Source organism: Entelurus aequoreus, linkage group LG07 (assembly GCF_033978785.1).
Source record: "Entelurus aequoreus isolate RoL-2023_Sb linkage group LG07, RoL_Eaeq_v1.1, whole genome shotgun sequence".
Taxonomy (NCBI): Eukaryota; Metazoa; Chordata; class Actinopteri; order Syngnathiformes; family Syngnathidae; genus Entelurus; species Entelurus aequoreus.
The window spans coordinates 56,808,148-56,936,273 of NC_084737.1; the positions used below are offsets into that span (position 1 = coordinate 56,808,148).

At 40.4% G+C, this 128,126-nt stretch overlaps 3 protein-coding genes, 1 long non-coding RNA gene and 1 pseudogene across 7 annotated transcripts; 3 read left to right on the forward strand and 2 right to left on the reverse strand.

The window, feature by feature from the left end:
• Nucleotides 1-18,041: 18,041 nt before the first annotated feature.
• Nucleotides 18,042-46,411, reverse strand: dhrsx (dehydrogenase/reductase (SDR family) X-linked). 3 transcript variants are annotated; one of them, XM_062054050.1, is made up of 7 exons: nucleotides 46,327-46,411; nucleotides 32,789-32,896; nucleotides 30,776-30,844; nucleotides 29,799-29,900; nucleotides 23,039-23,246; nucleotides 20,436-20,643; nucleotides 18,042-18,393 (listed from the first exon to the last, which is right to left on the reverse strand). In XM_062054050.1, the coding sequence occupies exons 1-7, from the start codon at nucleotides 46,334-46,336 to the stop codon at nucleotides 18,211-18,213; spliced, it is 888 nt and encodes a 295-aa protein (XP_061910034.1). In that variant the 5' UTR covers nucleotides 46,337-46,411; the 3' UTR covers nucleotides 18,042-18,210. The 3 variants fall into 3 exon arrangements, with proteins under 3 accessions (XP_061910034.1, XP_061910035.1, XP_061910033.1); XM_062054051.1 differs by lacking the exon at nucleotides 46,327-46,411 and adding an exon at nucleotides 45,342-45,686; XM_062054049.1 differs by lacking the exon at nucleotides 46,327-46,411 and adding an exon at nucleotides 38,702-38,857.
• On the forward strand, nucleotides 46,354-64,816 carry LOC133654394 (carboxypeptidase O-like; the record flags this gene model as incomplete). Its single annotated transcript, XM_062054712.1, has 9 exons — nucleotides 46,354-46,436; nucleotides 47,627-47,666; nucleotides 47,802-47,903; nucleotides 47,979-48,083; nucleotides 48,155-48,271; nucleotides 53,871-53,964; nucleotides 59,666-59,868; nucleotides 64,096-64,180; nucleotides 64,402-64,816. Coding segments are annotated over 9 exons (1,089 nt in total), but the record flags the coding sequence as incomplete, so codon positions are not given.
• A 4,944-nt stretch (nucleotides 64,817-69,760) lies between these two features.
• Nucleotides 69,761-90,553, forward strand: LOC133654395 (carboxypeptidase O-like; annotated as a pseudogene).
• A 7,124-nt stretch (nucleotides 90,554-97,677) lies between these two features.
• On the forward strand, nucleotides 97,678-113,969 carry trim25l (tripartite motif containing 25, like). 2 transcript variants are annotated; one of them, XM_062052161.1, is made up of 16 exons: nucleotides 97,678-98,345; nucleotides 100,659-100,754; nucleotides 100,922-101,155; nucleotides 101,224-101,383; nucleotides 103,600-103,632; nucleotides 103,734-103,766; nucleotides 103,854-103,886; nucleotides 103,963-104,016; nucleotides 104,082-104,123; nucleotides 104,206-104,265; nucleotides 107,038-107,235; nucleotides 107,289-107,375; nucleotides 107,453-107,488; nucleotides 107,578-107,640; nucleotides 109,464-109,529; nucleotides 113,240-113,969. In XM_062052161.1, the coding sequence occupies exons 1-16, from the start codon at nucleotides 97,737-97,739 to the stop codon at nucleotides 113,812-113,814; spliced, it is 2,379 nt and encodes a 792-aa protein (XP_061908145.1). In that variant the 5' UTR covers nucleotides 97,678-97,736; the 3' UTR covers nucleotides 113,815-113,969. The 2 variants fall into 2 exon arrangements, with proteins under 2 accessions (XP_061908145.1, XP_061908146.1); XM_062052162.1 differs by having other exon boundaries at nucleotides 100,967-101,155.
• Nucleotides 113,970-126,157: 12,188 nt separating this feature from the next.
• On the reverse strand, nucleotides 126,158-126,717 carry LOC133653136 (uncharacterized). The gene is made up of 3 exons (XR_009826666.1): nucleotides 126,697-126,717; nucleotides 126,464-126,522; nucleotides 126,158-126,226 (listed from the first exon to the last, which is right to left on the reverse strand). It is a non-coding gene; the product is annotated as an uncharacterized LOC133653136 (long non-coding RNA).
• Nucleotides 126,718-128,126: the final 1,409 nt, after the last annotated feature.

Below are 128,126 nucleotides of genomic sequence, written 5' to 3' on the forward strand. Positions count from 1 at the left end.
GTACATAAGTGACACGCTTAGTAGAGCCACCACCCCGCCACGGAAAACAGACACACTGTACCGACGAGAAATGGTCTGCAGCATGCAACAGGAGCAGTGTGACGCAGCGGCCATTCAGCAGGCAGACTACCTCAATGTCAGTAGCCAACGCTTGGCACAGATCCGAGCACACACAGAGGAGGATGTGTGTCTCCAAACGCTCAAGGCAGTCGTACTGCAGGGATGGCCAGAACACAAAGAGGAGGCTCCCGTACTCATCAGGGACTACTGGGCCATCAGAGATGAAATAAGCGCACAGGATGGCGTGCTTTTCAGGAGCCAGCGCGTCATCATTCCAAAAGCCATATGTAACCCATATTTAAAATATCCATTGAAAACATGCATACAGTGCTAAGACTTTTATTGTGGAGGGTTACTTCCTGCCGCTCACTTCCTTTTAAGGAAGTGCTGCTCACTTCACCATCCCCTCCCGTATCTGCTGTGGCTGCGGTGCTGTGAGAAGCGCTTGAGAAGAAACTTGCAATATCTTCTCATTCTCACACTTTGCAAACTTCATAATTAGAGCTGCCATGTTCGATTAATTATTGGGCCGTTCATGGTATGTTGTTTTTGCCCTCGATTACTCAGGTCAAGTGTTTTTTCCGGGAAGGAATACCCGTTGACCCAAACAACCTGAGCTCCCTATCCACCTTCAAACTCAACTCAACAAATGGCGAGCTAAAACAACTATGCGGTAGGACAAGCATTTTTTCCTCCTCCGTGACGAACCTTTTGGATTACTTTTGTTTTTGAACTGAACTTTGGACTGTCGCGAAAGCGTTTGCGTACTTTTTTTAACTGAACTGTGAACTGGTTCCGAGAAAGCAGCAGGACTGCATCTTGTATTTTTGTTTTGGGCATTTTTTATTTTTTTTCCTATTGTGTCATCTGTGGCATTTATATTCTTGTTAAATACATTTAATGCAGTCAAAACCAAAATAACTAGTTGTCGTCATCTTTCAGACCACAGGCTCCTAGACGAACCATCTTCTGTCACACAGTTTACATTCTTAACCCGCCTAGCCCATGCTAGGCGGGAAATGCTGAGGAGGATCCACTACAATCATGTGGGTGGTGAAGCATGCTACAGACATGCCCGCGATACATTGTACTGGCCCGGCATGCAAGGGGAAGTCAAAGACTATGTACAGCAGTGCTGTGTGTGTAACGAGTATGCGCACGAACAACAAAAAGAGACCATGATGTCACACCCGCTCCCTACACGTCCATGGCAGCTGGTAAGCATGGACTTGTACAGCTACGCAGCACAGAACTTTTTGCTCGTGGTGGACCACTACTCTGACTTCTGGGAGATCGACCTGCTCCCTGACTTGTCGGCCGACACCACAATCCGACGAATCAAGGCACAGTTTGCACGTTATGGCGTCCCGGACAGAGCCATTTCAGATGGGGGAAGCCAGTTTGCGTGTAGTGAATTCCGGGCATTTGCAAGGGAGTGGGGCTTCGAACATGTCATGTCCTCACCGCGGCACCCAAAAGCTAATGGCAAAGCAGAGTCAGCAGTAAAGATTGTGAAAGGCTTGTGCAAAAAGGCGGACCGTGCCAAAGAGGACCCCTGGAAGGCATTTCTGCATTGGCGAAACACGCCCACTGAGGGCATAAATTGCAGCCCAGCACAGCGACTCATGTCACGAAGGCTGAGAACACTTCTTCCGGTGGCCAACCAGCTCCTTGCACCTCAGGTCATCACAGGGGTTTCCGACAAGCTGAGGGGGAAGCATCAGGCGGCGAAGTTAGTGTATGACAAATCGGCGAGGGATCTGCCGGAGCTGAACGTCGGCCAGCCCGTCAGAATGAAGCCGCTCCCGGGAGACAGGACGGGCAGATGGAGGAGAGGGGTGTGCCTGCAGCAGTTGGGACTCCGGTCCTATCTGGTCGACGTAGAGGGGACCACATATCGACGCAACAGAATTGATCTTCGACCGGCCGTGGCAACCCCTGCCCAACCGCTGGCTCGACCAGAATTGACCCCAGAACAGCCTGCGAGTGGAGGTGGCAACAGAGACAGTGTTGGCGGTGCTGGGGGGTCTCCAAGGTCTTCACCGGCCCCAAGGTCACCGCCGTCTTCTCCACAGGCCAGAGACACACCACGCCCTGTGCTACAGGGCCAGACTTTCTCCCGGAGTGGGAGACTGATTAAGCCTCCTGACAGACTTGACCTCTAGGTCACACATGGACTGTGCCACGCACACACACACATACACACAGACACATGCACACACACACACACACACACATACACACACACACACACACACTGACATACACTCGAATAAAACATGCATGGACTGTTTGCACTTTCAAACACACATGGGCTGTGAATTTTGTTGGAAAAAAAAAAAAAGTAAGTGAGTGTTGTAACAATCCAAAAAAAAAGTGATGTTCTGATTGATGGTGATTTGATGACAGGTGTGTTCTTATCCTGCTACTATTGCTATATATTTGATATCTGATATTGGTTGTTGAACCAGGTATTGCTATCTGAGGTTGAATCTGGTGTTACTAGTATGTTGATGGTCTACAGTTGATTTACAGGCAGCATTGTTCCAGTGTGGATATTTTACTAAAGGGAGATGTTACAGGGTGATTGTATTGACATACTGCGCCACCCTGTGGCAGCCACGGTGACCTCACCTATAACATATCCCTGCGTCACGTGGGTTTACCTCCGTTGTACTTCCTCCATGCAGCCTGAATACACGGTACTGAGACACAGCAGGACTCTTGTCATCTTTATAATGCACCGCACCTTATAACACCCCCCTCGCGTCGCTGCTGCTCAGCCTGCACTGACTTTCTTTCTGTCTCCTCTACTAGTCTACTCTCATAACTTTATGTGTTGAGATAATGGGGACGTGTGTTTGTTTTCATGTGGCCTGTTTTCATGGGATCGGCAGTTCTTTTGACTGTACTGAATCACTAGAATCAGTGACTGACACAGCGCCACACTGTGGCCGCAGTTCAGTACGTGGACCGAATCACTTCTGCAGTTCTTTTGACTGTACTGAATCACTAGAATCAGTGACTGACACAGCGCCACAGTCAGCACAGTTCAGTATGTGAACCGAATCACTTCTGCAACAGCAGTACAGTTTAATTGCAAATCAGCATTATTATAATGATGATGATAGCTACTAAACAACAACAACAACAACAGTTGCAGTAGAATGGATAATAATAATAATAATATGAATCAGAATTGATCCCCAAGGAGAACTTTATTTTTGTTACAATAACTGTGTAAATAATAGCCTATGTATGTGTACATACATTAGTTATTATTTTTATTTTAAATCTTCTCAAAACAGCCTGCCCTACACTTTACCCCCCGCCCCTCCCCCTCGCGTCGCTGCTGCTCAGCCTGCACTGACTTTCTTTCTGTCTCCTCTACTAGTCTACCCTCATAGCTTTATGTGTTGAGATAATGGGGACGTGTGTTTGTTTTCATGTGGCTTGAGTCAACATTAGCCGTTAGCTTGGAGAATGAATGGAGAACGGATGCCAATGGCATGAAACATATCCCCGCGACGGGAGGAGAATCACTCGCGGCATTGGGGCAAGCAGAGCAGAGAGCGAGAGCATTGTCGTTCACTGAGTGATTCATGTCGTTAATCCGCGGTGAACGATCGTTCGCTCAGTCCCTCCCCCCGCCCTCTCATTGGCTGCGTCGTTCGCCGACGTCGAGGGTTCAGTGAGTCACAGAATGCGCCAGTTCCACTTATACCGGCATGGTCGCGGCGGAGCTCAACTGAACTGAGAAAGGAACGGATCAGTTCATGAAGTGATTCGGTTCAGTACGTTCACTCAAAAGATTCGTTCTTTCGAACGATTCGTTCGCGAATGACACAACACTAGAGGGTTGGCAAGTATGAGAATTAGCGGTGAATGAGGCGTTACCGCGGCACCGCCGCTGTATATAATCGGCGGGCCAGCTCCAGTGTTAATTTGATATCGCCTCAAGGGCCAAGTGAAATTACACGGCGGGCCAAATTTGGCCCGCGGGCCAGAGTTTGACACCCATGAGTTAGGCGGATCGATCCAAATGTTGGTTGTATTTATACCAAGCCTGGTGTTAGGACAATACCGGGGTGATGGGATTGATATTTTTCAGTTCTTTGCTATTTCTATATTGGCAAATATTTGTGTTTTATGTTTGTGTTCATGTTGTTATACTATTTACGAACCATTGTGTGGTGGCTGACAGGGGCAAACGTCCAAACTTTCCAAACAAAGAAATCATCATACAAAACACAGCAAACTACGTTTTGCGCATGTTTGTATGATGATTTCTGCTCAGCAACCTTAAATGACAAATTGTATTCTTGAGTTAGAAACTCCCACATAAATTGCAAGATACATTTGCACGATCAGGAACAAAATAGAAGTCTGCCAGGCTTCCAAGACGTTATGTTTGATATGGCTGTCACTCGGTCACTACCATAGACATCATATATAAAGAAGCTGCATCGACTCCTACTGCCTAATGCAGTGGTTCTTAACCTTGTTGGAGGTTTCGAACCCCACCAGTTTCATATGCACATTCACCGAACCCTTCCTTAGTGAAAAATAAAATGTTTTATTTTTTTTTGTTCAAATTCAAGAAAAAGTTATATGTTTTTTTTTACTAGTGCACAAAATGAACCGTGCATGAACATCACCTTGTTCAAAGAACAAAACCAACAATGCATGAACTCACAACAAATTACACACTTGCAAATCGGATGGAAAATTGTTTGGGGGTATCCATAATACTTAGACTTAGACTTCCTTTTTATTGTCATTCAAATGTTGCTTTTACAGTACAGATACGCCGATAGGGAGAAGTTTTTATTTACACGATTGATTGATTGAATGAAACTTGTATTAGTAGATTGCACAGTACAGTACATATTCCGTACGATTGACCACTAAATGTTAAAACCCGAATAAGTTTTTCAACTTGTTTAATCAATTCATGAGTCTGGTGTGTCTTGACCGCTGCGGCGGAGGCTCTGCCGAACCCCTGAGGCTGACTCACCGAACCCCTAGGGTTCGATCGAACCCAGGTTAAGAACCACTGGCCTAATGTTATGGACGAGCCGTGGGGCCGCAATCTTAAACCGGTCAACATCTCCATCTAGTGACAGGATCAATAAAGTGTCAGCACACGTTAAGCACATTTACACTTTCTCAATACTAAACTGATTTTCACACTGTTCTTTTAAATGCAAACTTCCTACATGAAGCTATGATACAGTGCAAATGTCGTACTTTAATATTCACAGTGGGATTAACAATAACAAAATGTTCAGACTAGACTGTAGACAAGTATTTTGCAAACACTTTAAACACATATAGTCTTTTATTTATAATATATACCTTTATACCATATGAGCTATGCTTTTTATAACCTACCCTACACCTTTCTTCATAAATTATGTTGTAGTGGTACTTATTGGGCTAAATCTGGTAAATTGTGTCCTAATTTCGTGCCATCACGTGTGGCACGAAATTATAAATGAATAATGATAAATGGGTTATACTTGTATAGCGCTTTTCTACCTTCAAGGTACTCAAAGCGCTTTGACAGTATTTCCACATTCACCCATTCCCACACACATTCACACACTGATGGCGGGAGCTGCCATGCAAGGCGCTAACCAGCAGCCATCAGGAGCAAGGGTGAAGTGTCTTGCCCAAGGACACAACGGACGTGACTAGGATGGTAGAAGGTGGGGATTGAACCCCAGTAACCAGCAACCGTCCGATTGCTGGCACGGCCACTCTACCAACTTCGCCACGCCGTCCCTTCACACTTTAAGTTGAAAATCATTTAAAAGGGAACTGCTTTTTTGGGGGGGATTTTTCAGATCGTTCACAGTCATTATGAGAGACAAGAAGACAAAAGGTTTCTTATTTTTCACTTTTTAACATATAAAAATCGGCTCGTTCTAGGTAGGTAGCAATGCAGGTAATGGCCGGGAGCAATCTATTCTGCTTCCAAATCACTTTAAAAATGCATTCAAAAACCGCCGATAATACTTCATTAACGTTCTGTAACCCGTATAATAACCAAGCTGTAGCGACATTGTTATTGTAAGAGCGAACACGGAGGAACTTGTTTTCTAAGGCATTGGTATTCTACAATATTGGCCGTAAAAGCTAACTACGGCGAGAGATAAGCTAGGTTCTACATCAGCACCCGAATCGCCTTTGAATTTGTAATAAACCAACACAATGCACAATGTACAATAAACTGTAGTGACTGAAAAACATGAACAATCATATCACTGTCTGTAAAGTAATAGCCCACATTTCATGTTTTGTTTGTACACAGCTAGTTCGACAGCATATGCACTGTAGTGTACGGTGATGTGCTGCATGTATTATGAACAATAGTATAGTGACTTACTCGATGGATAGTTGTCTGTTTGGTTAAGCTGGCCGGGACGTTTCTATGTTGATTTGGGCACTCCATTAATTTGGCATAGCTTGGCTCAAAAGTTCCATATTTGGGACGGCGTGGCACAGTTGGGAGAGTGGCCGTGCCAGCAACCTGAGGGTTCCTGGTTCAATCCCCACCTTCTACCAACCTCGTCACGATCCGTGTGTCCTTGAGCAAGACACTTCCCCCTTGCTCCTGATGGGTTGTGGTTAGGGCCTTGCATGGCAGCTCCCGCCATCAGTGTGTGAATGTGTGTGTGAATGGGTGAATGTGGAAATAGTGTCAAAGCGATTTGAGTACCTTGAAGGTAGAAAAGCGCTATACAAGTATAACCCATTTACCATTACCATTTATTTGGAGCGTGACCAAGTCGCACTGACCTCACTCTCTCGGCTTCCGTCTGCTCCGACGTCTCGCCTCTTCTTAGTGCTTGCTTCTACAAACCCCGTTTCCATATGAGTTGGGAAATTGTGTTGGATGTAAACATAAACGGAATACAATGATTTGCAAATCCTTTTCAACCCATATTCAATTGAATGCACTACAAATACATTTGATGTTCAAACTCATAAACTTTATTTTTTTTTGCAAATAATAATTAACTTAGAATTTCATGGCTGCAACATGTGCCAAAGTAGTTGGGAAAGGGCATGTTCACCACTGTGTTACATGGCCTTTCCTTTTAACAACACTCAGTAAACGTTTGGGAACTGAGGAGACACATTTTTTAAGCTTCTCAGGTGGAATTCTTTCCCATTCTTGCTTGATGTACAGCTTAAGTTGTTCAACAGTCCGGGGGTCTCCGTTGTGGTATTTTAGGCTTCATAATGCGCCACACATTTTCAATGGGAGACAGGTCTGGACTACAGGCAGGCCAGTCTAGTACCCACACTCTTTTACTATGAAGCCACGTTGATGTAACACGTGGCTTGGCATTGTCTTGCTGAAATAAGCAGGGGCGTCCATGGTAACGTTGCTTGGATGCCAACATATGTTGCTCCAAAACCTGTATGTACCTTTCAGCATTCAATCAATGTTTATTTATATAGCCCTAAATCACAAGTGTCTCAAAGGACTGCACAAGCCACAACGACATCCTCGGTACAGAGCCCACATACGGGCAAGGAAAAACTCACCCCAGTGGGACGTCGGTATGAATAACTATGAGAAACCTTGGAGAGGACCGCATATGTGGGTAACCTCCGCCCTCTAGGGGAGACCGAAAGCAATGGATGTCGAGTGGGTCTGACATAATATTGTGAAAGTCCAGTCCACAGTGGATCCAACACATCAGCGAGAGTCCAGTCCATAGTGGGGCCAGCAGAAAACCGTCCCGAGCGGAGACGGGTCAGCAGCGCAGAGATGTCCCCAACCAATGCACAGGCTAGCGGTCCATCCGGGGTTCCGACTCTGGACAGTCAGCACTTCATCCATGGGATGAAAATTGACCTGTGCAACTCCCCTTCCCGAGGGAGAGGGGAGCATTAATGGTGCCTTCACAGATGTGTAAGTTACCCATGTCTTGGGCACTAATACACCCCCATACCATCACAGATGCTGGCTTTTCAACTTTGCGCCTATAACAATCCGGATGGTTCTTTTCCTCGTTGGTCCGGAGGACACGACGTCCACAAACAATTTGAAATGTGGACTCGTCAGACCACAGAACACTTTTCCACTTTGTATCAGTCCATCTTAGATGAGCTCAGGCCCAGCGAAGCCGACAGCGTTTCTGGGTGTTGTTGATAAACGGTTTTCGCCTTGCATAGGAGAGTTTTAACTTGCACTCACATATGTAGCGACCAACTGTAGTTACTGACTGTGGGTTTCTGAAGTGTTCCTGAGCCCATGTGGTGATATCCTTTACACACTGATGTTGCTTGTTGATGCAGTACAGCCTGAGGGATCGAAGGTCACGGGCTTAGCTGCTTACGTAGATGGTGAAATCCCTAAATTCCTTGCAATAGCTGGTTGAGAAAGGTTTTTCTTAAACTGTTCAACAATTTGCTCACGCATTTGCTGACAAAGTGGTGACCCTCGCCCCATCCTTGTTTGTGAATGACTGAGCATTTCATGGAATCTTCTTTTATACCCAATCATGGCACCCACCTGTTCCCCAATTTGCCTGTTCACCTTTGGGATGTTCCAAATAAGTGTTTGATGAGCATTCCTCAACGTTATCAGTATTTATTGCCACCTTTCCCAACTTCTTTGTCACGTGTTGCTGGCATCAAATTCTAAAGTTAATGATTATTTGCAAAAAATATTTTTTTATCAGTTTGAACATCAAATATGTTGTCTTTGTAGCATACTCAACTGAATATGGGTTGAAAATTACTTGCAAATCATTGTATTCCGTTTATATTTACATCTAACACAATTTCCCAACTCATATGGAAACAGGGTTTGTATAAGCAGAAGTTCATCCTCTGATCGTATATTCAGCTTAAAAAAAATAAGGTTGTGAATCCTCATTTGTCCAAAAATAGTCGCCTTTGTAGTCTGTTCCCAACTCTGCCATGATTGATCGCGTTTGTTTCCATAATTAGGACACACAGTTGTTGCCGGAAGTTGGATGTTCGCTGCTATGGAAACGGAAATAAATGCACCAGGGATGGAAGCCCCGCTATGGATTGAAATTAACAAAATATCGTAAATATTGAACATATTACTTATTGTTATAACCGTGTCTGTTAGTACATTTTATATAGACTTGCAGTGTGTATATAAAACGTTGATGGAGGGTTTTGAAGTTGTTTTAGAGGGCTACAACAATGACTCCCATAAGCCTCATCTTGCAAGCGTTCTTTATCATCTTTAAAATTAAAAAAAATACATATGTGATTTGTCTCTTATGATTGTAAATGATAAGCAAAATTCCCCAAAAAGTGCAGTTCCTATTTAAATGAGATCCTTACTCAAGCATACTTACCACCCATAACATTGATGTTGTTTAACACATACCTTTTAGAAGCATCTCGGACCTGCAATACACTGCAAACAAGACAAACAAAACCGAACAGTGAAAAACATTGAAATGAGCATCTTTTCAGCAAACATGTTGTTATGACACAAGTGTCATGTGGGACTTGATAGAAGTCTTTAACTCTTTGTTGATAATGAATCTAAGCTGCTAAAATTGAGAATACATCAACAGCCAAATTGGCTCGATGACAAACTATTGTACAGTCAGATGTTCACTTGTTTATATTTTCAAGTAAATGTATATTAAGACATGACAGCGAGCTCGCTGTTGGTAAGTTACATGTACATTCTGTGCAAAAAAAATCGCTGGTCAATGTTACACTAATAATATTTGTCTTATAGCATTGTTGTGTCTGTTGTAATCTAAGTCATTGTTAAGGAAAATGATTAATAAAGTCTCAGTTCATATCCGGAACACTGGCACTAAACATACATTAGCTAACTAAGCTAGCTGCAGGAGCTGCCAACAATTTCGCTGGTAGGCATAAATACAGTACAATAATCTTTGATTCACAATATGTCACCAGTAGTAATGTTCACTCTTACTTGTGAAAAGTAATCACCCGTGACATGTTTTCCACGGTCTGCCGAGTTGTGCAAGAATATGCAGCACAATACTATGCCATTGTCTTTTTCCTTGTTCTTTCTGCTGCGCAAAGAGGAGTAGAAGACCGGTTCAAGATGGCGGCCAAATTTCCTGCGCCCCAGCACCAAATGCATCCATTTTCTACCACTTGTCCCTCTCAGGGGTCACGAATCACGTATAATATCTAGGGTGACAGCACCTGTCACTAAACGATCGGTACCGGAAAACACGATAAATCGACGCGTACGTCACTGCCATGATTTATCACTCCTCAAAAGGGAGGTTTGAGCCAGATCTGTTCCGTATAGGACACGGTTCCTCTTCTTATCAGCAGGTGCATCCCTCTCTGTAAGGGGGGGGGGGGGGGGCTGCCTTCTCACTATAAGAGTTAACTTCTTTTGTCTTACTTTTAGACCTCGCTTGGTGATGCTATTGTTGCGTTGAAAGGGCTGGTCTCTAAAGCTTTAATAAAAAACCTTAATATTGTATCATTCTGTCTCTGGTGTCCTTTTTGCTCAACATATATGTCATCCAAAGAACTTGGGACGGATCAGTGTGTTTTATTCCCTGAGGAAGAGGAGGAAGACAGATTCACACACAACAGATGCCAGATCATTGTCCAAATCAGCACACCATGGAAAACAGGTCACGGGGGATTACCTCCCACAAGTAATACTGAACATATTTATTGGTTATATTTTGTGATTCAAAGATTATTGTAATGTACCAGTGAAATAGTTGCCAGCTAGATACTAAGCGACTGTATGTTTAGTGCCAGTGTTCTGGACTTCATTAGTCATATTCCATAACACTGACTTAGATTACAACTGACACAATAATGCTCATATTGTTAATAAAATAAGTATTTTTAGCATAACATTGATCAGCAATTTTTTTTTGCACAGCATTTACATGTAATTTAGCAACTGCAAGCTAGCTGTCTAGTCTAAATATATATATTGCATTGAATTTGAATTGAATTATATTTAATATAGCCCTTTTCTCTAGTGACTCAAAGCGCTTTTACATAGTGAAACCCAATATCTAAGTTACATTTAAACCAGTGTGGGTGGCACTGGGAGCAGGTGGGTAAAGTGTCTTGCCCAAGGACACAACGGCAGTGACTAGGATGGCGGAAGCGGGGATCAAACCTGGAACCCTCAAGTTGCTGGCACGGCCACTCTACCAACCGAGCTATACCGCCCCGCCAGTATATATATATATATATATATATATATATATATATATATATATATATATATATATATATATATATATATATATATATATATATATATATATATATATGTATATATATGTATATATATGTATATATATATATATATATATATATATATATATATATATATATATATATATATATATATATATATATATATATATATATATATGTATATATATATATATATATATATATATATATATATATATATATGTATATATGTATATATATATATATATATGTATATATATATATATATATATATATATATATATATATATATATATATATATATATATATATATGTATATATGTATATATATATATATATATATATATATATATATATATATATATATATATATATATGTATATATGTATATATATATATATATATGTATATATATATATATATATATATATGTATATATATATATATATATATATGTATATATATATATATATATATATATATATATATATATATATATATATATATATATATATATATATATATATATATATATATATGTGTATATATATATATATATATACATATATATACATATATATATATATATATATACACACACTTGAAAATAAAAACAACTGAACACTGACTGTACAATATGTTATCATCAAGCTAATTTGGCTGTTGATGTATTCACTATTTTAGCAGCGTGCTTCATTATCAGCAGATATGTGTCAAAATACGAGTTTTGTTAAATAAATGTTACTCAGTCAAATCATATTGTTGATGTAGATGCCCATATCGACTGTACACATTTACTTGACAAAAGAGAAGTGTGTACTTCTCTTTTTGCCTTATTTGTATCTGACTTTTGTCGCACTGCGGTGAGGGAAGTCCTGTTTTGGGGTTGTCTGGTGAACTTCCTGTTTTATGTTGAAAGTCTAATAACCCTCTCGTTTCAGGCCTCTTGCCTTTCCTCCTGTCTGATGTCTTTCCTGATTGCCTGATTGTGCCTACCTGTGTCACCCTCCCTCATGTGTATATAGCCCTTGTCTTTCCCTGTTTTATTGCCAGAGTATATCGTCTCGTTGTGTACCGCCAACCGTTTCCCACAGACTTGTCAAAGCCGCTAAGTATTGTCTTGTGTTATTCTTTGATTTCTCGGTACCCTCTGAAGAAGACTGATTTTGATTTGCTAAAGTTTTTGGTCAGTTTTTGTTTGAGCTAATTTCATTGCGCTCTGCCTTCTTTTATCCCTCCTCTTAGAGCGCTTCAATTTGTAGTTTTCTTAGCTCTTTATAGTGTAGTTTCTGTTTATAGCTTTTTCTCTCTTCCTCTTCGTGAGCGATTTGCTTTTTGAGTAGATAATCGTACATTGTTGTATTTTGTTATTAGATCAGTGTAAATTTTGCTATCGCAACTCTTCCTCCCTCGGGAGTGATTTTCTGTTTATTGTTTTGCGCCCTGTGGTACGTTTCTTTTGATGGTTACTCTCGTGTATCAAGTCTAGAGTTCATAGCCATTTGTTTGTTCACTCTGTCTGAAGAGAGTTCTTAGAAAACTGCAGAATAAAAGCTTGCGTCAATCGTTCCGCGTCTGCAACTTAGTCCTCATTCTTGCCAAGACCTAACAACTTTATTAAAGGCCTACTGAAATGCGATTTTCTTATTTAAACGGGGATAGCAGGTCCATTCTATGTGTCATACTTGATCATTTCGCGATATTGCCATATTTTTGCTGAAAGGATTTAGTAGAGAACATCGACGATAAAGTCCGCAACTTTTGGTCGCTGATAAAAAAGCCTTGCCTGTACCGGAAGTAGCAGACGATATGCGCGTGACGTCACCGGTTGTGGAGCTCCTCACATCTGCACATTGTTTACAATCATGGCCACCAGCAACGAGAGCGATTTGGACCGAGAAAGCGACGATTACCCCATTAATTTGAGCGAGGATGAAAGATTTGTGGATGAGGAAAGTGAGAGTGAAGGACTAGAAGGCAGTGGGAGCGATTCAGATAGGGAAGATGCTGTGAGAGGCGGGTGGGAACTGATATTCAGCTGGGAATGACTAAAACAGTAAATAAACACAAGACATATATATACTCTATTAGCCACAACACAACCAGGCTTATATTTAATATGCCACAAATTAATCCCGCATAACAAACACCTCCCCCCTCCCGTCCATATAACCCGCCAATACAACTCAAACACCTGCACAAAACACTCAATCCCACAGCCCAAAGTACCGTTCACCTCCCCAAAGTTCATACAGCACATATATTTCCCCAAAGTCCCCAAAGTTACGTACGTGACATGCATATAGCGGCACGCACGTACGGGCAAGCGACCAAATGTTTGGAAGCCGCAGCTGTGTACTCACGGTACAGCGTCTGCGTATCCAACTCAAAGTCCTCCTGGTAAGAGTCTCTGTTGTCCCAGTTCTCCACAGGCCAATGGTAAAGCTTGACTGTCATCTTTCGGGAATGTAAACAATGAAACACCGGCTGTGTTTGTGTTGCTGCAGCCGGCCGCAATACACCGCTTCCCACCTACAGCTTTCTTCTTTGCTGTCTCCATTGTTCATTGAACAAATTGCAAAAGATTCACCAACACAGATGTCCAGAATACTGTGGAATTTTGCGATGAAAACAGACGACTTAATAGCTGGCCACCATGCTGTCCCAAAATGTCCTCTACAATCCGTGACGTCACGCGCAGGCGTCATCATACCGAAACGTTTTCAGCAGGATATTTCGGCGCGAAACTTAAAATTGCACTTTAGTAAGCTAACCCGGCCGTATTGGCATGTGTTGCAATGTTAAGATTTCATCATTGATATATAAACTATCAAATTGCGTGGTCTGTAGTAGTGGGTTTCAGTAGGCCTTTAAATGGATTGATATTATTATTTGTCGCAGCCGGGCCGTAGCAAGAGGGGATAGAAAGAGGAAAAAAAGGAAGAGGTGCATTGCTAAATCTACTGAAAAACAAATTCAACTCGTTGGCTCTATCTACACCCCCAACCAGCAATTTGGCTTTGTTATTAATAATACCTGGGATTTATATAGCGCTTTTCTAAGTACCCAAAGTCGCTTTACATGTTAAAAACCCATCATTCATTCACACCTGGTGGTGGTAAGCTACTTTCGTAGCCACAGCTGCCCTGGGGTAGACTGACGGAAGCCTGTGATGGTTTTCATGCCCTTCCACACATCCCGAATGTTATTCTGCTGGAGTTTGGCCTCCAGCTTCCTTCTGTAGGCATATTTTCCTTCTCGCAGCTGAACTTTAGGCTACCACTGAATCCTCCTCAACTCATCCCGATCACCAGATCTGAAGGCTACCTTCTTTTTATTCAGCAGCACCTTTAGCTGGCTGGTTATCCAGGGCTTGTTATTTGGGTTGGGTAACAGTGGAGTTTTTGTAGGGATGATGGAGTCACAGAAATTGATGTAGTCTGTGATGCAGTCTGTGATGCTGTCAATGTCTGTCTGGTGAAGCTTACACAGTAGTGGCACTGTATGCATCTTTTCAATTAGCATACAGTAGGTCCAGAGTTTTATTGTCCTGTGTTGCACAGTGCACATATTGGTGGAAAGTGGGTAAAATTGAGTCCAAAGAAGCATGATTAAAGTCACCCGAAATGAGAACGAGGGCATTGGGGTGTTTAGTCTGTTGCCTAGCAACAGTGGCATGAATGGTGTCGCAAGCAGCAGTCTAATCTGCAGAAGGAGGGATGTACACTACGATGAAGATTACAGAAGTAAACTCCCTTGGCAAATAATATGGTCGAATTCCAACAGCCAGAAGTTCGATGTCCGGCATACAAACACTCCTTTACATGAATATATCCAGGATTACACCACCTCTCGTTCACCAAGATGACAATCCCACCGCCTTTCTTCTTACCGCTCAGGAGTGTATCTCTATTGGCCCGTGAGGTTGTGAAGCCGGGTAGAGACGCGCTGTGGTCCGGCAAGTCCGCGTGTAGCCAAGTCTCCATAAAGCACATGATGCTGCACACGGCGTACTCCTTTTGATTTCGGACGAGCCCGAACAATCGGTCCATTTATTTCGCCAAAGACCGCACGTTCCACATGAGGACAGAGGGAATTGCAGGCTTAAATTTCCTTCTCCGCTCCTTCATCTATGTGCCGGCACGGCATCCCCGGCGCTTTGTCCGGCCGCGATCCCCATAGCGCTGGCAAGGAGAGCGCAAATACAAACTTCTCCTTGCGTGTGTATGCAAAGGGCCGGCTGCTCAACTGATCAAAGCCAAACACAAAACGGCCAAGAACCATAATTAGTGGTTTATGGAAAAGATAAGTGATAAAAAAAGTTAAAGTTAAAGTACCACTGATAGTCACACACACACTAAGTGTGGTGAAATTACCCTCTGCATTTGGCCCATCCCCTTGTACCACTCCCTGGGAGTAGAGGAGAGCAGTGAGCAGCAGCGGTGGCCGCGCTCCGGAATCATTTTGGTGATTGAAAAAGCAAGAAAGGTTGAGAATAATACCAAAAATAAAGTAAACTTAAGGAAGTCAAAGGAGCTACTGTGATGTGCTGCCAGCATACTTGCCAACCCTCCCGAATTTTCCAGGAGACTCACAAATTTCAGTGCCTCTCCCGAAAATCTCCCGGGACAACCATTCTCCCGAATTTCTCCCGATTTCCAGCCGGACTTAAGGCACGCCCCCTCCAGGTCCGTGCGGACCTGAGCGAGGACAGCCTGTCGTCACGTCCGCTTGGCCAACCAAAAAGTAACCACAGAACACTATACCGTATAGTGTTCTGTGGTTACTTTTTGGTTGGCCAACGGTTTACGTTGTATTGAGCACCCTGACGGCAAGTGTGGGAGTCGGTTCTGAAGTATGAAATAAAGAGACGTAACTTTGTCACCTCGCCTTGTTATTGACTCCAACCCAGAATATTACACTGCCCATACCTATGCTCCTTCAAAGGCTGTGCTACTGGCTGCAAAGCATTGCACTTTCAAATACAACAATGAGTAGAGAGGAGTGTTATGTGTGTATATGTGTAAATAAATGAATCACTGAAAGTTAAGTATTTATTTTATTTATATATATATATATATATATATATATATATATATATATATATATATATATATATATATATATATATATATATATATATATATATATATTTATAAGAAATACTTGAATTTCAGTGAATTCTACCTATAAATATACTCATCCCCCCTTAACATCTCCCGAAATTGGAGGTCTCAAGGTTGGCAAGTATGACTGCCACTCTTTCAGGCACATCAAATTAAAAAAATTAAAAAATAAATAAATAAATATATATATATATATATATATATATATATATATATATATATATATATATATATATATATATATATATATATATATATATATATATATATATATATATATATATATATATATATATGTATGCTTCGGCACAAGACACCACCTGCTGGCCAAATGTATACTTACAAACGGCTGTATCTTAACCACATAATCACATAATGTGTGATGATGCATTGAATTGTTGCGATATGGCTCTTGTAAAATGACGATGAATCACAATGTTTGACTGAATAGATTTGCTCGTTAAATTAACAAAATATGTTGTATGTATTATATATGTACAGCATATATGTAGTGTGTGTTTGTATTTAGCCAGCACGGTAGAATCATATGATATGGCAGATTGTATTATGTTTTTCTGTCACCTTGAGGAAATGGAACAAAGAGGAAGATGACAATATAATGTAACTTGGACAATGATGGAGATTTAGTTCATTTTTAGTTTTGGTTTTAAGTTATTCATTTTTTTTTTCTTGACAAAACCGCTCCATCATCCAGCTATTGATTTCTGCTGGTTTGTTAAAAAAAGAATAAATACAGGATGTGCTACTTTATTAAACGTAATGAATACAGTGAATGATAAACACATTCGAGGAAAGACGTTGCCAAGAATCGAACCCACGTCATGTGCCATAAAAGATATTTGCGCACACCATTACACCGCCTAAGCCTAAGGTCTCCTAAAGGACATGATACAAATTATTTTCTCAGAGCCGCCTTGCCTGGCATTACTGTAAATGGTAAATGGTAAATGGGTCATACTTGTATAGCGCTTTTCTACCTTTTTAAGGAACTCAAAGCGCTTTGACACTATTTTCCACATTCACCCATTCACACACACACATTCACACACTGTACGCCTCCCGGTCCTGGGCATCCAAGGTGGCGTGTTAGGAAGCACATTAAATATATGTAGATAGATATAAATATATATGTATATATACACAAACATATGATATATACATACATATACACACACACATATATATATGTGTGTGTATATGTATATGTATGTATATATCATATATGTGTGTGTGTGTATATATACCTGTATGTATATGTGGAGGGGGGCGTGGCCTGTGGGCTTGCAGCGGAACAGGGTGTGCCAGGACCGGCCTCGAAGTCAGCGACAGGTGCGTAGATGGCCCAGGTGGGCCTGATTATCTAATCACCTGTCGCTCTGTTTAAGCAGCAGCCTGGAGGAGAGTGTTAGTAGGAGCTGGCGTGAGAGCGTGCCTTTCACCGTCACATAAATACAATTGCTGGAAAGCAACCAAGAGACTTGAATGAAAATAAAACCATGTTGAACCTGAACCGGGCTGATATGTCGGTGCTTAGTGGTCCAAAGAAGCCATGATAACCCAACTCCACAGAAAACATCCAACCAATGGTTTTGCAAAATAATTATAAAATTGAGGAAAAAACATTAAGGCATTTATTCATTATAGACTCTGACAGTTGCTTATAAAATATGGTTAAAAGGCATATATTACTTTCTCAGACAGAGTGATGGTGATATGACGTCCTAAGTCAAGCTTTGGAACATACAGTTAACTACTTAAAACAGGCTGTGTCGATCAGGCTGTGTCAAGGCCTGTGAGGTGACAGCTCTTTTTCCACAAGTCTGCCTGAAGCTCAGTATCATAGGATGTTTGTGCTGACTGCCTCTTCTGGCCATTGTAAAGGTAGCAGCCACCCACCCCTTCCATCTCGGAGGCAGCAGCAGCATAAACTGTTATTGCGGCTCCCTCTGCAGGAGTCTGTGGGGAAAACACACACAAAAACCTTTATTTGGAAAAATGATATAATCCTGGAGAGTCCTACCTACGGCCTGTGGCTCAAATGCGGCCCCCGCGAGACGACCAACCTGATTGTGCGGGGTGATTTCGTACACATTAAATTTAAATATGCAGTGGTCTGACAGGTTACAATTTGTCGCCATCTTGTGGACAATATAAGAAACTCAATGATGGGTACTTTATTGTCATCACAAGCACAGCGTTTACTTTTATGGCCCAGTCCAAACAAACATTCCTAGTAATAGTGCAGAAAAAAAAAATCAACCAGCACAAAAAGTCAACACACATGTTTACTGAACTTTGTGGATATAAAAAAACATCCCCTCAATCCATTTTCTACTGCTTGTCCCTCTCGGGGCTGGAGCCTCCCATCACCATAAAAAATTAGAAAATTACACCCATTTAAATCCATTGCAAGGCATGATGGGAAAAATGCAAAACATTCTCTGCACACTTATCCAGATTTGTCTTTTAGCTGCTTGATATTTCTGTTTAATTACAAAGATTTAAAAGGTCGTCGCGGAAGTAAACAAGGTAAATAAATAAATGATAAATGGGTTATACTTGTATAGCGCTTTTCTACCTTCAAGGTACTCAACCAGCAGCCATCAGGAGCAAGGGTGAAGTGTCTTGCCCAAGGACACAACGGACGTAACTAGGATGGTAGAAGGTGGGGATTGAACCCCAGTAACCATCAACCCTGGCACGGCCACTCTACCAACTTCGCCACGCCGTCCCGGTAGGAGTTGAATTTTCACATACTCTTAATATTCGATTATAACAATTATATATCCATTGTATTATTATATGTAAACACACATGCGCGCACATTATATATATATCCATCCATCCATCCATCTTCTTCCGCTTATTCGAGGTTGGGTCGCGGGGGCAGCAGCCTAAACAGGGAAGCCCAGACTTCCCTCTCCCCAGCCACTTCGTCCAGCTCTTCCCGGGGGGATCCCGAGGCGTTCCCAGGCCAGCCGAGAGACATAGTCTTCCCAACGTGTCCTGGGTCTTCCCCGTGGCCTCCTACCGGTCGGACGTGCCCTAAACACCTCCCTAGGGAGGCGTTCGGGTGGCATCCTGACCAGATGCCTGAACCACCTCATCTGGCTCCTCTCGATGTGGAGGAGCAGCGGCTTTACTTTGAGCTCCCCCCGGATGACAGAGCTTCTCACCCTATCTCTAAGGGAGAGCCGCCACCCGGCAGAGGTAACTCATTTCGGCCGTTTTTATAGTCATGGTTGGCAGTGAATTTCCTACAGCTCAACCAGGACAAAACAGAGGTTTTCGTTGTAGGCCTTGAAGACCAAAAGGAGAAACCTTTACCAAAATTACAAGATTTTAAACCAACACAGTCTATAAAAAAATCTGGGTGTGTTTGACTCCAAGCTGACTTTTATCCCACACATTAAAAATATTTACTTTTTAATTTTAATACATTTAAATTATTACATTTACTAATTCATATTTTTATGGAGTGCAGGTCTTGTTGTGAATTTAGTTTTTGAGATTATCTGCAATATCCTTAATAAAAGTGGTTTAAAGAGCACTTCAAAGATATGTTATCCTTATACTTTATATTTTTTTCGACTAAAATGTTGAAAAATGTTGTCAACTAAACTAGACTAAAATTAAATCCATTTAGATGATTAAAATATGGCTAAAAATAAAATACATTTTCGCCAAAAGACTACAACTAAAACTAAACTAAAAACTGCTGTCTTCATCAACAGTCTTCAATAAAAGGTAAGAGACGAAGAGTGATGTTAAATATTCATTGATATATTCCATTCATCATTTATGTTTTTCCACATTTATATAAAATGTGATTTGTGTTCATATTTTGAGTGTCTGCTTCGGTTTTCATACGATTCGTTTTCATGTGACCTTGTGGAGCAGATCGCCACTGAATATCAAGGTAGAACTGTAATAGCGATGCGATACAAGTAAAACTCAGCTTTAAGTCAGACTGAAAAATAATGTTTGAATAAAATTACCCTGAACAAAATCTTGGCAAATGGCTTTTTGAGAGCCTGAGCAAGGCTCCATAGGTTGTCGTAGAGCGCCGTGTCCACCATTCCTGGATCCACAGCATTGACTATCACTGAGAAACCACTGGCCATCAGCTGCTCTTGCAGATGGTAGGTGAAGAGTACCAATGCTAGCTTGCTTTGGGCATAGGCACCATGGGAACTGTAGGAAGCCCTAGGAAAAGAAGTGTAAAGATTAGTAGGATGGATACCCTGACCTCAAACTCATTTATATTCTCTAGCTTTTATGTAAACTCTGATCTAGACCAGTTGACCTGCCGCTTCTCTTTTTTGCCCACTTCTACTGTATGGAGAGGTTACCAGGTGGCCACGGATAATCCATGGAGAGGTACCAGTCTGGAGGGGGCGCTAGCTGTTCTAAGTCGTGACCCAGGTTGGACCACTCCTCCATGACATGGATGAAGAACTTCTACGACACTCTGCTTGCCCCCATTGGACTAGATTCTCACATTATCATGAATGCAATACTGTACCCACTTGGCATCCATTGCAGCTGGTCACCCAGGAAGGGGGTTCCCACTTCTGTGGCCCCTTCTCGAGGTTCCTTTTTATCCCATTTTGGGCTTTTGTATTTTTCCTATCCCGAATGTGTATTTAGATCAGGGGATGTCGATGTGGATTGTCATTGTCATGCAGCCCTTTGAAGCAGTTGTGATTAAGGGCTATATAAAGAAACTTTGATTGATTGATATGCTACTGAACTTAATGTCTAACAGGATGTATCTATCCATTACCTTTTACAAATAAGGTTTTTAGTACTGTGAAACTATACACAATGAAACCAGTTTTTGTTGGCAACCTATGACAACCATCAGTCCTGTTCCCATTACTAAAAAGTGCCTGTTTAAGTTGACGTTGGCATGGATGGTTGACTGCTTTTGTCGACATAAAATGTGAGAGCCAACGGGTCATTTCTTTGAAAAATGGATCAGTTCATGTCAACATGTGTTAACTTTATCTTTATGTTACGATAATATCAGGACAACACGCCAAACACATAATGACCCTGTCCCAACAATGAGCCAGACTCAAGTCCATCAAGCCCAAAAATCAATGAAGAAGAAGAAATATAGCAACCACCATAGCAACAATTGGAAAAACAGGTAGTATACAAGTGGAGAAACGGTGAGGGAATCATGTTGGTCTTGAGACAATTTTTTGACGAAAAATCCAAAACTGGAAAAAAAAAATAATGTGGAAAAAATCATGGAGCATGATACCTAACAAACTACTGAGAATGATTTGTTCGAAATAATGTTGCCCCAATTTTATTTTTTATAGCTTCTTGATTGGCTATTTTGTGTACATTGCACATCTTATGCATAGTTTTGGTAAACCCAGATCAGGTTTTGGAGCCAATTATCGGGACTAATTCACTCTAACCACACCTCATACCAGCAACCCCGATTCGGTTTTGGAGCCAATTATCGGGACAAATTCACTCTAACCACACCTCATACCATAGGATAATCTTGTAAGACAGTCGAATAAGACATAAAATATTAGGGCCTTTGCTGTCTTTGTTCAGAAGAGGGAAAAATCTCTTGTGTGTACTCTGCTTAAGAATCAAAAAAATCCAAACACAAAAACGCACATAGCATAGCAGAAAATACATGCACTGATTGATTGATTTATTAAATGGGTTGATTACTGATTTCACACATCTGTGCCACCGGTGCAAAGCAAAGCTGCTTACAACAGTCCAAAACTGGAAATGGAAAAATATAAAATAAGGAAATAATTCACAACAACTGAAAACAAGACTAGAAATCCAAAACATAATTCATTTATGGTATGTTGTATGGTTTACCTTGATTTGAATTTGAATATATTTTGTACCTGTTAGTAAAGATACAGTATGTTAAATATATAGAATTTTTCCCTGTCAACTACAGTATATTCTTTTATACAATACAGTGGTAATGGGCATATTTCAGAAATAGTTGCAAATGGTGATTATGATTAATTTATTTAAAAACTGTGGTTAAGCTGAATATTTGTTTTCAATCATTTGACAGCTGTAATGAAAACACAATAATCTAAATAGAAATATGCACAAATGGAGGAAAACTATGTCAACAAACTATTGTAAGTTGCATTTTCATTCAATTAATCAATCACAGTTTATTTATATAGACCTTAATCACAAGTGCCTCAAAGGGCTGCACAAGATCCCACGTCGGAGCAAGAAAAAACTCAACCCGTTGGGCGCAAGGAGAAACCTTGGAAGGGTCCGCAGTTGTGTGGACCCCCCTGGGTGACTGGTGCAATAGATGCCGAGTGGATACAGTTAATACATATAATAATGTTTCCCTTTGTCTCTGGCAAAAGTCACCAATAAATATGCAAAAGTGGGTTGTTTTGGTTTCGGCTATGTCGACATGAGTCTGTCCGAGGGACGTGGACATAAATGGGTTCCATTGTAATTGTTAGGCCTCAAACTTTGTGCAATACATACAGTAATTGTTTTAAAATCAGTGCAGATGAAAATCAAGTTTGAAAGTAAGTTATTTAAGCAATAAATTCAATGGTATTTTTGGTCCTCTTACCTCCTGTTGAGGTCATCCATTTGTATAACCCCAGCATAGTGAGTTGCAGATGACATGTTGACAATTCGGGAACAGCAGCCTGGTCTTCCTGATTTCTTCAGTAAGTCTAGCAGTAGGTTGGTTAGTAGGAAGTGTCCAAGGTAGTTGAGACAAAAGTGGAACTCAAAGCCATCTTCTGTCTGACTCTCAGGAACTAGCATAGTACCAGCTACACAGTGACAGACAAACAATTATCGCAATGGCAGAGACCACAAATACAGCATATTGTGCGAGGTGTCAAAACGGACCTTGAGCTTAGTAAAATTACAATATACAGTGGAACTTGTTTAACTGGGCCCTATTATGCAAAACCTATTGGCACCTGCCGTTGTGTATTTGCGATCTGCATAGGCCCTGAAAATTTGAAATCAAACCATGGAGACATCGCGAAGATATTTATAAAATAATCTTGCCTTCTTTCTCGCGTCCACTAAACAAGCTGTTTGGAATGTGCATGATTGGTGACATCACAAATTGGGAAAACAGTCAGCTGATTATTCATTTATGATATAAATGTACCCAGAGTGCCTTGCGCACTTCCGCTATTGGAGTCCGCGCTGTAGTCAAAAAGCTCCTTATTTTTTGCTATCCTCTTGTTGTCGGGCAGAGTGGCTCGCATATGGACACGCATCCTCCGCTGTTGGCTTTTCTAATAAAAAGTAGCGTATAGTTCTCACTTATATCTGTCAGTAGACTCACTATGGAAGCGCTACAAACTACAACATGGCTGACGGGGAGAAGACACAGTCGAAGCGGAAGCAGTAAATAAAACCTGCCCACAAAACACCGCATCCTGAAAAGGCAGTCAGAAAGCGGCTCAAAAACGGACTGTAAGACAATCTACGCAAAATATTGACCAAAGAACCACCGTTACATGTTATGTAGACCACAAAGAAGTGTTATAAAAGTAGAAAAATACAATATAACGGCTTTAAGTGAATATACACTACCGTTCAAAAATTTGGGGTCACATTGAAATGTCCTTATTTTTGAAGGAAAAGCACTGTACTTTTCAATGAAGATAACTTTAAACTATTCTTAACTTTAAAGAAATACACTCTATATATTGCTAATGTGGTAAATGACTATTCTAGCTGCAAATGTCTGGTTTTTGGTGCAATATCTACATAGGTGTATAGAGGCCCATTTCCAGCAACTATCACTCCAGTGTTCTAATGGTACAATGTGTTTGCTCATTGGCTCAGAAGGCTAATTAATGATTAGAAAACCCTTGTGCAATCATGTTCACACATCTGAAAACAGTTTAGCTCGTTACAGAAGCTACAAAACTGACCTTCCTTTGAGCAGATTGAGTTTCTGGAGCATCACATTTGTGGGGTCAATTAAACGCTCAAAATGGCCAGAAAAAGAGAACTTTCATCTGAAACTCGACAGTCTATTCTTGTTCTTAGAAATTAAGGCTATTCCACAAAATTGTTTGGGTGACCCCAAACTTTTGAACGGTAGTGTACGTTGAATTGGTTGACTCTCGTTGACATAAACAGTTGTTGACAGAAGCGCAAATAACCATCGCTTGCAGTATTACTTGAGTCTTCAGCCAGACACATAAGGAGAATGAATGATAGAACTAGGAAATTCATTTTGTTGTTGTCATTTTCTTTCATTTTTAACAACATTTAAAAGGGGAACTGCACAATATATTTTTTTTCCTATCGATCACAATCATTATGAGAGACAAAAACACACGTCTTTTTTTTTTTTTACGATTTTAAAAATTATAAAACGCTTGAAAGATGCGGCCAATGGGAGTCACCGTTGTAGCCTTCAAAGCCCCCTAAAACAACTTAAAAACCCTCCAGCAACGTTTTGTATACACGCTGCAAGTCTATGTACAATGTAGTAACAGACACATTCATACCAATATTTGATCTGTACAATATTTACCATATTTTTATAATTTTAATCATTTCCGGGACCGATTTATTCCACGCATTGACTCCCGTTTCCATGGCAACGCACGTCTGACTTCTGGCAAAAACTTGTGTTCCTAATTCCGGAATCAAACACGAGTGTGTTTTCTAATCATGGCAGACTTGGTAACAGACAACAAGGATGACAACACATCTGCGGTCCCCTCCAAGGTTTCTCATTGTTATCCCATTGGGTTGAGTTTTTTTCTTGCCCTGATGTGGGATCTGAGCCGAGGATGTCATTGTGGTTTGTGCAGCCCTTTGAGACACTCGTGATTTAGGGCTATATAAGAAAACATTGATTGATTGATTGATGTAATAATGATTGTGAACGACAGGCAAAATTCCAAAAAAACTGCATTTCCCCTTTAAACGATATGAAAATTTCATATCAAAGTTATCTTGACCAAAAACATCACATATGTCCTTATTATCGCGGTATTGTTAAATGTGCTCAAATAGTGCACACACTAAAATCTTTTGACCAAGGTATTGAATTAAAAAAAAATTATAATACAAAAATTAAAAAACATCCATCCATCCGTTCAATTTCTACTGCTTATCCCTTTGGGGGTTGCGGTGTGCTTGAGCCTATCCCAGCTGCACTCGGGCGGAAAGCAGGGTACATCCTGAACAAGTCGGCACGTCATCGCAGGGCCAACACAGATAGAAAACATTTACACTCACGTTCACACACAAGAGCCATTTTAGTGTTGCCAATCACCCTTTCCTCATGTGCAAACTAAAATAAATGGACACAGTGTTAATAAACCCACTATTTTGCATGCCTTGTGTTTCTTTTGCTTCACTGATAGTGTTTTAGTGTCAATTGTTTTGTTTTTTATTGACATAGCTTTTATTGTTTTAAATATTGGTTTGTAGTAGGGCTGGGCGATAAAACAATAACAATATATATCGCGATAGACATGTGATCAATATCAATAGAAAATGGGGTCGATAGAACGTTCGATAATTTCACTGAGTTCTTTAAAAAAAAATAGGAAGAAAGGCAGAGCCGGAACCGCACGGCATTCGGGGGGGTGTAGGCAGAAGAAGGGCTTTGGCCTCTCGACCTATCACGGCCGAGCCTGAACCGCAAGGCATTCTGGGAAATGCTAATAGGAAGAAAAAAGGAAAAAAAAGCAACAACGGCTAGCTGACGACGAGGAGTGAAACCAAACGGGAATATGAGCGCGGCAGCACGAGAGGAAATTGTAAATAAAAAAGGAAACGTCACGTCACCAGTTTGGCAGTATTTTGGATTTTTTAAAATCCGATACGAATCAGAGTAGTACTGTCTGCAAACTTTGCAAGGTCGTCGTCCCGACCAAGTCTGGGAACACGACAAACTTATTTTACCACCTGAGCCGCTCTCACCCGCTGGAGTACAGCAGTATCAAACAGCCACAACCATCTACATCAGCCGGTGCAAGTGGAACAGCACCGAAGCGGCAACAACAGACCACCATCGTCTCGATGGTGGTCTGTTGTTGCTGCAGACAGTATTACTCGGCAGCAGTGCCATACGACACAAATTCAAAACGTTAGAAAGAAATAACGGATGCAGTGGTGTATCAATTAGCGAAGGACATGCTACCGCTCAGCATAGTTGAGAAGTCTGGGTACAAGAATCTCATACACGTGCTCGACCCCCGTTATGTTCTACCTGGCCGAAAGCACTTTTCCAAGACAGCTATTCCTAAGCTTTACACAATGTGCAGGGAATCCGTGGAAAAGGAGATACTGAAGTTGGTTTGATTTTTCCATAAATGACTGAAGAGAGTAACAGGTTTGTTTTGTCACAGATGTTCAGACGCAAGTTTATTCCGATGTTTACAATATTCTGTAAGACATGTTTGTTTCTGCTTGCTTAATGTGACTGTTATTTATTTGCATATATTGTTACCAATATGGCTTTAAAGCCCGAGTTGTACACTACTCATTTCTTAATTACAATACTTTGCACATTTTGTTGGATTAAGCATTTATTTAATGTCAATATTTGCACATCGACCAGTATTTTCTTTTATCTGACTGTTTTTCATAATGCTGACCTCGTTCTAAAGGTTAAAGGTTTTATTTAAAATAAAAGTATTTAAATTCAGCCTTTTTTCTCCTGGTCTTTATTTAGAATAGTTGTTGTTTTTTTTAAATCAATAATTATCGATATCGACTGATATGAAACACTTATATCGTGATACATTTTTTAGTCATATCGCCCAGCCCTAGTACTGTAGCCCTTTTAGGTTAATTTAATAAAAAAATGCGTAACAAAATCTATTATTATTATTAATTATTTTTGACGGGCATTGTGGGGTCGCTTGATCGCACCGTCAAACACCTCTGTCTCTTTTCCTCTAATCACTCTGTGCAAGAGAGCACAGCTTTTAGGTTCAATGGACACAATTTAATAGCTTAGTTGCTCAGATAGAAATGTGTTTATATAAGTTTAGATTAGGTTTTTTTTTTTCTTAATAGGGAAATACATTAATGTCTCTTGTTTTCATGTTAGCATATAAGCTAGTGAGCTGTCGCCAGTATTGTCCGTGAGTTTAACAAAGTTCACTTGTCAATCACGTTTTTTTCAATCATTTGAAAAAGTAAAACTGTTCGGAGTTTTACCACAATTATCATCATGACCGTTTATCGTTACGTCCCTAATAAGTGCATTTTGTTGGTTGTGGAAAAAGGAATGAAAGAACATCTGAGAAGTCTACTGCAGGATCTTTGGTCTTATTCCAAAGCTTTGAAGGTAAGTAGCAGTTGCTTGCCTATTGCCCCTCCCACTATTCTTAAGTTATTTTTCTTTTGATTTTGACATTATCACAAATCTGCTTTTGCAATTACACGCAAACAATAATGATGTAGTTAAAACCGTATGACAAGAAGTCGACATAAATGGATCAATTTGTAATAGAAACAATCCCTTTGAGATTTAGAATTTATGTCGACAAAAGTGCTCGGCCATGTCTGTCAACATGGACTCCAGTGGGCACTTTTTTGTAGTAATAAGAACACAGTGGACCAGGAATTGAATTGGTTGACTTACACAGGTTGTCAACATGATCTGGATGACCTGAATGGGTTCCACTGTAGCAAATCTGCACTGTAAACGTAAACTATTCCCACTAAGTTTATTATTCTGATACAGGTCACACTCAAATTGAATAGCTTGTGAAAGATGCAACAAGCTTCATAATAGAACCTTGATACAGTTGCACCCCTAAAACTAAATAATATAAAAACCAAAAGAAGCAAGCTCCATGGTATGATTCACAAAATCAGAAAGTTAAACATAGATCACAAAAATGAAGGAAAATTATTTAGCCTGAAAGAGACTCTTTAAAATCTGCAGAATGTAATGCCAGAGTATGTCTTTGGCACTCAAACCAAGCTGATCAAATGTCATCGTGCTGGTGATCCATGTGCAGTATTCCTGTCTTTCCTATCACCTGACTAAATCGATACCTATTTCTGTAAATTGAAATGAATCATCTCCCAAGTGTGGTAAACTAAAAGGAAGTTATAATAACTGGTGCATATTTGGACAATTATTCATTATTATTCATCCGTTTCGTCACCTACACACACACACATATATACATATTAGGGCTGCAACAACTAATCGATTAAATCGATTATAAAAATAGTTGGCGATAAATGTAATCATCGATTCGTTGAATCTATGCTATGCGCATAGGATTTTTTTTTTTTTTTTTTATAATTTTTTTTTTTTTTTTAAATAAACCTTTATTTATAAACTGCAAAATGTACAAACAGCTGAGAAACAATAATCAAAATAAGTATGGTGCCAGTATGCTGGGTTTTTTTCAATAAAATACTGGAAAGGATAGAAATGTAATTAGTCTCTTTTATCCGATTAATCGAAGTAATAATCGACAGATTAATCGATTATCAAATTAATCGTTAGTTGCAGCCCTAATACATATCATATATATATATATATATATATATATATATATATATATATATATATATATATATATATATATATATATATATATATATATACACATACACACACAACACACATATATATATATATATATATATATATATATATATATATATATATATATATATATATATATATATATATATATATATACACACACAACACACATATATATATATATATATATATATATATATATATATATATATATATATATATATATATATATATATATATACACTACCGTTCAAAAGTTTGGGGTCACGGTGAAATGTCCTTATTTTTGAAGGAAAAGCACTGTACTTTTCAATGAAGATAACTTTAAACTAGTCTTAACTTTAAAGAAATACACTCTATGCATTGCTAATGTGGTAAATGACTATTCTAGCTGCAAATGTCTGGTTTTTGGTGCAATATCTACATAGGTGTATAGAGGCCCATTTCCAGCAACTATCACTCCAGTGTTCTAATGGTACAATGTGTTTGCTCATTGGCTCAGAAGGCTAATTGATGATTAGAAAACCCTTGTGCAATCATGTTCACACATCTGAAAACAGTTTAGCTCGTTACAGAAGCTACAAAACTGGCCTTCCTTTGAGCAGATTGAGTTTCTGGAGCATCACATTTGTGGGGTCAATTAAACGCTCAAAATGGCCAGAAAAAGGGGAACTTTCATCTGAAACTCGACAGTCTATTCTTGTTCTTAGAAATGAAGGCTATTCCACAAAACTGTTTGGGTGATCCCAAACTTTTGAACGGTAGTGTATATATATATATCTGCCATATGTGACATAAAAAGCGACAAAAAGCTTACCATTGTTGACTAAAACATGGAGAGGAAGACCTCTGCCTTTGAATGTTTCAACAAACTGTCGCACAGATTTCAGGGAAGTCAGGTCCACAAAGACAAACTCAGCTGTAAATTGAAAACAAGTTAGATTTGTTAAAATCATCTTATTAAAAATTAATAACAGCACATAATTGCACATACTGTAGTTAAGTATGCATAAAGATGGATCAACATTGATGCTCAAAAGTTTACCTACTCAACACTATGAATGTCTTTTTAGGTTTGGACTTTTTTTTTGTTCTAAATTGTCCTTGCTGACAAAGCCAAGCTGTAATAACTTCACATCAGTGATCATGATTGACCGCAGCGAAAGTTTATCTTAGCTTAAAATACCATAAAATAATTTCATTGATAGCACTGGATTGGATCAACTAATACTCAGCACAATGAAAAAGTACAAATAACCGAGTGAAGGTCTCATCTGAATTACAGATTTACACAAGTAGATAAGTCTTTCGGAGACATTTTCAAACAGCTGGAGATTCAATTTTCACATGTCTTTAAAAGAGGGAAAAAAAATACTTTTAATCAGAAATATTGTTTAAAAACAATACAGGAGAATTTAGTACAAACTACAATAGTTATATGAAGTAAATTAGTAATAATGTACGCGATAAATTTTAGAGAGCGAGTAACATGACAATAATACATGAATTAGGTTCTTCTGATATAACTGTATGTTAGAAATAGCTCTGATAATGACCAAGTTGTTTGCAGTATGATTCAGTGTAGTTCCACACCCCTGTAAACTACACCCACAATAACACACACTATGTTGTCAAATTTAGACTTCCCTTTTACCATCAATACAATGTAATGTTATGATTTCCAATTTGTTTGACTCATTACTAGCTAGATGTATTTGCATGATAGGCTTTGGCTAAATATTACATAATGTAAGTACATAACCTACAACTAGCAAATATAGAGAAATACATTACCTTTTCCCTCCTTGCATTCTGTCTGAATTGTCCTTGCAGCAGCTATTCCCTCTTCTTTCTCATTCCCAGCTGGAGATGACAGAAAATGGGTCAGTAAAACACAGTAACTCATTTTAAGGCAAAAAGTTTCAATAAATTCCTGAAAAATCTTAAAACTGGGAGAAATTACAAGTATTTAGATGTTGTGTTTGAGATTGTAAGTATATAATTAAAATCAAAAGGAAGAAGCAGGGGCTCTTGCCATGGTTGGGCGCACTAAAACAGTCATTTTCAAATACTTAAAAGATCCTGAAAGAAAGTCAAGTGGTAGACAAAATAAAAATTACCTGTAATAAGCCCATGGATTAGACAGACTTGTCAGTTGCTGGCTTTGTGAAGATGTGGAGAGCATCCCTCTACACTTAGGACCCAAAGGGTCTTCCACTAGGGGTGTCCAAAATAATTGCTTTTCGAATTAATCGTGATTCTTATTTGTAACAATTCTTAATCATTTAAAAAAAATTTAAAAAATCGATAAAAAAAATAAAAAATGTATGATTTAAGTTTGTGGTCTGTGGTTTATAATATCAAAAATGACCATGAGCTTACATACAGTAGTATAAAAATGTTTTTTTCAGATGGTTTGAAGTATTAGGTTTGTTGATTTTTTTTGGTGTATTTTCTGGCCACACAGGGTTAAGTCTAAAAGGCATTTTGCAATTAAAGTTAAAGTACCACTGATAGTCACACACACACTAGGTGTGGTGAAATTACTCTCTGCGTTTGACCCATCCCCTTGTTCCACCCCCTGGGAGGTGAGGGGAGCAGTGAGCAGCAGCGGTGGTCGCGCTCGGGAATCATTATCTTATACATGTTAGTTTGGTCATACGTATTAGGGAAATAGGGGATAGCATTAGTTATAATAATATATAGTGGTACCTCAACTTACGAGTACCTTAACTTACGAGTAACATTAAATACGAGCTGTCTCTCGGCTTTTTGTAATGTTTTAAACTGTGAGCTTAGTTTAAGTTACGAGCGGACGACCCGCTAGTTGGCGTAGCTAATGCCACAGTGAACTCCGTAAGCTCCGTCTCAAAACATCTGGACTAACTTACTTGCATTAGCTTATAGTTAAAATTTTAAATAAGTTTGTTTTCCAACTGTGGGAAACCAAACCTTTAGCAGCCGTCCAGCTTCCACAGCCTTCCAGACGAAAGTCTTCTGCTGCTGCTAAGGCTTGCTCCTCCACCCGCGGCTCGGCTTGGCTTCACTGCTCCAGCTGCTATCAAGTAACTTTACCAGCACCAGTCCATTTTATAAGGAAATCTAGAAAATATACCACTTTGGCTAGAAAAATAGCAGAATTTCGCTAAATAGCGGACATGTGGGATGCCTCGTAAATTTCCTTGAGTGGCCCAGTTAGAGCCCAGAGTTGAAACCAACTGAATAACTCTGGATGGATCTGAAAATGACTGTGCACCAAAACTTTCATTCCAACCTGTTGGAGCTTGAGAGGTGCTGCAAAGAGGAATGAGCGAAACTGCCCAAAGATAGGTGTGCAAATCTTGTGTCATTCTATTCAAAAGACTAGAGGCTGTAATTGCAGCCAAAGGTGCATCAACAAAGTATTGAACACAAAGGCAGTGAATCCTTATGTACATCTGATTTCTTAGTTTTTTGTTTTTTATAAATTTGCAAAAAGCTATAAAATACTTTTTGAGATTGTCATTATGTGGTATTGTGTGTAGAATTGTGAGGACAAAAATGAATGTATTTCTTTTTGGAATAAGGCTGTAACAAAACAAACTGTGGAAAAAGTGAAGCGCTGTAAATACTTTCCAGATGCACTGAATAGTAATATTTGTATATAGCGTGTTACAATTAGGTATAAAGAAAGGATAGACAGTTTGTTGGGTGGATGTGTTGGGCATACAGTACAGGTATTAGGGCTTAGTTGTACGTGGCTGATTGGATTGTTATGACAAACCAGAGATAAAAGGGCGAGTGCAAACTGAGTGGATGGTTGCCTACCGATGACAACATGCATGCCAAGTCTTGCCAGCTGTCTCGCAGTTTCATAGCCCATGCCTCTTGTGCCCCCAGTAACAATGGCAACCCTTCCATTCTGCTTTTGTAAAACTGCAAGAGAAAATGGAGTGCATAAGAACATGATGCAAAACATGTACAACTTTTCACATTTAGTTGTCAATTTCTGTCATCAATATGCCACCCTACCAATAACCAGCAAAACACATTAGCTGTAAAAATAGTACATGTATTCATAATCACATTTTTCGGTATGGAAATTTTAGTACAGTATTCCCATAACATAACATGTTGAATGCAGGGACGATATACTAATTTGCATCGTCACTTATAACACAAACCTAAGCTAAGCTGTGGATGTTTGTTCAAATATCTTAAAGGGGACATCCCGGTATTATGCAAAACCAACTTTTCTTACCTATTGGTACCAGTTTTCGTGGATTTGGGACCTACATAAGTCCCGGATATTTATAATCAAACCAGGTAGGGATGGCAAGATATTTATAAAACAATCTTGCTTTCCTTCATACTTACTCCAAACGAGCCGTTTAGAATTTGCCCCAATTCTGCCGTTTTTCTCAATTGGGATGTTAGCGGATATCTCCATATATAGAAGAGGCTTACTTGAAAAGTTTTGCGTGAGCCCGCCATTGTAGTTCGACGTTGTAGTCAACAAGCTCCTTCTTTTTCTCTATGCTCTTGTTGTGGGGCAGACTCGCTTGTACATGCACATGCACGTTGCCATTTCTAATATAAATTAGCGTATAGTTTTAACTTATATCTGTCAGTAGATATGATATTGAAGCGCTAAAAACTACAACATGGCTGACAGGGAGAAGACGCAGTCGACGTGGAGCCACATAAATAGGGCAGCCCACAAAACGGCTTGAAAACAGTCCGTAAAACATAATTTATGCAACATTTTTACCAAAGAACATCTATTCCATGTTTTGTAGACCATAAGAAAGTGATTTAAATGTAGGAAAAAAAATCATGATAAGGGGGCAAAATTCTAAAAAAGTGCAGTTCCCCTTTAACATTTGGCCTAATTACTTTTTTAAACACCATTGTTTGCACATTTACTTGTGACTTTGTCCAAACATCAGGAGAATGGGTGATAATAAAGGCATTTTCAACATACTGTAGTTTATTAACACAGTTCCATTGGAATCATAAAGAAACATGGGGCGGCGTAGCTCGGTTGGTAGAGTGGCCGTGCCAGCAACTTGAGGGTTCCAGGTAGGGATGATGTTTGATAAGAAATTATCGAGTTCGAGCCTATTATCGAATCCTCTTATCGAACCGATTCCTTATCGATTCTCTTATCGAGTCCAGATAGGTTGTTGTATATGGAAAAAAACACACAATAATTGGTTTAACAAAAGCTCACTTTTATTATATAAGAAAACAATTTAATCTAATAAATAAATAAATATTGACTGTTAACCCCCCTAAAAAAAAATTACAAAAAATAATTAATATTGACTGTTGTTACCCAAAGTATATTAAGTGGGATTTTTCAGAAAAACAAATATATACAGTAACACAGAAACAACCTGTCTCTGTGATCACTATAGGTGTATAAATAATAATATAGTGTTAAATAAAATCAGTCCCTTGGGCACAAAAATGAAAATAATACAGCTCTCCAAAAAGTGCACTTCTGCTGCTATTTGACATAACTGTTTGTTATGATGCTTTGACATTTTTGCACTTTATTTCTTTATTGAAAGAAAATTCTATGAAGAGAAAAGTTGTTTGCAAATGTGGTTACAATGCTAAAAAATGAAAAGTTAAAACTAAAAAAAGAAATACATTTCATTGAGTTAACATTATTTCTTTATAGGGGGAAATATGTTATGAGCTAGGGAATATAACAACTACACTACCTAGCATGCAACGGGAGTGACGAGCATGCGCGGTAGCCCCGAAAAGTGTTGTTGCATGTCGTCACGTAAGAATGAGGTTATGAGCACGCTGTGAAAGTAAACGTCAAGAACTAAGCCCGTCTGCATTATTTATAATTAGACAGACAACACATATACAGTGTGATTTTGTTTTGTTTACAAGGAAAGAAAAACAAAAGTCAAAAAAGGGAGATGTGTTGTATATATATGTATGTGCTGCGGTTGCTTTAAGAACGTTGCGACAGCTGCCGTAAAGGAGTAGCGTTGCTAGCCTGGTTGCTATGTTTCCGGTTGGTCGTAAAAGTGTTCGTCATTTGTTTGTAGTCTGCTCAAATCTCTCAGTAAAGTTATTCATTGGATTATACCTTTTGTTTTGAACTTTATTACACCTTGGAGCGCTTTTTCCCGTACCTTTTTTTCCTGCTTTCGCTATCTGCGCCTAATGACTGAGCTACGTGACGTCATTTCTTGTGATGTCACACGGAGCATTTCTGGTCGGGACGGGATTCGTTCCGAGCGATTCGAATAAAGAACCAACTCTTTTTCTTTACTATAGTGGTCTCGATAACGGGTACCGGTTCTCAAAAAGGGATTCGAGTCCGAGAACTCGGTTCTTTTCTTATCGAACAACCGGGAAAACCGGTTTCGAGTATCATCCCTAGTTCCAGGTCGGATTCCCGCTTTCGCCATCCTAGTCACTGCCGTTGTGTCCTTGGGCAAGACACTTTACCCACCTGCTCCCAGTGCCACCCACACTGGTTTAAATGTAACTTAGATATTGGGTTTCACTATGTAAAGCGCTTTGAGTCACTATTGAAAAGCGCTATATCAATATAATTCACTTCACTTCACATACTCGAAAGACTTTGAGGGCATTTAATCAATTTGGAATATTATCAATGGCTACAATTGCTTCCTTTCACTCTCTTGACTGCTTGCCTGCCTCAAAACCTCCTACTTCCTCCAATGGCAAAGCCGCTGTGAATAAACAATTTGACTGAGTCCCATCATGAGGAAGAGCTTTAATGCATGCCATTGGTTAGTGCATTTATTACCAGGATGAACACAAAAACTCCAGGAAAACCTCAGGTCAAAAATATAACTATTTGTAAGTGTAGGTCTGGGTCCATATCTTAAGATCTGGGTCTGCCTATAAAGGATTGCTGAACTAAAAATATTAGGATTCAGTCTGCAAGTGTGTTTTGCTATTTCTTATCATGTTTATTTGAGTTATTTTTGTGAAAAAAAAAATATTGTCAAACTATGAATTTCGTTTGCATTGCAGCGTTTCAACTTCAATTTTGTGGGCTGGGCATCCTCTGAACAATGTTCGAAGCCCTATTGGTCAAGTTATATAGTGTGACTAATTCTGACCAAAGTGTTGGGTTCCGGAACTGTTGAGTTTAATCAGTCAATTCTCAGTATGTTTTATGAGTTTCTGGTAAATATGAACACTTTTTTAGAAAAAAAAGTAATACAGTAAAATAGAATTAAACTGAGGTGAGATCGAGACACATTTACTCTTTGTGTCAATGTATAGGTTTGAATGCATTTACATGTCCTTATTAGCCCACAGGTAAAAAAGTAGAGGATTGTTATGGAATAAAATCTCATTTTAATTTAGGCGCAATTCCATCCGTCCATCCATTTTCTACCGCTTATTCCCCCAGTAAAAAACAAACATAATGAATATAATTTATATTATTAAATAGAAATATTCTAAAATATATTTGTTTTAAACATATTTGACATATTTAAATTCAATGAAAAATATATATTTTTTCTAACCAGGTACTTTACGTTAGACCAATTTGTTTAATTTAAGTAATATCCTACTGTCCTCAAAACTAATGCAAAATTGTCCATTGTGGAGGACGCTGCAGTTTCTTGGCAGGGTATCGCACAGATTACATTACAATTTTTAAAAACAAACTTTTAAACTTAGCATTAAATACATTTTGTTATTTTATAATTATTATCTTTTTAACTGTGTTTATCTAGTATTTACTAGCTTTTATTTATTTAGTTTTTAACTATGTATTTATGTAATATTGATGTATTTTACTAATCATATTGCATGATATCAATATATTGTATTCATTTATTTTATCCTCTTACTATATTTTAGTTATATAGTTATTTCCTGTGTTTCGTCAGTCGTAGCCCTCTGCACTTGGGGCTCTGATGTGCCGCGGCTACTGTGTCTCTGGCTCATGGGTTCCTCGGCAAGAGGATTCTCTGGTCCCTGGCTTTGCACCCTGGGTCAGAGTCGCTGCGGCTGTGGCCCCCATCATGCAGCTCTTGGTGTACTCTGTTTCTTAGGATAGTGTTCTCTCTGTTTCTTCCGTGCTCAGCCTCATGTTTTTTAACATGACTTCTATTATGTGTGCATGTGTGTGGTAGAGGGAATGTGGGGTTAGGGTGTGGGGACTGATGGTTTCAACCTGAGATTACATAATGAGGGCAGGAGGCACTGGTTTTTAAATGAAAAGCACTTTGTGCTACATTTTATACATATGGAAAATGCTATACAAATAAAGTTTAATTGATTAAATTTACAATATTAAAAAAAAACTAAATGTACATTTCTCATGGTTAAATGTATTTGTTTTAATCCAAATAATTGCAATTATTATTAAATATGTGAAATTAAGGATAATGTTTTAATACCACCCAGAAAGCATGTTAAAGAAACACTTGAATCATTTATAATATTTATTAATGTTTCTTTTCAGTATTTGTTTTGTCACATCCAGTCTATTATGAAATTTCGTTGTACTTGTGCAATGACAACAAAGAGCATACCATACCATATCCGAACCTATCTGAGATATTCGTAACATAAATATGCTTTAAAACAGTGAGCAAAACAAAAATTTGAAACAGTGAGCAAAACAAATATTTAATTTGATAAAAACAAAAGAGTACTGTGGATGTGTACCAGACAGTCTTAATCCAGTTCTCATGCATCTGGCTAAACCCCTGCGAGTTCAACAACCAGCATTGTTGGGCAGATTATGGGTAATTAAGCGGAGCAAAGCACAACCCCGTCTTTGTGATGGAGCTCTTTCACTGTACTTCTACTACTTTTTTAGTCTGTTCTAAATAAAAAATATGTGAGCCTTATAATGTTTTCAAAAGTGTTCGCTTTTATGTTTAATAAACACACATTAAATAAACCCAAAGTAGTTCAAGAGACGCTCAACAGTTAATTGCAGTTTGAGAAAAAGCCTTTGTCTCAGCTCAGTGATATTTGTACAATGTGGGGATATCTTCAGACATTTAGCATTTTGTAAATTGAATTCATCTTCTTTTGATGCATTTAAAAAAAAAATTAATAATATTTTTTAATAAACAATTTTTTAATAGGTTATTAAGCACATTTGTGTGATATCTAATAATATAAAACAAACGTGGGCTAAAAATAAGTCACATTGTCTTCATTTACATCCTGTGCAGTTGCATTTAATACGAGACAAACACTATATCATTATATTAATAGATTTTATTTATATTACACATGAATATGTTTTTTACATTTAAATCTCAGAGTGCTACACAAAAGCTAAATTCGAATTAATAGCAAAATGTAATAACGTAAAATTAAAGTAAATCTTAAAGAACAACATAAAAGTACAAACTGGCTAAAAACAACAAATAATAATTACGGTAGGCTTTAAATAAACACATACAATTTATCTATAATGTACTTTATGACTTTTATCTCAATGTGATACAAAATAGTATTTATAATAAATAGTCAAATCTACAAAAGTAAAGGCTTAAGAACAATATAAAAGTACCATCATTACCGTAAACACTTATTTTAAATTTAATTGAGTCAATTAAAATACATTAAACGGAATCAATCTGATGCGGCAAAATAGAGAACACCGATTTTGCTTGTTACCATGACTATTTTGATACAACCTGTCATTAAAACTTACTGTTAAAATGAAACATGAAATATAGAATAATAAAAAACGCAAACCTGGCAGCGTAAAAGATCTGTTGAACGTCTGATAGATGAGAACTTTGATTCCACACAAGTAAAGGTTGAGGAGCGGAAGCAACACTGTCTGCAAGAAGGTCAGCATTTCTATTCCGCTATTGCGTCCGACTGAGCAGTTCTTCCGGTCGTGAACACGGAAAAAATAGCAAATAACTGTAGTTCCGCCCTCAGCGTATGACATCACCATCACGGGTGGGTGATACTGGACATCTGTATCCATCCAACAGAAAGTCATTAAAAGTTATACTGACACTTTTGTTTAAAATTGGTTTCCAGATGATTGAACGATTTTTGCGAGTTGAATTGATAATCACAATTATGAATTAGAATAAAACACGAGGCAAAGATTTGGAACAGCGTAACACTATTTTAACATAACAATATGTAACAATATGAAAGATAGTAAAAAAAACACTTTTATTTGACACAACTGTGTGAGCAAAATAAAGTCAACAGTACAAAATAAGTAAAGAAAAACAAAAACTACTATTGGCCCCTGAGTTTGTCAACAATATAATACATAATGTCTAAATATGATAATATCAACAAAATAAAAATATTAACCACATAGCATGTGAAAATAAACATAGAAAAGAAATGAAACATTTCAATCTCATCACATTATCGATCAGATACGGGTACTACCCTGCAAATCTTCATGATTTAATTAAGGTATTGTTACACATTCTGTATTAAATTTTCACCGAACAATGTTTCTGTCCACACTTACTCATTTTGTAGTTTATTTATCCATTTATTTATATTACTGTAGTAAGTATCTACACATTCATGATGCTACTAATTCACATATGTACCCATCTCTTTTATCATATAAAAGATTGGTAACCTGGTTCATTTTAAACATAGGATGAGAAAAAAATATTAGTATTTGCTGTGATACATAGAAGATTTAGTATTAAATCAACTCTGCTTCTTGTTATTATATTCTACTGGTTTTAGTAGGTAATCCGATCCAAAAGTTTATCATTTAAGTATCTTTCAGTGGAATGGAGTGCATTCGGGGGCTGAGTCTCTGTGTTTTTTTTATTGAGTACAACTCACCATGGGGCCAAAGAACGTTGTGAACACCAGCATGTTGAAGAAAAAAGTGTAAAACCCTAATAAATTGAAGAAAGAACTCTTAACAAAGTAGGAAAGTACATCTTCTCTCCACTCATCACCGTCTTCGCCAGAAAGAATCTTCAATAAAAATACAAGTGATGTTAAATGTTCATTTATATAAATTTATATGTATTTCACATCGTTTTGTGCATTTAAAACTCTAATTATCTCTATAAAATGTGTTTGGCTTGTCTAGAACAGATTGTTTTATAACTATTTCTTGTAGGGAAAATTGCTTTGGTTTTCTTATCATTTGTTTTTCGTCTTTGCTTTTAGCAGGAAAACCAGGTTAATATTGTACTGTGGTTTGAGTTTGTTGTTTTGTTATGTTTCCCTCAAAGTTGGTTAATTGATTTTATTTACTCGTTTTACCAAAACTACTGTATTGTAACCTTTAATTTAGTCGGGTTTTGGGGGGTATAAAGCCTAATATATGTGATGCAGTAATTATTTAAAATATTGTTGAAGCAAAGTATTATCTTTTATCTATAAAACCAAGTCCAGCCTGCCCTGTGTTGTGCAGACAACAAAACTAATACTCCCAAATAACTCAACTGTAACCCGTCACTCTATGAGACTGGTGAGGAAAAAGACTAAATATTAGTGTAATATTATTCGATGATGAAAGTATTGATGTTTTATTCATGTACTATTTGCCAGAGACTGAGATATGCTTAATCTTCTTACCAGAGGCCGAGTACTACTAAAGTTCAGATCGTAAAGTTGGTATCCGGCAGTTTGGATATGCTTCAGTCTCAATAATTAGTCGTTAGAATTTTCTGACCTTTTCATTCATAGTTACAAATAACTTATTGAGTACTCACCCTTTCAAGATTATCTGGGATTTTCTTTGGGTAAACACTCTCATTTGCTCTGCTATTAATAATCTTCTTTCAGGCTAATCAATTTACTGGGAATGAATAGATGTATTGGTAAAACCATTGATTCATTCTTCCCCACAGATATTACATGCAAGCATATTGAGTGTGTGTGTGTGAGCTAAGACTAATTATTTCCCCTTCAGAGTATATTGAAAGCAACGAGGATACTGTCTGCAGCTTTAGTGGCCTGCAGCATTTAAACCACATGACTGACCACCAGGGTACATCTTACATAGCCATATTCAGTTCTATCATTAGAGTTTATGTATTTCTTCCTTACAAGACTCTGACTTTTGAAGATGATAGATTTGGTATTTTGATGCACTGCCATTGGTATACACATATAACTTAACATTTTGGATTCTAGGGCAATATTTCTGCTTTTATGTTTACCTTTATATTTCACTTTTAGAAATGGTTTATCCTGCCTGGTTTGCTTTTTTAGTACAACCTCAGACACAGGGGCGTCACTAGCTATTAAGGACAGGGGGGGGGCTTAGCCCCCAGGAGATGCACAGGATGCGAGCGAACGTAGCGCACGAGCACAAATCTTCACGGAATACTTACTTTATTGAAAAAGTTCATGTCCATTTTGCATCCTTTCACGTTCTTGTTCTGCAGTGCTGTGTACTAATGTGCTTCGTACACCTGCAGGACCGCAAGCAAGGTCGCAGAGAAAATGCGGACTGGATTTTGAGTGATGTGGGCATTTTCTATATGAACAAGTCCAAGGACCGCAAGCAAGGTCACAAAGAAAATGTGACTGGATTTTGAGTGATGTGGGTATTTTCTATATGAACAAGTGGAATGTATTGGATACCGACGCACTAAAGGGGCTCTCTACCTTACGCTATGAAGTGAGGGGAAACTGAGTGAATAATGACAGGTTATATTATTTTTTTATTTAAACTCATATTGGGGCCACTTTATAATGAATATGTCGGCATGTATTTGTAAAAAAAAAAAAAAAAAAAATCCCAAATTATTTAGGGAGGCTTAAGAGCCCCCCTAAAATAGGCCTAACAATGCCAATGCTCACACATATGACTGTACGCAGCATCTTAAAATCACCTGAAAACCTAAAATCTGCAGAGGGTAAGATTTGTTTGCTGTAAAAATCTCAAACTTATTGAGCTCATATATAAATGTATGATTCAAAACTTAGGTACAAAGATAAATGAAGTGAAATACAATACAATTTACTAAGTAACACAAAATAATAATAACTAGAAAAGCACCAAGAAAGCGCAGACCTCCGCCAGGCCCTTCCTCACAAAGTTTGAATCTAGACCATGATCCAGATCAGATTATTCGGCGTGGCGAAGTTGGTAGAGTGGCCGTGCCAGCAATCGGAGGGTTGCTGGTTACTGGGGTTCAATCCCCACCTTCTACCATCCTAGTCACGTCCGTTGTGTCCTTGGGCAAGACACTTCACCCTTGCTCCTGATGGGTGCTGGTTAGCGCCTTGCATGGCAGCTCCCTCCATCAGTGTGTGAATGTGTGTGTGAATGGGTGAATGTGGAAATACTGTCAAAGCGCTTTGAGTACCTTGAAGGTAGAAAAGCGCTATACAAGTATAACCCATTTATCATTTATTATTCAATTTCTAACATTTCCAGAAAATGTTGTCAAAATGTGTCCGTAACTTTTTGAGCTATCTATAACAGAATGAAATGAATGGAGTGAATTATTATCATATCGTCTTGAAAGAATAATTCATGATTAATAAAAATAATAACAATAACTAAATGAATTATAATTGTTAATAATAACAATTTATAAATTATTTATACATTATACATATATGTAATTCTGTAGGCTCAAATATATACATATCTTCTAAATATATACAATCTTTTAAGTGTTGTTTAAGGTTTGTTTTTTTTAACTTAGTTTGTATTTTAATTTTCAGAGGGAATATAGACTTGATAAGAATATCAAGATAGCTTAATTGAAATAAAACCAAACTTAAGAAAAAGTAATACATTCATATTTTGTTTTAAAAAAAAACAATTAAAGCAAAACAAAATATGCTTGAGAACATAATTGTATGTTATATTTTTACCCTTTTAGTACTTATTGTCAAAAATATGCTTCTATACCAAACATAAATGTCTTTTTTTTTTCTAAATAAATGATCCTCTTCAGCCATCTTTAAAACAACTTCCCTCAAATGTAATATATGAGTCATTTTCTCCATTGTCCATATTTCCTTTATAATATCCCACTACAGATTCCGAGTAGGAGGTGTCAGTCTATCAGTGTCTTGTGATGTCTTTCCTAGAAGCTGTAAAATCCCCAATACTAATCTTTTCTCCGCACCACTGACACAGCGTGTCCCATATACTAGTCACACGTCATTGGGATAATACCCCAGCACTTTGGACATAACTGAATGTACTTCTCAAAATGATTTCAACTACAAATATAGGGGAACGATATGACGCATTGTCTCAAACAGGGCAGATGTATTTATAATTTTACTTTGAATGTTAGGTATAATAAAAATAAAAAAATGTTTTCCAACGTTGTGAGCTATTACACTAGATTAATTATGTCATATCATTCTTCAGATGTAAAATGTACTTCTAATTTGTCTTCCCATTTTGATTTGGCTGGCTAATAAAAGCTGAAGATATGGTCAGGACACTTAGGGCCTATTTATTAAGTTTGTGTGCACTAAAACATGTGCAAACTTGATAGCACACGCAAAGCTAAACAACTAAACTTGGGCGCAGAGGACTGTGTCTCTTAAGTGAGAAAAATAAGGAGCGCAATCCATTTATTGTTTTCATGAATCTGCTAACAATCAGAACACCCACAATACTGGGAGGAAAAGATGCAAAAACGGTGGAATTCACAAAATTAATTTATATATGAACAGGGTTCTTAAATAAAAAAGTTTGTATAGTAAAGCAAATTCCCCCTATAGGAAACAATGTAGATATGAATAATATGTTCCAGCCTCAACAAAACTCCATATTATAGTGAATTGATTGATTAATTGATTGAAACTTGTATTAGTAGATTGCACAGTGAAGTACATATTCCGTACAATTGACCACTAAATGGTAACACCCGAATAAGTTTGTGGAAACCATCCCGGGTGTCAGTTCCCCGACACTGACACCCCTCTCTAGTTTGACGACACCTCAGCGGCAACGTTAATGGGGGAAGGGGCTGGACAGTGTCTTGCAATGTGGCCAGGGACACCGCAGCGGTAACAGTTCACTTCGGTCAGCCTTCTCCGGGAGAAGCGTGGCCGGGGCGTTGCAGTCACTTGGTCGGTTCCCTCTCGTTCGGTCTCGTCCCATCCAGCCTGGCGGACTCGCGGAACATCACGGCGGCCATCTGGACACAGGACGTGCTCCACACGTTCGGCTTCAGTCAATGCGGCAGAGAGAGAGTGTTTAGCAAACAGTCTGAGATGTTCCCGAAGTCGTTCAGGCTGTAGACCACGGACAAAGGCTTGCACGGTGAGCTCTTCCTGTAATACTTCTGGAAACGCTGGGTGGCCTGGTAGCATAAGCTCAGAGACTTTCTCCCAAAAGGCGTCGCCGCTTGTACAGCTCGTGCTTCGTCTGCATGGATTGGTCGCCCGTAACGTCGTTGAAGAGCCTCGCGCATGGCACCCCAATCAGCCAATTCCTCCTCTTGTAAATCGACCAAACACTGTAAGGCTGGACCTTCCAGGGACAGCGCCACATGCCCTGCGGTTGCCACATCAGACCAGCCATTCAAACGTGCTGCTAGCTGGACCTGGAGGAGGAAGGATTCAATAGAGCCTTCTCCACTATAGTGAGGAAGCTTTGGAGTGGCAATGCTTGGCCTGTAGTCATCTCGCAGGGAATTTGTGTCCACCATCACCGCAGGAGAGGCACTTCTTCGCCAGGCACTCTTTCCAACACGAGGCGCACTTCTTCCATCTGGTTGAGCTTCCAATCTTGTCCCATCATATTGAGCTTCCATTCTTCCTCCAAGTGGATGGGCCTCCCGTCCACTAGGGTGGCGCAGGTTCCTCTCATTTACTTGGAGGTGAGGTAGTTGAGCCTCCAATCCACCAGGGCGGCGCTTGTTCCTTTCCTCTTCCTGGTGACGAGGTAGTCGGTCTTCATCCGGAAGTGCATTCTCCCAGCACTTGATGAGATCCTCAAGCTTCTTTGAGAAAGCCATCCCACTTCTGACACCAATGTAGCATTGAATGGGTTTGACAAATGTCTTTGCTTGAATATGTCAAGAAATGCTCACTCAATGAATGATCGGTTCAACTTTTAATGATCAAGTCAATTTTAAACACACGCACACAAGTGAAATCACAGCATACTTAGTCAACAGCCACACATGTCACACTCAGGGTGACCGTATAAAACAACATTAACACAGTCACAAACATGCACCACACTGTGAACCCACACCAAACAAGTAGACAAACACATTTCGGGAAAACATCTGCACTGCAACACAACAAACACAACAGAACAGATACCCAGAATCCTTTGCAACACTAACTCTTCCGGGACGCTACAATACAGATTTAGGTATATGTAACTGTTCTGGGTCGGCACAATGAGGAGACTTTTTCCACTGTTCACAGCTTCATTTATTTTCCTTCCAACCTGCGGGCGACAATCAGACAATGTCGGTATCCCGTCTTTCTTTGGCTTACGCCCTCAGCCATGTAAAACTTTTCTGTCCACATATACATTTTTAACCATTTACAGTGAAAAAGCCAGATACAAACAATCTGTAAAATATTGAAATGTACATTCCAAGCGCCATTCCGTGACGGAACAAAACATGCAACATTTGCTATAATTAACACCTTAGAAAATAAAATAAAACCACAAACCTGCGGGCGACAATCAGACAATGTCGGTATCCCGTCTTTCTTTGGCTTACGCCTAAACACACAGAATAACACTGTTACCTACACACGCACGCACACATGCACACACACGCACGCACACACTGAACAAGTCTCATTACCTACACACGCACGCACGCACGCACACACTGAACAAGTCTCATTACCTACACACGCACGCACGCACGCACTGAACAAGTATCATTACCTACACATGTAGGCACACACACACGCACGCACGCACACACTGAACAAGTATCATTACCTACACATGTAGGCACACACACACGCACGCACGCACTGAACAAGTCTCATTACCTACACACGCACGCACACACGCACGCACTGAACAAGTATCATTACCTACACATATAGGCACACACACACGCACGCACGCACGCACTTAACAAGTATCATTACCTACACATGTAGGCACACACACACGCACGCACGCACTGAACAAGTATCATTACCTACACTTATAGGCACACACACACACACACGCACGCACACGCACGCACGCACGCACGCAAACACTGAACATGTCTCATACAACAAAGAGCGGCCATTTGGCGCCAATGTTAGCGATGTAATGTTACCTGGAATCTGAACTTAAAACTAGAGGACAACACAGGTAAACATATTCACATTCTTGGTACACACATTCATTAATTAAAGACGTAATTTCTATCGAAAAACAAACAATAGGTCGGTGGAATCGTCCGACCGAGACTCACCCTCAGCCATGTAAAACTTTTCTGTGAGGGGGAAAGGGAGGGGCCCCACAACCCAGGAGGACTACAGGAACTCAGGAGGGACAAAAATATATTAAACCGCCCTTTCACAGGTGAGCAGAAAAGAGAACTATTTGGAGATAAAATTCACAAACAAAATATAATAAATAACAAAGGTGTATTTTAGCTCTGTTACATATAGCTATAACATTTAGATTCAGATTTAACATTTAGATATAATATTAAGAGTCAACATTTAATTCAGACTTAAATCTGAGAAAAGTGAGTTAAATCTGAGAAATATATCTGCGAGAAAAGTTTGACTTTTACATTCGGCATCCTATACACGATAGCTGTTGTGCCAGGATTGTATTAGGAGTGAGTTCTGCCCACATTTCAGATGCAATCTGGATGAAGACCTGAGTGCTGTGCATGTGTTACTTGTTGCACTCAGCCTATCCACAGATAACGTATTTTTCTACTGTGTAACCATAATCCGGGACCTGTAACACAAGCAAGTAGTTGACTGCGATTAATCAACATTAAAAAGCGTGATTAATCAAATTTTTTGACAGCAGTAGCGTTAAAGTAATAGTGTTGGTGTGTGACCAGCTTATTGTAAATTCTTTACACAGTGTTTTTAAATACTTCCAGCATAGTGGATCAGTATTATGACAAAGATCTAGATATTGTAAAACGTCTGGAGTGTGTTTACATCATCACATATATAAAAAAATATCAGATATCAGTATTGATGATTTCAATAGTCCATTTGTTATCAAGTAACCTTCAGATGAGATTATAAAGTAACTGTTCATTAAATAAAGTACAGTACGCCTTATGTAGATAACATTTGTAAAAGAGGCAAAGGTGCATCTTTATCTGATGTACCTACACTATATAAGGAACTGAAAGTCTCAAAAACATTAACTCTCCTCAAAATGACAACAGTCCGTGTTTTGGAATTTACTCTTTTGGTGCTGCTCTCAGCAGCGGGAGCAGCAATGCTACAAGAGTGAGTGACTTTCCTTCACCACATTTTTCAACACTTTCAGATGGCTTACTCAATCTTTTGTCAATTCTAAATAATTATGATTCACTAAACGATCATTTCAAATTTATATTTTGAATCAAATTGTTGTTGATTGAAGATTAAAATCTTTACAAAATCTGTACATGTTGGCAGTTCATGCTGCGTGAACTTTGTGTCTTTACATGGTGTTCAGTGTTTTTTTTATAGAGAGCAGGAAAGTTTTAAGAAAGAAGTGTCAATGTACTTAATCATGTTTGATGTGTTCAACAGAAACAAGTACAATTACTACAAATATCACCCTATGTCAGAGGTAAGAATACACAACACACAATTAGATGGCATGCACACACACACACACACACACACGCATACACACAATCACACACACACACACACACATAAACACACACACAATCACACAGTCTAACATCTTTCAATCCATCAGATCTCTGAGTGGATGGTTCAGATTGAAAAGGATCACCCCGACATTGTAACGAGAATGGAGTATGGAAAGACCTACGAGTTCAGGACTATTACTTTGCTCAAGGTCAAATAACCTTTTTATTTTATATGCCAAATCAGAAATTAATAAAATACAAATGTGTTCGCTTTCACTCCTTAGATTGGTGTGAATACTGGAGAGAAGAAGAAAGCTATCTGGATGGACTGTGGTATTCACGCCAGGGAGTGGATCGCTCCAGCCTTCTGTCAGTACTTTGTCAGACAGGTAATCATTGATAGGACACGGACAGAAATGTTGCATAAACAAAAACCCTGAATGTGATTTTATCATTTCAGATCTTGCAAACATACAAGACTGACCCAAGAATAGGAGTGATGTTGAAGAACATAGACTTTTACATAACCCCAGTACTCAATATGGACGGCTACATCTTTTCATGGAGGGACAACTCGGTCAGTGTTGCATTTCTTGACACGTTTCCATTGTATTTTTCCATGGCCTTTTATTCAAAATGACGTACTGTCATCACCAGATACAAAAGACAGACACGTGAGGACAAGATCATTAATACAGTGAAGCACTTCCAAATGACAGAAACAGCCACTACAGGACTAGACTAGAGATGAGCGTACTGACTGGACAGTATGTTTGTAGTCATGCTATGAGTTCAATGCTTCTGACTGTTAATAATAATTTGATAAATATTTGTACTGTTAAAATATGAGGTAGTATTACAAGAAAATACAACAGAGTACAACCACTAAAAATATGACTACATGTTTCAGGGACTGGTCAAAATATTGACCAAGTAGTTACAGTAGCAATGTTGACTCAAAACAAGAAGATTTTGGGTCCACTCTGCTCAGGTCGTATCGTGGGGTCTGCACGTTCTCCCATAATTCAAAAATATATTTAGTTTATTGAAGATTATTGAAGGTAGGTTTTTGATAGTCGGTATTACCTATGGGGATCGCGGCCGGACATTTTTTTGGAACTACAGAAAAAGCGCCGGGAATGCCAAGATGAAGGAGCGAAGAAGGAAATTTAAGCCTGCAATTCCCTCTGTCCTCATGGGGGACATGCGGATTTGGCGAATAAAATAGACAAATTGTTTGGGCTGGTCCGAACTCACAAGGAGAACATTGTGTGCAGTATCATGTGCTTTACGGAGACTTGGCTACACGCGGACTTCCCGGACCACAGCGCATCTCTACCCGGCTGCATCACAGACTACATCAATTTCTGTAAAAATTCCATTATCCCTACAAAAACTGTACACTGTTACTCAAATAATAAGCCCTGGATCACCAGCCAGCTAAAGGTGCTGCCGAATAAAAAGAAGCAAGCCTTCAGATCTGGTGGTCGAGACGAGTTGAGGAGGATGCAGTGGCAGCTTAAAGTTCAGCTGCGAGAAGGAAAATATGCTTACAGAAGGAAGCTAGAGGCCAAACTCCAACAGAATAACATTCAGGATGTGTGGAAGGCTTCAATAACAAAGCCAAATAGCTGGATGGGGGCGTAGATAGAGCCAACAAGCTGAATTTGCTTTTCAATAGATTTAGCAATGCACCCCTTACTGACCCTCCCCCCACTACTGCTGTCCTCACACCTCCCCTGACCATCAATCCACAAACTCTTTCACTGTTGCCTGCCACTGCTGTTTCTCATCCCTCCACTGAGAAAGCCAGCCCGGTGTGTCTGACACCTGGCCATGTGAGACGACAGCTGGAGAGAGTCAACCCAGCCAAGTCAGCAGGCCTTGACCGAATCAACCCCTGGGTCCTGAAGACTTGTGCTGCTCAGCTGACTGAGATCTTGCACTTCATATTCAACATGAGTCTGAAGTTGGAAAGGATACCAGCGCTATGCATAGTGCCGGTGCCCAAGAAGCCCATCCCATCAGGCTTGAATGACTTCAGACTGGTTGCCCTGACGTCTCATGTCATGAAGGTCCTCGAGAGACTTGTGCTGGCTCAGCTGAGACCCCTGGTGGCTCCTTCCCTGGACCCTCTACAGCAGACCTGGGCATTCTGCGGCCCGCGGGCCGCATCCGGCCCTTTGTACGTCCCTGTCCAGCCCGCGTGAGGCCAATGATAAATTACAAAATAAATTTTAAAAAGTATCTATTTCGAGTGTGCAATACAACGGTGCTGCTTTTGTTTTGAAAAGCGTTATTTGTATTACTTCCGTGCGGACGTATGCTCGTGCTCGCAGTGGCAATCACAAATACAAAATAAATTAAAAAAAAAACATCTTTGTCGTGCGTGCAATACAACTGTGCTGCTTTTATTTTGAAAAGTGTTATATGTGCGTATGTCCTGTGAGGGAAGGCGCACAGCGACAAGTGATGCCCGGTTATCCCAGAGATGCTAAAAAGAGAAAAGTTGATGACAAATGGCGTGTTTTAAAAAAGACATGGACTGCCAAGTAAAGGTAAAGCCGTGTGCTTATTTGTGGTACACACGTTGCTGTGTTTAAAGAATATAGTGTAACGACCTGCTGAAGTAGATGTTGTCTTCTTGAGTTGCGTAAATGAGAAGTGAGGAGACGTGCGTGTGGAAGGAACGAGATATGTTGAGCTGTGTTAGTATAGCTTGCTCAATAAAAGTTTAAAAAGAGCGTCAGACTTCGTGTGCACTTCTTCTGGACGCTACAATTGGTGTCAGAAGTAAAACTTTGCGCATATTGCACTGTTTGTGTGCTACGTCATCGGGAGGTACGTGCCACGTGAGGAGCTCGCCGCCAAGAGAGAGAGAGAGAGATAGAGAGAGAGAGAGAGAGAGAGAGAGAGAGAGAGAGAGAGAGAGAGCGTTTACAGGTGCAGCCACGCTGCTTGCCACGGGGGGAATTCCGCCCTCAATGAAGACTCCCAGGTTTGATGGCAAGGCGAACTGGGAGGCATTTCATCCCACTTGTGACATCAATTGTAGCATCCAGAAGAAGTGCACACCAAGTCTGACGCTCTTTTTAAACTTTTATTGAGCAACCTATACTAACACAGCTTAACTTATCTCGTTCTTTCCAAAAGGAAAACCAATCCTCACTCCTCATTTCCGCAACAGCAACGCTTCTTCCTTCTTCGCCAATCACCTTACAGGCGTGCTACGTTCACAACAAAGAGGATGCAGGTTGAAGTGACAGAAATTGAAATTTTTCTATTGTAATATACATCAGGAAGTGTTGTGTAAGAAAGTGTTAAAAATAAAACCATCAAAAGCCATCTGCTTTCGTATAAAGATAAGTTAGGTTAAATGAAAATATTATTATTATCTATCTTACGGTATATCAAAAATAATTTGAGCAAAATTTAATTGAAATATTGTCGGTGTGGCCCTCCAGCAGTGCTCGAGTTGCTCATGCGGCCCCCGGTAAAAATTAATTGCCCACCCCTGCTCTACAGTTTGCGTATCAGCCCCATGTAGGAGTGGATGATGCTGTTATATACCAGCTGCATTGTTCTTTGATTTCTCCAGTGCCTTTAACACCATTCAGCCAATTCTGATGAGTGACAAGTTGCTCAGGATGGGTGTCAGTTCATCCATTGTCTCCTGGATCACTGATTACTTGTCTGAAAGGCTCCAGTTTGTGCAACTGGAGAGCTCTCTGTCGGATACTGTGGTCAGTGGTGTAGGTGCTCCACAGGGGACTGTCCTGTCTCCTTTCCTGTTCACCCTGTTCACCTCAGACTTCCAGTATAGTTCCAGGACCTGCCACCTGCAGAAATACTCCGATGACTCTGCAGTGGTCGGGTGTATCGGAGAGGGACAGGAATCGGAGTACAGGACACTGATCGCTGACTTTTGGAGTGGTGTCAGGCGAACCATCTGCTCTTTAATGTGGACAAGACCAAGGAGTTGGTCATCAACTTCAAGAAGAAAATGACCCCTGTGGAGCCCATCAACATCCAGGGCCAGGGGGCGGCAGTAGTGGAGTGGCAGTAGTGGAGCGGTACAAGTACCTGGGAGTCAGTGACGTGCAGTCAGGGGAGGCAGGTGAGGCGGGGCCTCACGTGCCATCATGGAAAGAAAAAAAATGTAAAAAGAAAAAAAAAAAAAAATTGTTATATGTATCCAGTGAGTGGTTAGAGTGTCCGCTCTGAGATTGGTAGGTTGTGAGTTCAAACCCCGGCCAAGGCATACCAAAGACTATAATAATGTACCCTGGAGGGACAACTCGGTCAGTGCCTGCTTGGCACTCAGCATCAAGGGTTAGAATTGGGGGTTAAATCACCAAAAATGATTCCTGGGCGTGGCACTGCTGCTGCCCACTGCTCCCATCACCGCCCAGGGGGTGAACAAGGGGATGGCTCAAATGCAGAGGACACATTTCACCACACCTAGTGTGTGTATGACAATCATTGGTACTTTAACTTAACTTAACTTTATTATACCATAAAGTTATTTTCTATTTAACTTCACCAGTTTTAAATAATTTTAATTCAAAATCGCTGAATTTTCACATTTGCCGTTCAAATACTGAGAAGAGACTTGCGGTGAGTCAGCAGCCAGTTGAGCCTCACCATGGATTGCGCAATGACTCGGCTAACTGCTGGCCTGCTGTGCAGTGAGACCATATTGCTATATGAATTATATTATACATTTCCATAGTTTAGTTAGCTGAGGTATATAATGTACAGTGTATTTTGTCAACAACTGTATGTGTGTAACGTATTTCTTGTGCTGAGCAATCATAAAACGGCTGCGAAGACGCACTGGGTGAGGCTCGCAGTTATCCCGCCTCCTGGTGGTAGAGGGCGCTAGTGATCCCAGGGATCATTCTTGCGACTACTCGGCTGCAGAAGAAGTGACAACAAGCAGCAACAGTTAGCAAGTGAAGTGCAGCGGCAGCGATCGTTTATTTTTTCCTCTTGCCTGGACTTTTAACATGGAGGATTACATATCTAAAATAAAACAGTTTTCTAAACTGGACTTTCAATCGAAGCAGGAGGTAATAATTAAAGGAAGATCTCCATCGAGACAGAGAGAATTTTAAAACTGAAGAAAGATAAGAAAGACTTCTATAAACAAGTTATCGATGCTTTTATTCAGAAGGAGCGGCGCATGGACTTCATTTATAAGTAACGGTAAGACCATAATAACGTTTTTTTTAATTAAATCTGCTTTTTTGTGTGCTACAGTTTGTATGTGTAAAGAATGCTGGTTTGAGCTTTTAAACATAACCCGTTAACTGCTGCCAATCAAATGGTGAATAAGATACTCTTTAGGGTTCATATGTTTGTAAATCTGACTGTGATGAAGTCTGTGCCTCACCAGCCATGAACCTCACCGCACGTCACTGCTGGGAGTCCACTTGAACAGCAGACTAGACTGGAAGGACAACAGCGTAGCTGCATACAAGAAGGGCATGAGCAGACTCTTTTTCCTGAGGAAGCTTAGGTCCTTTAATGTGTGCAGCAAGCTGTTGGAGATATTTTATCAGTCTGTTGTGGCCAGTGCCCTGTACTTTGCAGTGGTTTGTTGGGGGAGCAGCACCAGCAAAAGGGACTTAAACGGATCCAGAATGCCAGCCAAACTATTGGCAGGCAGTTGGAGGCGTTTGTGTCAATGAGAGACAGGAGGACACTGGACAAACTGCTCGCCATCATGGACAATCCTGCCCACCCACTCCACCAGACAATTAAGGGACAGCGGAGCTCATACTCCAACATGCTCCTTCAGCTTCATTCCCACAGTGTTTGATTCAAGAAGTCCTTCATTCCGGACTCCATCCAGCTGTATAATCACTCGCCATACAGCAATAGATGATATCTGTGTATTACCTGGCCGCTTCTCTGTTAGCTACCTCTTTTTGATTATAATGTATATTTTCTACTGGATCTAATCTCTATTTTATGCTGCACTGTTTTTTGCTACAGCTGTTACATATTCTGTAATATTGTGTGCATTATCCTTTCCATCCTTACCCTTTCCAATGTTTTGTAACTGAGCCATTTTCATTTGTGGATCAATAAAGTTTTTCTAAGTCTAAGTCTAAGTCTTAAAATGAAGCAACAAGTGCATCATTATTAACGTGTTACTGTGACCCATTTAGACTCGTCTATGGAGAAAGAGCAGGTCACCAGGTCCTGCAGGCTGCAACTGCTCCGGGACCGACCTCAACCGCAACTTTAACGCAAACTGGGGAAGTGAGTGTTTCAACCAAAAAAACTAAACAATTGAATTGTCAATTGAATTGTTCATCGTTGTTGGTGAACAGGACTCGATAGATCACTTACTGTGCGATGTCTGCTGTCATTAAAATGTCGACTGATAGAATCTTGTTATAGAATCTTGTTATACTCCGTTATGTTATAGTCCGTTGTTATGAAGAATGACTCATAATCCTCCCGAAGAAAAGGGGGTGGAACCAAGCGCGTTTTCGTGTCGTTCTCGCCATTTCCGCATCTAAATTGGTTGTCAAAATGTACCAACATGTCTGATTACATCCTTGTCCTTCTACTATCCAGGTGAGAGACCAACGTGGTGCCCGCGGGCACCAGGTAGCCCGTAAGGACCAGATGAGTAGCCCGCCGGCCTGTTCTAAAAATAGCTCAAATAGCAGCACTTACCAGTGAGCTGCCTCTATTTTTTTAATTTTATTTATTTACTAGCAAGCTGGTCTCGCTTTGCCCAACATTTTTAATTCTAAGAGAGACAAAACTCAAATAGAATTTGAAAATCCAAGAAAATATTTTAAAGACTTGGTCTTCACTTGTTTAAATAAATTCATTAATTTTTTTACTTTGCTTCTTATAACTTTCAGAAAGACAATTTTAGAGAAAAAATACAACCTTAAAAAGGATTTTAGGATTTTTAAACACATATACCTTTTAAATTCCTTCCTTTTCTTTCCTGACAATTTAAATCAATGTTCAAGTAATTTTTTTTTTTATTATTGTAAAGAATAATATATACATTTTAATTTAATTTAATTCTTCATTTTAGCTTCTGTTTTTTCGACGAAGAATATTTGTGAAATATTTCTTCAAACGTATTATGATTAAAATTCAAAAAAATTATTCTGGCAAATCTAGAAAATCTGTAGAATCAAATTTAAATCTTATTTCAAAGTCTTTTGAATTTATTTTAAAATGTTTGTTCTGGAAAATCTAGAAGAAATAATGATTTGTCTTTGTTAGAAATATAGCTTGGTCCAATTTTTTATATATTCTAACAAAGTGTAGATTGGATTTTAACCTATTTAAAACATGTCATCAAAATTCTAAAATTAATCTTAATTAGGAAATATTACTAATGATGTTCCATAAATTCTTTTTTTAAGTTTTTGTCTTCTTTTTTTCCGGTTGAATTTTGAATTTTAAAGAGTCGAAATTGAAGATAAACTATGTTTCAAAATTTAATTGTCATTTTTTTTCGTGTTTTCTCCTCTTTTAAACCGTTCAATTAAGTGTAAATATCATTAATTATTAATAATAACAGAGTTAAAGGTAAATTGAGCAAATTGGCTATTTCTGGCAATTTATTTAAGTGTGTATCAAACTGGTAGCCCTTCGCATTAATCAGTACCCAAGAAGTAGCTCTTGGTTTCAAAAAGGTTGGTGACCCCTGATGTAGACTAAGGTTTCACGACCAGGGAAGCGAGGAAACAGCTGACCAGTCGATATAGGCAACATAAGCACACACGCTATTGATCACGGCGCCGCTATAGTTTGTCTGCATTAGACAACAGAAACATATGCACACTGACACTTCCTGACACTTTTTTTTCACTTTCACATTTTGTGCGCAAGGCTGGGGATGGCATCACCAGTGCATTTGAGTATCTGTAATGACTAAAATGCAAGAAAGTGCATAATGAAAGACGTCTTTTCATATGGGAGGTAGAATATAGTAACACATGTTATGTACGGGGGGGAAGGAGACGACACTAAAACCAGGATCGGTTCAACAGGTTTTTTGAACCCTTTGATGAGTGTGTGGGAGGTGTATGCTACTCTATGTGTTTGGTGTGAAACGATGTGTAGGAGTAACAATGTTAATGTTACCAAGGTTTGTTGTAAGTGCGCGTTGGATGAATCTTTCGTCTGTCCAGAGGGGCAAGGGCAAGAAGACGGTCGGGGCTGGAGAGAAGCAACGAGGTCCGTGTCAGAGCAGGGGTTGAGGATTGAGGGCGGCAGTCCAAAATCCAGAGAGGAGTCGAGGCACCCAGCTCGATCACAGGGAACAGGAAAAACACTGCGGGGAACACAAAAGACATAAAACACGGGAATAAGGAAGTCACAGGGAGAGAGCAAGTATGCAGGAGGGGAAGCCAGAGACGGGATGCTTACTACAAAGAGTGAACTACGTTCCGGCAAAGGATCTTCGGGTCCGCTGGTCTTTATGCTGCCTTCCCTCATTAGTCCTAAGTGCGCTGATTAGTGATTGCCTGTAGCTTTGCCGGGGCGTGGCCGTGATGCAGCCAGAGCGAGCGGGGGCGTGTCCTGGCGTGCTGCCAGAGGAGGTGCCGGCACAGCGTGCCGCAGATGACATGCGAGATTGTGCCCGCGCCGTGACAAAATATTTCCTAAACAAAAAAACGAACAACATTTTTAAAAAATTGGCCAGCAGACACCAATATGCATCAATTGAATACATCTTATTCAGCTCCATAAGACAAGTGCTAAATAAAATGCCAAATAATGCTCGCAAAACAGTGATAAGAGTTGATGAATCACATTGCATGTGCTATATAATTCTATATGCACCTTCTCCTCCCAATACTATGGCTGTTTTGATGATCAGCATATATTTTGCATATTAATGAAGACAGACGCAAAATGGATGCCTCGCCTTATTCTGCTCACTTAAGAGACACAATCTACTTTGTACACGTTTAGTAAATCAGCTCTGCATGTGGTATCAGGTTTGCACGTGTTTTAGTGCACTTACACCTTTAGTAAATCAGGCCCTTAGAATTCATTGTGGATGGTGGACATGACCAGATAAAAGGAGGCTTGTTGTGGCTCTAAACAATATTTGGCCCCATTTTGGTCTTTAATATTACTCGTGTAACAGGCTAGGGCTGACAGCAGCCTAGTGATTTTTTCTACGACTGAAAAATAACTGGCAACAAATAGATTTGGCTGAGTGTGTGCATAAAAAACCCCAACAAAAAACAGTTCAACAGCGATTACATAAGGGATAATGTATTTTTAATATTCTAAGGTATGTCAAGATTTGTATTTACTACAAATAAACATGTTTGAACAATAAACACAAATATTCCATTGACAACTACAAATTGTTATGCGCATTTGATTGTAGAATCTTACTGACACTTTGGGGCGAGAAGAATTTGCTACCCTTGATTTTTGGCACTTCCGGGTTAACGATTTCAGGTAGTCAGTCTTGAGACATCTATTCCAAGTTGTACTCTTCATGTCACTTCCCACGACATTAATAAATTTTTTCACAAAATGAAAACATTTATACTACAAAAAGACGCCTCTTTGAAAGACTTATGCGAGACAGAACTTAAAATAGAGGAATTAGATTTGCTTAACATGGAAATGTCCTCAAATAAATCTTATTGCTAACTTTGACCAATTCTTTTGGAAGGACTTAAGGCACATTGTCTGCAAAGCATTATCAGTGTGCATACAGAAACAAGAATTAAGTACAAACATGAAGCAAGGTCTAATTGCTTTAATCCCTAAACCTGGCAAGGATAAAATAATCCTCAATAATTTAAGACCTATTACTTTACTCAATACATTATACAATTATTTCCGGTGCTATTGCTTCTAGGTTAAAAAATTATTTTTTTTTAAGTGTTATTAAAGTTAAAGTACCACTGATAGTCACACACACGAGGTGTGGTGAAATTACCCTCTGCATTAGACCCATCTTCTTGTTCCACCCCCTGGGAGGTGAGGGGAGCAGTGAGCAGCAGTGGTAGATCGTGAGTTCATACCCCGGCCGAGTCATACCAAAGACTATAAAAATGGGACCCATTACCTCCCTGCTTGACACTCAGCATCAATGGTTGGAATTGGGGGTTATATCACCAAAATGATTCCCGAGTGCGGCCATCGCTGCTGCTCACTGCTCCCTTCACCTCCCAGGGGGTGGAACAAGGGGATGGGTCAAATGCAGAGGGTAATTTCACCACACCTAGTGTGTGTGTGACTATCAGTGGTACTTTAAAGGCCTACTGAAATGAAATGTTCTTATTTAAACGGGGATAGCAGATCCATTCTATGTGTCATACTTGATAATTTCGTGATATTGCCATATTTTTGCTGAAAGGATTTAGTAGAAAACATCGACGATAAAGTTCGCAACTTTTGGTCGCTGATAAAAAGCCTTGCCTGTACCGGAAGTAGCGTGACGTCACAGGTTGTGGAGCGCCTCACATCTGCACATTGTTTACAATCATTCCCCTCAGCAGCGAGAGCGATTTGAACCGAGAAAGCGATGATTACCCCATTAATTTGAGCGAGGATGAAAGATTTGTGGATGAGGAAAGTGAGAGTGAAGGATTAGAGTGTAGTGCAGGACGCCAGGATGTATCTTTTTTCGCTCTGACCGTAACTTAGGTACAAGGGCTCATTGGATTCCACACTTTCTCCTTTTTCTATTGTGGATCACGGATTTGTATTGTAAACCACCTCGGATACTATATCCTCTTGAAAATGAGAGTCGAGAACGCGAAATGGACATTCACAGTGACTTTTATCTCCACGACAATACATCGGCGAAACACTTTAGCTTCGGAGCTAATGTGATAGCATCGTGCTTAACTGCGGATAAAAACAGAAGAAACATGCCCCTGACTGGAAGGATAGACCGAAGATCAACAATACTACTATTACTTCTACTATCATGAGACACTGAACTAAACCCTGGACCTGTAACCACACGGTTAATGCTGTCCCGCCTGGCAAAGCCTAGCAATGCTATTGCTAACGACGCCATTGAAGCTAACTTAGCTACGGGACCTCGACAGAGCTATGCTAAAAACATTAGCTCTCCACCTACGCCAGCCCTCATCTGCTCATCACCACCCGTGCTCACCTGCGTTCCAGCGATCGACGGCGCGGCGGAGGACTTCACCACGATCATCGGTGCGGTCGGCGGCCCGGAGACGGAGGAAGTCAACCCAGACACCGGTGAGGACAGCAGCGCGGCGGCGGACGGCTTTGTGTTGCTGTAGCCAGCCGCTAATACACCGATCCCACCTACAGCTTTCTTCTTTGCTGTCTTCATTGTTCATTAAACAAATTGCAAAAGATTCACCAACACAGATGTCCAGAATACTGTGAAATTTTGCGATGAAAACAGACGACTTAAGCTGGCCACCGTGCTGTTCCAAAATGTCTGCTACAATCCGTGACGTCACGCGCAAACGTCATCATACTGAGACGTTTTCAGCCGGATATTTCCCGGGAAATTTAAAATTGCACTTTATAAGTTAACCCGGCCGTATTGGCATGTGTTGCAATGTTAAGATTTCATTATTGATTTACTGTATAAACTATCATACTGTGTGGTCGGTAGTAGTGGGTTTCAGTAGGCCTTTAACTTTAACTTTAAATCTGGACACGGCTATAATACTGCTATACCGAACTAAAACTATATTACAAAGGACATGTTGACTCACCGGCGCCGCTAAATAAAAGTATAGCTGAGACAAAGTATAATTGTATCCACAAGGTCATTCAGTTCAGTGGAACTAGCAAACACCTGCAGTGCACGACAGTCACTGAAGTGCCCGGTTGCCATGATCTTGTGGCCCTAGGAAAAAACCCATTGAGTGTTTAAGCCAAGAGCCGGTCCTGCATTTGAACAATAATAATAATGCATTTGAATCCTATATTTCTAAGCTTCTGATTCTTTTCATAGCGATCGGCGTGTCATACGACTGCTGCCAACAAACCTTCTGTGGCAGAGCTCCTGAGTCTGAGCCTGAGACTCAGGCTGTCACCTACTTTGTAGGAAGCAGGAAGGAGGACTTCCTGTGTTTCCTCACCATCCACTCCTACGGCCAACTGCTCCTGGTTCCCTATGGACACCCTAACTTCACTGCCTCAAACTACAAGGAGCTGGTATGTAAAACCCCTTTTACTCTGCAGGATGTTTACCCAAGAATTGTTTGGACCGCGAGAACCATTTCTAAAATCAGGTTTCTGGTCTTCTTTTGGGGACTCCAAAATGATCTCGTCGCTTCAAAAGAAAACATGGATGCTGTGTCAGTCTGACGCGCTCCTACTTGGCCCATAAAGCCCACTAAGTCCTGAATGCACTATGGTGTGATTTTATAAAACACAGTATGGAATTAAGGCAAAACAAAAAGGGTGGAGAAAGCGGTCAACTCCACTCTCCTCTCTTGACTACAGATGAACTTTATTGTGACTACCACCTATGTCACTTGACCCAAGCTTCCGTGCGTTACCACACCCACCAAACACCACATGACCCGAAACACACAAAAACGTTCTGGCTCCGACAGGTGTCAAATGAAGTCCCTGCTCAGAATGAGTACAAAGGAATTTTTGGGGGGCATATTTAAGTGCAAGCCTACTTAGAGCATTTTATTTCACTTGTCACCTTTGAAAAGTTTATGCCTTGACCCATACTTGCCAACCGTCCCGATTTTCCCGGGAGACTCCCGAATTTCAGTGCCCCTCCCGAAAATCTCCCGGGGAAACCATTCTCCCGAATTTCTCCAGATTTCCACCCGGACAACTATATTGGGGGCGTGCCTTAAAGACACTGTCTTTAGCGTCCTCTACAACCTGTCGTCACGTTCGCTTTTCCTCCATTCAAACAGCGTGCCGACCCACTCACATAATATATGCGGTTTTTACACACACATGAGTGACTGCAAGGCGTACTTGATCAACAGCCATACAGGTCACACTGAGGGTAGCCATATAAACAACTTTAACACTGTTACTAATATGCGCCACACTGTGAACCCACACCAAACAAGAATGACAAACACATTTCGGGAGAACATCCGCACCGTAACACAACATAAACACAACAGAACAAATACACAGAATCCCTTGCAGCACTAACTCTTCCGGGACGCTACAATATACTACATCTACTATGCTACATCTCCCGAATTCGGAGGTCTCAAGGTTGGCAAGTATCCCTTGACCCACTCTTTCTACTAATTAAAGGGAAACTGCACTTTTTTGGGAATTTTGCCTATCGTTCACAATCATTATGAGAGACATGACAGATGGATTGTTTTTTTTATGCATTCTAAATATTTAATAAATGCGATCAAAAGTCAGCTTACAATGGAGCCTATGGGAGCTGCTCAATTCGGCCTATGAAGTCATTAAAAAACATCCAAACATCTCCATTAAGGTTTTATATACTTGATGTAAGTATATATGTAATGTAGTAACGGGCGAAATTAATTTCAAAAACGCATCACAACGTTTGCTTTTTTAGAGCCAACAAACATAATAAAACATCACTTACTGTGTAAGGTCCGCTGTCATTATGAAGTGGACTGCTGGGATGTTCATATATTCTCATTTAGATGAAGAATGTCTCCTAAACCTCGAGAACAAACGGGGTGGCGTGGGGGCAAGCGTCTTTTCGTGTCTCTCTAAATGGCTGTCAGAGTGTACCAACTTGTCGGATTACATCCTCAGCTATCTACTTTCCAGGTGAGAGGCATGATTTATGATCAGTGATGGACAAGCTACTTGGAAAATGTAGTAAGCTAAGCTACAAATTACTCTCGATTAAATGTGGCTAAACTACAGAGGAAGCTATCCCCGGAGAATTGTAGCAAGCTACACTACATGCCACACGGCCAAAGTAGCTTGCTACATCATAGCTACATTTAACGACATTTATATCTATGGGCCCACATGTATATTATCAATGTTAATGTAACTAAGAGTGTGTAAATGAACCCAATAATCTATCTGTCATTTGGCTGCAACTACCTCTTGGGGTCCCCGCACCCCACTGTATGTATTAATTCAGTTTGCCTTTTCTTTGGCCCACCTCTATAATGTTATTCATTTTCTCTGACTACAGTAAAAAATCAGCATCTATCTATATCTTGACAAAAAAAAAACAATGACGTGTGTGTTGTTTGGGAATCGTTGGTAATGGATGGTGCAGTAAAACTTTTCATGAACTTGACTCACCTTAATGTGTGTTCCTTGTGTTGGACGTCCTAGATGAAGAGAGCAGTTATGATTTTGGTTTACAGAGTAAACAACTAAAACTAAGGTTTTGGGCAATGTTTTCGCTAAACGCATACATTTGTCTAAATATGGCTAAGGACACACATTATTGTGTGTGTCCTGGATGTCGTCTTTATCACTAAAGGAAAAATCTAATCTTTTTTTTTTTGAGTGGTCAGTTTGAAGCGTCCCTCTGTCTCTGACTCCCTCGTCATCATGTGACATGAGTGCATGACTGTTATGATTTTGCTTACTAGTTTCGATGAACCACCTTATCTTGCCTCTGACTGGCCAGTTCGTAATGTTTCGCCCTAACTTTAGCCAATTGTGACTCGTCATACGAACACCAACCAATCATCATGGATTTTCTCCATATGTATGGATGTTTTCATTAATACAGGTCATTAGATTTTCTTTATATTTTTTTGGGCTGGATTCACAGTCCATTTTCTCTCTTTGTAGCTTGTAGCTACATGGGTCTAAAAATAGCTAAGCTATAGGAAAAGCTACTCGTTTAAAAAGTAGCTAAGCTACCGCCAAGTTACTGGAAAATTTAGTTAAGCTACGTAGTTTAGCTACATGTAGATTTTTACTGCCCATCACTGTTTATGATCTTCAATAAACTTCCAAGGAGCAGGGAAGCGAGGAAGCAGCTGACCACTCGATGATGTAAACATAGAGACACACGGTAGTGATTACGTCGCCGCTTTAAATAGTTTGTCTGCGTTAGCACTTGTAATAACAATATCACTAATACTTGGTTAATATTCAAGTCATAAAATATAAATGGAGTATTGTTGGCACTTTTTGAATGGTTATTATTGGAGTTTATGGGCAGAATAGAGGACCTCCCATCGGCTTTTATTTACGTTTATTTAATACTTACAAAGCATTAAAAACAAAATCCATCCGTCGTCCTGTATTTCATCATGATTGTGAAGGTTGGCAAAATGCCAAAAAAAAGTGCAGTTCCCCTTTAAGTTGTACAGTAAAATCACAGAAAAAAGTCCACCTCATACATGGTCAGACAGTGAGGTGCAGACTTTTTATTTATTGTGCAGAGTAAACTAGAAGAGGCAGATATGTCAACATCAAGCAATCTGTATGGGTTGTCAAGAGGCAAAAGATTGATTGACTTAAGGTAAATCCTTAAAGTCCCACTCTAACCACCAACTATGACTAATTGCTTTGTCGTTGGCAGGTGACGTTTTAGTCAGTAAGTACACTACCGTTCAAAAGTTTGGGGTCACATTGAAATGTCCTTATTTTTGAAGGAAAAGCACTGTACTTTATAATGAAGATAACTTTAAACTTGTCTTAACTTTAAAGAAATACACTTTATACATTGCTAATGTGGTAAATGACTATTCTAGCTGCAAATGTCTGGTTTTTGGTGCAATATCTACATAGGTGTATAGAGGCCCATTTCCAGTAACTATCATTACAGTGTTCTAATGGTACAATGTGTTTGCTCATTGGCTCAGAAGGCTAATTGATGATTAGAAAACCCTTGTGCAATCATGTTCACACATCTGAAAACAGTTTAGCTCGTTACAGAACCTACAAAACTGACCTTCCTTTGAGCAGATTGAGTTTCCGGAGCATCACATTTGTGGGGTCAATTAAACGCTCAAAATGGCCAGAAAAAGAGAACTTTCATCTGAAACTCGACAGTCTATTCTTGTTCTTAGAAATGAAGGCTATTCCACAAAATTGTTTGGGTGACCCCAAACTTTTGAACGGTAGTGTATAACTCAATCACGCACCTTTCTACAGCGTAATTTACAGAAATAGGTCACGAACCTAGTGCAAAACACAATGGGCCCACAGGAAGAGGTTCTTGAATATTTGGTGGAAAGGGCTTTAAATGTGAAAACAAGGACATCATTAGGTAGCGTAGCATGGCTCAGCTCGTGGAGTGGTCATTCTCCAACCTGAAGGTTGTGGGATCGAACCTCAGTTATCATTGAGCAAGATACTGAACTCTTAGTTGCTTTTGATGCTGTCATCAGTATGCGACTGAGGAGACCCAGTCAAACACCTAGAATGTAAAAAAAGTGCCGTACAAGTGAATTACAATTGACTATTCTTGTGACGTAATATAATGTGTAGATGGAAGTCGGTTTGGGTGCAGCAGAGGCCATCAAGAAGATCCACGGGAAGATCTACAGAGTAGGAACCTCCCCTGATATATTATGTAAGTAAACATATGGATCTCATCACCCTTGGATTGAAATTTTGGTAAAAGAACATATTGATATTTGGTGCTTTTAAGATGTTATGCCTTGGACAGTTGCACACTCGTTAGGACTACTGCCTCACAGCAAGAATGTTTTGGTGGAGATCTGGACTGAAATCTGGATCCTAATCTCATTTTAGACTCCTCTCCTAATGATGTCTTCCCTTTAAAATTTTCAGATCCCAACTCTGGATCTTCCAGAGACTGGGCTGCACTACAAGGAATCCCCTTCTCATATACTGTTGAGCTAAGAGATGAGGGAGTGCATGGCTTTGAGCTTCCTGAGGATCAGATCCAGCCCACCTGTGAGGAAGCCTACAGCGGAGTCCTGCACGTCATCACCTATGCCCATGATCAAGTCTTTAACAGTGCCATCGCATTCACTGGTGGGACACTCTGGACCGTGCTTGTAGTGGCAGGAGTCACCAGTATAATATGACACTGAAGAATGCATGCATCAGTCTGAATGAAATATTTGCATTTATTTAATTTTCAAAATCTGAACATTGAGCAAACACATATGTGAAGCATGCTGGAATTGCCAGTAACCGTGTGAATTATTGAAAGATTATTTGTTTTAGAAGTACGCTTATTTTTGGGGGTGGGGGGGGCGTGGGGGGGAATGTATGAATGTGAATGTAAGACTAACTCAACTTTTACAAAGAAAGTGTTTTCCAAGCTAGCGATGATACACGTCCTTAATGTGGCACACACTACAATTCACGCATTTGTCTGAATGCCAATAGAATGTTTACTTCTTAAGTTGTACACAATGTGGAGTTTTGCATGTTCTCCACTTGCTTGTGTGGGTACTCTAGCTTCTTCTCACATCTTTAAAACATGCATGTTAGGTTAGATGTTAGAGTCCATATTGAATCTATTCTCATATATATCTGATTTATGACACAGAAAGACTTACAAAGTTTGCGAGTAAATCGATATGATCAAAGCAGTATCAATCTCACAGAGATTCCCGAGCCATTGTAAGAGGTAGTGAGGTAGCCAGACATGCCATCGCGTGACGTAGAGGTAGGAACCGCAGATCCCTTCATCACCAACAACAATGCAAATCATGCAGACTTTGTGAGAGCCAACAATGATTACTTTGGGAAAAATTAGGATCCATAAGCTTATATTGTTGATCCTGAATATAAAGAGGATGAGCAACCAGTTTTAGAAATTCTAAACCCCTAAACTGATCCAACTTCAGTGAAACACTAAGCATCATGTAGCAGTATTGCTAAGTGCTAAACAAGAAATACAAACTACAAATACAATAAAACAATAGTTTACTGTACAATGACTGCTCTTACTTCGATGACGACTGATAGGATGTCCATATCTTCCCGTTTGTATGAATAATTATTAATGATGCACACGAAAGGGTTAACAAGGAAAAGTCTCCCTGCAGACACTCTCTTTTCTCTTGTGTGTGTTTTAGAGATGCGCGGTTTGCGGACACAACTGCGGAGTCCGCGGATAATCCGTGGACGTTTCTTTACAAAATAAGCACATTTCCAAAACAACAAGTTTTGAGCAAATGAACGACCGTCAATGACATTTTGAGAATACAATTGTATCTGTTTCATAACTGTTGTGTCTTTTATAATATATTTGCATTGTAAACGTGTCATGCACCCAAAAATGGAGCCACATGTTTTGCTTTATTCAAATTCAAGTGAGTTTAGTGTAATTTTCTACACTGTGTATATGTCCCTGTATTGTATTTTTGATAAATACTCTGACAAAAAAAATACTTTGTCATGAGAGCTGTTGTGCCAGGATTGTATTGAAGAAACTTCCGCCTACATTTCAGATGCAATCTGGGTGTTGAAGTGCGTGCTCTGTGTATAATTTGCTGCTCTCATCCTGTCTGTATCTACAGATAATGTACACAAGCAAGTATTTTACTGCGATTAATCAAAATGAATATGTGTGATTAATCAGATTTTGAAAATTATTTGACAGCACTCGTAATAAGTAATAGTTTTGGTGTGTGACCAGCTTATAGTACATATTTTTTTTACACATTTCTAAATAGATTGGTTTCTTTCTAGACAGCATAGTAGACCATTATTATGGCAAAGATCTATTGTGAAACTTCCGGAGTGTGTGTACATTGTCACATATGTAAAAGTATTAGATATCAATAAAAATTATTAATTTTAATGATCCATTTGGTTTGGTTTAGTTTGGTGTTGCATGCATACAATTACAATATGACACATCACATATTACAAGTTTTTCATTACAGCATGTCTGAAAAGGAGTAGGGCGAAGCAGAGCTTATTTATTATTTTTACCAAGTAACCTTCAGATGAGATTATTTAGTTACTGGTCATTAAATAAAGCACAGTACACCCATTCAGAGCCATATAGTGATAACATCTGAAAGAGGCAAAGGCAAAGGTGCATCCTTATCTGATAAACCTACACTACATAAGGAACTGAACGTCTCAAAAACATTAACTCTCCTCAAAATGCCAATAGTCCGTGTTTTGGGATTCACTCTTTTGGTGCTGCTTTCAGCGGCGGGAGCAGCAATGCTACAAAAGTGAGTGACACCTTGAGACGGCTTGCTCATCCTTTGTCAATTCTAAATAAATACGACTCACTAAATAATAATTTCAAGGTAATGTTTTTAATCAACTTGTTGTTGATGGAAGATTAAAAACCTTTGCAAAAACCATATATGTTGGCAGTTCATGTTGCGTGAACTTTGTGTCTTTACATGGTGTTCAGCAGAGGTGTGGACTCGAGTCACATGACTTGGACTCGAGTCAGACTCGAGTCATGAATTTGATGACTTTAGACTCGACTTGACAAAATGTAAAGAGACTTGCAACTCGACTTAGACTTTAACATCAATGACTTGTGACTTCACTTGGACTTGAGCCTTTTGACTTGACATGACTTGCTACTTTCCCCAAAACCTAAAGCTTAAAAAGTTATTTGGGAGCGCTCCGTAGCTTTCATTTTGTACGTGTCTGTCTATCAGCGTGTGTGCTGCGTGTCAGCGTGTGTGCTCTCAGTACAACAGCCAATCAAATTAGATCTACATTGTTTTCATCGCACAGCATTGATCCAATCAAATTGCAGGACAACCAATGAACAAGAGTTTTCAAACAACGCGCCAGTGAGAAAGATTTATACCAAAGTTGGTTTCGTTCGGGTATAAAAACTACGACTTGGTCAACGAATTGCCGTATGCAAATCACGCAGTTCGAATATTACAGACCGAGACGCAACAACTTCCAACTTCGTTCGACATTTGAAGTTGCACAAAGAAGGGTAAGTTTTGAATGTAAGATAACGTTTATTGGCTAAGTAACATGACTTTTATTTGCTGTGTAGTTAAATCAGTGAGGCTGTAAACTCACTGCTAACGTCATAACCATAGACATCTTATAAGGGTACACAGCATCGAGCGCTACTGCCTACTGGCGCAGACGAGACGCGGGGCCGCCATCTTGGAGTGGTGATCCGCTCCACTCAGTGCAATTCATTTGGCAGGAGCAATGAACTGTCAACGCATTTAATTCATTTTACCTCACTGAATACCACTCATTTTCACGCGCTTTTTTGTCATACGTGTAGCTATGATAACGGACACATGCTTTATTATTCATAGTTTGCTTAACAGTAATAGAATATTCTTGTACTCTATAAGTGACCAGACGTCCGAGATTAAAACTGGGAATATAATCCCAGAGAAGGGGGGAAAAAACGGTCAGCTATTTTTAAATTGAAGAAACAATATGATTACGTTATATATACATGCTACATAAACAATGTATGAATACATTAGATATCTATATATCTTATAGACCGTATCTCTGTTGCTGCAGCAGCAGAGAGTTTATTCTGTCGTGACACTTTGTATTGATATTTTGTATTACATTCTTCCCTTAAATGATCATGTTTACAGTGATTGTTATATATGTATTTTTTATGTATGTCGCTTTGGATAAAAGCGTCTGCCAAATACTTAAACATATATAAACACCTGAAAGTCTTTATATCAGCTAAAACCACCAATCTGTTTCACTGGATTCAGAATAAAACCAAATTCTGTTTTACCCAACAATGTTAGTATTTGAATATTGTTACTTGAAGACTTATTCCTGGTTACAATTATACTGTTAAGAAAGTATTGTCTTATATTTTGCCTAAAATGAGAATGCATTATAATCAATGGCGGCTGGTGAATTTTGTTTTAGGTGGGGCAGAAAGTTTGTAAACCAAACCCCTGTAGGGGCGTCATCCTCCCCCAGAAGATTTATTTGTGATTTTCACATACAAATATTGAAGATCTTTGCTCCTTCTCAACTCTGTGGTAATGTTATTTTCATAAAATACAACCAACAGTACATTAATGTTAAATCTTACTAGTGAAAAGTAATCCCCCGATTCCTATTTTCAACAGTCCGCTCATTTGAGCAGGAAAACGCTGAACACCAGCCCGGTGTTCTTTGTTTTCTACCTGTCAACTGTCAGTTTAGGCTGCTCGCCGGCTCCTCATCACCACTTCAAGATGCAAATTGCTCGCGTCACAGCAACCAATATTGCGTCTACTTATAAGATGTTTATGGTTATAACGTCATTTCAAACACGGCAATATGTTGCGTCCACTGCAGTTTGCTACCTTATTCATACTTTTTGTGAAGTGATTTTTTAAGCAGGGTTGCATGAGGTACCTAAACTTAACGTTACGTTAGTCAATGTATCACACACAGTAACATAACGTTAGACAGCGGTCAGCAGCACCGCGTATTTTAGCCACCTACAAAAAGACAAACATAGTCAAATAAAGGTCAGTTAAAATATATACTATATTAAAAATATGTGTACATATTGCATAGGGCCCTGACATCTAAAAAGTACAACTCTGTTCATTGTTATGTTCATGTATTTGTTATGTTTTTCATGTGTACGCACACATCAACACACATACAGTATGAGATGAGATCAATGAGATAAGGTAAGAACAGAATAGAAACTGCTGTGGAACTAGTTACAATGCAATATGCCATGGAAATACAATGTTAACACTTTTGTACAAATAAGTACAGTTGCACTTGTTTTTGCAAATGTGTTTATTCTGTAAAGGAATGAGTTAAATGTTTAAAGTTGTTTAAACTATTAAAATGACTGGTTAATAGTGCTATTATGAATTGCAATGTCAGTACTATTTTCTTTCCTGCTATTTCAAATGCACTTGTTTTAATAAATAAATACAGCGGTTTAAAAGCATACACAATCTGTGTAAAAATATTAGTCTGTGGTCAAAAGGACTTGAAAGGACTCGAAACTCAAAATGCAGGACTTGTGACTTGACTTGAGACTTTCCAGTCTTGACTTTGGACTTGACTCGGGACTTGCCTGTCTTGACTCGGGACTTGACTCGAGACTTGAGGGCAAAGACTTGAGACTTACTTGTGACTTGCAAAGCAATGACTTGGTCCCACCTCTGGTGTTCAGTGTTTTTTTTATAGAGAGCAGGAAAGTTTTAAGAAAGAAGTGTCAATGTACTTAATCATGTTTGATGTGTTCAACAGAAACAAGTACAATTACTACAAATATCACCCTATGTCAGAGGTAAATACACAACATACAATTAGATAGCATGCACACATGCACACACACACACACACACACACACACACACACACACACACACACACACGCACAATCACACAGTCTAACATCTTTCAATCCATCAGATTTCTGAGTGGATGGTTCAGATTGCAAAAGATCACCCCGACATTGTAACGAGAATGGAGTATGGAAAGACCTACGAGTTCAGGACTATTACCTTGCTCAAGGTAAAATAACCTTTTTATTTTATATGCTAAATCACAAATTAATAAAACACACATGTGTTCGCTTTCACTCCTTAGATTGGTGTAAATACTGGAGAGAAGAAGAAAGCTATCTGGATGGACTGTGGTATTCACGCCAGGGAGTGGATCGCTCCAGCCTTCTGTCAGTACTTTGTCAGATAGGTAATCATTGATAGGACACAGACAGAAATGTTGCATAAACAAAAACCCTGAACGTGATTTTATCATTTCAGATCCTGCAAACGTATAAGACTGACCCAAGAATAGGAGTGATGTTGAAGAACATAGACTTTTACATAACCCCAGTACTCAATATGGACGGCTACATCTTTTTATGGAGGGACAACTCTAGGGATGTGCGTATCGATCCTGTGGTATCGATATATCGATACTCACACGCTACTCATTTGGCATCACTTTTCTGAAAAAAGTATCGATATAAACCAAAAAAACGGCGTGTGGGGGGTGCAAGCATCACTTTCAGATGTTTTTGATGACTTACTTACTATGTGCTGGGACACCCCTGTACCTGGCAGAGTATAGAGCTGGCCCAGTCACGTGACAGGAGACAGCGAATGAGCGTCGTCAACGTGCAACACACACACAGCCAGCCGACAGCGATGCAGCCAGGCATATCCAGTGTTGTCCAATTGTTGACTTAAAACAGGCATTGTTTTGTTTTTTTTTAGTAATGTTTACTGAATATTTTTGTTTAAATGATTATCCTAAATTCAAATAATTTCCACACAGGGGAATTTACTGTTAGTTGAAAATTGCTTGAGTATTTAAAACAAGATAAGAAAGAGATACAATTTGGAGATTCTTCATCTTTGCATTACAGTTTTGTGTTTTTCCAAGAAAATCTTGAATATATGATTGAATGTGATTTTGGTTTTAATCTGTAACATGATTTCTTACATTTCGAAAACATTAGCCTATTTCATATTTCATTAATTGCTAATTATATCACAAACTTTAAAAAACAACTGCAGCTTCTTGCAACTCGGATTTGACTGTTAATTGGAAAGCCCTAATATTGAATTATTATTATATATAATATATAGTTATTATTATATATAATATTTAATTTATTTTTCATATTTATGTTATTTATTTTAATTTTACTTTTATTATATATTGACCATAATAAATGTGGTATAAATGGTCTGTATTTGTCTTGTGATTTGTCTTAAATAATAACAATAGTAATAATATTTTTGACTGACAAAAAATTGCCAATAAGAAATTATTGGTATCGGTATCGGTATCGGTATCGATGAAAATGCAAGACAAAGTATCGGTATCGTATCAAATCCTAAAAGTGTGGTATCGCCCATCCCTAGACAACTCGGTCAGTGTTGCATTTCTTGACACGTTTCCATTGTATTTTTCCATGGCCTTTTATTCAAAAAGACGTACTGTCATCACCAGATACAAAAGACAGACACGTGAGGACAAGATCATTAATACAGTGAAGCACTTCCAAATGACAGAAACAGCCACTACAGGACTAGACTAGAGATGAGCGTTTTTTGATTGATTGAGACTTTTATTAGTAGGTTGCACAGTGAAGTACATATTCCGTACAATTGACCACTAAATGGTAACACCCGAATAAGTTTTTCAACTTGTTTAAGTCGGGGTCCACTTAAATTGATTCATGATACAGATATATACTATCATGTATACTATCATCATAATACAGTCATCACACAAGATAATCACATTGAATTATTTACATTATTTACAATCAAGGGTGTGGAGGGGGTGGGAGGTAGGATATGGACAGCAAGTAGTGGACATATAGAGAGAGAGAGAGAAAGAGAGCGAGAGAGAGAGAGAGAGAGAGAGAGTTCAGAAGGCATAAGAAAAAGTATCTGCATTTGATTGTTTACATTTGATTATTAGCAATCCGGGGAGGGTGTTAGTTTAGGGTTGTAGCTGCCTGGAGGTGAACTTTTATTGCGGTTTTGAAGGAGGATAGAGATGCCCTTTCTTTTATACCTGTTGGGAGCGCATTCCACATTGATGTGGCATAGAAAGAGAATGAGTTAAGACCTTTGTTAGTTCGGAATCTGGGTTTAACGTGGTTAGTGGAGCTCCCCCTGGTGTTGTGGTTATGGCGGTCATTTACGTTAAGGAAGTAGTTTGACATGTACTTCGGTATCAGGGAGGTGTAGTGGATTTTATAGACTAGGCTCAGTGCAAGTTGTTTAACTCTGTCCTCCACCTTGAGCCTGCCCACTTTAGAGAAGTGGGTAGGAGTGAGGTGGGATCTGGGGTGGAGGTCTAGAAGTAACCTGACTAGCTTGTTATGAGATGTTTGGAGTTTGGATTTGAGGGTTTTGGAGGTGCTAGGGTACCAGGAGGTGCATGCGTCATCGAAAAAGGGTTGAACGAGAGTTCCCGTCAGAATCCTCAAGGTGCTTTTGTTGACCAGAGAGGAGATTCTGTAGAGAAATCTCGTTCGTTGGTTAACCTTTCTGATTACCTTAGTTGCCATTTTATCACAGGAAAGGTTAGCCTCTAGAATGGAACCTAGGTAGGTGACCTCATCTTTCCTGGTGATAACAATGTCACCCACTTTTATGGTGAAGTCATTGACTTTCTTAAGGTTGATGTGGGACCCAAACAGGATGGATTCTGTTTTACCCAAGTGTATGGATAGCTTGTTGTCAGCGAGCCAGGTGCAAGTTCTACACAGCTCGGCACTGAGGATTTTCTCCACCTGTGACTTGTCCTTGCCGGATACCAGCAGGGCAGTGTCATCCGCAAACAAAAACAATTCACAGTCGCATGCCGATGACATGTCGTTTATGTATATTAGGAACAGTAAAGGTCCCAATATACTGCCTTGGGGGACTCCACAGCTCACCGAGAGGGGGGGGGGGGGGACACGGTGCCGTTCACCTCTACCACCTGCTCCCTCCCCTCCAAGTAAGATTGCATCCAGCTCCATGAGGTTTTGTTAAATCCGATTGCTCTGAGCTTATCTAACAGTATAGCGTGGTTAACGGTGTCAAAGGCCTTCTGAAGGTCCAGCATGACCATGCCTCAGTATTTGCCCGCGTCCACCTCATGTTTGATGTGGTCGGTCAGATAGAGAAGACATGTGTCAGTGGAGTGGTTAGTTCTGAAGCCGGATTGGAATTTGTACATGAGTTTATTAGTGGCAAGGTAACTATCGACCTGTCCATAAACTATTTTCTCCATTACTTTCGAAATGGAGCTGAGAATAGAAACAGGTCGGTAGTTGCCAGGTTCCAATTTGCTTCCTTTTTTAAAGAGGGGAGTTACTCTTGCTATCTTAAAATCTTTTGGTACTTGGGCTTGTGTAATTGATAGGTTTATTATGTGCGTGATGATCGGGGCAATGATGGAGGTGTTACAGGTCCCGGCTTGGGTACCTGGTTACAGCTTATAATTATCCTGCAGTATGGACACAAGGATCACAAATTGAAACGTGTTGTCGCTCTCCCAAATTCCACTGGATTGTCTTTTTATTGAACCACACAAAATATATTCTGTCTCTTTCTTTTGTTTTTTTCCATTGTCTTTTCAACGTTCATATTTTTTGTATTATCACAATAACAATCAATATAACAATCATTCTGTCATTATTCAAATTCACACTACATAACACATAACACCATTCTCATTTTACATCATTTGTTCTCCTCATCAATATCTCTCATTTTCATTTCCGGCATAATACTGTTACTACAGTGTTCGCATCATTGTAGTATCACTACATAGCTTTGGCAAAGCCCACGTGTGAGTAGCTGCACCACTACAGTCCACACAGAAAGCAGACAGTGGCTAATGCTAACAACATTAGGAGAACTGGACCAATAAACAATATAGAAAGTTATAATACAAAAACGAACTCATATTGTACACATTTAGGCTCATTGCACTTGTCACTTTTACAGAAGTGATTAGAAAAATATTAATAGAAAAATAAACTGCAGCAGCCCACTTTGCATTACATTACAATGTCCCAAAACGAACACCAAACGTCATCATCCTCACATCAAACTAAAGCTCAGTGACTGCACTTTATCACACAATTATTTGTGTTTCAAATATAGCTGCTTTAAGGTCATTACTAACCTGCAGTATGGACACAAGGATCACAAATTGAAACGTGTTGTCGCTCTCCCAAATTCCACTGGATTGTGAAGTTTGGGCGGAAGTACGTCAGTGTACAAGAGACTCCCACGGTGAAACAGACCTACACTGCCCCCTGCTGTCAGTAGTTAGCTGTTGTTTAACAATCTGTTGGTATCCTAGTGTCACCATTAAATATTATTCACCTGAATATTATCAAAACAAATTATAAAAATACACAATAACAACTTTTTGTGGGTGTCACAGAGGCTGAGTCCCTGAGGAATCTGGAGGGAATATTATCAAGGCCGGTGGCCTTGTTAGGGTGGAGCGCGCTCAATTTTTTAAACACCTCATCAGCTGTGACCATTTCTAATTTGAAATCATCGTTGGATACTCCTAGCTTTCTGTAGAAGGCTTTAATGTGTTCTACACCAAAGCGACCAGAGTGGTGGGACAGCTTGTTGACAAGAGTTGCGGCTATGCTGGTGAAAAAGATGTTAAGTCTGCTAGCTACCTCCATTTTGTCTGTAATGAGGGAGTCACCCTCCTTGATGCTGATGTTGGTGAGTCTTGTTTTAAGTTTCTGGCTGCAACCAGGAAGCTGGCTGTTGAGAATTTTCCAGAGCTCACGTGGCTTATTTGTGTTTTCCTCTATTTTGTCGTTAATGTAATTTTTTTTTAAGGATTTAGTCAGGTTGGTTGACTTATTTCTTAATTTATTGCATTGCTTTTTGAGAGTTGAAAGGAGTAATTTGAGGTTGATGTTATTGGGTTGTTTATCTACTTCTGTTTTACATTTTTGGTATTCAGAGTATTTTCTGTCTCTGTCTTTAATGGCAGCTAATAGGTCCGGATTCATCCATGGTTCCGAGCGGGCTTTGACTGTTTTCACGGGAGCCATGTCATTTAGTATCTTTAGGAACGCCGTTTTGAAGCGATCCCAAGTAACATCGACCAGGTTGCTCGCGAGCACAGGGGACCAGTCCCACTCATCTAATTTTAAATTGAAATTGTCATTGGAGTATTTTTTGAGGGATCTAGATTGGGCCATTGGTTTTGGGTTTAGCTATTTTGCGGGTGCAGAAGGTTAGATAGTGGTCGCTAAGACCACAGATCATGACCCCACTATTTTTTATTTTAGGCCGGTCTGAAGTGAGAATGAGAGCTATGGTTGATTGGGTGGAATCACACACCCTTGTAGGTAGCGCTATTAGCTGGGAAAGACCGTGCAGATTACAAAACTTGCTGAAGGATCTGAAGACAGGCGCATCTTTGCGTTGAATATCTGTGTTCAGATCCCCAGTTATAATTTTCTCCACGTTGTCTGTCCCTGCCAAACATTCTTCCAAAGCCCCATAGAAATCACTCTGATTAGGGGGTCTATAAACAGTCCCTATTAGTACCGGCTTAGCGTTTTTAAATTTGATTTCCGCCCACACAGATTCCAGGTCATTGTGGTTAAGATCAGTGCGAGTTATGTATTTTATATCTTGGTGAATATACATACAAACGCCCCCACCGTGTTTATTCCTATCCTTTCTGATAACCGAAAAGTTTTCTATTTCTATCTCTGAGTCAGAAATACTTTGATCAAATTTGGTTTCAGAGAAACACAAAATTTTTACCTTCGTGTTGAGGAACATTTCTCTGATTTGGTCGAGTTTGGCTCCAGAGAGGCTGTTCACATTAAGGTGGATGATGTGTAGTCCACTGGAACCAAAAAGAGCATCAGAGTCCGCTGTGTTGTGGTACTGACCAGAAAAGTTCTTGGTTGTTATTGCTGTTGAAGTTGAAGAAGAGAAGGGAGAGAGAGGAGAGAGAGAGAGAGACATCTTCCTCCAGGTGAAGGGGGAGGGAGGGGGAGGGGCGGAGTTGGAGAGGGGGAGAGGGGGAGGCCAGGTAGGGTTGGTGGGGGTGGATTTCCTTTTGGCGGGCTTTTTTGAGGACAAAGAGAATAACGAAAATGTTTTTGTAAAGGCGCCTCTAAATCCAGTGTATGCCGCGTCCTCGACCGTCGTGGACCGGGGGAGAGGCCGCGTGGACCCCCGCCATCTCGTGCAGTTCCCCGCCATCTTCGATGACTGGTTCGCCGTCCACCGCCGCTGCTGCGTCGTTCACCGCCGCTGAGTCGATGCCTTCTCCGATGACTGGGTCGTCCTCCACTGCCGCCGCCGAGCCTCCGACCGTGTCGATGAACGGGGAAAAGTCCTCCGCCGAGCCGCCGATCGCTGGAGCACAGGTGAGCTTGAGCTGAGATGAGCCGGTAGCCGAGTTAGCTTCGATGGCGACGCTAGCAGTAGCATTGCTAGTCTTCGCCAGTCGGGACAACATTAACCGTATTGTTGCAGGTCCAGGGTTGAGTTCAGTGTCTCCTGATAGTAGAAGTAACAGTAGTATTATTGACTTTCTGTCTATCCTTCCAGTCAGGGGCATGTTCCCTTTGCCTCGATGGCCAGTCAAGCACCATGCTAACACGTTAGCTCCAAAGCCAAGGTGCTTTGCTGATGTATTGTCGTGGAGATAAAAGTCACTGTGTATGTCCATTTCGCGTTCTTGACTCTCATTTTCAAGAGGGTAAAGTATCCGAGGAGGTTTAAAATATAAATCCGTGATCCACAGTAGAAAAAGGAGGAAGTGTGGGATAATCCGAGCAGTTGTTTGAATTCCCGATCGGGAGCGAAAGAGAGTGCGACCGCTCATCTCGGCGTCCTGCAGTGATCTGCATACTGACTAGTATGTTTGTAGTCATGCTATGAGTTTGTTCATTGCTTCTGACTGTTAATAATCCTTTGAAAAATATTTGTACTGTTAAAATATGAGGTAGTATTACAAGAAAATACAGCAGAGAACAACCACTAAAAATATCACGACATGTTTCAGGGACTGGTCAAAATACTGACCGAGTAGTTACAGTCGCAGCCCTACTCAGGTCATATTGTGTCCCACACTTCACAAATATATATTTAGTTTATTGAAGACTGACAGGTGATCAGTCAAACTGAGGTATGTTTTTGATAGTCCGTATTACCTTAATGAGATGAAGCAACAGGTGCATCATTATTAACTTGTTACTCTGACCCATTTAGACTCGTCTATGGAGAAAGAGCATGTCACCAGGTCCTGCAGGCTGCAACTGCTCCGGGACCGACCTCAACCGCAACTTCATCACAAACTGGGGAAGTGAGCGTTTCAACCATAAAAACAAAACAATTGAATTGGCAATGCCACTTAGTGTTCATCGTGGTTGGTGAACAGGACTCGATAGAGAGAGACTTGTTGTGGCTCTAAACAAGATTTGTTTGTGGCCCCATTTCTGTCTTTAATATTATCGTACTAGTGTAACAGGCAGCCTAGTGAGTATTTCTAATACTGTATTACTATTGGCAACAAATAGATTTGGATATGGGAGCAAGAGTTAGTGGATAAAAGACAACCAACAAAAACAGTTCAAGAACAATTTATTTACTATAAATATTCAGGTATGAACAGTAAACAAAAAGATTCCATGGACAACTACAATTCAGTTCAATCAAATAATGGTCAAAGTTCACATGTTTATATTTCAGATAATGTCCAAAGTTTATATGAAAAGAGAAAAAATAGGTTGAAGGGGGAAATAAATCTCCTACCCCCAAGTGCTCTATACTGTAGGTAGCTCACCATTAAAAACCCAAATTATGATCCCAAAAAATATGCATTAGTATTTAGCATTTTGCTTCGGTCATCAAAATAGAAAACCCAATTCCCATGTAATTACACCCGTACGTAAAATATGCACGCACATTAGCTTTGTGTGTTAGTAGCTAATGGTAGCGACATGGATAACTATCATTCAGCAGATTTCAATGCACTAAATTAGTTGGATTTCTCAAAAAATCTGCCGGGAAATAAGATTTCTACATCACATGGAAACAGATGATCGTGTTTGGCTTTTTAAAAAATGGATTAACACACCTACATTATGCGACCTGTGTCAGGATGCTCTCAAAAGAGACACTTTATGAGACGTGACTTATAAACAGCCATATTTTGACACTAGAACTTTTTTGTATAGACATTGAATATGTATGATTTTTTTAGTCAGTAGGCAACAATAATAAATAGCGGTAGATCACATAACTTCCAGACAGCGTCGATTGCATCCATTGAAATCATCCAAAACAACATCGTCATTCATACTTTATTTTGTTATGTAAAAATTAAATGTCCGTATACAAAAAAATTAGACGTAATTGATGTAAAACAGCAATTAAAACTAGTTAGTTGATTAATAATTAGCCTATTGTAACAACATGACTGTAAATAGTCACCATGAAAACAATCAAATTAAAATCAAATAGTGTAGATAAAATACTGTGAGTTGTCATATGCACAATTTAAAAAAAAATGTTGCCTGGATTTTAACATTGATGCCTGTCTCACATTTTCTGAAAAGCTATTCTAGATTTAAGGACAATAAAACTGATTGGCAACACTAAATTGGCCCCAGTGTGTGAATGTGAGTGTGAATGTTGTCTGTCTATCTGTGTTGGCCCTGCGATGAGGTGGCGACTTGTCCAGGGTGTACCCCGCCTTCCGCCCGATTGTAGCTGAGATAGGCACCAGCACCCCCCGCGACCCCGAAGGGAATAAGCGGTAGAAAATGGATGGATGGATGGAAAACTGAAACGCAGCCTCACCATGTTTTGTCCTGACTCTGGTACCAGCAGAACACCACTAGTGTTAAACCACTGCCGGTAGTGTTCTTACATTTTTTTATTTAAAAAATGTAACTGTGAGCAAGTTGCAAACATCCTAATGACTCAATGTTGTGCAACATGTTCAATTCATTTATTTAAAGCCGATTCAATACTACTATGTCATTTGGGCATTCATTGAAAAACTAACCAAAACAAAAATGGGAAAAACTATGAAAAAATAGATGTTCTTTAGACACTATATCTTAGTGGAAAATGTTTAGCTACAATATAAACTTCAGTAGTATGGTTGTTTTAGAAATACGTTAGTAAATCTGTCACAATGACGACGTTCAAAGCAATGTTAAATTAGTCATTAGCTGCTAAACCAAACTAAGACTATTACAAAGGAAATGTTGACTCACCAGTGCCGCTGAATAAAAGTTTAGTAGAGACAAAGTATAATTTATATGTAGTATCTGCAAGTCTAAGAAATAACATGTTTTGCATATCGTGAAAGATTACATTCCCCCTGGAGAAAGCAGCCGGACAGTTCTTGCAAACTGTGGTCTATCATTTAGGGCAGGTAAAAAAGTATGACCAGTACGTGTGACATGCACAGGTGGATTACATACACTTTACAAAAGCAAGGCTTAGTAGTTAACAGGGGTGTCCAAACTGCAGGCCAAGTGTGGCCGGCCAGTAGATAAGAAATCTTGCCCGTAGTGTGTCTCGAGATTAATTCAAAATACTTTGCAGTCTAATTGCCACATCCGTGACCTACAAGAAGGCAGACATGAGCGGAAACAGAGCCCGAGCAGCTGTGGAGATCTACTCCCAGGTCCTGGGCGTCTCTGATGATAGCACGTTGGGCGTCCATGAAAAAGTCAATGCTGCGGCTGGCAAGGAGGAGAAATACGGACGCAAGACGGGGGCTTCTGCAGTAGGCGAGGAAGGCAAGCGCCTGACGGGGACTCCTGCGGAAGGCAAGCTGAAGGTCAAACTGGAAGTTGAGCTGGAGGTCCAGCTGGACGCAGGGCTGGAGGTCGAGCTGGACGCAGAGCTGGAGATCTAGCTAGACGTAGAGCTGGAGGTCTAGCTGGAGGTTGAGCTGGACGCAGAGCCGGAGGTGGCATCTGCGGCCTTGCAGAAGGAAGAGCTGGCGGCGACCTTACACACGGAAGCGCTTCTGAAAGCCTTGCAGGAGGACGAGCTGGTGGCGGCTGCCTTACAGGGGGAAGAGCTGGCGGGGTTGCAGGAGAGAGAGCTGGCAACGTCCCCGCTGGTGAAGATGTGGGCGGTGACCTCAGAGGCGGTTGCCAGCCTTGCTGGAGAGAGCTTTGCATCCTCAGTCGCAGAGCTGCCAGTACTAGCCCCTCGCCCCTCAAGAAGCCAATACCAGGCACTCTCTCTGGCTGGAGGAAGGAGGCGTTGACACATGGCCTCAGCTGGAGAAGACGCCAAGGGTGGGCGGACGGAGGTTAGGAGCAGGGTTGTTGCTCCCTCCCTTGCAAATTCATCCCAGTGTTCAAGTGGAACCGGAGCAGGCATCTGCCGTGGAGCAGGAACCAGAACATATGGTGCCAGAGCCCTGTTTGTGCGAGGAGCAGGAACAGGTCTTGGGGACGGGGCTTGAGCTTTAAGAGGCTGGGGTAGGTTCAGGCACTTGGGTTATTATGTGGTCGCTCGGCAGGAGCTGGTTTGCTGCCTTGGCCAAAAAGTAAAGACCTGGCTGCTTGGTTTGGGCTGGCTAGCTGCATTAGCCAGAGATAGAGAGTCTGTGCCGACAGTGTTCTCAATGTCCTCCGCTCGCGCTCGTCGCTCACTTCGGGCGCTGGTGGCGTGACATCATCAGTCTGCAACGGCTTCGTGAATTGACTAATAGCCCAAGATAGGAATTTTTTTGCAAAAGGATGAATTACCGTTTTCAAGCTGTGGCGGCGAGGAGAGAGCGGACGTCTGGACGTGAGTCCAATGTTGGGAAAGTTTGCAGGGGGAAGCCGCTGGGGTCGGCTTTCGTCTGTGTCGAGCATGGGTTGGCAGTGTGGTGGTGGCACTGTACCAAACTGAGTATGTGTGTGTGTATGTATATATATATATATATATATATATATATATATATATATATATATATATATATATATATATATATATATATATATATATATATATATATATATATATATATATATATATATATATATATATATATATATATATATATACACACACACACATACTCAGTTATATTATTATTATATATTATTACTGTATATATACAGTACTGAGTATGTGTGTGTGTGTGTATATATATATATATATATATATATATGTATATATATATATATATATATATATATATATATATAACTAACTCTTGTCATTATATAACATTATGACTGTTACACATGGAGACCTGTCTAGTCTCAGCCTACAATGGACATATTTACTAAGCTAGGGGTGTCCAAACTTTTTGACCGAAAGTCGACTGTATGTAAAGTAAAGTGGCGGCGAGGAGAGAGCAGACGTCTGGACGTGAGTCCAATGTTGGGAAAGTTTGCAGGGGGAAGCCGCTGGGGTCGGCTTTCGTCTGTGTCGCATCGGTTGGCAGTGTGGTGGTGGCACTGGACCAAACTGAGTATGTGTGTGTGTATATATACACTATATATATATATATATATATATATATATATATATATATATATATATATATATATATATATATATATATATATATATATATATATATATACAGTGGGGCAAAAAAGTATTTAGTCAGCCACCCATTGACAATCAATGGGTGGCTGACTAAATACTTTTTTGCCCCACTGTATATATATATATATATATATATATATATATATATATATATATATATATATATATATATATATATATATATATATATATATATATATATATATATATATATATATGTATATATATACGTCGTGGGCTTCAATCAACGAAACGTCGATGAAGCAGGGTGCCCACCCGAAGACCCCAATGACATACTTTTACTATATACTGTATATATATATAGATATATATATCTATATATATATATATATATATATATATATATATATATATATATATATACAGTATATATATACAGTATATATATATACATATATATATATACTGTATATATATACATATATATATATACTGTATATATATATACACATATATATATACTGTATATATATATACATATATATGAATATATATATATATATATATATATATATATATATATATATATACATATATTAGGGCTGCAACTAACGATTAATTTGATAATCGATTAATCTGTCGATTATTACTTCGATTAATCGATTAATAATCGGATAAAAGAAACAAACTACATTTCTATCCTTTCCAGCATTTTATTTAAAAAAAAACAGCATACTGGCACCATACTTATTTTGATTAATGTTTCTCAGCTGTTTGTAAATGTTGCAGTTTATAAACAAAGTTTTATTTTAAAAAAAAAAAATATTTTTTTTAAAAGCCTCTGCGCATGCGCATAACATAGATCCAACGAATCGATGACTAAATTAATCGGCAACTATTTTTATAATCGATTTTAATCGATTAGTTGTTGCAGCCCTAATATATATATATATATATATATATATATATATATATATATATATATATATATATATATATATATATATATATATATATATATATATATATATATATATATATATATATATATATATATATATATATATATATATATATATATATCAGTGGCGTGCCGTCACTAGAGGCAGGGGAGGCACGGCCTCACCTGCCATCATGGAAAGAAAAAAAAAGTAAAAAGAAAAAAAAATTAATTAAATTGTTATATGTATCAGGTGATAATACTAAAGTTATTTTCCATTTAACTTCACCAGTTTTAGATTATTTTTATTTTTATTTTCACATTTGCCGTTCAAATACTGATCAGCAGCCAGTTGAGGCACGTCACTGATTTGTGCCTCAACATGGATTGTGCGCAATGACTCGGCTAACTGCTGGCCTGCTGTGCAGTGAGACTGTATTGCTATATGAATTATATTATACATTTCCATAGTTTAGTTAGCTGAGGTATATATGTACAGTGTATTTTGTCAACATCTGTATGTGTGTAACGTATTTCTTGTGCTGAGCGATCATAAAACTGGAGGCTCGTCTCATAACCCCGCCTCCTGGTGCCAAGCACCTCCGCCGCAGAATACACCCCCGACGGGAGCGCCGCGGCCACACCAACCAAAGTCCACACCCAAACCCTCCAGGTGCAAGACCGAATCCACCCAAAAAAGTCACTTAACAAGAAGCCAAAAAGTGCAAAAACAACAATGCTCGCGCTGCAGGAGCCGCAAACAACCGCAGGGACACAACATTAGGTACACCTGCACTGCAGGTTCATATGTTTGTAAATCTGACTGTGATGATGCAGTCGTGCCTCACCAGACATTAACCTCACCGCACGCCACTGATATATATATATATATATATATATATATATATATATATATATACATATATATATATATATATATATATATATATATATATATATATATATATATATATATATATATATATATATGTATATATATATATATATATATATATATATATATATATATATATATATATATATACAGTATATAGTAAAAGTATGTCATTGGGGTCTTCGGGTGGGCACCCTGCTTCATCGACATTTCGTTGATTGAAGCCCACGACGTCTCCAGAGGGCTCAACAGTGTACCTAGCGTCCCAGGTACACCCCCCTCCATGCCATACCCTCCATATCCTGTCGGACTCTGCATGGCAGGGTCGTCCTTTTCCCTGAGTCAGGCCTAAGCATGACCGCATACCATTGTCTCTTATTTTACTGCCCAGTTGGGGTCCTTGCGCTTTATCCAGAGCCAGTTGCTGGCTTTTTCGGCAGCACTTGACATAGACTTGATAGCCTGTTGGAGGGAGCGTCCCTTCACCCCCATTTTTCTCAACAGACTGATGGTAGATGTGGCAATAAATCCCCTGCATCCCACCTTTACTGGGAAAATGCTGGTCTTCCAGCCGTTCTGGGATGCTTCAGCTGCCAGGTCAGAATATTTGTTTTTTTTCCTCTCGTAAGCCTCTTCAACCCCTTTTTCCCATGGTACTGTCAGCTCCACGACATAAGCCAGCTTTGCTGTTGGAGACCACAGGACTATGTCTGGCCGGAGTGTTGTAGCCATTATTTCTGGGGGAAACACAAGCTTTTTATCAAGGTCTACTTCCAATTTCCAATCTCGAGCCGACTGCAGGATGCTTGCATTATTTGGTGTCGTTTGACACTCTTGATGTTGGCCAGCTGGTACAAAATGTGTGAAGTGGACCTTTCCTGCTGGTGTTTGTGGGAGATTGTTTGTGGTGGTTTGCCTCTGTTCCAGTGTTAATACAAGCTCTCTGAGTACTTGGTTATGCCGCCAAGTATAGCGTCCTTGGGTGAGACTTATAGTACACCCTGATAGGATATGCCTTAGAGATGCAGGTACTTGGCAGAGGGAACAGGCGGGATCTTCTCCGTACCAGGTTTTCAGATTTAGGGGGGACGGTAGCAGGTCGTACGTGGCTCTGATGATAAAACTCAGCCGTGCTCCCTCCATCTGCCAGATGTCATACCAGTTGAGCTTTTTCTTCTCCAGGCTTTCCCAGTTGGTCCATCTCCCCTGCTTGGCCATTGAGACGGCTTTAGCATGTCGCTCTCCCTCCTCCTGTCTCCTGACTTCCTTTACTACTAGCCGTCTCTTCTGCTCTGATGTTGCTTTGTGCCATAGGGGAGCTTTTGGGATGAGTCCGAGCCCTGCTCTCCCATGCTGTACTTGCCCAACCACATCTCTAAATTGAAGAGCAGACTTTGCACTCTGAACCGCTTCTGATGGAATCCACTTCCTTCCCGCTGTTACTCGGGGGGCCGCTGTTCGAATGACTGCATCCTCAGTTTCAGTTAGCGTCATGACCAGCCTTGCTTTGGTGCATTTGAATTCTTCCACCAGTCCTGAGATTGGTAATTCCAATTTGCCATGCCCATATAGCCCGATGGAACTGAAGCATCTTGGAAGTCCAAGCCACTGTTTCAGCTGTGTGCTTATCACACGTTCCAATTTTTCAACCTTGGTTATAGGGATTTCGTACACAGTTAAAGGCCACAAGAGTCTTGGGAGTATGCCAAATTGAAAACATGACTTTTCCTGGCAACAAGGTTTTATTGATGCGATCCATGTAAGTGATGGTATCCTTTTTTAGTTGCTCAAACTGCTCGGTGTCTTTGAGCCTTGCGTCGTACCACCTTCCCAAGCTCTTTACTGGCATTTCTGACACAGTTGGTACTGGTGTTCATTAATAATGACATGAAATCTCTGGTCTGTGACTTAGCCTTTCACAATGGAGATACTTCTGCACTCGCTGGGCTTTAACTTCATCCGTGCCCATGTTATATTTGAATGTAGTTTCTCCAGCAGTCTCTTGGTGCAGGGGACAGTTGTTGTGAGTGTTGTTATATCGTCCATATAGGCTCGAATTGGTGGTGATCTCTGACCACATTGTAGTCGTTCTCCTCCAACCACCCATTTCGAGGCTCTAATAATGATCTCCATTGCCATCGTAAAAGCCAATGGGGAGATGGTGCACCCAGCCATGATGCCTACTTCCAGAGATTGCCACGTTGTAGTGAAGCCTGATGTTGTGAGGTAAAACTGCAAATCCTGGAAATAGTGTTTTATGAGATTTGTGATTGTAGTTGGCACTTGGAAGAATTCAAAGGCAGTCCACAGCAATGAATGAGGGACTGATCCATAGGCGTTGGCCAGATCAAGGAACAAGACATGAAGATCTTTTCCTTCTTTTTTCGCAGTCTGGATTTGATGCCATATGATGCTGTTATGTTCGAGGCATCCAGAGAAGCCTGCTATGCCAGCCTTTTGGATCGATGTATCAATGAAGTGGTTTTGCTTCAGATACTTTGTTAGTCGCTGTGCCAATACGCTGAAGAAAATCTTGCCTTCGATGTTCAGAAGGTTTATTTGGCGACACTGTTCAATGGTGGTTGAGTTCTTTTCTTTTGGGATAAGCACTCCTCCCTCTCTTCGCCAGGCTTTCGGGATGATCTGCTTGTCCCACACCACTCTCATGTTTTTCCACAGGAATTTCAGAACCTCTGGAGCGTTCTTGTAGACACTATACAAAACACCATTAGGGCCTGGTGCAGATGCCGATCTTGCCTTTTTTACTGCCTGCTTCACCTCGCTCAGTTTGGGAGGGCTGACATCAACCTGATGTTGTGCGGGTGATATAGGAGGGATGTCAGTGGGGACAATGATAGGTTCATGTTTTTTCTCATCAGTATAGATGGTTCTCAGATATTCTTCAACCTGGTCTTTTGATGTTTTCAGAGATCCACTCTTCTGTTTTGTGAAAATCCCTTTCACAAATTTAAAGGGGTCTTTGCAGAAGTCGGTTCTGGCTTTTTCTTTCTTCTTCCGACGCATCCTTAGGCTTTACGCTCGACGGAGTTTTGAGAGTCTCTGTTTTAATTCCTCTTGAAGTAGCTCGATGCCTTCCCTTTCTTCTGCTGTCGCCTTTCTCCACAACTTCCTTAGCTGTCGTCTTTCTTTTACAAGTAGATGGATTTCTTGAAGCCGGCGAGATTTGGGGGCGGAAAGCATGTCTTTCTTTCTGACTTGTTCCTTCACTCCACATCTCTTCTCTCCGTAGCTGTAAATTAGGTCACCCATCTTCTCCAGCTTCTTTTCGGCTGATTCTTTGATGTTACTTAGGAAAAGGCTTAAGTCTATGTTGATGATTTCCCACTCCTTGCTGTTAGACTTTGGCCATTTCACCAACGGCTTACGTCCTTGCATGTTTTCCTTTTTGCGGTGTACTGGGTATGGTCTTGGACTGGTGGTTCTGCCTGAAGCTTCCTCCTCATCGTGCGGGGTGCTGATGCTCTGCAGACTGTGGGTTTCTTCCTGCCGCTGAGTTTCTTCCGACTGATTTAACCTTCTTCTTAACAGAAGCCGGTCAATGCGGGGCCCTGGGTTAGGGGGTATATATATATATATATATATATTATGTCAGACCCACTCGACACCGAGGATGTCGTTGTGGCTTGTACAGCCCTTTGAGACACTTGTGATTTAGGGCTATATAAATAAACATTGATTGATTGATATATATATATATATATATATATATATATATACAGTATATATATATATATATACTATATATATACAGTATATATATACAGTATATATATATATATATATATATATATATATATATATATATATATATATATATATATATATATATATATATATATATTATATATATACACTGTATATATACACACACACATACTCAGTTTGGTCCAGTACCACCACCACACTGCCAACCCATGCTCGACACAGACGAAAGCCGACCCCAGCGGCTTCCCCCTGCAAACTTTCCCAACATTGGACCCACGTCCAGACGTCTGCTCTCTCCTCGCCACCACTTTACATACAGTCGACTTTCGGTCAAAAAGTTTGGACACCCCTAGCTTAGTAAATATGTCCATTGTAGGCTGAGACTAAACAGGTCTCCATGTGTAACAGTCATAATGTTATATAATGACAAGAGTTAGTTATGACCGAAGCCGGACGCTAGGTAACACTCACGCACACACGATCATGGCATTATTTGGGCCTGACGGTGTTAATATAGGTACCATGAACTCAAAGTCCTGAGATGACACCATTTCGAGCTATAATAACTTGTTGCCTGGCTGCTCAAGGTAATTGATATATATTTTGGCTAGATCTCCTAGTACTTGCAGTGATGCTTCTAAAGCTGTTGTTCAATGATACATCGCCGACGTCTCCTTTGATCAATTTCACACCCAAATCATCCTTCTGCTCGGGAGAAGGTGACGAGATCAGCGATACACCACAGTATCCATGAGGTCTTTCAATCCAGCAAAGTAGAAATAGCAAACACCTGCAGTACACGACAGCCACGTTGATGATTAGCTATTGAAGCGGCGGGTTGCCATGATCACGGTAGCCCTCTAGTTGTTGTAGCCCTAAAAAAAATTCAGTAGGTGTTTATGCCAGTCTTGCGTGTGAACAATAATAGTTATAATGCATGTGGATCCTATATTTCTAAGTTTTCTGATTCTTTTCGTAGCGATCGGCGTGTCATACGACTGCTGCCAACAAACCTTCTGTGGCAGAGCTCCTGAGTCTGAGCCTGAGACTCAGGCTGTCACCTACTTTGTAGGAAGCTTCTTGTGTTTCCTCACCATCCACTCCTACAGCCAACTGCTCCTGGTTCCCTATGGACACCCTAACTTCACTGCCACAAACTACAAGGAGCTGGTATGTTAAATCCCTTTTACACTGCAAGATCTTTACCCAAGAACTGTTGGGAGCGTGAGAACCGTTGCCAAAATTAAGCTGCTGGCCTCCTTACAGGGTTGTAGCGACTCCCAAAATGGTCGTGTCGCTTCAAATGAATAACCAGGGTCCTTCATTAGATTTTGGGAAAAATAAGGCCTTAAATGGCATTAAGAAGCATTAAATTGGATGTCCAGACTCATTAAAAAAATGGATACAATTGTAGGCCTGGCCTGATAAAGAATAAATAAGTCAGTTAACTGAACGATGAATGAAAATGAACTTAGTAAATGTGAATGTTGTCTATCTGTGTTGGCCCTGCGATGAGGTGCCGTCTTGTCCAGGGTGTACCTCGCCTTCTGCCCGAGTGAAACTGGGATAGGCTCCAGCCTCCCCGTGACCCCGAAAGGGACAACTGGTAGAAAATGGTTGGATGGAACTTTTCCGTAATCGTTAAATTGCAACCTCTGTTTCTTTTCTTTGGTTGTGGAGAAAACCAAACTGGATGCAAGAGGTCTCACTCTGTGCATCGCTCTCAGCACCTGAGCACATTTATTCGACAGTAGAATTACATGAACAGAGTAAGCCTCTTTTCAGTCATACACAATCTTTGTTTAGGTATGAAGTGAATTAATTAACTCATATTATGTTCTACATATGGTGAATGTTTATATTCAACTTGGAGAAAGCGAACCACCAGGTTTAAGTAAATAATGGTTGAGAAGGAGCCTTAGTTGGACATTCGAATGTGGACTGGAATTAACTCTCGCTTGAGAAGAAGCAATAAAACCAGGCTTCGGAATGCAAAAGTTATAGCTCTATCCGGGCGGAGAGATTCCATGTTTATCTTAAACGTCAACCTTTTGTTTCTACCTTCAAGGTACTCAAAGCGCTTTGACAGTATTTCCACATTCACCCATTCACACACACATTTATACACTGATGGCGGGAGCTGCCATGCAAGGCGCTAACCAGCAGCCATCAGGAGCAAGGGTGAAGTGTCTTGCCCAAGGACACAACGGACGTGACTAGGATGGTAGAAGGATAAAACACTGAATATTGACAACATATGAACGTCACACCCCCTCTCCATCCACATATTTTACAATCAAGCGAAATGCAACAAACAGTGAAATATGAACGTGAAGGGTATAACAAAAAATCTCACCTACTATCTGATAAATCTGATATAGCTTCTAAGGTTTAAAACTTTGTTGTAAAAATCTCCTTCAACGTCTGTCCCTGACACCCACATTTCAGACTGGCCACACTGGAAACACTCTGTGGAAACGCTCCCCACCTACACTGCTTGGTGCCTCGTCTGAGCTGCTGTGACTTAGATAACCATAGTAACTAATTAGATTACCATAGTAACTAATAAGATGACCATAGTAACTAGTATATCATGCAAAAGCGCAAATCCCAACCATTGAAAGACTTAGTATAGTTGAAGACTTACAGTCATTTAAAAACATCACTGCACATCATAATGGCAGCTACACTTTACATCTTAAAGGTCTAAAACAATTATTTGGGAATGTCCGGCGGGCCAGATTGAAAAACTTAACGGGACGCATGTGGCCCCCGGGCCTTAATTTGCCCAGGTCTGGTATAGAGTATTTTTATTTTTGCAAGCATTTTGCAGTCCTCTGATCATCCATGGATTTTTAAAAATATATTTATTTATTTTTACGATAATGTATAATCGGACAATTTTAATCATACAAGGATATGTATTTTTCTACAGACATAGACATTATCCAAACTATGACTCATTAGATCATTTCTAAATGCAGTTAAAGATGACTCCGTTCTTATCCTCTGTCACAGTTCAATTAAATGTGGAACAGAGGAACCCAAGGATGCAGATGGAATTGTGAGTAAATAGTTATTTACTTAAACAAAAGTAGCAATCACCACAATTATCCAAAAATAGAATATAACAAAAAGCGACGGTGCAAAAAGAGCACCGTGATAAAAAGAACAAAGGCTAATATACAAACTAACTAACTTGGGTCGGAGTTGCAAGACGTGCAAACTCTCAACGTACATACCCAGCTGGATGGCACTGGAAATAGCCAAGATGGTACGTAGGACAAAAAATACAAGGAGCATAGGATTCTTCATACAATCAGTCAAGGAGTGGAATAGCCGAGTGCCATCCAGCCGACCAGGTGCTGCTTAAATAGTGCTGGTAGATTAGACACAGCTGTGCACGTCTTGCAGCTCCGCCCACAGGGAAACAGGAACTCTGAGGAAGACAAAAAGTAAGAACCAGGTCTGCTGCACCAAACAAGGAAAACTGAGCATACAAACCACAAGGTGGCAGCAGGCGGTGACAGTATTCCCCCCCTAATCAACAGACGCCACCTGGCAGACCTCCTGGTTTACCGGGAAATCTATGATAAAAATCAGAAATTAGGGACTTATCAATAATAAGGGATCGTGAAATCCAGGAGCAATCCTCTGGGGGGTAACCCTCCCAGTTGATCAGAAACTGCACACCCCCGCCTCGCTTCCTAGCGTCCAGAATGGTTTTGACAGTGAAGGCTGGATGACCCTCCACCTGCTGAGGAGCAGGGGGAGACACAGGTGGAGGACTAAGGTCGCTCGACTCGACGGGCTTTAGGCGGGAAACATGGTAGACAGGATATGACTTGAAGGACTTTGGTACCTTGAGTCGAGCTGTGACAGGAGTTATCATCCGCTCCACCTCGTATGGTCCGATGAATTTAGGTGCCAGTTTCTTCGACTCTCCTGGTAGTGTAATGTCTTTTGATGATAACCAAACCCTCTGGCCGGGTGTATAGTCGGGAGATGGTCTGCGATGGCGATTAGCCATGGTCTGGTTCCGTTTGGCTGTCCGCAACAAGGCAGCACGGGTATCACGCCACACACGGTGCACACGGCGCAGGAAGGCAGTCACGGAGGGAACAGTGGACTTGATCTCTTGAGAGGAGAAGATGGGAGGTTGGAAGCCATGCACCACATGAAAAGGAGACAAGCCGGTAGATGAACAGATTAGGGTGTTACGGGCATACTCCACCCATGGGAGATAGGTAGACCACAATGATGGATGCTGGTGACACACGCATCTCAGGGCCGCCCCTAGGTCCTGGTTGGCTCTTTACGATTGTCCATTCGATTGTGGGTGGTACCCTGATGACAAACTGACGGTGGCTCCTAACAAGTTGCAGAAAGCTCTCCATGTGGCTGATGAAAATTGAGGACCTCTGTCTGACACCACATACATGGGGATCCCATGAAGTCGAACCACATGGTTGACCAGAAGCTTGTCGGTCTCCAGGGAGGAGGGAAGTCTACGGAGGGGGATAAAATGTGTGAATTTAGAAAATCTGTCGACTATGGTGAGGATGACAGAAAACCCCCTGGAGATGGGTAGACCTGTGACAAAGTCCAGAGCAATGTGCGACCATGGGCGAGAGGGGATGGGAAGGGGCTGCAGCAACCCCGCAGGGGCTTGATGGGAAGCTTTGCTTCTAGCGCAGACGGGGCATGCAGCCACAAACCTCTTAGTGTCAGTGTGAACGGTAGGCCACCAGAACCGCTGAGTGAGCAGGAACTCAGTGCGTCTGGCACCAGGGTGGCAAGCAATCTTGGAGGTGTGAGCCCACGACAAGATCTCTGGACGGAGGGTACTCAGTACAAAAAGGCGACCAGGAGGACATCCAGCAGGGGATGGGGAGTCCCTGATAGCCTCAGACACCCGTCTCTCCACCTCCCACTGTACTGCGCCCAGAATCCGGGACTGAGGAAGGATAGTCTCTGGGAGAGTGTCTTCTGTAGGCGGAGAGAACATCCTCGACAAGGCGTCAGGTTTACCATTGAGTAAGCCTGGGCGAAAAGTGATGCAGAAGTCAAACCTTGTAAGGAACAGGGACCACCGAGCCTGGCGGGGATTGAGGCGTTGGGCAGAGCGGAGGTAGGCTAGGTTTCGGTGATCAGTATAAATGATGAAGGGGTGTTTGGCACCCTCAAGCCAGTGCCTCCATTCTTGAAGGGCGAGGATCAATGCAAGAAGCTCTCGGTTCCCGATGTCATAGTTCCTTTCTGCAGGCGAAAGGCGTTTGGAGAAGAAGGCGCATGGGTGCAGCTTCTGATCAGAACTGGAGTGCTGGGACAAAACAGCCCCCACCCCGGTGTCAGATGCATCCACCTCAACAAAAAATGGGAGATCATGATTAGCGTGAACTAACAAGGAGCTGAGGTAAAGAGGCATTTAAGGCGTCGAAAAGCCTGGTCAGCCTCCGGAGACCACACAAAAAGAACCTTGGAGGACGTTAATTTATTTAAAGGTTGGGCTACTTTGCTGAAGTCTCTAATAAAACGTCGGTAAAAATTAGCAAACCCCAGAAACCTCTGCAGCAGCTTCCTGGGGGACGGCGTAGGCCAGTCTACAACCGCTTGGATCTTAGCTGGGTCTGGTTTAACCTGCCCCCTCTCCACGATCAACCCCAAAAACGACACTGTGGGAGAATGAAAGGTGCATTTTTGGGGCTTGACAAATAAACGGTTCTCCAAAAGTCTCTGCAAAACCAAGCGGACATGCTGATGATGTAATTCAATGGAGCGTGAAAAAATAAGTATATCATCTAAGTAGACTACCACGAAACGGCCTATCATGTCACGCAGGACATCATTAATTAAACACTGGAAAACCCCAGGAGCATTAGTGAGGCCGAACGGCATGACGCAATACTCAAAGTGGCCCAGAGGGGTGTTAAAAGCAGTCTTCCATTCGTCACCTTCACGAATGTGCACGAGGTGATACGCATTGCGTAGATCCAATTTAGAAAAATACTACCGCCCCATGCAAAGGAGCAAACGAAGACTCCAGCAGTGGAAGAGGGTATTTATTTTTAATTGTAATTTTGTTCAGAGCTCGGTAGTCTATACAGGGTCGTAACCCACCATTCTTCTTTTTAACAAAGAAAAACCCCGCCGCCACAGGAGCGGAAGAGGGACGAATGTGTCCGGCGGTGAGAGATGAGGAGATGTATTCCTCCATAGCATGCTGTTCGGGACGCGAAATATTATACAGCCGCGAAGAAGGTAGTGGCGACCCTGGAAGAAGGTCAATGGCACAGTCATACGGGCGATGGGGGGGGTAGCGACGTAGCCCGGTCTTTACAAAAAACTTCACTAAGGGAATGATATTCCTCAGGAATCAGCGCGAGATCAGGGGATTGAAGAGTGACAAGGTTAGCCGGAGACGAAGCAGAGCGCAAACAGTGACTATGACAAAAAATACTCCAATTGGTAATTTTAAATGTGGTCCAATCTACGCTTGGATTGTGACGTCGCAACCATGGAAGTCCAAGAACTAAGGGCGCCGAACGAGAAGGCATTATTAACAATTTAACCTCCTCACGTGATTACCAGAAATAAGGAGGGATGTGGCATGTGTCTGATGAGTAATATTAGCCAGGTGACGCCCGTAAAGTGAGCTAACAGTCTTAATACGATCAATACCCACAGTAGGAATCTTTAGAGACTCCACAAGACCACTATCAATAATGTTCTCATCAGCCCCTGAGTCAATAAGTGCCTTAATAGGACAAAAAAACCCCACCCATGACAGAGTACCTTCGACTTGAAGTCTTCCCACCAGTGAGGATGCAGACGTCACCACAGGAGCAGGCGGCGAAGTCGGTAATCTTCCCCGCGGAAGGTCTCGGGTGGACGCGGAACGGCCCCCAGTAGGCCGCGCAGGACAGCGAACAACGACGTGGTCCGCAGCTCCGCAGTACAGGCACAGCCGCAACCTCAGCCGACGATTCCTCTCTGCAGACGACAGGCGACTGCCACCCAGATGCATAGGAATGGCCCCCTCTAGCCCCTCCTCCGGGGCACTGCAGTCAGAAGGCGGAAGCGACGAAACCTGAGGCTTGGATGTTGATCGTGTGGACCAGGTAGATGACTGCCATCTGGTGGACGGAGGATCCCTCCCCTTCTGGGCGTGTCGCTCTCGTAGGCGGTTGTCCAATCGGATAGCGAGTGAGATGAGCTCCTCGAGGGTCTGGGTCTCGTCGCGGGCAGCCAGCTCGTCTTGGATCTGGGAGCTAAGGCTAGCCAGGAATATTCCCCGCAAAGCTCTCTCATCCCAGCCACTCTCCGCCGCCAGGATCCGGAAGGCGATTGAGTGGTCTGCTACAGAGGAGGACCCCTGGCGTGTTGCGAGGAGGTGGCTGCCTGCCCCTCGTTCCCTCACGGGGTGATCAAAAACGCTGCGCAACTCAGCGGAAAATAGGGGTAAGCTGGAACGAAGTCCGGGTTTACTCTCACACACCTCCATAGCCCAGCGTGCTGCTCTTCCAGCCAGTAAACTGAGTACATATGCCACACGGGCGGAGTCTGTTGTGTATGTGTGAGACTGCTGTGCAAAAACTAAAGAGCATTGATATAAAAAAAGTCTGCATTGTCCAAAGTCCCCCTCATACCTGGGCGGATGTGGTATGCTGGGCTCCCGGGTAGGAAAACCCGATGTCGAGGCCACGGGGTAAGAAGGAGCTGCAGGTTGAGCAGCCTCAGAGTCTGGGAGTGGGTGAGGGACAAACAGGCGTGTATGCATCTCCTGCACAAGTGTGGTCAGGTTTGACAAAGTTTGGTCGTGATCACTTATTTTCTGGCCATGAGCCCTGAGGGCCAGCTGAATCTGATTCACATCTACGGGTTCCATAATTGACTCGGCTATTCTGTCACAGTTCAATTAAATGTGGAACAGAGGAACCCAAGGATGCAGATGGAATTGTAAGTAAATAGTTCTTTACTTAAACAAAAGTAGCAATCACCACAATTATCCAAAAATAGAATATAACAAAAAGCGACGGTGCAAAAAGAGCACCGTGATAAAAAGAACAAAGGCTAATATACAAACTAACTAACTTGGGTCGGAGTTGCAAGACGTGCAAACTCTCAACGTACATACCCAGCTGGATGGCACTGGAAATAGCCAAGATGGTACGTAGGACAAAAAATACAAGGAGCATAGGATTCTTCATACAATCAGTCAAGGAGTGGAATAGCCGAGTGCCATCCAGCCGACCAGGTGCTGCTTAAATAGTGCTGGTAGATTAGACACAGCTGTGCACGTCTTGCAGCTCCGCCCACAGGGAAACAGGAACTCTGAGGAAGACGAAAAGTAAGAACCAGGTCTGCTGCACCAAACAAGGAAAACTGAGCATACAAACCACAAGGTGGCAGCAGGCGGTGACATCCTCCTGTGCATCATTTCATTATCTTCTATTTTCTTCCTTTTAATTACCTTCACACATCAAAAAGACAGGCAGATGATCACTTATGTCATGCATTAATTACCAGTGGGAATATTACTTTCTATAGAATTGGTGAATATATTATCAATCAGAGTGGAGCTGTGGGTTGTTATCCCACTTGGTTTTGTGACTGTTGGAAAAAGACTTGTGTTTAAATGAAGTCGTCTGTCATTTTATATTTGTTGGGATTCAAAAAGTCAATGTTGCTGTACCCACACATAAAATTGGCCTTTTGTTTTATTTTTCTAAACAAATCTTCCATTGTGTTTATTAAATGTTTCAATATTTGACCCTGGTGTTTTATACACACAGCTGACAATGACATTTTTCATTATTTCCATAAATATTTCAGTGGTAATGCACTCAAACAAATCATCAATGGTTACTGTCATACTTTCCAGCACCTTATATGTGAGCTTTTATTAATATACAAGGCAACACCCCCTCCATTTTGGTTCTCTCTATTTATGTAGTTTGATTTGTAGCAATACAAATCAAAATCTACACGCTTTTTATATTTGATCCAAGTTGCGGACATTGCTATCACATTGAAGCATTTTTAAACTGTGCCAAATAATTTTACACTACCAAAATTTTGTAAAAACTCTACTATGAAAGTGATTAATATATTATCTATTTTCATATTTCATATTACTTAGTTGCTTTACTGTATAGTAGCGGCAGTTACTTTGTATTTCATTCAACAAGTTTAAATCTGGATCGATGTTTTGTTCAAATTCTAACATGTCTTTAGGTTAGTATGATAGTGACAACAGTAATAATAATAATGATAATAAATATATGTATGATAATAATAACAATGCTTGTCTGGTTACTCCAGCAACTTTACCAATGTCATTTATATAAAGATTGAACAATGTTGGTCCCAGTATTGATCCCTGTGGTACGCCACAGGATATATTTAGCGTTGTAGACATGTGTTCGCCAAGCTTTACATATGCTTCCTGTAGTTCGACAAAAAAATTGCAACACAAACAAATGGGACAAGTTTGGGGAGATTTTGACAAAGTGGGTGTACTGGTTATGTATATTAAAACGTTCATAACATAAAATCTCTAATAACTAGACAAAAAATGTTGCCACCCAAACCAGCACAAACATAGCACAAACCAATGGGATAAGTTTAGGATATTTTGACAAGGTGGGGGAGCTGAATGACATCACTAGTCTGCAAAGGTATTTTAAGATAACTTCAAAACCGTAACAACACAAACAACAACAAACCAGCAAAAAAGTATCACAAACAAAATGGCAGTGTTTTTTTGATAAGGAGGGCCAACTTCAAATAGTATAAAGGGTGGCTCACTGGCTCACCTTGACTCACATCCCGTTTGAATAATGTACATTCATAACAAATGTTTTGTTGTTATATCCCTAATCTTATCAAAACTACATTTTAAAACTATTAATATATTTTAGTAGTAGTATTAGTAGTTAGCGAACAACTTCCACGTCTTACGTACACAAACTCCATTTCCTTTTTTCAAAGAACACAGCCCGGACGGCGCTGCTGTTCCGTTATCACAACACCAATCCAACCCCAACCCGTGGACGTCTCGAGGTGTTTTTAAACATTCTGCATAATGTGGCTTCCAAGAACAAGTTGAGTCTACCGAACGGATCTGTTAAATGAACAACAACAACAATTTGGATAACGCTCTGAGGACTGCCTCTCACAAGAAACATGAATGTTATTCTGCTTGGGGAAGAAAATGCAAGTAGAGAAAAAAACACTGGAAACACTTATTGTTTATACTGAGTAATCATTGATATGTATTTATTGTTTAATACCTATTTGCAAGTTAGTCATTATTATTTTACTTTAATATTAAATGTCTGATGTGTTTATTTCAAATGTGTATTGTACTCATAGGTAATACTGTCATTTAACAAATATTCCAAAAGCTTCATGGTTCTTAAAACAGGTATTTCTATTTCACAGACACAATAAAAGGATACACTCCTTCCTTGAGTAGTTTTTCCACCGACACCCGTTTTTACCCGCTCAACCTGCCAGGCGACTAAAGCCCCGCCCTGCTCTCTCAACGTGACTTCACATTTCCCCCTGTGACTGCCAGCACATCAAGTCACTGGATCTTCTCCCTTCAGTTGGTATTCTTCTATTTGCTTGAGGGATCATGAGTGGTAAGCTGTGGACAGAAGAGCAGTTTAACTGCCCCGTGTGTCTGGATCTCCCCAATGATCCGGTCACCATCCCCTGTGGGCACAGCTACTGCATGGGTTGCATCAAGGACTACTGGAGCAAGGATGAACCCAAGGGGATCTACAGTTGCCCCCAGTGCCGCCAGACCTTTTGTCCTCAGCCCTCTCTCTCTAGGAACACCATGTTGGCTGAAGCTGTGGAGCAACTCCGCAAAGGAACCCCAAGGTCTGAAGTGTATCAAAGCATGCGAGGAGCAGTAAAATCCAAAAAGAATCTGCCCTCGTCGGCCGTGCAGTGCGACCTGTGTAAAGGAGAACAGAGGGCAGCAGTCAAGACCTGCTTGGTGTGCATGAGCTCGTACTGCGAGAACCACCTCAAGCAACACCAGACCAACAAGGCCCTGAAGGACCACGAGCTGATAGCACCGACAGGCAACTTGGCCGAGAAGATCTGCACACAGCACAAGTACCTACAGGAGTTCTTCTGTCGCCAGTGCAAAGTGTTTATCTGTTGGCTGTGCACCACCAACCAGCACAAAGGTCATCAGAGCGTGTCCACCAAGGCTGAGCGCATAGAGAAACAGGTAAGCCTAGGAATTGAAGAAGAGAACTATTCTTCAGACGGAGTTACTTTCAACCAGAAGAACCAGTTTTGGTACCCCCGCGTTGGAAGGCTTTGTGGATGCAAGGAAAGGGTTGATTTATGCGCATAGTCATCCTACCTTATCATTATTCTGCTAACATTAATTTACTTTTATACATTTCAGAAGTGGAATTACCATGTGAAAGCCAAAGGGCTGCATTTTCAAACAGAAGAGAAATTGTTGGTCCCCAGAGTTAGAAGGGGCGGTGCCACAAACAGGACAGTCTCTGGGTGAATCGGGGTAGGTCGTTTACTGCGTTAATTTGTGGACCCCAATAAAAGGCTAATTTATACACAGTTATCCTGCCTTATCGTTGTTGTGCTAACTGGTGGTTTCAGAAGTGGGATTACCATGTAAAAGCCAAAGAGCTGAATTTTCAATCAGAAGAGCGTGTGTGGGTCTACATTCCCCAGCACAACAAGAGGCAGTACCCGGAACTGGACAGTATCTGGTTGGACCGTGCCTAGCCCTACAGAGACCGGGAGGTTGTTAACAGAGTGGAGTTGTTAGGGTGGGGAAGGGAATTGGTCATCCTGCCTTATCGTTATTATGCTAATTGGTTTGAGAAGTGGGATTACCATGTAAAAGCCAAAGTAGACGACAGACGATACAACTACTTTGCAGACGACACAACTGCTTTCTGTTCAGGAGAGAACACACAGAAGATAATACAAATAATAACAGAAGAAATGAACAAATTAAAAAGATGGTTTGACAAAAACAGACTATCTTTGAATCTCAGTAAAACTAAAATAATGCTATTTGGTAATAGTAGAAAAGAGCATCATACACGAATACAAATAGACAGAGTAGACATCGAAAGGGTAAAAGAAACCAGATTTTTGGGAGTATTAATAGATGATCAAATGAACCGGAAATCTTATATACAAAACATACAACATAAGGTGGCAAAAAACATTTCAATGATGAATAAAACAAAACACGTCCTGGGCCAAAAATCACTTCATATTCTCTACTGCTCGCCAGTGTTACCATATCTGAGTTATTGTGCAGAAATATGGGGAAATAACTACAAATGTGCGCTACATTCGCTAACCGTGTTACAAAAAAGATCAGTTAGAATAATACATAATGTTGGATATAGAGAACATACAAACCCTTTATTTATTAAGTCAAAAATATTAAAGTTCGGTGATTTGGTAAAATTGCAAACAGCTAAAATGATGTACAAAGCAATCTATAACCTGCTACCAAAGAATGTACAACATTTCTTCTCAACTAAAGAGGAGAAATATAACCTTAGAGGAAAAAATTATTTAAAACATTTATATGCACGTACAACACTTATAACTTTTAGCATATCAGTATGTGGAATTAAATTATGGAATGGATTAAGTAAAGAAGTTAAAAATTGTACTGATATGATCCAGTTTAAGAGGTTGTTTAAATTAATAGTGCTTACAAAGTACAAAGAAGAAGAGTTATGAGAAATACTTCCAACCTTATTGAAAATAAGATATTCTTCATCTCAGTATGTTAATAATGACTGAATTAATTAATTACATATTACAAAACTGTTGTGTATACTAATTCATAGATGTTATTTTATTATATTAAAAGGTCAGTAAATGATTTTATATATTTGTAAACGCTTTGAAGTGGGAAAGGGGTAGGATTAAATAAGCTTTGCTTCTTCCTACTCCTTTTCGGGCATGATGTAAAATGAAATGATATGAAATTGTGTGATGTATTATGATATAAGTGTGTTCATGTTCAAAATAAACTAGAGAAAGAAAGAAAGTGCTGCTCTTTCCAACAAGAAGCACTATAGTGTTGGTCCCCTAGCGCTACAAGGTTTTGTGGACGAAAATAAAAGGCTGGTTTATGCACAGTTATCCTGCTTTATCGTTGTTATGCTAACTGGTTTAGAAGTGGTATTAACATGTGAAAGTCACAGACCTGCCATTTCAAACAGAAGAGCGTGTGTGGGTCTACATTACCCAGCACAACTAGAGGAAGTACCCGGAACTGGGCAGTCCCTAGTTGGACCGTGCTTAGTCCTGGTAAGAGCGGGGAGGTTGTTTACGGAGTGCAGTTGTTAGGTTGGGCAAGGGAAGTGGTCATCCTGCATCAATGTCATTACAATATTATTATCTACGGAAAAGTCGGCACTCCTGTTTTGTATGGGCACCAGCCATTTGGAACACATTCCTAACCGCATTCCTATTCGCACTCCTCCGCAAACCTCTGGCCTTTTCTGCCTGATGTCAACGGTTGTCTTCTCTTGTGTAGAACGTTCTGTCCGAGATGCTGACTGAAAATCAGCAGAAGCTCAAATACAGACAGCAGGAGCTGAAGGACATGAAGAAGATGATGGACGGAATGAAGGTGGCAATGATGTTCAGTAAACAAGTAGTACTACTACTATTACTATTATTTTTTATGTTTGTACTTTACTATTGTTATTATACATTTACTTTCTATACTCAAATCCAAAGTATAATACCTAAAAAAGTGTTAGCACTTTGACTTAGCCTTGCTGTTACCTTGTGCAGCGCTCTGCAGGCCGGGTTCACAGCGACTCAGAGAAGGTTCTGCAGGAGCTGCAGCAATCACTGGAGCGACTCCAGGAGCTGTTGGAGGAGGTGCTGGATGAGGTCGGCCGGGAGAAGATGGAGAAGGCTCAGGAGGTGACCGACAACCTCGAGGCAGAGATCAGGGAACTGAAGAAGAGGGACACTCAGATGAAAGACCTCAGTCAATGTGAAGACCACATCTACTACCTGCAGGTTTGAGGTGTTCTGTACCCTCAGCGAGGTTCTGCTGAAAGCTATTCTAATTATACCTTTCCTTTCAGATGTATGAAACCATGTGCAGTCCATTAGAGTCGGGTGACCTTCCACCTGTGCAGGTAAACCAGGAAGCTTCCTTTGAACCTGTAAGGGATGCCATTCTGGATCTAAGAGACCAAGTAGAGGAACTGTGCAACCTGGAGCTCAGCAAGATCACCAAAAAAGGTAGAGATTTAGTTTTTGAAGAAAGGTTTACTGTATATGACCAAATTCAATACAAATCTAATACAATCACTTTATATGTGAATAAAGGATTCAAATGGGCTGGATTTTTTTTGTATCCATTATTAGTTTATAAAGTCACTTAAATGAATAATTTGTTGATCATTTCTAAAACATTATTTCACTCAAAGCATCTATTAAAATTATATTGTGTTTCTTTTGCTTTAATCATTTCTATTTAATCTATTTGAATTCTGAATTGAAATAACTACATAAATGGAATAATATCTTAATTGAATTTATATTTAATATAAATTAAAATATACTAATTAAAATATATAAATATAGAATATACAAATTTAAATACTTTTGACCTAAAAAAATATCAAATAAAAAAACTAGTAACTAAATGTATACTTTTGTATTCTATTTAAATTTCGATAAATATGTAGCGACCCCCCGCGACCCCAAAAGGGACAAGCGGTAGAAAATGGATGGATGGATGGATGTTTTAAGAATAAGTACAATTGAGAACAACATTTTCAGCCCTCTTCCATCCATCTATTTTCTACCGCTTGTCCCGTTCTCTTAAGATCAAATAAAATCCCTTTCTTTTCAATTAAATGGGTTATAACCCAAAGTGTTTACAGTTTGTGTGTGACTGCTATAACATAGACAACAATTACATAAAGCCAAACTAACTAAAGTTAAAAAAAAAAATGCAGTGGACCAAATTATTAGCCCCTTGATCATTATTAGTCAATATAAAATAGCTTTTCTGATTGAAAATGGAAAATAATGTAATTAAAGAATGTTCTTACGATCTAGAATGTTATGAGTATTGCAAACATTTGGCAGACTTTATTTTTGGAAATGTTGAAAAGATTCTATGGGGCTAATAATCATGTCTCATAAATAAGTATTTTTGTTTCCTAATGTTATTATATATGTGTATAAAAATTTGTATTAATTTATTAATTGTGAGTTTTATATAATAAATAAATGCAATAACTAATTTCACATCTTAATTATTTATTCATTAATATAGTTCATATATACAACATAACATGGAATAATTATATTTATTAAATGTGTGTTTGTTATACAGCTATACATATATATATATATATATATATATATATATATATATATATATATATATATATATATATATATATATATATATATATATATATATATATATATATATACATATATATATATACACATATATATTTAAATTCAAATATAATTATTCCATGTTATATTCTGAATTTTAGATTAATTTTAAAAAAAGCGCAATTTATTAAATTAAAACCTAACTGTGTATGTAGCTAAAACTTGCGCATTTACAGTAATGTTGATCAATGTGTGTTGTGCCTGTTCAAATAAACTAATAAAATTAAAAAATGAAATACAATTTATAAAATACTTATTTAAAAAATCATTACAATTAGAAAATAAACTAGATACATAACCACTATATCATATTAAAAAAATAAAATATATGACAAATACTGAGTTAAATTGAAAGAAGAAATCATTAAGTAAATTAAGTACTTCCATTATGTTGTATTAGATTAATTAAAAAAAAAAAAATCTAGTAATGTGTAATAATCTATATCTATCCATTCATTTTCGAACGACATTTTTTAAAACAAACCAAGTGATTTAAACATGAATAATTTTACATAAAAATATATTTGCAATGAATTGGTTCACATCTTAATTATTTAGTTGACTTTGTAACTAAAAAAAAATAAAAATCAAATGAATTAATATACGGTTGAACAAAAAATCAATACAATTATTTTAGATTATTTTCCAACAGTATACACATTATTTCAAATATTGATTATTGATTTCAGTGGCAATACAGCATGCCTCTAACAACTGGACATGTAATGTATTCACATTATGCAAAAAGTTGAATTTAATCAATGACTAGTTCATTAATAATATAAATGAAATGAAACAAGTATATATATTTTTTTAATTAAATGTTTAAGAAAGATAATTGACATTAAATAATTAAAACATTTCAAAAATAAAAACAAAAAGGTCAATTATTTCATATTTTCATTTAAATAAAAAGGAAACTATTGATTTATAACATTTTAACAAAGACGTACACTTTTCTTTTTTGTGTCCAGACTATGCTGATGCATAAAATCAAATTTTCAGCCTTTTCTTCATGTGTTTATCTTTGCTTTTTCCAGTCACCGAGACAACGTTATTCACACTGGGCAGTGGTAATATTGTTGTTTTTATCTTATATTATCATATTTTTATTACTTTGAACACACAATCACCAAAATATCACGGTGATAAGGTTTTGTTTTTTTTCATCCAGGCAATCGCAGCACCAGAGCGGGCTTTTTGAAATGTATGTATTTTCCTTTTCATGTTAAAAAATAACCAAAGCATATCTTTCAATTGTAAGACATTTTTAAAATATTTTTGCTACCTTCAGTGTTTTCCCGAAACCCAAACAACCGTTCGGCAGGTAACACCGACATGCAAATCTGTCCATAATCATGCATCATAACGTCCTAAATAATACTAATTGGCTTGTTTTTCAGGCTCTTCGCCAACCATCTCACTGACATCGCGGAGTGCAGAAAGACGAGGTCTAGGTATGGACGTCCATTATAAACGCTGTGGGCACGCGGGAAAATTGCAACATGTTTTACAATTGCAGGTGTCCGAGGGCTAGACGTGAGGAACAGAGACACCACACGAGGTGAGCATAGATGGTTCTGACGAGCTAATAAATGGCAGCGTCGTCAACTCTGACCGAATATGTGTTTACCGCCCTTTTGCAGAGGTCACACAGAGGTCACCCAGATTGTGGTCCCGACAGAGGCGAGATGAAGGCGAGTCGGGTAGGTTGGAGGAAGGACACTGAAACCCGTTTAGATTGGTACCCGCATACTGTATGTCGACAATTGCAATCTGGAATTGTTCTTCCTGATTACTTTTCACAGAGGACACCCTTTTATGTCGACGGCCCTGGGACTGGCTGATTGACTTCGACATGAAGGGGTTCCTCTGTTTATATTTATTCTTAGTGCAAAATAAAATGAACAATAAAGGCGCTGGCGCTAACAGGACTCAAGTCCACATTCATCTGTTTAGCCTAAGCAGAGAGTCAGACTTCCATTTCCTGGATTCTTCATCCAGCTCTACCCAAGGGATCCCAAGATGTTTCTAGGCCAGTTGAGAGACTTAGTTCCTTTAATGTGTCCTGTTTTTACCCCGAGGCTCAGGATCTCATCTCTGCTAGTTGCAGATGATATCGTTCTGATGTTGTTGCTGAAGTTGTGACCTCCAGCGTTTACTGGGGTTGTGAACCGTGACAAAGAGTGAAGCTTCTGGTTTGAGACTCAGCATCTCCAAATCCGAGGCAATGGTTCTCAATTGAAAAAGGGTGGATTGCATTGAAGCGAGATTTTAGTATAAGTACTCATTTCGGGTGACTTAAATCATATTACTTTGTACTCAGTTTGACCCACTTTCCACCAATTTGTACAATGTGCAACACGGGACAAAAAAACTCTGGACCTACTGTATACTAATTCAAAAGATGCATACAATGCCACTGCCCTGCCCCCCTTGGGACGGTCTGATCAAAATCTAGTACTACTAACACCTCAGTATGTTCCTGCTGTGAGGAGGCAGCCTGTCTCAACAAGAGGCATGTGTCGCCCTGCATGACTGTTTTGAGACCACAGACTGGGACATGCTCTGTCAGCATCTGGTGATCGGGACGAGTTGAGGAGGATACAGTGGCAGCTTAAAGTTCAGCTGCAGGAGGGGAAAGATGCCTACAGGAGGAAGCTGGAGGCTAAACTCCAAGGAGCTAGTCATCGACTTTAGGAAGAAAAGGACCCCAGTGGAGCCCATAAACATTCTGGGCCGGGAGGTGGCAGTAGTAGAGCATTACAAGTACCTGGAAGTCCACTTGAACAGCAGACCGGGCTGGAGGGACAACAGCAAAACTGCATACAAGAAGGGCATGAGCAGACTCTTTTTCCTGAGGAAGCTCAGGTCCTTTAATGTGTGCAGCAAGCTGTTGGAGATCTTTTATCAGTCTGTTGTGGCTCTGTACTCTTTTCTCTGTTGCCGGCCAAACTATTGCCCCACATTTGGAGGCGTTTGTGTCAGTAAGAGACAGGAGGACACTGGACAAACTGCTCGCCATCATGGACAATCCTGCAGACCCACTCCACCAGACAATTTAGGGACAGCGGAGATGTTACTCCAACAGGCTCCTTCAGCTTCGTTCCCACAGTGTTCGATTCAAGAACGCTTTCATTCCGCGCTCTACCCAGCTGTATAATCACTCGCCATACAGTAATAAATAATATGTGTCTATTACCAGACCGCTTCGACGTTAGCGCATCTTTCTTTGTTTGTAATGTATAATTTCTGTTGTTTTAACTTACTGTATATTTTATCTATTCTTATATGTTGATGCTGCCCTTTTTTGCTGCAGCTGTTATATATATACTGTAATCTTGTGAATGGTAATTGTTATATTGTTGTGTACATATATATATATATATATATATATATATATATATATATATATATATATATATATATATATATATATATATATATATATATATATATATATACACACACACACACACACACACACACACACACACACACAATACAGGCCAAACGTTTGGACACACCTTCTCCTCATTCAATGTGTCTTCTTTATTTTCATGACTATTTACATTGTAGATTGTCACTGAAGTCATCAAAACACATGTGGAGTTATGTACTTAACAAAAAAAGGTGAAATAACTGAAAACATGTTTTATATTCTAGTTTCTTCAAAATAGCTACCCTTTGCTCTGATTACTGCTTTGCACACTCTTGGCATTCTCTTGATGAGTTTCAAGCACACCTGTAAAGTGAAAACCATTTCAGGTGACTATACCTCTTGAAGCTCATCGAGAGAATGCCAAGAGTGTGCAAAGCAGTAATCAGAGCAAAGGGTGGCTATTTTGAAGGAACTAGAATATAAAACATGTTTTCAGTTATTTCAACTTTTTCTGTTAAGTACATAACTCCACATGTGTTCATTCATAGTTTTGATGCCTTCAATGACAATCTACAATGTAAATAGTCATAAAAATAAAGAATTTGCATTGAATGAGGAGGTGTGTCCAAACGTGTGGCCTGTACTTTATATATACAGTATATATGTTATATTGTTGTGTATTATGGTATATTTTTGGTCTACTTTTTACCTATTGTTTTCGCCCTCTTGTGTGCATTATCCTTTTCCATCATTTATAACTGAGCTACTGTGTATAACAATGTCCCTTGTGGATCATTAAAGTGTGTCTACGTCTAAGTCTATCTCAGGATCTTGTTCACAAGTTAGGGTGGGTGAAATTGACAGGTGGATCGGTGCAGCAATGTGGTAGTTGTACTGGACAGTCGTGATAAAGAGAGAGCTGAGCCGAAAGGTAAAGCTCTTGATTTACCGGTCGTTCTATGATTCTACCCTTACCTATGGTCGCAAACTTTGGGTAGAAAGACACAGGCCAAAATTCGTTCCCTCCACAAATATTTTTCATTCATTTCCACATTCTGAGTGAGGTTAAAATTTGATGTTGTATCGTTGTCAACAGTGAAGGAGAACACCCTAAGACCCAGCCCGACTCCAAGCCGAAGAGCGTCCCAGTCCCTGTGGAGCAGGTCCAGTCAGTGTCAGGATGTCCCTGCAGTCACTTCTCCAACCCTAGTGAGTCCAAATGGAACTCTTGCGGCTGTCTCTGCTCCAGCTCCTCCTGTCGCTTCTCTTACTCCTGCACCGCCGTCCAATGGAGGTAAAACCTTTCTTCTTGTGTTGTGGAGCAGCAGTAACAAACATTTATTTCAGCATTTAGTCGGATGCCGTCTATCAGCAGCATTTTCCGTTCCCGCCGTGGAAACGCGCATGTCGGAAACGCACCATCTGCAGGCACATGTGAGCTCACACAGCTTCCATTTTCGCTCATGCAGCCTTTTCATACGCTGGAAATAAATGCTGTGATTTTTCGACAGGGGTGATGGAGACTGTGCCTGAAACACCAACACAAGGTAATCCACCTCCACAGTACTTCAAATTGGTAAATCCATTTCCATCGTGTGTATGATCGACCCTCTGAAAAGGTACATTGTCTTTCCAGTCAACCCCAGTCTGTTCTTGGACTTGCCCACAACCACGGTTCCTACTCCCGCTTTACCTGCATGTGAGTGACAAGCACACATGCACGTGAATGCAACATATTATGGTCACTCCTCTACAGTTACATTTTGCAATCGCGCCGCCACACTTGCACTTGCTTGAAAGGGTAATCGATACAATTGTAAAAACAAGCACCTACTCCACCAGGGGCCAAGGGTTCTAACCGACTGTACTACTATCGCCTCTCAAGAGCGACATTTGGTGTGTGTGTGTGTGTGTGTGTGTGTGTGTGTGTGTGTGTGTGTGTGTGTGTGTGTGTGTGTGTGTGTGTGTGTGTGTGTGTGTGTGTGTGTGTGTGTGTGTGTGTGTGTGTGTGTGTGTGTGTGTGTGTGTGATATGTTGACTTGATTCATTTGTACCAGTAATGTTCTGTATTAAAAATGGGACTCTTTGGACACCTAAAAATGTGTTTCAATTTCCTGGAGTGACGATTCAATTCAGAATCGATTCTTAATTTAACACGATTTTCGATTCAAACCGATTATTGAAATATATTATTTGGTATATTAACTATAATGAAACTTTTTCAAAACAGGTTACAGGTTAGAACATATCCTTTTGGTTGCATTTGATGGCCTAAAACGGCTTTTAAAACATTTATTCTTACAATATATACTGTATATATGTACTTTTTTTTTCTTCACATAAGTTGTTTGTTTTCAGACAAGGCAAGTGCAATATATATATTTATATATATATATATATATATATATATATATATATATTTATATATATATATATATTTTATATTTATATATATATATATATATATATATATATATATATATATATATATATATATATATATATATATATATATATATATATATATATATATATATATATATATATATATATATATATATATATATATATGTGTGTGTATAATCCATCCATTTTCTACCGCTTGTCGATTTTAAAAAATTATTAATGAATTTAGAATCGGGACGACTCGTAATCGCAATTCAGATGTGAATCGCCTTTTTTGTGCACCCCTATTCTGTGTTGCAATTGCTTCTCCGCATTTACATTTCACTAACATTCATAGTAGAAAGCATTAGATCAGTGGTTCTTAACCTTGTTGGAGGTACCGAACCCCACCAGTTTCATATGCACATTCACCGAACCCTTCTTTAGTGAAAAATAAAATGTTTTTTTTTCAAATTCAAGACAAAGTTATATGTTTTTGGTGACACTTTAGTATGGGGAACATATTCTAAGTAACAAAGACTTAATTTAGAGTTACTTGGTTAGGGTTAGGGTTCGAGGGTTAGAGCCAGGGTTAGAGGGTTAGGGTTATAATAAGGCCATGCCGAATAAGGCATTAATAAGTACTTAATAATGACTAGTTAAGAGCCAATATGTTACTAATTTGCATGTTAATAAGCAAGTAATTAATGGTGAATATGTTCCCCATACTAAAGTGTTACCATGTTTTTTACTGGTGCACAAAATGAACCGTGCATGAACATCACCTTGTTCAAACAACAAAACCAACACAGTGCATAAACTCACAACAAATTACACACTTGCAAATCAGTCTGACTTCTGCTGTTGCCATATACGTAATACGCCGATAGAGAGAAGTTTTTATTTACACGATGAGTCGGGTGTGTTTTGACCTCCGCCGAACCCCTGAGCCCGACTCACCGAACCCCTAGGGTTCGATCGAACCCTGGTTAAGAACCACTGCATTAGAGAGAGGCAGGTAATTTAATCAATGCAATCACTCCTCCACACGCCATACAGGTGATTAATTGTAAACGTGACAGAAACACTGCTGTAGTGGTGTTTTTCTTTTAACACTTGTATTTATTTATCTATCAGTGAGAGAGATCAGCATTGACAGCATCCAGGCTCCAGAACCAAGAGCAAGGGAAGAGTTCCTACAATGTGAGTATTTACAGTCTACCTTTATAATAATATAATGTATATGTAAATACATATGGAGAATAAGTTACGACCTTAAAATTTGACACACTTACAAAATCAGGAGTCAATATTTTATGCATAGATAAATGTGTGAACTGAGAAATATTAATGTAATGCACAAAATGAGCCAATCTAAAATGTAATGCTTAACACCTGTCGAAATATCTGGGACACGGGCAACAAATAATAGAAAAGCAAGAAGTTCAAAAATATACAGCTTGAAAACATCTAGCAGGTAATGAAGTGAATTGATATCAGGTGTGTCACAGGATTACCTACAAGAGAGTTAGACTCAGTAGTATAGATGGAAAGAGATTCATCTGTAAAAGAGCAAATGGACAATGTTCCTCAACCTCATGTGCAAAGGTTTGCAACTCTCATCGTCATCAGCGCAAAACATCATTAGAAGACAGAGAAACTGCAGATGTTCCTGGGGGATTTTATTGGAGGTCAAAGGTCTACGACGGTGTGACTATACTTCCAGAATCTACTTGACGGTCAACACAATCCGCCACCCGCAGAAAAAGCTGCATCATGCAAAAAGGAAGCCATATTTGAACACGGTCCCGTAAGCGCTATCTCGTGGAGTTACATAGAGGGCCCCAAGGACTAAGTTTGCATTAGGCCCCCAAAACGACTAAATACGCCCTTGCCAGCTAAAGGGGAGGGAAACGTTTGGGCGTGTTATCAGCGTTCAGTTGAGAAATTAGCATCTCAGATGGGCAGCTTGCTTGTTTGGAAGGAACCATGACGCTGAAAGGTATAGAAAGGTTTAAGAGCAACACATATGCTTGTAATCCTGATGTTTCACCTATAGACAAACATTTGACCCATCAATAAACCAAAAAGTGTGTCAAAGACGACCATGAACTCTTTAGCAGATGGTAACCTATGGTAAATCAGAAAATAATGAATTACAACAGCAAAACTCATAACATTGATGGCCAGACTTTTTCAAAGTGTTGCAAAAGAAGAGGATATGCACAAACGTAAACATGCCTTGGTCACAAATATTTGACACCTATTGCACATTTGAAATGAGCTCATTTGGTACATAAAATTGTGATATTTCTAAGTTTAAACCAGGGGTCTACCACATTTTCTATCAAATAAAACATTTGCAGCTTTTTCAAGAAAAATAGTATAGAGACTTAAAGGGTAACAGTTTATAAACTTTCAAAAGTTTAGTTTTTTTTAATTTACAGGAAAAGCAATGTGAAATTAAACTCTCTTTTGGAAAGTATTCATGGTTAGCTTATCCAGTGGGTTGCAGACTTGAGAAGCTGAACTGAACACACAGGCTTCCAGTCCCTTTTACTTGCCTTCCTTGGGCCTCAGAACTCTGCCAAGGGGAATTCAGAGCCTCACAGACAGTCGGAAATTATTATTATTATTTCTGCGTTAAACTTTTCTCACTCTTTTCTCATTTGGAAAAACAAGTCTGCGGGAGCCACAACAAGAAGGCAGAAAGGCAGACCACTAGTTTAAACATTTGTTATTTGAGAACAGAATACTGTAACTGTACAAAATTGGCTCATATGATTTGAACGTGTTTTAGTTTTGTTTTTGTTCACATTTTAAAAAAGAATTCCAGTTGTAATATTGCAAAAAGGTCCTGAATCATGTAAAGTCTATTTGATGTCAAATTCTGGAAGAACTTTGGCCATAATGAATTTCAATAGTACAGTGTTGTTGTGCATTTATTTAAAAAATTCCTGGGGATGTAAATGGATTTGCCAAAATGTATTAGCTTTTTTATTGTTACATTTTAAACCTACATTTCAACTTTTTCTTTGCATTTTTCCTGTTCTCTCGTTTAATTTTTTTTTTTTTTCAGAATATGATGAGGCCTCCAATGTTGCACTTTGGACACCCCTGATTGCAAATATAGACAATACTTTTTTTTTACCAATGAAGCAAGAGTTTCCAAAGTATGAACCGGGGGCCATTTCTTAATGGCCCACAACATATTCTAAAGATGCTAAAGTAGCAAAAATTAACATACTTTTTTTTTTCTTTAAAGGCCTACTGAAACCTACTACTACCGACCACGCAGTCTGATAGTTTATATATCAATGATGAAATCTTAACATTGCAACACATGCCAATACGGCCGGGTTAACTTATAAAGTGACTTTTAAAACTTCCCGGGAAATATCCGGCTGAAACGTCGCGGTATGATGACATATGCGCGTGACGAAGTCAGAGTAACGGAAGTTATGGTACCCGTAGAATCCTATACAAAAAGCTCTGTTGTCATTTCATAATTCCACAGTATTTTGGACATCTTTTGCAATTTGTTTAATGAACAATGAAGGCTGCAAAGAAGACAGTTGTAGGTGGGATCGGTGTATTAGCAGCGGACTACAGCAACACAACCAGGAGGACTTTGTTGGAGCGCTAGCCGCGCTAGCCGCGCTAGCCGCCGACCTCACCTTGACTTCCTACGTCTCCGGGCCGCCAAACGCATCGGGTGAAGTCCTTCGTCCTTCTGCCGATCGCTGGAACGCAGGTGAGCACGGGTGTTGATGAGTAGATGAGGGCTGGCTGGCGTAGGTGGAGAGCTAATGTTTTTAGCATAGCTCTGTGAGGTCCCGTTTGCTAAGTTGCTAAGTTAGCTTCAATGGCGTCTTTAGCACAGCATTGTTAACCTTCGCCAGCCTGGAAAGCATTAACCGTGTATTTACATGTCAACGGTTTAATAGTATTGTTGATTTTCTATCTATCCTTCCAGTCAGAGGTTTATTTTTTTGTTTCTATATGCAGTTAAAGCACGATGCTATCACGTTAGCTCGTAGCTAAAGCATTTCGCCGATGTATTGTCGTGGAGATAAAAGGCACTGAATGTCCATTTTGCGTTCTCGACTCTCATTTTCAAGAGGATATAGTATCCGAGGTGGTTTAACATACAAATCCGTGATCCACAATATAAAAAGGAGAGTGTGGAATCCAATGAGCCAGCTTGTACCTAAGTTACGGTCAGAGCGAAAAAAGATACGTCCATCACTGTCTCTCAAGTCCTTCACTGTAACGTTCCTCATCTACGAATCTTTCATCCTCGCTCAAATTAATGGGGTAATCATCACTTTCTCGGTCCGAATCTCTCTCGCTCCATTGTAAACAATGGGGAATTGTGAGGAATACTAGCTCCTGTGACGTCACGCTACTTCCGGTACAGGCAAGGCTTTTTTTTATCAGCGAGCAAAAGTTGCGAACTTTATCGTCGATTTTCTCTATTAAATCCTTTCAGCAAAAATATGGCAATATCGCGAAATGATCAAGTATGACACATAGAATGGATCTGCTGTTCCCGTTTAAATAAAAAAAAATAATTTCAGTAGGCCTTTAAGCATATTTAACTTCTTAGTGTACTGGATTGGTTTTAGCCTTTATGCAGAATTAAACATTTCAAAATGGCATCCTTGAATTTAGATACATGCGTATATCATGTGTATTATATTTGTATATTATATATCATATGTATATGTCCAAACTGGAGTGGACAACTTATATTGTCATACATACTGTACATTTTTCATAACAACTAAAATATGCCCAGTAGGATACGATGGGGTGGTCTACAGCCATACATTTCTAACATGTTTCACATGGTTTGCTTTGCAGTGAAAGAACTTTAAAAGTCATACTTACCCTTTTACTCATCTTTGTAGATTCTGTCAACTTCACCCTTGACCCAAACACTGCCCACCGGCGTCTGGTTCTCTCTGATAACAACACCAAAGCTACCCTGCAGGGTGCAGCGGTGGCCTACCCTAATACCCCCGAGCGCTTCGACGGTTGGACCCAGGTGATGTGCGGCAGCGCCTTGTATGCCCAACGCTCCTACTGGGAGGTGGAGTGGCGAGGCAGGGGGTCCTCAATGGGCGTGGCCTATGGATCGCTCCTCAGGAAAGGCTCAGATGCCAGGTCCGGAATCGGTTACAACGCTCAGTCCTGGACTCTAGAGCTGTCAGACACCTGCTGCTTAGCTTTGCACGACAACCAAAAAAGGGACATACCGGTCATCTATTCCCCCCGTCTGGGCATCTTCGTGGATCTGTCCACGGGGACGTTGGAGTTCTACGGCGTAGCAGAAAACATGACACACCTTCACACCTTCCGGGCAAACTTTACCCAGCCCGTATATCCCATCTTTGGTGTGGGCAGTGGGGTCGGAGTGGGTCTGGACTTTGCACTTGGACAGTTCAGCTCTACCTCTGACAGCATCAAGTTGTGTCCCATGTGAGGACACTTCGAACAGAGGATATCGAACATGACTGAAGTGTACCCGTACTTGTTTTCTTACAGTGGAACCCATTTTTGTCGACTGACTGATGTTGACATAACATGTGAATCTGTCTAGAGACATAAGAATGGGCCAATAAATAAAGCAATGCTTTTTCCGACTACGACAGTTTGTTAATATAAACGGATAGAAAAAAACATTTGACTTTTGTGGTAAGGTAGATAATCTTTTATTAACCTACTTATGCTTTTATACATTTATGCTTACTTGCCAACCCTCCGGAATTTTCCGGGAGACTCACGAATTTCAGTGCCTCTCCCGAAAATCTCCCGGACAATTTCTCTCGATTTCCAGCCGGACAACAATATTGGGGGCGTGCCTTAAGCGTCTTCTCTCACCTGAAAAGGAGACTATTATAGGTTTATCTATAACCCATAACACGGTGGCCGAATGGATAAGTCACTCATGAAAGGTCAGAGAAGCACAAGGCTGGTCACAGCCCAGAATTATGGGCCACCTTGCTAAATGGAGACCCGAGGGTGTAACAGAGATCGCTCGCCAGTACTCAAATGGCAGAACAAAAGCTACTCAAATAGTGAAAGGTATCAATCAATCAATCAATCAATGTTTATTTATATAGCCCTAAATCACAAGTGTCTCAAAGGGCTGTACAAGCCACAACGACATCCTCGGTACAGAGCCCACATACGGGCAAGGAAAACTCACCCCAGTGGGACGTCAATGTGAATGACTATGAGAAACCTTGGAGAGGACCGCATATGTGGGTAACCCCCCCCCCCCTCTAGGGGAGACCGAAAGCAATGGATGTCGAGTGGGTCTGACATAATATTGTGAAAGTCCAACACATCAGCGAAAATCCAGTCCATAGTGGGGCCAGCAGGAACCATCCCGAGCGGAGACGGGTCAGCAGCGTAGAGATGTCCCCATCCGATGAACAGGCTAGCGGTCCACCCCGGAGCAGAGTCGTTGAGTTGCAAAAAGTTAGCGGACATCCATTGTTTAATTTCATTAAGACACGCCTCCAGCTGACTACAATCCGGCGTGTTGGTCAACTTTAGGGGCATGTAGAGTTGGGTGTCATCCGCATAACAGTGAACTGGTCTAAAAAGGGAGTCTATTTAAAGGCTAGAGTATACAAATGAGTTTTAAGATGAGACTTAAATGCTTCTACTGAGGTAGCATCTCTAACTTTTACCGGGAGGGCATTCCATAATATTGGAGACCGAATAGAAAACGCTCTATAGCCCGCAGACTTTTTTTGGGCTCTGGGAATCACTAATAAGCCGGAGTTCTTTGAACGCAGATTTCTTGCCAGGACATATGGTACAATACAATCGGCAAGATAGGCAGGAGCTTGACCGTGTAGTATTTTATACGTAAGTAGTAAAACCTTAAAGTCGCATCTTAGGTGCACAGGAAGCCAGTGCAAGTGAGCCAGTATAGGCGTAATATGATCAAACTTTCTTGTTTTTGTCAAAAGTCTAGCAGCCGCATTTTGTACCATCTGTAATCTTTTAATGCTAGACATAGGGAGGCCCGAAAATAAAACGTTACAGTAATCGAGACGAGATGTAACGAACGCATGGATAATGATCTCAGCATCGCTTGTGGACAAAATGGGACGAATTTTAGCGATATTACGGAGATGAAAGAAGGCCGTTTTAGTAACACTCTTAATGTGTGACTCAAACGAGAGAGTTGGGTCGAAGATAATACCTAAATTCTTTACCGAGTCGCCTTGTTTAATTGTTTGGTTGTCAAATGTTAAGGTGGTATTATTAAATAGATGTCGGTGTTGAGCAGGACCGATAATCAGCATTTCCGTTTTCTTAGCGTTGAGTTGCAAAAAGTTAGCGGACATCCATTGTTTAATTTCATTAAGACACGCCTCCAGCTGACTACAATCCGGCGTGTTGGTCAACTTTAGGGGCATGTAGAGTTGGGTGTCATCCGCATAACAGTGAAAATTAACACCGTATTTGCGTATGATGTCACCTAGCGGCAGCATGTAAATACTAAAGAGTGCAGGGCCAAGAACCGAACCCTGGGGAACTCCGCACGTTACCTTAACATAGTCCGAGGTCACATTGTTATGGGAGACGCACTGCATCCTGTCAGTAAGATAAGAGTTAAACCAAGACAAGGCTAAGTCTGACATCCCAATACGCGTTTTGATACGCTCTAATAAAATATTATGATCAACAGTATCGAAAGCGGCGCTAAGATCAAGAAGCAGCAACATAGATGACGCATCAGAATCCATCGTTAGCAATAGATCATTAGTCATTTTTGCGAGGGCTGTCTCCGTAGAGTGATTTGCCCTGAAACCGGATTGAAAAGGTTCGCAGAGATTGTTAGACGCTAAGTGTTCATTTAGCTGCTGTGCGAGAATTTTCGAGATAAACGGAAGGTGGGACACCGGCTGGTAGTTCACCATGAGGTCAGAATCGAGGTTAGGTCTTTTGAGTAGAGGATGAATAACCGCTTTTTTGAATGCTAGGGGAACAGTACCAGAGGAAAGTGATAAGTTTATAATATTTAACACTGATGGACCAAATAAAACAAAAAGCTCCTTGATAAGTTTCCCAGGAATTGGGTCAAGTAAACATGTTGTTTGTTTTGTCCCATTTACACATTTTAACAATTCCTCCAATGTTATTTCATCAAAGAGGGAGAAGTTTTTTTGTTTTTTTTAAGTAAGCAGCAAGTACAGTACAGTTAGTAGAACAACTGTGTTTTCATTACTGTGTACTGTACTATATATATATATATATATATATATATATATATATATATATATATATATATATATATATATATATATATATATATATATATATATATATATATATATATATATAAGAAATACTTGAATTTCAGTGTATTCAGGTCACAAGGTTGGCAAGTATGCATTTATGTTGGCTCCCTTGAGAGATAATTACACTTATAGGAGATAGGCCAGTAGAGGGCGCACTCGTTAAGTTGGCTGCTGTTTACGTCACTTGGCATTAGAAGAAGAGTTTACCAAGTCTTGTGCGTGTGTGCTACAAGTAGAGTAAATGACAACTTAGAACAATTCCTGTGCAGTGCATTCATTATGAAGATATAACAACTTTGAAATGTAATGTTGACAACAGCGGTTGACCATGTGCAGTATATCGGCTTGAGCGGGCACTTTTTAGTAATGGTGGACCAGGACTTCAGCTGTTCCCCACAGACGGTCGTTAACATAAGCGGGTTCCACTGTAACCAATTCAGAACCAAGTATCAGTTGATTATCAAATGATGTTCTTGATCATTTGCTACGCTAATGCCCCCTTAAAAAGCATGTATCAATGTTTCAATGTTAGTCAGCCAGTTTACAAAGTAGTCTTGCGGCCACATTTCCTGGTGGTCGCCATGAGGCGGCGGGAGGTTCCAAGTTTTAAATGTTGCGCTTATGCTAGAGTACATTTGAAGTGTATTTTAAAGGTTACAGAAAAATAAGGCATGAATAATACAAAATAATGTGTTATAGCAGAATATGAAAAGCATATGCTAAGCGGTAAACAAAAAAATCGGCATCCAACTGTGGTGTTATGTTATGCCTTTATTTTGATATAGCATACAGGATGTCCCCGACCGGATGTTACGTAATGACGCTTGATGTTGTGACACATTAAATCCTATGCTAGACTGAGGCTAGTCGAAATAAACACATTGCTTGTATAAACCCCATCCCTTTACTAGGCAAAGTAAAAGAGGAGCTCAAGAAAATGGAGGACATTGGAGTCATATCCAGAGTGGAAGAGCCGACTGACTGGTGTTCGGGCATGGTTCCAGTGCCTACAAAGAATGGCTCAGTGCGCATCTGCGTTGACCTCACTCGCCTCAACGAAGCGGTTTGCAGAGAGAAATACATACTGCCTTCAGTGGAGCAGACAATTGGTTGTCTAGCAGGAGTGAAGGTCTTCAGCAAGTTAGACGCCAACAGAGGATTTTGGCAGATCCCATTATCCCCCGAGTCGTCACTGTACACCACGTTCATAACTCCCTTTGGCCGTTTTTACTTTAACAGGCTGCCCTTCTGCATAGCATCAGCCCCAGAACATTTTCAGCGGGGCATGTCTACGATCATCGATGGGCTGCAGGGAGTCGTATGCCACATGGATGATACTCTCATCTGGGGAAGAGACCAACAAGAGCACGACATCAGACTACACACCGTTCTCAACAAACTCCAGGAAGCTGGGGTCACACTAAACATGGGGAAATGTGAACTGAGCAGAAGTGAAGTCAAGTTCTTAGGCCACATTCTGTCAGCTGAAGGTGTGCAACCTGACCCAGACAAAGTAAAGGCTGTCATGTCAATGAGAGAGCCGTCCAACACAGGAGAGGTTCGCAGTTTCCTGGGAATGTTATACCAGCTCGGAAAGTACATTCCAGGTCTGGCTGAAAAGGACAAGCCGTTGAGAGACTTTCTCTCAAACAAGTATCAGTGGGTCTGGGGATGTGCACAACAGAGAGCGTTTGATCGGCTGAAAAATGATCTCACATCGCCTCCAGTACTGACACTGTACAACCCCAACAAAGAGCTGAAACTGGCGGCGGATGCCTCTTCATACGGATTGGGGGCAGTCCTCCTACAGAAGGAGGGAGAGCTGTGGAAACCAGTCGCGTACGCATCACGCTCCATGACAGAGACAGAACAGCGATACCCCCAGGTGGAGAAGGAGGCGCTAGGATTGACATGGGGTTCCTTATTGGGAGGCATTTTGCCATGGAAACTGACCACAGCCACTTGTCAGCCTGCTAGGTCACCAGGCACTCACTGAGCTTCCTCCCAGAATCCAGCGGTTCCGACTCAGACTCATGAGGTACAGTTACACTATCTCACACACCCCTGGCAAAGACCTGTTTACAGCCGACACTCTCTCACGCTCGCCTGTCAGCCAAAACCGAAGCATGAAACTGACAGACAGAGACTTAATGGAAGACACAAACATCTACGCAGATGAAGTCGTCATCAACATGCCCGCCAGCTCAACGTACTTGGTTCAACTGAGAGGACAACTGCAGCAAGACAGTGTGTGCTCAGAGGTCATGTCATACTGTCAGATAAGATGGCCTGACCGCAGCAAGCTCACAGGTCCAGTGAAGGCTTACTGGCCTGATAGAACCATACTTACAGTACATGATGGACTACTGCTCAGGGGCTCTAGACTAGTTATTCCCACAGCGATGCGCAACTCTGTCCTCGAAGCACTTCACGAGGGACATCAGGGGATGACCAGATGCAGAGAGCGGGCCAGAGAGGCTGTATGGTGGCCTGGCTTAAGAAGCCAACTAAACGAGCTGGTGAGAAATTGCAACACATGCATCAAAGAACGAGCCAATCCGGTAGAACCATTAATGTCCAGTGAGCTCCCAGAGAGACCCTGGCAAAAAGTAGGTTCTGATTTATTCTCACTCAACCAAGACACCTACCTACTTGTAGTGGACTACTACTCTAGGTTTGTAGAGATCGCCAAGCTAACTTCCACACGATCTGAGGATGTTATTGTGTATCTCAAGTCGATCTTCTCCAGGCACGGTGTTCAGTGGTAACGGAGCTCAATACTCCAGTCAAGAATTCAAGGACTTTGCAGCAGCTTATGGGTTCACTCATTCCACCAGTAGCCCTAGGTTCGCTCAGAATAATGGAGAGGCGGAACGTCACGTGCAGACCGTGAAAAACCTGCTAAAGAAGGCTAAAGATCCATATCTAGCTCTGTTGGCTTGTAGAGCTACACCACTCGCAAATGGCTACAGTCCTGCTCAACTCCTCATGGGCAGAAGACTGCGCACTCCACTGCCCCAGCATCCATCTTTCCTAACTCCAGAGCTTCCAGACAGCACCGTCGCAGCTAGAGAAAGGGAGAGGAGAGTAAAGGACACTGCAAGTTTCAACAAAAGACAGTGTGAGAGATCTGAGTCAACTCACTCCAGGTCAACCAGTGTGGATTACAAATACAAAGTCTCAAGGCACAGTGGTTTCATCCCGCTCTGCCCCACGTTCATACATTGTGGACTGCCCTACATGCACGATCAGAAGGAATAGACACCACCTTGTCCCTTTTCCAGAGACTGTTCCGCACACACCTCACACACTGACACCCAGCACTCCACCCCAATCAGGTGAGCCCACACTGGGTTCTCCAGAACGCCCCAAGTCACCTCCAACACAGACTCCCAAGGCACTTACACCCGTCCATACACACACAAATGGTCCTACCACTAGGTGTGGCAGAGTGGTGAGAAAACCTCACAGACTGGACTTGTGAACCGTGGGAGGGGAAGAGCGAAACAAATGTGAAAAAAAAGTGAAAAGAAAAAAAACGATGTGAAACAAGTAAGACTGTTGAATGTTTTGTGTTCTGATGGTTACACTATTTGCCTCCAAAGATATTGCCTGACTATGTTTTCTTTTGTTATTTTTCTTGAGAAGTCTTAGGAGTGCATTATTCCATTCTGAGTGAATACACGTTATATTTCATGCAAAGGTTTACAGATTTTACATTATCTGACATACAGCTGTAATTGTTACAGTCTGTTTAGTTTTCTAGAAAGGGAGATGTGGTGTTATCTGTTATGCCTTTATTTTGATATAGGATGTCCCCGACCGGATGCTACGTAATGACGCTTGATGTTGTGACACATTTAATCCTATACTAGATTGAGGCTAGTCGGAATAAACACTTTGCTTGTATAAACCGTCTGATCATTACAACCCATACTACGACACCAACCTGACCTCTCTCCTGTTTCCTATTTCCTCCATTAGACACAGGTGATTGCATAGACATCTTATAAGTAGACGCCGCATTGGCTGCTGTGACGCGAGAAATTCGGCCGCCATCTTGAAGTGGTGATGAGGAGCCGGCGAGCAGCCTAAACTAACAGTTGACAGGTAGAAAACAAAGATGCCAGGCTGGTGTCCAGTGTTTTCCTGCTCAAATGAACGGACTGTTGAAAATAGGAATCGGGGGATTACTTTTCACAAGTAAGATCTGTTGTGTAGGACTAGATGTTACAATCCCCTAATGCATACTTGAGACACCTATGCGACTTTGTGGGATGGTCAAGTGAGTGAAGGCATCCTCTGGGTTATCAAGTGGGCGCCCCCCTTCCTCAGCGTTTCGCTGATAGGCCCACGACACCTCCGGAGGGTTCAGCAGTGAGTCCCAGCGTCCCAGGATCACTCCCTAGATGCCATCACTCACTTGAAAGCCAAGGTGGAGTCCCTTCACTTGACCCACAGCCACTGACTCCCCTTTTCAGCGGCTTTTGAGAGGTCTTTCACTGCCTGCCGGTGGGCCTTCCCTTGCACTCCCATTTCCCTGAGGAGCCTGGATGTTGAGGTGGCCACGAATCCTCTGCAGCCTACTTCCACTGGGCGTACCCTCGCTTTCCAGCCTTGTTGTTGCGCATCGGCTGCAAGCTCAGTGTACCTCAACTTCTTGCGCTCGTAGGCTTCCTCCATTGCACTCTCCCAGAGCACCGTGAGCTCTATGATGTACACGAGCCTGAGCGAAGCTGACCACAGAACAAGATCTGGCCGCAGGTTGGTGGACGCAATCTCAACTGGGAAGCAGAGTCTCTGGACCAGGTCTGCCATCAGTTTCCAGTCCCGTGCCCCGCCTAGCTGTCCAGTGTCTGGTCTTGTGGGGGTGAGGTTGGCTTGACCCTCGCCCTCCCGGACAAATGTTGTTGCTTGCCAACGGGATGACGAAGGAGGAAGGGCATTGACACTTGTCCGTCGACTTCTGAGAGACTGGAAATGGGCAGTTCTAATTCCTTTGCCGTAGAGTCCAATACTGCTGAGGCACCTGGGAAGGCCAAGCCACTTCCTTGCATATGAGCTAACCAGTCTCTCCAGCTTTTCCACCTTAGAGAGCGAGACTTCATAGAGGGTTAGTGGCCACAATAGGCGTGGAAGTAGTCCATACTGCATGCACCAGAGCTTCAGCTTGCCAGGAAGCAGGGTTCTGTCGATGTTCTCCAGGCCGCTATCTACCTCCTTCCTGAGCTGATCTACCTGCTCTTTGTCTTTGAGGGAGGCATCATACCAACGACCTAGGGACTTCACAGGCTTCTCGGAGACTGTTGGAATAGGTTCCTCACCAATGTGAAAGCGGTGGTGTGACAGTTTCCCCTTGTCAATAGAGATGCTTCAGGACTTGCTTGGCTTGATCTTCATGCGAGCCAGCTCGATGTTTTCTTGGAGCTTTCTCGGAAGCCGTACAGTGCAAGGCTTGGTTGTGGTGAGTGTTGTGAGGTCATCCATGTAGGCTCTGACAGGCGGCAGCCTCGGGCCAGGTCTTATTAGCTGTCCCCCAACCACCCATCGCGATGCCCGGATGATCACCTCCATGGCCATGGTGAAGGCCAACGGGGAGATGGTGCAGCCGGCCATGATTCCCACCTCCAGGTGTTGCCATGCTGTGGTGTACTCGGCAGTTGTCACGCATAGCTGGACGTCCTGGAAGTAGGCCTTGACAAGGGTTGTGAGAGCTGCTGGGACCCTGAAGTAGTCGAAAGCTGTCCACAGGACTGAGCCAAAGGCTTTGGCAAGATCCAGGAAAACCACATAAAGGTCTGTTCTCTCCTTCTTGGCAACCTGGATCTGATGCCAGATGACAATAGTATGTTCCATGCAACCGGGGAAGCCTGAGATGCCTGCTTTCTGGATTGATGTGTCAATCAGGTTGTTTCTTTGCAGGTATGCTGCCAGCCTATGAGCAACCACGCTGAAGAATATTTTTCCCTCGACATTTAGAAGGCTGATCTGGCGGAATTGGCCGATTTCTGATGAGTCCTTTTCCTTGGGGATAAGGATTCCACCGGCTCTTCGCCAGGAAGTTGGTATCTCCTTCTTTTGCCACACGACTCTCATCAGCTTCCAGAGGAAGCGCAGGACATCTGGTGCGTTTTTGTAGAGCCTGTATGGAACTCTGTTGGGACCTGGAGCTGATGCGGCCCTTGCTGTACGCACGGTTTTGTCTACTTCACTCCATCTGGGTAGGCTGATGTCTAGATCGTGCTCTGGTGGATTGACTGGTGGCATGTCAGGTGGGAGTGTAACCTCTTCATGGTGTCGGTCGTCTGTGCTGGATTTTTGCAGATGTTCTTCCAGGTTGGCCTTTGACACTGAGAGACTTCCAGACTTCTCCTTTGTGAACAGACTCTTCACAAATTTGAAGGGGTCTTTGTAGAAGCGTGTTCTTGTTTGCTCCTTCCTTCTGCGCTTCCTCAGAAGGTTTTCCGCTCTCCTCAGTGTTGCAAATCTACTCTGGATCTCTCCCTGCAGCAGGTTTATGCCCTCCTTCTCCTCCTCTGTGGCCTTCCTCCATTGCTTCTTCAGCTGTCTCCTCTCCTTGACTAGGCGGTCTATTTCTGTCTGTCTTCTGGACTTAGTGGGGATTGATGGAGCAGATCGTTTTCCTTCGACCACTCCAAACCGTTCCACTCCATAGGCATAGATTAGATCCCCCATTCTCTCCAACTTCTTCATGGCGGTGCCTCTGATCCCTTCTATGATGTTGCAGAGATCAGTGTTGACCTCCTTCCACAGGAAGTACTATTGGTTCAGTGTGCATATTGTATATAGTTCTCTGCAAACCTATGAAATGTTCTATTTTGTCTTCATTATTTTTCAGAATGCACCAGAATGCTTCATTTGTATGTGAAAATCACAAAGAAATCTTCTGGGGGAGGATGATCCCCCTACAGGGGTTTGGTTTACAAACTTTCAGCCCCACCTAAAACAAAATTCACCAGCCGCCACTGATTATGTTGCATTCTCATTTTAGGCAAAGTATAAGACAATACTTTCTTAACAGTATAATTGCAACCAGGAATAAGTCTTCAAGTAACAATATTCAAATACTAACATTGTTGGGTAAGACAGAATTTTAGCTGATATAAAGACTTTCAGGTGTTTATATATGTTTATATTTAAGTATTTGGCAGACGCTTTTATTCTGTCTTGACACTTTGTATTGATATTTTGTATTACATTCTTCCCTTAAATGATAATGTTTACAGTGATTGTAAATGATAAATGATAATGTTTACAGTGATACTTAAACATAAACATCGAACCCCCCCCCCCCCCCCCCCCCCCCCCCCCCCCCACACACACACACACACACACACACACACACACAATCTGGACTGTGGTCCTAACTTTTACCCCTGTTGGCTTTTTCAATCTTTATCTTCATCAAAGAGCTGAAACTGGCGGCGGATATACGCTTCTTGGTATTCTCGCTGCTCCTTGGCGAGGCGCGACACACTGCCAGTCCGTCATCACGGTAAATACCAAGGTTCAGGTTGAGGCTAGCGAGCTGGGAGAGGAGGAAACTCCCAACAAGTTCGCACGTTTCTGCTCCGTCGAAACTCCCCATAGTGACGTTGAATGTTGAATTGTTCTTTTTTTGCCATGGTGTACCGTTGCGGAAGAGTATGGAGTTCTTTGCGTGGATGATGATGTTTCTTTCGTTGCCTGTGATTGAGTCGTAGTCCGAGGCAAAGTCTAGTGCTTTGGTCAGTAGGTCTTGTGTGATGGAAGGGTAAAATTCTTCGACATCGAAGGAGATGAAGTTGTGCTGTTGTTTGTCTTGGATGTTGCTGAACCATTTGATTACTGCTGCTGTATTTCTCCATTGGTTGAGTGGTGTTTTGTCTGTAATTTTTGTGTTGATTCTGTCCAGGATTGTTTTGCTGATTTTTCCTATTTCGGATTTAGTTGGGTTTATTAGTCGGCATGATGGGTTATTTGCGAAGTTGGGTTTGTGGTCCTTCAATGTGATGAAGGCTTCCTTGTTGGCTGTAGCGTCCACCCTGTCCTCGATGTCCAGTTCAGCCGCGATCCGTTTGTTTTCCAGGTGGATGTTCTGTAAAGTGTTGTGCTTTTTTGTATGATTTGGTGATGCTTCTGTCCAGTAAAGTGTTATGTTCTTGTATGTTCATTCTGTAGAAACTTGTGGTTTTGTCGGCAGATATGATGAGGTTGCTTACTTTCTTGATGCGCTCCGTGTCATTTTTCAGCTTGGTGAGGAGTGGGTTGCGAACTGGCTTGAATTTGACTGATTGTATCATTTTGAGCATGTCGTTCTCAAAATCCTTTAGTTCCTCAACTGTGGGTGGGTTCTTGGTGGATTTAAATCCGTAAGTTTTCTTTTGTGTTCCTTTTGTTTCAGGGTGGAGGAAAAAGTGTGCTTTCCACCGCATCCTTCTCAGGAAGTGTTCCGTCTTCTCTATGAGCCTTAGCTTGTAGTCATTCTGCGCGGGTATGGGAATGTTCTTCGTGGAGTAGTCGATGTGAACAAAAAAGTATTTTGCAGGAATTTTTTTCAAATGTTTTTCACAGGACACAGTGTAGCTTGTTTGCCTTTGCATTAACACTGTTTCCGGTTGCATTTACAGAGCAGAGTTTCTATTGAAACTCGTAATTAAATCATGGTAGGATTTCTTCACTATCCCTGTAGTGCTCAGGGACCTCTGATTGGTAGCTGGCTTCTCTCCCAAACATTTAAAAAAAAGGGGAGTATGACGTCGTAATTTGTTTTTTGGTTCGGAGCCCAAACATAATGGCGTCTAGATATTCGTCCCAAGTTTCTGGTTTTGTGCCCACAAGTTTGCTGAGCGCCCTGGAAAATAAAAAATATTCAAATTTTAAATTACAATTGTCAAAAACCTCACAATTGAATTGTACTAGCGTAAACGGAAGACCACATAGATCATATTTAATGAATAGATTGACCCCAGAAAAGGTAGGAGCTATATTTCCTTCACCTTTGGATGGTCCCATTCATCCTCTCCACCAAACCATTAGTCTGAGGATGGTAGGGGGCACAGAGGCTCCGCTGGATGCCCAGCTTGGCACACACACTCCTGTTAATATGTAAATGTAGAGTGCACATACGTCTTACACAGTAAAAAATAGCTTGGATTATATATTTTGTTTGGTAGGTGCAGGATTATAAAAGGGAGCATTTTTGCAGGATATGTAGCATTTTGTATTAACCACAGAAAAGTTTATATGTAAAAATGAATGTGGGAACACTAATATTTGGAAGCTGTTACAATGTACACATGAATTCAGTCAAATAGTTGTCGTGGTTTCCATATTTACCGCATTGACAAATTATGTGCCTTGGTCCGTCAATATCCTTTTTGGTGCCTCAAACTGATGACATTTTTTTATAATGCATTCGGTCACCTCTGCCGCATTTTTGGATTTTAGTGGATAAGCCTGTGGCCATTTAGTAAGATAATCAATCATGACACAGATATATTGATTGTCATTTTTTGTCTTGGTTAATTTTCCCACCAGGTCCATGCCTATAAGCTCAAATGGGTGTTTGACCTAAAAAAGTAGAATAAAGAACATCAGATTAGGAGCAGAATTATTGGAGACAGTTTAATAATTTATTGGGTAAATACAAATATTTTATATACATATTTTAATATGTTAACATGCTGTTGTGTAGTAGTAATTAACCTTCCTCTTATATTTCAATTGACATGTTTTTACAGCTTCCTCTGTGACCCTCAGACTCAGAGCAAAACCAAGGAAGAAAATATATATATAAAATATATTTACCTTTAGGTGTGTATTCCACCTCCTTTTTTACTATGGGCTGGCTGGCCTGGCAAACGCACCTGCAAAAGAACACAATTCATATGAACAACGTTACCATCAGCTGGCAACATTTGGTGACTGTCATTTCATATTCTGTGAAATAACATAAGGACCAGTTATAAAACTGTGTAATAAAGGAAACTTCTAGTAGGATTATATAAAAAGCGAATTTGCTTCAAGTGTCATTGAATTACCCATTTATCAATGTCCGCGACCATTTCAGGCCAGAAATATCGCCTGGAAATGGCGTCTCTGGTCTTTTTTTGTCCCATGTGGGCTCCTATGGCACTGGCATGGAACTCAGTGAAGACATCATTGGCCTCTTTTCTATCCACACACAACCTTAGTTTTTTGGAGGATCTGGTCTCTCCTAAGATATACATTGGAAAATATATCAACCCCAAGAAACATTTTCTTGTGAAGGTTGCTACAGCCAGATGGGTTTGCTATCATGTTGAGACACCCAATGTTAAAGATGAATTGGATAAATAAAAATTAGCCTTGGAGGGCTCCATGTTCAGCTGCAACTGCATGAAATGTTTAAAATTTCCTGAAGAAAAGTTGTATCTTGTAAAATGATTTGCAGAGAAACCTGTAGCAAAAAAAAAAAAAAAATGGAGACACAGGCAAAGGAAATATTATCGCAACAAGAGATTATTGTGTAAGATGTCCTGCAATAACCATTGTCCATCCTTACCTAAGGCACCACTTACCTCTAATCAGGGTCACAGGTGGTGCTGCAGCCTATCCCAGCAAATATTGGGCAAGGTAGGAAAACATCCTGGGTAGGTAACAAGTCCATCACAGGACACACACAATTGACTCACACGTTCAAACCTAGGGGCCTACTTTTAAATAGTGTTTTCTAATAAAATAATATGAAGGATTTGGAAGTGGATTTAAAATACAATGACGGGGAAGTTAAGTAAACAATTATAACATCTTTAAAAAATGATTGATTGATTTTTTAATTTTTTTATTATTTTAGATAAGATAAAATAAGATAAATAAATTTAAAAAATACTTTTTCTTGAATAAAAGAAAAAGTAAAACAATATAAAAACAATTACATAAAAAATAGTAAATAATGAAAATGTTAGTGGACCAGCAGCACACACAATCAGGTGTACTTTAAGGACTGTAACCCTTGCAGACTATATTATTCTATATTGTAGGAACAAGAAGTTTTTTAATAACGGAAAGAGACAGCCCTTTTTGTGTAAATGAGTGTGGATGAGTGTGGATGGGGGAGGGAGGTTTAATTGGGTTGATGCACTAATGGTAAGTGTATCTTGTGTTTTTTTATGTTGATTAAAATAAAAATAAAAATAAAAAAAATTAAAAAAATTATTGATAACACAATCATATAATACCATTATTGTCACAGTGTGCAAGTTCTGTATCTGCAAATGTATTACTGGTTTTCATGTTTTTTTCACATTCCGAGGGGAATAACATAAACACGTGTCAGAAAGAACATGCGATCAGATGCCAAACTTGTCAGAAAAACTCTCTAGCGCCAACATATATCGCTCTAAGTAGTTAACTAAATGTCTTGGATAATACTTGGGGAGTCAATCCTGCATTGTTACATAGCTAAAAGTAGGCCAATATGACGCATGTG

Excerpts from the sequence above, each read along its gene's own strand:
- dhrsx (XM_062054049.1), bottom strand. The coding sequence starts at position 38,807 with ATGCTGACCTTCTTGCAGACAGTGTTGCTTCCGCTCCTCAACCTTTAC. Across the intron at positions 32,897-38,701 it reads CAGATCTTTTACGCTGCCAG|TTTTACAAAAGCAGAATGGA; the intron begins GTTTGCGTTTTT and ends TTTCTCTTGCAG. Across the intron at positions 29,901-30,775 it reads AGAATGCAAGGAGGGAAAAG|CTGAGTTTGTCTTTGTGGAC; the intron begins GTAATGTATTTC and ends TTCAATTTACAG.
- trim25l (XM_062052161.1), top strand. The coding sequence starts at position 97,737 with ATGAGTGGTAAGCTGTGGACAGAAGAGCAGTTTAACTGCCCCGTGTGT. Across the intron at positions 101,156-101,223 it reads ACCACATCTACTACCTGCAG|ATGTATGAAACCATGTGCAG; the intron begins GTTTGAGGTGTT and ends CTTTCCTTTCAG. Across the intron at positions 103,767-103,853 it reads CAGAGCGGGCTTTTTGAAAT|TGTTTTCCCGAAACCCAAAC; the intron begins GTATGTATTTTC and ends TGCTACCTTCAG.